The sequence below is a fragment of the Cnephaeus nilssonii genome, assembly GCF_951640355.1.
Source record: "Cnephaeus nilssonii genome assembly, chromosome: 2".
Classification (NCBI taxonomy): domain Eukaryota; kingdom Metazoa; phylum Chordata; class Mammalia; order Chiroptera; family Vespertilionidae; genus Cnephaeus; species Cnephaeus nilssonii.
Window position 1 is genome coordinate 115,274,650 of NC_137073.1, and position 142,341 is coordinate 115,416,990.

At 50.5% G+C, this 142,341-nt stretch overlaps 3 protein-coding genes across 7 annotated transcripts; 2 read left to right on the plus strand and 1 right to left on the minus strand.

Annotated features, from left to right (window-relative positions):
- Nucleotides 1-24,103: 24,103 nt before the first annotated feature.
- PLK2 (polo like kinase 2) lies at nt 24,104-30,231 on the minus strand. Of its 4 annotated transcripts, XM_079783306.1 has the most exons (14): nt 29,985-30,230; nt 29,675-29,782; nt 29,471-29,587; nt 29,206-29,335; nt 28,908-28,995; nt 28,358-28,453; nt 28,053-28,251; nt 27,821-27,968; nt 27,376-27,473; nt 26,881-27,010; nt 26,400-26,640; nt 26,172-26,301; nt 25,884-25,994; nt 24,105-25,758 (listed from the first exon to the last, which is right to left on the minus strand). In XM_079783306.1, exons 1-14 carry the CDS (start codon nt 30,201-30,203, stop codon nt 25,567-25,569), a joined length of 2,007 nt encoding a protein of 668 aa, XP_079639432.1. In that variant the 5' UTR covers nt 30,204-30,230; the 3' UTR covers nt 24,105-25,566. The 4 variants fall into 4 exon arrangements, with proteins under 4 accessions (XP_079639431.1, XP_079639433.1, XP_079639432.1 ...); XM_079783305.1 differs by having other exon boundaries at nt 24,104-25,758; nt 27,821-28,251; nt 29,985-30,208; XM_079783304.1 differs by having other exon boundaries at nt 29,471-29,782; nt 29,985-30,208.
- Nucleotides 30,232-47,982: 17,751 nt separating this feature from the next.
- On the plus strand, nt 47,983-48,532 carry GAPT (GRB2 binding adaptor protein, transmembrane; the record flags this gene model as incomplete). The annotated part of the gene is made up of 1 exon (XM_079800579.1): nt 47,983-48,532. The coding sequence occupies one exon, from the start codon at nt 47,983-47,985 to the stop codon at nt 48,442-48,444; it is 462 nt and encodes a 153-aa protein (XP_079656705.1). The 3' UTR covers nt 48,445-48,532.
- A 12,725-nt stretch (nt 48,533-61,257) lies between these two features.
- RAB3C (RAB3C, member RAS oncogene family) lies at nt 61,258-104,312 on the plus strand (the record flags this gene model as incomplete). 2 transcript variants are annotated; one of them, XM_079761770.1, is made up of 5 exons in its annotated part: nt 61,258-61,386; nt 71,955-72,182; nt 90,534-90,652; nt 99,951-100,075; nt 104,125-104,312. In XM_079761770.1, 5 exons carry the CDS (start codon nt 61,369-61,371, stop codon nt 104,310-104,312), a joined length of 678 nt encoding a protein of 225 aa, XP_079617896.1. The 2 variants fall into 2 exon arrangements, with proteins under 2 accessions (XP_079617896.1, XP_079617897.1); XM_079761771.1 differs by lacking the exon at nt 61,258-61,386 and adding an exon at nt 62,258-62,281.
- Between the last annotated feature and the right edge of the window lie 38,029 nt (nt 104,313-142,341).

Consider the following 142,341-nt stretch of genomic DNA (forward strand, 5'->3'; position numbering starts at 1 on the left):
GAGGAGCCCATGGCCCCTCCATGTACCTGAAGGGGGCAACCCGCCCTGCAGCCCTGCTGTGCAGAACTGTGGGAGAAACTGAGGCTGTTATCCACAAGGTCACCGGAATCACTGGGAAAAGGTCTCGTCCAGGAATGTCTAAGAATTAATTCTGAGGAGCAGCACTCCCTGTTGTCTGGCAGATCTCCTCTGAACTAGAAGGTTGGGAAAGAGTTAATTACCATGTTTCCTGTTGCCCTTTTGAGTCATCTTTCTTCAAACACTGTTTCAGGTTGATTACTAATGTGGTTGCTGTGGTTACCTTTCCATTCACAACTGGACCCGGGTTAGGCCACATGTAAATTCCTAAAAACTCATGCCAATAACATTCTTTAACATTTGAGTCATGCTTTAGATAATTTCATTATTTAAGGGAGTCTCTACTGAAAAGCTTTTTCCAAGAAAGTAATGGTTATTCACATTTATTCAATTTTGCCAATTTAGATTTCCATGTGCTTTCTTGGTTAAAGGGAATTACAAATATTTTGAGAAAAGGTCTCCATATACGCCAGATCTTACTGTGATGATGACGTCAAGATACACAGTTTTGATGTCAAACTAGAAGTATATCTTCAGTAAATAATGTATGTGAGAGCTTTTCTTGGTCTTGCCTTCCATTTTAGGAAAGGAGGAGGCAGACTGGGGACTGTAAGGAGAGACTTTGTGGTATCAGTGCAGGATGGGGACGAAGGACCTCAGGACGGGGATTCAGGGCTGTGGCTGGGAGATGAAGGGTCGGTAGATGGGGAGGTGGAAGATTTTTGTGGGGGGGAAGTAGGTGAAGGGTGAGGGTGGGCGTGTGGGCCAAAGGTTATGTGCAAGCTTGAAAACAATTTTTTTTTTAATCCAAAATCATAACCACTTCCTATTAGTGTCTTTCCATCAATGAAAGAACATTCCTTCAACAACACAGGCTGCAGCCTTGAGCCATCTTTGGGTCAGAAGTGCATGGAACGTTAGAGCTGGTAAAGTCATAGGTGCACCTACTCCATCCCCTTCCTCTTCAGACCCGGACTGCAGGGGAAGGACCCCGGTTTCTGTAAGGCCCCTCTGAGGTGCTCCCCCTTCTGCTCCCCTAGTTCTTGCCCTGCCTCACCTTTCTGCAGCCAGACACTACCTCCCAGGGACCCTTCCCTGGAACATTGCTCATGTCTGTCCTTTCCTTTGCCACCAACCTAGCCAGGCTCCACTTAAAATTACTTCCTAAAAACGCCTCATGCCTCCAGCCCTTTGTGCTCACCAAAGTTACTTTTTTACTTATTTTTTAAATTTAATTTATTGGGATAACATTGGTCAATAATCTACAATAATAAGAGCGTAATATGCAAATCAACCAAACGGCCAAACAGCAGAACTATCGTCCAGACAACCACGCTATGACACGCACTGGCGCCAGGCCAGCCAAGGCGGGTGCGATGCGATTGGTCTGGGGTGGGGGGGCTGCCATTGCCTCACGATCGCCCTGCAGAGGGTGGGCCCTGTAGAGGGAAGCCCAGGCCACCCTCTGCAGGACGATCAATTGGGAGGGGGAGGGGGGACGCTCCACTGTGGATCGCCCTGCAGAGAGAGGCCCTGCCCACCTGCCCACAGCGCAGCCTCCATTGCAGAGCCCCGGCCGGGTGGGCGGGCCTACCTCTTTGTGACGATCAATCTCGGGGCTCCCAGACTGCGAGAGGGCGCAGGCTGGGCTGAGGGGACCCCCCCCCCACCCAGTGCATAAATTCTGTGCACTGGGCCTCTAGTATTACATAAATTTCAGGCGCACCATTTTATAATACGACATCTGTAGACTCTATATTGCACTCATTTTAATCTTCCTCAGACATTAATTTCATCATGTTTTTCAAGAACCCTCTCACTGAATTTTGATAGTACAGGATAAAATAAAATAAAAAGTGATTTGGCTTTAGAATCAAATAAATTAGGGTTCAAATCCCTGATCTACCTCTAAATCAGACAAGTTACTTGACCTCCCTGAAATTCATCTTTCTCATCAATAAAATAAATAAAAACAGTTACTCTGGTGAGAATGCAATGACCGTATGTACATAAATTGCCCGGCAAGTAGAAGAGGCTCAGAAAGCGTCCATCCCCGGCTGGAATCGACTCCCTGACCCACGGACACACTGGGGGTGTCCCCTTTCTCTGTTTGTACAAATTCTCTGATTCCTAGTGTTGCCTCCGTTCTTCCCTTTGCTGTCCAGGAGGAAAAGGGGTCTTCACAGAACACGTGGAAATGGTCTTGTCTTTGGCTCTGAACCTCCAAGCACCCCTCCCTGACCGGGGACTGTGGGAGTCACCGTCTCCTGGCTGGGACCATGTCACCTCTGTGCTGGCCCCTGGCTTTGCCGCCTCGAAACACGTCACTCATCCTCCTCCTAACCACCCTTCGTGGACCCTGAGCTGCTATCACACATCCTCCAAGCATGGCCTCAGCGTCCCTGCCCACTCTGCCCCTTGCTCACGGTCGCATCTGACGGCACGAAGTATCTGTACGGGGAACTGTACGAACTGTACGGGGAACTGTGCAGTCCAGGGCGACCTAAGGACATGACTGCATCTTCTCTGGTCCAGGTGCATCGATTCATCTAAAGGAGAGACGAGTCCGAGTGACGCAACCTGTGCAGCCTGCGGCCGCCCTCGTTGTGGCTTCAGCAACGTTCCTACTCTTCCTTTCTCAGCCTGCTGGCCCAGTGTGTCACAACCTGCTCCTTCCCTCCCCGAGGCGCTTCCAGGCTACATGTAAGCCCCGAGGTTTCTGACCGAGGGAGACAGTTTCCTCTATTGCAGCCACGCTGTAGTCCCCGAGGGCCAGGAAGCCATGAAGTCCCTGGGTCTTCCCCCTTACCCAGGTCACTTAAGTTCACTGTGTTTTTAGTAATAGCTCTCCAACAGTATGGTCTTGTCCTCACCATCAAGTGAGTTAACCCACACAAAGCCCTTTGCACCGTGTGGGGTGCAGGCAGCACCACAAACAGGGTGTCACGCTGAGGAAGCAACGGGGACCAAAATCCAGTCCACACTCCACTCCCCAGCCTGGCCTGGGGCTGCGTCAGCCTAGGCCCTCGGGGAGGCAGCACCTTGTCTGCTCTCACAAAGGTGCTCTGGCTTGTCAGCCTCACGCCGCCAGACAGCGGGCTTCTCTCTAAGTCACACGAAGGCCCTGTGTGGGCCAGTGCAGGCTATGCTGGGACATGGCACCAGCTTGATGAATCCTAGTCATTATAACTCTTATTACTGAGCCTAAATAGTGGCTGCCTCAAAGAGATGGTCTCAGAACGGATGAGACACCAAGAACGTGGGCCTGTGAATGGATGGACACACGGCACTCAACCAGACAGCGTGCACTGCAAGCTGAGGGACTAGCCAAAGGACCCCTTGATGGGGTGGGCCTTCCTCATGCTTGGAATCTTCCTCTAAAACAGAATCTATCCCTTACTTTAATTATGAAACATAATAACTGACTTGGTGGTCTGGCAGGTTAGAGAACTGGCTCATAGTAGTTCTACAGTAACAATCAGGCATAGAATACATGTATTTTAGGCAAGAGTGAGAAATAATACAGTGTTTCATTCAGAGAGGAAGAAAAAAGTACTTTCCTTCCCACTGTAACTGCTACACAATGAAATTCTTAGACATGACATCATCAGTTTCTGGTTTCACAATGCGGAGTCTCACTCCAGAGTCAGGGGAGAATGAGGCAACTTCTTCAGCATTTAAAAATTCTAAACTCTGAAGAACAGTTACTTTTTTAAAAAAATATCAATTTGAAATAAGCTTTCCAGGAATTCTAGAATCTTTTTGTGAGACCAAAGGGGGTGATTAAAGTGGTTGAAGAGCAAGGTATTTGCGAGTTATCTAATTTACAATATGATATTAAAATAAAAATGTTGAAGACCATGTCCCATGTAAGACTCTGTTTCAGTTTAAGAAAAGTAAGATTGTGCCCTAGCTGTTTGGCTCAGTGGATAGATCTTCGGCCTGCAAACTGAAGGGTCCTGGGTTTGATATCTGGTCAAGGGCACATGCCCAGGTTGTGGGCTCAATCTCCAGTAAGGGGCGTGCAGGAGGCAGTCGATCCATGATTCTCTCTTATCATTGATGTTTCTCTCTCTCTCTCCCTCTCCCTTCCTCTCTGAAACAGAAAGAAAGAAAAGTAAGGTTGTCAAACAGGTTTAGAGAAATTCCTAATGCCTACTGTTTATGAACATTTCTAAATAAATGGTATAACTTTCAAAGTAGCTAAAGAAAAGAGATACAAATATTTGAATTTCAAAAAGTGGTGTCAAACATTCAATGTAACATGATTTCAGGGTCAAGAATCCGGGAAACATTGTTGAGGGGCCACAGAGCTGCAATTCAAAGACGAAAGATGCTACATTGAGGGACAAAGACAGTTCAAGGTCACTGTTCCCAGTGCACAGGACTTAAGAGAAAACAGCCCTGCCTTAGCAGATTTGGCTCAGTGGATAGAGTGTCGGCCTGCAGACTGAAGGGTCCGGGTTTGATTCTGGTCAAGGGCACATGCCGGGTTGTTGGCTCAATCCGCAATATGGGGCATCCATGAGGCAGCCAATCAATATTCTCTCTTATCATTGATGTTTCTATCTCTCTTTCCCTTTCCCTTCCTCTCTGAAATCAACAAAAAATATATATTTTTTAAAAAAGAAAGAAAACAGCTCCCCCACCACCCCTCCCTCCCCGAGTGCTGCCAGTCGTGAAAAAAGGAGCAAAGACGCATTTGCTGTTTAGAATATCCATGTCAGGAATAGAACATCCTCCAAGCCCAGCCCAGAACACGAAGTGCCAAGGCTTCCTGCTGCATTGCACAGGGTTTACTGCTCACAGTTTTCATAGAAGAATCACAGAAAGACCAGCTGTGTCACATTCAGGAAATGTCAGCAATCCATACCAGGAACACGTTTTTCATAAACACAGAGAAGGAAAACTTCTATCATCTATACTAATAAAAGGGTAATATGCAAATTGGTCAGGACGTCCTCACAGTAACGACCGAACAGCAGGCTGCATGGGGCGACCAGGCCGGCAGGAGGTTAGTGAGGGACGACCAAAGATTGAACAGTAGCCTGTGTGGGGTGACCAGGCCAGCAGGGGGGGCGGAGGGGGGGCAGTGAGGGGCAACCAGGCCAGTAGGGAGGGGCAGTTGGAGGCGACCAGGCTGGCAGGTCCCGGCTTATGAGAGGGATGTCCAACTGCTGGTTTAGGCCCAATCCCTGGGCCTAAACTGGCAGTCGGGCATCCCCTGAGGGGTCCCGGATTGGAGAGGGTGCAGGCTGGGCATGAATTTCATGCACTGGGCCTCTAGTTACATAAGTAATTAAAATAAGTAAAATGCTCATGTCCAAACAATTCACAAGAGAAATAAAGAATAACCAAATTAGCATACGAGGTGGATATTCAGTCTCACTCATTAGAGACGTGTGAGATTTAAAGACTTTTCCCCATGAGACTAACTTCAAACTTGGTTTAATTTGGCTAAAGTTATATGACAGCATGGAAGGAGCTCAAACAGAGAAAGCTACATACACACTGCTGATGGAATCAGAACTCAGTACCACTTATTCTGAAGGGCCATTTGGCAAAACATAAAAATAACTGTGACTCTTTGATCCATAAGTTTCATTTCTAGTAATCTATCCTAAGAAAATACAAAAGTACAAAATGTCCACATAAGATTGTTCATTACAGTATTGTTTATGATGGCCAAATATTAAAAAAACAACTAAAACATTCACCTATAGTGAGTTTTAAAAATAAAATATAGTTTGGCCCTGGCTAGTGGCTCAATGGTTAGAGCATCGGCCCAAAGACTAAAGGGTCTCAGGTTCGACTCCCAGTCAAGGGAACGTACCGGGGTTGCAGGTTCAATCCTCAGCCCAGGGTGCATGGGGGAGGCAACCAATCAATGTGTCCCTCTCACATCAGTGTTTCTATCTCTATCTTCTCTACCTCCCCCTGCCCCCTTTTCCACTCTGCCTATAATCAATGGAAAAATATCCTTGGATAAGGACTAACAAAATAATGATAATAAAATACAGTTTGTAATATAATGCAATATTATGCAGTAATTTTAAAAAATCACATTTTAAAAATGATATGATATAGGGAGACCAGAGAGTAGTCCACTATATAATGTGAGAAACCAGCAGACACACAGCTGAGTGTGCAGAAGACTTCAGGCAGATGAGTGTGTGCAATATATGGTCTGTCTCTGTCTCAGGAGGCACTGCTATTAAATGCTAACAATGGCAATCTCTGCATGGTGGAATTCAAATTATTTTTATGGAGAAAATATTTAACCAAACTGCATGTCAATCGAAGTATTATGAACGCTGTAGTGAATGTATTTGCTTGACACTCAAAATACATTCAGCAGTTGAGCTGAGGAGAGTAGTCCCAGTAACTAACCTGTGTGAACTGATGGAAGAAACACCTGTGACCTAATAAACAAATAAGGTGTGGTGGGAACCAAAGTGGAAAATCAGGATCCCAGACGCCACCTCACTTCACCGCGTGTCCTCTGTAAAGGGACCCACGGCGCCAATCTCAGCAAAAAGGCATTAAAACTGCTGGAGATGAACCCTGCCTATGAAGCTTCCAATGTTAGCACCGAGTCAGAAGCAGAAAGTAGGGAGCCCTGTGGTCCCCGACCCCGGGGCGGAGGAGAGCCGCTCCTTCCCCCCTTAGCACAGGCTCCTGGGCCTCTGCCCTGGACGCACTGACCACAGGAGCTCCCCAAGGTCATCATACCTGCTCCTCCCACCTGGGTCAGGCGATTGCACAGGTGCTTTCCCGGGCTTGTTGCACTGTGGCTGCAGGAGGGCAAAGGGGACAGAGGAGGGCAGGGCTCCTGCCAAGGGGAGCTGCCACCTAAGGAGAGTTCCGTCTCGACCTCCACACTGTCTCACGGCAGCAGGCGGTCCGATGGCCGCTTCTCGCTGCGTGGGCAGCGGAATTACAGTTCCTATCTGAGCACAGCACGCTCCTCGCAGAATAACAAGGAAGAAGGAAGAGAGTGGAAGGAGGCAGGTAGCAAAGCTGTCCACCACCTAGTGCCCACCTGAGTCGTAGCCATTGCCAAAAGCAGCCAACCACCTCCCCGCAGGCTCTCCCGAGGCGCTGAGTCCACGCGGCATCCCCGAGAACCCCACGCGCGAAGAAAGAACGAGCTAAGAGAATGTGTCTGTCCTCCACTGCAGATGTTGCTAGTCTCCACTAACGACCCCCTCCCCACTTCCTTACTCATAACAACACACCAATTTGTCTCGGAAACAACGCACCAAGTTCCAGGTGAGGGCCCAGCAAACCACAGCCTCCAGCCAAAGGGGTCCCACGCCCACGTGTAAATAAAGTTCTGCGGGGTCCCACGCCCACGTGTAAATAAAGTTCTGCGGGGTCCCATGCCCACGTGTAAATAGAGTTCTGCTGGGTCCCATGCCCACGTGTAAACAGAGTTCTGATGAGCCCATTTATGTGTGGTCTGTGGGCTGCTTTTCCACCAGAACAGCCCCCCAGCTGGGCTGCAAAGCCTACACTTAGCATGTGGCCCTTTACAGGCAACGTGGGCGGCCCTGACCTGGTGAAAGGCCACCATCAGACTGACCCTGGTCACGCTGTTCGTCACTTCCCCCTGGAGTGTCCATGGCTTCATAGGACTAGACAACGGCTGGGACATTTGGGAGAAACTGCCATTTTCTCTGATAAAAGACCCACCATAGCTGATTCATCTTTCCCCTCCTGCTTCCTGTCTTGAATGGGGACATACAAGCAGGAATGGCTGCAAACAACTTGGGAGTACGGGAGAAGAGCCAAAAACACCTTAAAGACTTTGAACCTAACGCCCTTCATCCGCTGACGCCGTGCTGAGCACAGCCTTCCTGGAGAAAGACGATGCCCGCTGTTTAAGCACCGTTGTTGGACCTAATGCCTCCCTAAGGACTCAGCTCATGGCCAGGAGAGCCTTTCCGATAACCCCCACTGAGCCCTCAGGCAGAGCGAAGCCCAGCACACGCTATGCAATGGCCTGTGGATATCCGAAGGGCCGCCCACTTTTCCTTTTCACCAGGAACTTCCCTGGGTTACAGAAGCGAGGGCAGTGCAGCAGAGCAAGCACCAAGGACGGGGCTCGGCCAGGACTGGACACTCTGGCTCTGCCCCTCATTATTTATGATGTTTGACGAGTTATCTGATTTATCTAGAGATTTTGTAAAATGGGAAAACAATACTCCTACCTCCTATGATTTTTGAGGATTAAAGTAAATTATGACTGTATAGCACTCAGTTGGTCTGCTAAGCTCAATACACTATTTAAATTGTGGATGTCTGCTTTATAAACTCAATTTATTGTTGTCTCAGTTCTTTAATCCGTAAGGAAAGCAGAGTGTTTAAGAAATTACAGACATCCTGAGCTAATAGTAAGCACAAGATGGAAAAAATCAATTTTAGTTTTCTGTGGAAAAAAGTATTGTTTAAAGGCTTTATATTTGGAAGCCTCAGCTCTTTAAAGTCTACCTCCTCCAACCTGACTCACCTGGAAAATTGGTTGTGTCTCTAACACCTTGAAGCTATACATCTCCACACATTTTCATTTATGCCTCCTTGTCTTTGCCTTCAGCTCTATTACATACCAACAAATTATTATAAGTCAACAATATTCACTGAGCATCTATTATGTTCGGCAGTTTTAATAAAGATAAGAACAAAACTAGAAGCATTTTCATTTTCCTACGAGAAAGAAGCCAAACTCTTCAATCTGGCACCTGACACGCTGGTAGTCTGACAATGCTGAAGCCAGATACCTTTGTAATATATAATTTTGTGGAATTCTTGAATACATAGCGTATGTTACATAAGGTAGAATTCATCAGAAGTCTGAGGTAGCCCCTTAGAATTACCACATTCCTGCAGTAAAATATACTAAGCCTCCAAAGAGGAGTGAATAAATACTCTAAACAGGCTCGTGTCAATTTATGTCAACTTTGCGGCAAATAATTCAGACCCAGTGAGGTTTTGTCACCAAATGATTTACATAATCTTTTCATTTTTTTCAGGTGTTTTGAATTGCAGAACTGGGAAGGGAAGGGCAGGCCTGGTCCAAGCGCCTAAGATGGGATGCAGTCTAGACCCGTGAGGCAAGGCGAAATGGCTTTTCTCTCAAAAACCCTTTGATGGTATGAGCCAAGTGCAGACATACATGTTCTCAGACCCCTTGTTGTAAACGATGTCGAGAAACTCAAAAGCAATGATCCCCAAAGAGCTATTCAATACTGTGCCTTTAACTTCAAATTTCAACTTTGGAAAATCCCAACCCCCACATATTAGAAGGGACACCTGTGCTCTGCCGGGAGGGGGGTGTAGATAAACGTGACCGAGACCCTACTCTTACATTCTGCAAGAAGTCAAAGAAGTATTTTTTTTCTCTCTCTCTCTCTCTTATTATGGTTTTAAGATTGTGGCCTGAGCGAACAGAACAGGGAGTCCCACCCATTCATCTCGTCCGCTCCCTTTTGGAACTGTGATAGGCAGGTCCCATGCTCCAAAAACCTGAAGAGAACTAATATCGAACATCCCTTCTCCCACACCCAGCTTAATTTTCAGTGCAGTTGGAAACCCGGGAAACTAATCTACCCATGCAAGGACAGGCACCCAGCAGAAGGGCTCTGAAGATCTCCTACACGGAGCCGCTGGGAAGCTGGCAAACAGACTGCGAATACCAGTTACTCGTTCAAAAACAAGGTACGCAAGTTTGAAGGCTTCCTACAGGCTAGACTGGAGTCAACGTCAAAAGAATAAACTTCTTGGGAAATGTCAAGTCCACATTCACGTCCCAAGCTATGAAAAGGAATTTTAACCTATCACTTAAGTTAGCATTCACCTTCTGGTAGCGCATTCTACATACACATTCTCCAGGTGGGCAAATGCACACCGATGCCTTTGGCCTGGACCTTGACCTCTGAACCTTGAGTCTCTGGCTTTATTCACCTTCTTTAGGGTCAAGGGCAAATTCCCATTTCGATGGGGTCAGGTCCAGGTTCGCTTGCTTCCGGGACATGTCTGTGCAAATGGCCGAAGGATCTTAGGGGACGGAAGCCAGGAGGCAGCCCTCACTGTGCTCACTGCAGGCCTCGGTGCGCGCCAACCTCAGCTTACGGGCCCAGCGAGCTGCAGTCCAGGGAACAGCCAAGCTGTGGCTGAGGCTGCTGCGTCATCACCGGGGCCAATCGTTCAACATCCGTATTTAAAATACTGTGTTCCCAAAGTGTCGGGGTCTTGGGACAAAACGCTTCTTCTCCCGCTTTAATTACGGGCCCTCACCCGCCCCATCCCCTCACTCCCCGGTGCTGCCTCCGGCCCTGTCAGTCCCCTGCCGCCCTCCGCCCTCCGCCCTCCGCCCAGGGCCTGGCCTCACAGCGGTGCTGCCGGGTCCTCCGCCCTCAGGTCGGGTCGGGTGTGAACAGCTTTGGTGGGAGAAGAGGCCCCCCACTCTACCTCCTCCGGCCGTGCGCTTCATTCAGCGGCCCTGGGACCCTACCTGGACTCGGCTGGCCCCACCGCCACGCAGGGCTCCAGCTCCGCAGGGCTCCAGCTCCGCAGGGCTCCAGCTCCGCAGGGCTCCAGCTCCGCAGGGCTCCAGCTCCGCAGGGCTCCAGCTCCGCAGGGCTCCAGCTCCGCAGGGCTCCAGCTCCGCAGGGCTCCAGCTCCGCAGGGCTCCAGCTCCGCAGGGCTCCAGCTCCGCAGGGCTCCAGCTCCGCAGGGCTCCAGCTCCGCAGGGCTCCTTCCCATGACAGTGCGCCGTCCACCTGCGCAGGTAGGAAGCTTCCGCAGGTGCAGCTTTGTTCCCTCAATGGACGCACCCACAACAGGAAGTCCATCAGCGAACCTCGAAGCCCCGGTGGCCGGCGGGGTCCCTTCTCCTTCCGGAGAGCCGCTTGTCAGATTCAGCCAATGAGAAGTCTCTGTGCTTCGTCCGCCTTACCCAGTAACAGCTCAGCCAATGGGAGCCTGCCTGAATTCAGCCAATGACAAGTCTCTCTCCGCCCTCCTTACTCAGTAACAGCTCTGCCAATAGGAGCTTGCTTGATCTCACAGGAACAGGTCAGCCAATGGGAGGCTGCCTGAGCTCAGCCAATGAGAAGTCTCTATATTTTGGCCTCAGTAACAGCTCTGCCAATAGGAGCTTGCTTGATCTCACAGGAACAGGTCAGCCAATGGGAGGCTACCAGAGCTCAGCCAATGAGACATCTCAGTCCTCCAATGGCATCTGCTTACAATCGCCTCCCAAATCCATAAAAGAGGTTCCTGTGCTTTTGTGCCTCTGGACTTGGGCTTGGCTCACCATCAGACCACATGTATCCAATTGCAACTCTTATCTCGAATAAACCCATTTTCCTGGAGAAACATATTGTTATTTGTTAAAAGTCACCAAGATCTTCCTTAGCCTTTCAACTTCTTTTACTGATTTTTTGCCCTCCCACCTATTGCCCCCATTCTAGCAGCCTGTGACTAATTCTATCACGTGTTAGATTTTTTTTTGTACTTATCTGTTCACTTGTCATTTTTCTATTAGTTCCTTGAAAGTGGGGGCACAAACCCAGCCACTGAAAGAAAAATGGAGGCATTTAACATGTTGACAGAAGAGAGAGAGCGAGAATGGGGAAGGTCAGGGAATGGCAGGGCAGGAAGGGCAAGGCAAAGGAATTATCCTGTTCAGAATTCGGAGTACCTTATAAAGATTTCATGTGATGTTCGGAGACGGGGGTTTGAGTCTAATTCTGTCATTTTCTGCTCTTGACTTCGAGTAAAGTTCATTTTGCTTTTTTGAGACTCAGTTTTCTTATCTGTGAAATGTTGTTATAACAACTAGTGGCCTGGTGCACGGATTTGTGCATATTGAAAGGAAAATAACTAGAAGAAATATTTTAATATTGTTATTTGCCTTTTATCTGTAATGGAGGTGTCAGAGCCACCGCTGGTCACCGTCTGCGGGGTGGTCAGTGGGGCGATTAGGCCCCCACTCACACCCGCCTTGGACTGGCGCCGCCTGCTCACCTGCTCCACCATCCCGCCAGGGTCTCGCTCTTATCAGGGCCCAACAGGCCGGCAGCGTCTCCACTGCCACCCGCTGCAAGTGCCACTTCGCCAACACCCGCCATGTTCCGCACCACCCCCTGGTGGTCAGCACATGTCAATATCGAGTGGTCGAACTCCTGGTCAAAATCCTTGTCAAGGGAACAATTTGCATTTTAGGCTTTTATTATATAGGATAGTATGTGTATTTATAATATCTTTGAAAACTGTGCTCATCTAGATATTTAACAAAGGTCAAAGTTTTCAAAGACCTTTAGTTACTACATGAATCTTTTTCATCATCAAAAGAAATAGGAAAAACATTAGACTGTACTTTTAAATACAAAAGAGGCCCTGTTCTGCCATTGGGTTTTGAAAATATTTAATACTAGAGGCCCGATGCACGAAAATTTGTGCAAGAGTAGGCCTTCCTTCCCCTGGCTGCTGGCACCGGCTTCCCTCCAGCACCCGGGACCCGGGCTGCCTCACCAGCTTCCCTCTGGCACGTGGGACCCAGGCTGGCTTCCCTTGGGCTGCCCACAGGCACCGGGACCCAGGCTGTTTTCCCTCCAGCCCCAGCTTAGTCAGGAAGGATGTCTGGAATGATGTCCAGAAGATGTCCGGTCTGATTAGCATATTACCCTTTTATTATTATAGATGTTCCGATCATAATTTTTTTGTCTTTATGTTTGAGCGTGGCTTCTTTGGCTTCCCTCATGTTTGTGTGTGAAAGAGGCTCAGGTCCCAGCTGTCGTGGATGGTTCTCACATAAGGATGTAATCTTGGCCAATTTCACAAACTAGTGAAGCTCGGTTTTTGTTCCCAATGCTGTGAACCCTAAGCTTACCCACAGTGAGGAAATTAATATTCAAATATAAAAACCACTCAGATCCAGGGAACATTGTTCTTTAAGCATTTTACTATTTGGCTATGTTATCAATATATTTATGGATATGTATGTGTGTTTTCACCAGGATGATGATGATGGAGATGATGATAATTCACTCACCCTATACCAGATCCTTTGAAAATGTACTAAGCTAATTCAGTGGTATGAGCAATGAAACCTGATTGGGGAAATTCAGAATGTACGTAGAAACCCAGAAGCTAAATAGAGGTTTATATGTCATCTCTGTATGAATGATGCCTTGTTAATTCAGGTTTCCACTTTGCAAATAGACAGTATTTCAGCAGATTACATTAACAAGGGGTGTAAAGGCAGTTTTTCTTTAATATATTTTTGTATATAACTCATAATTAGATCATAATTCTACCTCCAGATTAGCAATTCTGAACTAAAAGACCTCAAAAAGGAAGGTTTTGCATCCTTTGGGTCAGCATGGCAGGGCTGGGGTCTGGGACAGTGTTTTTTTGAAGATTGAGACTAAATTGCCTTACCTGTCTGTCCTGCAGTCTAAGGAACTTTGTCATAATGGCTTTCAATATCACACGTTTTGCAAATTCATATATTCATGCACCCTTAAATTGCATCCTTTTCATGTATAAGAGTACATTAAAGTAAATGTATTGATCTTATTTTACATTTTTTAACTTGTAGGAATGTATATATTTTAATTTACAAAAAGTATCTGAGTAAAATAAACATTCTATTACAATGCCAATTTGCATGACATCCTCACAGCCATCGCACCCTTTAAAGGTGAGGCCACGCCCCCGCACTGAACATGCCACCTTTGCAGGTTTCAGGCTGCATAGGTGAGTATTCCGTCCCCTCAGACACCATGTTCACGTGGCCGTGGAAGCCGGAAGTTCTCTCCTATGGGATACATGTCCATTCCAAAGTAGACTTAAAGAGGTCACGAATTTGGGTGAAAATGTATGCTGTCGGGTTGTTTTCTATGAGCAGATTATAAAAGATCGAGAGATAAACGTCATAGGTCCTCTGAGAGGGATAGAACATGGGACACCTGAGAGGGAGGGCCAGGGCACTGAGGACCTCGGCTTACCAAGACGGCTTCACAATTTTGCCTTCAACCAGCACTATTGAGGGCAGGCCACTGTGCTGTTAAGGAAACATCCTGTCCACCTGGCACACGCGGCTCGTTATTGGCGATCCCTTCCATGGCCCTACAACCATTTTCTTCATCTCCGGAGCTACAAGTGTAAGTCGGAAATAGTGAGGACCTTGTATAAGTGGCCTTTGAAAGAGTGGATGTTCCACACAGAAACGGATAAAATGGTCCAGCGCACAGTCCGTCAATTAACTCCCAACCACCGAGTTTTCCATGATAAAAACCAAAGAGCACAGTAAGTTCATGGCAGAGAATGTCAGTTCTAGCTAGTGTCGTTCTCAGAATTCCCAAACAGACCCTCCATGAATGACTCTCCGCCCGGCAGGATTTGGAGACTAACCGCTGCCTCAGTGGGGACTTTTAGCCTCAAAGGGGAGAAAATTTCCTTTGGCGAAACAGCCCGTCTCCCTCTCGCGTACATCGGTGAAGCAGGTACACCTGCTTCCTCACGGGAAAGCCCTGTTTGTAGGAAGGATCTGTGATTCTTACTTCCTTTTTCTTGAACATATAGAGTATTTTCCAAATGTCCCACGTGATCCTGCCTCGTGGCCTCAGATGTGACTGAGGGTCAGCAGCTCAGAACTCTGGATGTTTGTTACAGATGCAGATCCTGGGCCCACCTGACACGGGTCTGATTCCTCCCCGGCCAGACCACCCTTCTGAACAACACCCCTTCCCTGCAGCTGCCGATTGGAGCAAAGGGTTTAAAACGTCCTCCACTTTGTAAAATGAAAGGTGCCTGATTCAGAAGTAGTCCAGAGCAAAAGCACAGGCATCTTCCTCAGCACCCCAATACCCCAACACCCCAACACACCAGCACCCTAACACCTCAACACCCAACATGCCAGCACCTCAATACCCCAACACGCCAGTATCCGAACACTCAACATGCCAGCACCCCAACACCCTAACACGCTAGCACCTCAATACCCCAACACCCAACACACCAGCACCCCAACACCCAACATGCCAGCACCCCAACACCCAACACCCAAAAATGCCAGCACCCCAACACACCAGCACCCCAATACCCAACATGCCAATACCCCAACACCCCAATACCCCAACACCCAACACCGGTTTTACAGAGGAAGTCTCCATATAAAGTATCTTTCCTTTAAGAAATGTCTCATTTCCAAAAATGCTGTCTTGATGAGCAAGGAGAGCTAAATTCAGTCCGGTTTGGGGGGTTTTTTGGTTTGGTTTGTTCGGTCTTTTAAAAATAAATTTAGTTTGTGCTAATGAAGTCAAACATCCTGGTTGTTTGATCACGAAACTAAACAGAAAACCCATCATTGACTCCCAGGACGTAGCCTCACTTTCGTTGCTTCTAAAGAGAAGCAAGTGTACCAACATGAGATTGGGGATTTCAAAGAGATGATTCACAATGCTAATGTGAATGCTGTGAACGCAAATCCATGGCTGTGCTCTGTTTGGGAGTTTAAAGTTAATTGCCTTCTGAAAATAGTATCATTGCTTTTCAAATGAGCTGAGAACCGAGATCAGCAAGCCCCCACAATGAATGTCACCCTCAGTGCTCGGAGCTGTGACAGAGTGAGAACTCTGAGCACAATGACTGATTGTGATGAAGATATTTTTGGTCTTTAATTTTGGAAATGGTAAATACCCATTTTAGCAAAAAAAAGGCACACTCTGACTCAACTCATCTAAGTACATTTCCTATCACTGTTAAAACCACCCACAAACAAAAGCCATCTTTCCTTTGTTACTTCACAATAACTTCTTGAATCTCTTGAAATTTGTGGAACTGCCAGTTGACGCCAATAAAGGACAATGCCCATGTTTCCTACAGCCTGGTATTTGAGCCCTGGATCTGATTGTTTGATGCAAGCTGATTTTTGAACCTCAATTTTGAAATGTTAAGATTTGATAGTTTAGAAGCATAGATTGAACCTAAAACCCACAGTAAAAAATAAAATAATGTAAAACCTATACCATTTTATCAATGATGTGGTGTTATTTTGATAATGATGTAATTTTTGCAAGTAGCATACGTGTAAAGTTTATTTTAGTTGGTATTTATCCTAATAAATAAATGCTCCCTGTTATTAGATGCATTGTGAAATCCTTGCTTTGGCAGTAATGTGTTTATTATTCAAACCCTTCACTGTTTTCAGCAGCGTCTCTACATCTTATCTGGTTAAGTAGAGATATGGTTGGATTTCATCCCTTCTCATAGAACTGCACCTTCACCCAGTGATTTCCAGTAATTGTGTACAGCTAACGACTTTAGATCTTAAAATCCCAGGACCCCAACTCTAGGAAAGGACAGAAAAAAATATAAAATAGTCTGAATTTTAGCTATTGGCCAATACTAGTACCATCCGAGGGTGTCAGCTGACCCAGTGGAGGGAGAATTGACCTGGTACAAATGTGTTTGTAACAACTTGGTTCCGTGCGGTCTTGTTTGTGCAATGAGATCGAGAATGCCCCCAACAACCCAGTGGGCCCGTGTTCACACTGATAGTGAGTGGGTGCTGTCTGTAAGGGGTTCAGTTCCTCGTGGAGAGAACAGGGTTTCCAGCAGCTTATTCATCTTACACTTTGAAATAAGGTTTTGCACCGACTCCTCATGAGTCAAAGGATGCCCGTGCGATGAAACCTTCTGAGGACTTCACAGCACCAGGGTCTGTTTCTTCAACCCAAACCTCCCTCTGCGGGGCGCTTTTGGAAATGGAGCGTTGATGCTTCAAAGAACCTACGTGAAAAAAGATGAAGTGTAATTTTTGAAGCTTGGGTTTTGTTTTTATTTCATAGGTTTCCCTTTGCGAAGATGCAGCATGTAATCCAGAAAAACAAAATAACTGTTCGTTCTCTTCTACCTCCCCCACCGCTTCCGGCCTCCGCTCACAGGTCCCCTGTGCACAGGAGAAAGGGCCGGGCCTGGAGCAAACTGAACCCTGCATCTCCCAAAAGGTTTCAGTGATTCGCTCATTTTCTTAAATGCAGGGAGGCCTGGCTCACAGGGCTCCAACAGGGCAGCAGGCTTCCGAAGGACCCGCCTTATACTGTGGGTGTGCTTTCCGTTGGTTTTGCTTTATTATGTAAAGCGAGCGGCGTTCTGCAGTTCGCTGGTCAGGATACCGACTTTCATTCATCTCGCCACTTCTTAAAACAGAGTCTGAAAACCAGAATACAACCAAATGGAGGTTCTGCGCCTATGTTGACCCAAAATCCCTTCACCTGGGCAGGAAACGTGCCTGGCAGACACCCGCTGTGTGTGAATATCAGGCTGAAATAATATCACACGTTTAATACTTTTATAAAAAGGCCACGGCACTTCACTGAAAAGAAGTCGCCCAAACACCTGGGCAAATGACGACTTCTCTGTGCAGCCAAAATCAGTGACATTTAACACAAAATACGTGACTCAGCCCTGTGAGTGCTGAGCTAACAGTGGAAGAAAAAGAGCCCAATCCTCCTCTTCACAAGAATGTGGACTATTGTGATGTGCCCTGTGGTAGCTGCATTTTTTAAATCATGCACTTTCAGGTTTAAATAAAAATATTGATTTAGCCCAGAGATTTAAAAAAATTGTTCTCTTGGCTATTAATTATTGGAAATTATTAAATGCATGTGATAAAAGTCTCTTTTTAAAATTATGACTCCTAATCTTACTTCCTTTTTTATCCTTCTCCCCATTAAAATAAAAGGCCAGCTGCAGGCACCGTGACATGTCCCTCTGGTACCATCGATGCTACAAGGAAGGCCACTTGGGATCTGGCAAACCCTCCTGAGAAACTCAAATCACTACACGGTACGTTCAGTGTATCATCTCCCTCACTCAGCCAGCGAGCGGTAACATGCCCGACACGAAGAGCATTCTTGCATTTAGTTCTTAATGGAGCCCATGATGCTAATCCGATTGCAGTTCTAAATGCACCCTAAGTCACAATGCACCTGTAAGTCACAATGCACCAGGTGCAAGGAAGAATTCGTTGGTGCATCTAGGAACTCAGGAGAATATTATTTTCTAATTTCCTTTCCTGGAAAAATAATTATGACATCTGGGTAGACTTAATATTGGCATTTAAACTAATATTGACAAAAAAATAGTGTGGGTATATTTAAGCTCTTATCTCCATAAGAGCATTGCCACAGTCCACAGAATATTTTAATATTTTTTTTAAAAATCAGTGAGATGTATTCTTCTCAGAGGACGTTGCAAATTCACCTGAAGCGAAGGAAATCGCTTTCATCTGCGACCAGGACTCCATATTCCTATTTGAGGCCTTCCTCTTTGAAGCAGGTGAAATCATGTCCCTGTTTAACGCAACCATATGCCTCCACATTGAAATGATAAGTAATTGATTCTGCATCAGCGTCTGTAGAAGATGAGGGATTAGAGAAACCATTTTCTGCCCAAATACGTTTCTTTCATTCTCCTTTACCGGGCGGTACCTGAACCATTGGCTGTCATCAATATTGTTTACCACCATTGTCACCATCCTAACACACGGGTGAAGTGAGATGCACATCGTGTGTCGTGGATCTGAATGGGTTTGAACAGCCTGGACTCACTTTGCTGCTGCTCTGCTTAATGGAGATAAAAATAAGGCCACAGACAGCGGCAGCCTTGGAATTCCTGACCCGCTTTTCCTGGGAGAGGGCGTTGGAGTCAAATGCGGGTAACACGGGACTCACACTAGATGCACCTCAGCTGCATGGAACTCACGCGAATGACAATGAAAATTTCATAGGCAGCCATGTATGTATCCTCCAAACCCAGACATGTTTGGGACAGGACATGGCCAGTCCTTCCCCAGATAAACTGCAGCGTGTAATCGCCTGCTACACACATGCGCTGTGCTGTTGGCAGGTCACAGCCGTTCAGTAACAGCGAGGAAAAGCCGACTGAGACGAGGATTTCATCGGGAGCCTGCAGGACTCGTTCCAAACCACTGGTGGACCCGAACGACCCTCTCCCCTTCAGTGGGCTAGAGATCCTGCTTCGGGAGCCGTGCGATCGTCATCTCCGGTCTCTGGACTCTGCACTGACGGAGGGTCTGTCTGTTTTGAACGCATAACCCTTTCCTCGGTGCCTTTCACGTGGCCCAGTTAAAACTGGCTCCTCCAAGTCTCGAATTGAACGTTGGTTACCGTCATGCCTGATGTACCATACAATGCGGCGGCTCCTCTCTGTGGTCAGGTCTCACGGGGCAGGTGGAGAGGGCCCTCAGCAGCTTGTACCGTGCGTTCAGGTGAGTACCACCAACGTGCTCTCTTCCAAACCAACGGTGACCGCGGGCAACACGTTATTTTAAAGCTTTTCAACTCTCTCACCACAAGGAAACAGAAATGTGCAAACGTCCGTGGTAACCACCCTTCATCACCTGGGGGTGAGGGGTCTGCATGGAAAGTCAGCCTTGCTCCCTCGCCACTGAGTTTACTTTAGGGCCATAGGTTTCTCCTTCCAGAGGGAATTATCTTTACGGATGAGGTCACGGATGAGCTATCGAGGGGGCTGGAACCGTGATGTCAGAGATGGTGTTAAAGTTCCTATTCACCTGAATAACCTCCTGCTGTAAGGATCTGGGCGTTCATCCCAACCCATCTGGCAGGTCTGAGCTCTGTTAAAAGTCAATCTGGGCTACCAAGTATGATCACGACATCACGGACAAACTATATTCCAAGGAACGTTCCTTGTGATTTAAAAGTGAATCCAAGAGAAACGGCACAGCCAGCAAGTGTGGCAAAGCCCCTTCTCCCGTGGAGACCCACGGAGCAGACTCGCGTATGAAAGCTCCCGCAGTGCTGACTTCAGGAGATCTACGTTCACGTCACTGTTTCCCAAAACCACGTGCCACAGGTCTGTCTCACAGCGGGTGTTTTGACATGGAAGAAGTTTTGTTCCTTAGAAAACAGGGGGGAATATGTTTTGAAAGGAGGTGAGGGGACTGTAAAAGTCTCAAAGGCAAACGCAGCACGTGGGGAATGTTGGCGTGACCGCCCGCGCGGCTGTCAGTCATAGGAAGAAAATGGAGGTTCCCAGGAGCGTGACGAGATGGCAATCGCTGATGAAAGTGCTGAGGACGGTTGTTAAGTTGTGCTCTTCCCTGAAGGACGACGATGCAGCGTGACGTGGGATGTAGCTAACCACTGAGGCCCCTACGACACCGAGGAATGGGCACAGGGCAATATTAGTAAAGACAAGGTTAAAATGGGGGAGAAACGGACATTGTCATTTCTCCTCTTCTGAATGACCAAAACAGCTTTGTTCCAGGTCAAAAATGGCCAGATATTGGCAGCATGGCATTGTTCGACCTAATGGATTCTGACAGTTTTTATCATTATCATTGCTTCGCAGCGGAGCAACGTCGGAACAGAGTGGCGGCTCAGGTCGCCCAGCAGCACGGCCGGCTGCATCCGCCTGAGCCCTGATGGAGAGTCTAAGCTTCTGCTACATCATCTGTTTCCACAATTTGCTTACTTTTTGTCTCAGCCACAAATGTTTCTTATTTGGGGAACTGATTTTGTTTTTGCCGTAAGTTTTAACTTGCATATTTCCTTTGAGGTAAACTATAGTTTTTTCGCACTTTAGGGCTTTGGAAATGTATTAATTTACATTCTTATGTTCAGATGAACAACCATGTTTTCATTGCTATTTCTGAATGCATTTATGAAAGTCTACTTGCAATGATATTTTCTAATCAGTTTTTTAATTATTGTGTTAAAGTAAACACCAGTTCTGTACTGTCCAGTACATCGTTTTAACTTGAGCAACGCAAGGCGAACATTTGTTGGGGGAGGGGTGAACCCGAGAGCAATATGTCAGACTGCACAAATGTCAGAGGTTATTCTATTTGTTAATAGTCTAGGTACGAATGTTGTATTTGGAGGAAGATTTAACTGCTTCAACTCAGAGTGTATTATTGAGGTAAAACCAAAAGCCTGGTGCTGGTCTTGGGCCAGTTTAGTCACTCGCCCTGCCCTGTGACTGATCCCCATGGAGAACATTCCTCAGCGTTTAGTCCTAACCCTGTGGCAGAGCTGCAGGCCTGCAGGGCAGCAGATGGGAACAGGAGACCCAAGGTCAAGCCCAGGTGGGCAGGGGCCGCTGCTGCAGAGCCCACCTCAATGCCCTGCCTCCCCTCTACCCAGGTGGGAGGGAGCGACAATCAGCCGCCAGCCCACAGCTCAGGTGTCTCGGAGTCAGCAGCCGGGTCTAGCAGATCGACAGCAGGGAGCGGGATGGGTTATGGTACCTGCTAACAAGATTATATTCGAACCAGCCGTGCAAGTCAGATGAAGAATGATCTCCTGTTCCTCATCTACAAAACCTCCAAACTCACCTTCACCCTGGATTTCATCATGAATTATGTGAGATGAACGTAACCACCTTCTGCTGGTTAGGCAGAAATCCTGGTGAACAGAAATCAAGCACATTCTGGTGAAACCCACGGCGACTGAAGGCCCGGTAGGTCTTCACTTGTCTGTGTTGGGACTTACTGCTTCATTTCCCCTCAGCTCCACCTGACCTTCAACACCCAGTCCACACTTTCCCCCAGGTCATCCAAAATGTGAAACAAAGAGGTAATGGGCACAGGGAATCCTACATAATAAAAGGCTAATATGCAAATCAACTGAACACCAGAATGACCGGCTCACAGCCTCTCCCACCTCCATGGCAGCGCTAAGGATGTCTGATGCTCCATGTGGGAAGCGGGCCTAAGCTGTCAGTCAGACACCCCCCAAGGGCTCCTGGACTGTGAAAGGGCACAGGCCGGGTTGCAGGACCCCCCCAGGGCATGGATTTCATGCACCGGGCCTCTAGTTATTAATAAAGACAATATTACAGTAGAGGAGAAAACTTACATTGTCGTGTCTCCCTTGTTATTCTTTTGAATGACAAGAAATTTATAGACATGAAACCAGCTTTTGTCATCAGAATTTGAAGATAGGTTTCCTCAGTCTCACCTGGCTCTAAGAGAGGCTCCGTTCACAGGTCCAAAGGGGCCAGGTGAGGACCCTGGGGAGGGCTTGTCCCTCCCTCAGGGGCGGGTGCTTCTCGGCTCCAGCTGACCAGCCTTAAGCAAAAATGCAAACCCAATTTTGCCTGATCTTGACATTTTTCAAAAGGAGTTGGAAATGCTCATTTTTGTCTGAAAGCTCCCAATGGTTCAATGATGACAATTATTTGACAATGGACTCCAACGAAGAGTCTGCTGGCCAATTCCCCATCTGGCTCTGAAAGTGCCTGAGCCTTCATGTTGATTCACCTTCCCTTTCCTATCGTGAGGATGCGTGGAAGTCAGGACGCCTTCCGACATCGCCTTTTCCCTCAGCCCATCCGCTCCCAGGATCCGAGGCGGCTGAGAAACATTCTCAAGGCCCGAGGTGCTCATGAAGCACAGCTGCCGTGTTGGTGTTTTTATGGACTGCAGGCTCCCTTGGTTTGGAAGAGTGGAATGTACTGAGGAATGTTTTAGCCTCCTCCCCCCACTTCCACGGCTTTGCTGTGGCCTCGGTGGCTGCCCTCAGCACCGTAGGAATTCGGCTGGGTGCCAGGGACCCATCCTCTTTGCTCTCTTGCCCTCCTATGATGTTGCCCAAACCTGGCTACTCCCCAGTCTTGCTCTCAGGACATGGACATGTATATTCCACTGTTCTCTGGACCTCTTTGGGCATCCTCACACAGGTCTGATTCAGCATGTCCTGAACTCACCATCCTTTCCTGAATCGGGCTCTTCCTTCTGTATTCCTAATCTATTTCCGTCCCTGGCCCCACACAACACCCCCTGCCCCCCCCCCCCCCCCCCCCCGGACTGCTCCAGCCAATCATCCTGAGCCCCACCCTCTTCCTCAGGCTTCACAGTCAATCAGCTGAACGCTCTGAAAGTCCACTCTCCAAATCCCTCCCCAGCCTACTGTCGTTCGATGATTCGCTCAGTATTTGGCCGCCTTCCACCAGGCCTGGCACCCAGCTCTAGGAGACGGCCATGAGCCAGTGGGCAAGGAGATGCTGTGTCTAACTCCACCTGCTCCTTGTCCTCCGGTCTCTTCTCACCTGGATCAGAGCACGGAGGCTGTGCAGCTCGGTTTCTTTCTCCACCTTCCTCCCCAGTCTGTTTGCTCCCAGAATGAATTCTCTAAAACTGAAATACAAGGTCCCTTTCCTCCTCAAAACCTGTGACCAGCATAACCTTCGGTGCAGCCCACACGCCCGGGCGGCACGCGGAAGGCCTGCCGTCTGCTCCTTCCAGCCTCTGCCTGCCAGGCCGACACACCCACTGGCACGGTGAACGCTCGTCCTCGGGTGCCGTGCACATAATTCCCACTGCTGAGAACACCTTCCCTGCCGCATTCTTCTCCTGAACCCCATCATCTTTAAAGCCCAATGAACGAGAACTTCCTCCTCTGGAATTTAGCCTCTGTGCCCACCCCACGCCTGGGGCTCCTTCATGATTCCTAATCTCGGCGGGTTCCCAGAACACCCAGCGCATACCTGGGTCATAACATCATGCATGTATCAGGCTAGTAAGTAAATGCACTGTCTCCTCCACTCAGCCGGGACTTCCTTGTGGGCAGGGAGGGGTGTGGGTTTACTCCACATCTCCGACCCGGGGACCCTCAGCACACACAAAATGGACAAGCACAGGTTTTCAAGCTACAAAGTACTATGTAGCCTTACACTGTGCAACTCAAAATGAAAGAACATTTTCTACCATTTGCCAACTCCCGCTTTTTTCTTCTCTGCCTGAAAGTATAGATTCTACTTTTGCACACCCAGCGATGAGTATAATTTTTTTTCAGCTATTACTCTAAGCCCGTGGTCAGCAAACCATGGCTCGCGAGCCACATGCGGCTCTTTGGCCCCTTGAGTGTGGCTCTTCCACAAAATACCACGGCCTGGGCGAGTCTATTTTGAAGGAGTGGCGTTAGAAAAAGTTAAAGTTTAAAAAATTTGGCTCTCAAAAGAAATTTCAATCGTTGTGCTGTTGATATTTGGCTCTGTTGACTGATGAGTTTGCCGATCACAGCTCTAAGCCATTTAACAGACTCACACTGTACACATGGCCGGAGCATCCCAGCCGTCTGGGACCTGTGGAGCATCCAAGGCAAACTCTCCAGACCTGACATTTAGTAATAAAATATGTCAGGAGCAGTTGGTGGTAATTTTAGAGACGTGGACAATCACACCTCCACCTCAGCACCCAGTGCAGGATCCCAACGCGGCCCTCGCCCTGACGGGAGACGCCGACTTCTCAGGACAGCACCTTCCCACAGCAGGTCACCACCCAGCACAAGGCACTGCCTCTCGGACGGGTCACTGCAAGTTCAGGAACAGGCCGGGCAGCTTTCGTGCCTGTCCCAGGGCAGGTCCCATGGAAGAGAAGCTTGGTCTGCTCTGGGATGACTTGATCGTTTGAAAGCAGAGCTGGTTCCCATGCCGTCCTCGCCACCGCGCACCAGAAGGAAAACACAACGACTATGTAGGAAGCCCTTCCCCCATTGGAGAGGGCGCTGGTCCTGCCGGTGGCGCGGGAGGCGTTGGGGCAGGTTCGGGTGAGTAATACACTTGGAGGTGCGGGCACATACAGCATAGCATTTTGTCCATATTAAGATAAACTTCCTGCACCTCCTGACACTAATAACAGAGCCTGTTTACACAGATCGCAACAGCCTCAGCTCCAAGCTGAGCCCTCCGGAGAGAAACTGGTTTGGAGTTAGTAGGAGGCCTGTATTTGCAACGAGAGCAGTATTTTCGTTATACTCTTGTCAAGCGAGATCTACTCTGCCTGCCTGGGAACTAGTAGCAAAGCAAAGATCTAACTCTCCAGTACGCGTCTATGCCCCATACATGCCGTCCAGACTGAAGAAGGCTGCGCCCAGCGACGCACCATGACAGACAGACCGACCACTGGACAAGAAGTGCTGCTGCTTTTCCATTAGCTTTATTGCCAACAGTTTAAAATGGTCAACATAAAAAAAAGAACATCTGATAATAAATACTGCTCTTTGGCTGTAATAAATAAAAAGTTTATTAACAAGGAATGCACTTTTCCAGCCACAAGTGTCTTAAAAAGTAACCAAAAACATTGTAGATGGCCATAGTTCACAGTTAAGCAGCCAAACGCTGCCCCGCTGCACAGTCACAGCCTTTTCCATACGGCTCCTCCCCTTTGGGAGGGACGGTCACAGCCCCAGTCCTCTGCCTGAAACACTCAACAGGAGTCAGAGTCAATGCACCTTTCTCTAAAATTGTCCGAAAAAACTTTTACAACAGGGTTCCCACTCGGACTGTCCAGGTCAAGAGCGGCATCCTCAGACAGTCCCGCAGCTAGAAGGACGGCCTTCGTACCACCGCTGCCCGCCTCTCAACGTGCGGAACCTTCCCGTGCCCGTATGGCTCCGTGGGAGGAGCTGCGGCCTGCGTCCCAGTCCGCTAGTTGCACCTCTGCAAGAGCATGTTCAGTGCGTACTCCATCCGCTGCTTCAGCTCCGGCGCGCAGCCAGACACCAGCAGCGTGGTCAGCCGGAAGGTGGTGGAGAGCCGGTCCTCGTTGATGTAGGTGAGCAGGTACTCCTCGTCCTGGCTGCAGATGATCACCTTCGTGTGGTCGTGGTAGAAATTCACCTTCGAGAGTAAACCAAGACATTAGGTCTCTGAATATGCATGGGGAACGTCGGGTCACGAACTAGTAACTAGTTACGGCAAGTCACTCTTCAGGACCTCCCTCTGCCCTTCCCCAGGCTGCTCACCTGGAAGGTGCCGTCGTTGAAGAGCATCATTAAGGCCTTGTCGGACTTGAGCCACTGAAGGAGGTAGAGCCGCGGCCTCCGGGTGTCAGTGACGCTGGGCAGGTCTCCACCCTGGAAGAGATCGGCAGAGGTGCCTGTGAGACGGCAGTGTGCACTCCATTCCTCGAGGCAGGTGCCTCTCCAAAGGAAGCAGATGTCAGGTGGCCCGGGATCCCCGACCCCCCACAGCCCCCCAGTCGCTCCGGCCAGACCCCCCCTCCCAGCATCTGCTCTGAGCCCAGCACCTACGTCCATCAGGTTTTCCTCCATGTAGTGGGAGAAGTACTTGAGCACCGTCACTTGGCTGATGAACTGCTCAGGGGCGGCTGTCGCTGTGAAGACAGAGCACTGGCCGAGCTCCGCATAGTAGTGGACGGTCCTGCGGGCAGGGGTGGCGGAGAGGACAGACGCGGTCAGTGGCTGTTTCCACGTCTCAGCGCGAGACGGGTGCCGCAGGACTGCACGTGCCAGACTCACCTCTTGTCTGGAAGGAGGCTCATGTGGGCCCCATTGTTGAAGAGGACGCCCACCGTGTGGTCGGAGAGCTGGTACCCGAAGCCGTACTTGTTCGAGTAATCGACCCACTTGGTGACCCACTGGAAGGAGGTGCTCAGCTGCTCCCTGGGAATGCAGTCGGCCTCCGGCATGTTCTCCAGGCACCCGCGGAGGACTCTGGCCACCGTGTCGGCCACGCTTCCCATGGTGCTGTCCTCCAGGCCTGGAAAGTCAGGGAAAGTGACGGAATAATTAACAAACCCTCTGCTCTGGCAGATGCCATGTTTCCCTCCACTGATTCTTCTAAGGACATGGAACCCAAAACTCCTCCCAGACTTCTCCCAGGTCCTCTGCTTGCTCCTTCGATGGTACGTTAGTTATGTGTAGGCGGAAGGGCCTGTTACCCAGTGCTGAGCCCTGGCACCGACGTTTCACCATCGGAAGCGTTGTTGGCATCACTTACATTCGCTGCTGCTGCTGCAGCTGCCAAGGGTCCCTCGGACGATCATCCGAATCACGTCCCCAACCTGCTGCCTGTTTTCCACCCCAGCTGTTCCCGACCCGGCGACTGTGGCGGGAGGCGGCTGGAGCTCCTGGGAAGAGAACCGCACAATGAGTTCAGCACCTGAAAGTCACTTAGGCCTGAGAAGTCCAGGTTCAGAGGAGACCGTGGCCACTGCTGGGAAAGCTTCTCAAAGAAGTGGACACGGCCAGGTTAGAGCAGTGGACATGGCCAGGTTAGAGCAGTGCACATGGCCAGGCAAGAGCTACTGTAGCAGCTCAACTGCATGCATTGTTCAACTGAAAGACAGAAGTCTTTCCTTTCAAAGGGTAAAGGGATGGAAGAAAATAAACAAACACTGACATGCTCGAACTATGACAATCCCAGAGCAAACGACAGTTAACAGAGTGAAATGACATAAAGCATCAGTATCTACTTTGGTCTCTTCCAGCATACCTCGTCTGTCCTGTGTTTGTTGGGTTGCTGTGTTATTGAAGCCTTTTTCAAATCATGCCTGAGCTTGTAAATGTCTTCATCTTCTTTAGATGCTCTATCTGCAAACCGAGGACAAGGATTTTGAGCGTTACTCTATCCTCACCAGGTAGGAACAGAGCTAGCATAGTTCCTCACTTTGCATTAATAACTAGCTCTGAGCACCCAGGGCAAAAACAGCATTTTCATCGCTGCCATTAGCTTCAATTATGCAAGAAGCACACTTCACTGCCTATGCCACAGAGAGCCACCAATCCCATTCTGCAGTGCAGGTTTATTACGCCATAAAAAGTGCAAGAGTGTACAAACATACTGGCTACACCACGCCACTGCAAAAGCCTCTTTTAACTAACGGATCCAACTTAAACATAGCACTGGATACAGAACAGTGAGAGGTCTTCAAACTTACTGTGTGTGTCAATATATCTTGCTTTGTCCTTTTTGCCACCAAAAAGAGCAGCAGCAGCTTTCCTAAAGAAATTCTTCGCGGGGCTGGACAGGTGGAAGTCTGGGACCGTGTGGCAGCAGCTGGAGGAAAGCCTGTCGGGAGTGAAGCCCTGTGGAGCGAGAAAGGCGGTCAGTAACCTGCTGGTGAGTGGCATCAGCAGCATGTCACCGAGAGACCCCAGAAACACACCAACCTGCAGAAAGAACTCATGTCGCATGATGTCATCCAAACGGGGCCGGTCCTCTGGGTTTTTGGACAACATGCTCGCTATCAAGTGCTTAGCAGGGGCCAGCAGGGAGGACGGCATGGTGTACCGTGCTTCCCTTATGCACCTGTACGTTTCTTTCAGGTTCGTGGTTTCAAATGGGGGTCTTCCCAGTAGCATTGTGTACCTGGGTGGAAGGAAACATCTTCAGGAATGGTCATAAAGCAACGCTTTTCAAATACTGAGATCTAGGCCCACATCTGCTTGGTGATCGCTGTGGTGCAGTCACTTACATGACACAGCCTAACGCCCAGATGTCCGACTCGCAGCCGTGCCCTTGCTTGTTGAGGACTTCGGGGGAGAGATAGTTTGGGGTACCACATATGGTTCTGCAAAGACAAAATAGGAAGAGCTCATTAGGGACTGTTCCATTGTTTGAATTTGGCTCCCTTGATAAAACCTTGAAAGCACTGTGCTGGGTTTCTATTTGGAAACATTTGACTTTTGGTTTTGGCATTGGAACAGCTGGCATCTGACCAAGTGATTCTTGGTATTTTTTTTAAGGCAAGCCGTTTCCTCCGCCCACATGGACAGTGTTTGAACCAGCTGGGACCAGGCCTTTGTATACACAGCAGGCAAACTCAGGACAGGTCTGTTTCCTATTCAACGTGCAGACAGGAGGCACTCGGACCTGGCCCAGTCAGGCCCAGAGTGGACACTTAGTAGATGCTTCCTCACGTTCACACTGTTGTGGTTTTTAGGTTCAGCATCCACTGATGGGAAATTATGGAGCCCGTTTGGTCTGCACAGACCCCTGGAGGAGCGGGTCTTTCTGGCTCTCACCTCCTTCTGTGCTCCAAGGGCTCCAGCCTGGCTGCCAAACCGAAGTCCCCGACTTTCAGCTCCATGGCCTCGTTAATAAAAAAGTTCCCTGGGGGACAAACAACACGCGCCTGAGTCCTTTGAAAGCCCGCGAGCAAGTGCACACACACGGCTTTGGGGGCAAGCGGCCAGCTGCTGACTATTCTAGCCCCCCCACCCCCACCCCATTCACGGTTCCCAGGGAGGGGCATGCATGAGTCAGGGAGCGAGAGAGAAGAGGGGCCCTCTCCACAAGCCAGTGTCCGAGTGAAGGACTCACCGAGTTTGAGGTCCCTGTGCAGGATTTCCTGCTCGTGAAGGTACTTCAGTCCCGACACGATCTGCCGGAGGTAGTACCGGACTTCGGGCTCCGTCAGCACCTTCCTTGCTTTCAGGATGTGAGCCATGGACTGGGGGGAGGGGAGAGGAGGCGCTGTCAGGCAGGGACATCAGCTTCAGGATATGGGGTTCCCTCCCCCACACACGGACCCCGGCGCCCGCGGCCCCCCAGCCCCGGCCCCGCGGCGCCCAGGGCGCGCACGCACCCGCCGGCTGCAGTACTCCAGCAGGATGTAGATGTTCTCCTGGTCCTCGAAGTGGTGGTGGAACTGGACGACGTGCTTGTGGTGCAGGAGCCGGTGCAGCTCGATCTCTTTGTCGATCTGCGGGAGGCACAGGCTCAGCGCCGCCGGCCGCGCGGCAGGCGGTTCCCACCCGCGGCCCCGCCGAGAGCGCCCCACCGCACACACCTTCTCCCGCTGGTGGGGTTTGGCCACCCGGCTGTGAGGGATGATCTTGGCGGCGTAGACTTTGTTGTTCGTCAAATCCGTCATCTCGTAACATTTGGCGAAGCCGCCCTGCAAGGAAACAAAGCCGAGACGGAACTGAGCCTGGCGGAGCGGTGGGCGGCGGGGACGGTCAAAAACAAGCAAAAATAAGCAAGAAAGGCAGGGGCTGGGGGTGGGGCGGGGGCGCAGGCTGCTCCCCATGCTCCTTCCCGACGGAAAGCGCCCGGTCCCCGCCCGAGGGAGACCCCGGCGGCGGGGGCGGCGCCCTCACCTTGCCCAGCACCCGGCCGCGGCAGTAGCGCCTCCCCGTCGTGGGGTCCACGACGACCCGTGACACCTCGGCGCCCGCGTGGTGGCGGGGCTGCGGGGCGGCCGGCGGCTCCTCGGCGGGAGACGGCCGCCTGCGCTTCGGGTCCCCGCCCGCCCTGCCCGGCTGCTCGCCGGCCTTGGCGCCCGCCGGCTGCGCGGCGATGGTGCGGAGCAGCTCCATGTCGCCGCCGCCACTGGTGCGAAGGCGAGCGCCGCGCGGCCTCTTATACGGGGGCCGCGGCCACGCCGGGAACGTCACGACGTCGCCACGCCCACTAGTCGCGCGGGGCGGAGCGCAGCTGGGGCGAGGGGCGGCCGAGATGCCCGCCCCCCCGGGGCCGCGGCCCCGCCCTCCGGGCTGTCGCCGCCTCGGGGGTCGAGGCACGGCCCCAGGCCCTCCGTCTCGGCCCCGCGCCCGCGAACACCCCCGCAGCCCGACAGCTCGTGTCCGGGGTGACGCGCGTGGCCTCCGCCTCGCAGGCAGCCGAGCGCGGGGCAAGGGCGCCCCCGTGCGGGACGTTGCTGAAGCGCAATGGGCGCGCGACGGTGGCACGTGGACCGCCCGCAAGGTGAGTGGGCAGGTGCCGCGCCGAGTGCGGGTTTGCGGGGATGTCGCCATGCGCGCGGCGCCGGTGCAGGGGCGTCACCCCGCGGCCCCTCGGGCTTCCCACTCCCAGGTGTCACCCGGGCACCGCGGCTCCAGCTCCTGCGGCGGGTGCCACTCTGAGCCCCCGGGACGAGGCCCGCGGGCAGGCATTGAGGGGCCTGTCTTAACCCCGGGCGGGCCCTGCTGTTTCACAGACGAGGACACGGGGCCGACAGTTTAGGCCGCTCTCCGTGTCTCAGAGCATCCAGGCGAGGCGCCGAGCTGCACACAGGTGTTTGCGGGGCGCTGACCGCTGGGCCCGCGGGGCTCAGAGGTGAAGGCTGACGCCATTGCCTGTGACAGCCCGCTTCCTGGCCGGGAGGTGCCTAGACCGAGGACTGCCCGCAGCGCGTCCCTGTTCTCCCAGATGCAGGTTTGCGTGCGGTGGACACGTTTTCTAAGACCTGTCTGGATACCCCGACGTGGTGCAGGAGGGGGCTCCCTGACCGGAAGGGTGGTTGGAGCGGCAGGGCAAGCGCAGGCGTCTCCAGGGAAAGAAGACCCTCCCCCACCCCAGGGCGTGAGGGGCGCCGCCGGGCGGGAACCAGGTCACGTGACCCCGCCCTTCTGGCCTCAACTTGGGGGACCTTTGCTCCCCGTCTGTACTGGGCTCGCTGGTTTAGGAAATACAGCCTTCCTTTCCAGACCTATTTTACACCGTGTCTTTGTCCTATTGTTTGGTAATGAATTTTTAATCTATAATTGGTTATGGTTTTCTAAGGTAAAAAGACTGTGAAGAATAGATTGTCATATTTTTCCTTATTTCATTTATTTGATTATCACATACTACTTGATACATTTTTACAGAATGTACTAAGAATTTGATAGGCTATTGAACGTTTCATATGAAATGTAGGTCTCCCCTCCCAAACCCTTGGGCATTTAATACAATATTAACACTGTATATGTGTTATGGGGTCAGCTGTGAAATTTGATTTTTTTGGTTGGTGGTGCCATCATGTGGACAGAACCAAAACTGCAGTCCATAGAGCAAAAAAGAAAATGTACTTTCCAATGGAGACAAATCTTTAATTGCAAACCATTTCTCTTTAGTTCTATAGATGTAATGCACATGCAATTAAAATTTCAATAGGATTTTTCATTGAAACTTGACAAGCTGATTTTTGAACTTTACATGAAAGTGTAAGTGATCAAAACAAGCAAGGTCACTTTAAAGGAGAATTAAAGGGGCCTTTCTTTCCCAGCCATCATGACTGTCCTGAAGCTGAGGCTGTCAGCAGAGTCTGGTCCTCTCGCAGGAGCAGGCTGCCAGTGGACTAGAGTGGAGAGCCTGGAAATAGACCCGCACCTATGTGGGATGTTGAGAAATGAGGGCGGTGCCCAGGATGGAGGGACTAGTCAGTAAATGGCACAGGAAACAAATGGTTTTCCATATTTGAAAAATCTATGTATATAAAAGTCTAAGCGACCGTCGCAACCGAAACAATCGAACGGATGACCAAACAGGCTGTGTGGGGCGACCAGGTCGGCACGGGGGGCAATTGAGGGTGACCAGGCCGGCAGAGAAGGACAGTGAGGGGCGACCAAAGGACCGAACAGGAGGCTGCGTGGGGCAACCAGGCCAGCAGGGGCGCAGTTGGGGGCGACCAGGCCAGCAGAGGAGGACAGTGAGGGGCGACCAGGCCTGGGGGGGGGGGGCGCAGTTGGGGGCGACCAGGCCAGCAGAGGAGGACAGTGAGGGGCGACCAGGCCTGGGGGGGGGGCGCAGTTGGGGACAACCAGGCCAGCAGAGGGGGCAGTTAGGGGTGATCAGGCAGGCAGGCAGGTGAGTAGTTAGGAACCAGTGGTCCCAGATTGTGAGAGGGATGTCCGACTGCTGGTTTAGGCCCAATTCCTAAACCTGCAGTTGGACATCCCCCAAGGGATCCCGGATTGGAGAGGGTGCAGGCTGGGCTGAGGGGACCCCCCACCCGTGCATGAATTTCATGCACTGGGCCTCTAGTTGAAATATAATAGCTATATAACATTGTACTAGTTTTAGTTATATGACATAATGATTTGATGTTTGTATATATTGTGAAATGATTAACACAGTAAGTTTACACCACCATGTAAATTTTATAGTTATAAATTTTTTTTCTTGTGATGAGAACTATGATCTACTCTGTTAGCAACTTTCAAATACGCAATAGGCACTATTCATTACCGTCACCCTCCTGTACCTTACATTCTAGGATTAGTTAACCTTTAACAGGAAGCTCACCCCACCCTGTCTCTGGCAACCACCAGTCTGTTCTCTGGATTCCACATGTAAGTGGACGAAAGGGGCCACACGCTAACCTGACAAGCTCAGGGGAGGCCTGCATGGCGGTCTTGCAAACTCAGAGCCCTAAAGTAACCACAAGGATGGTCTGAAATTAAAACTAACTAAAAGCAGTGATGGTGGGTAGTCACCTCCTAAACTGGTATCTTCCCTGACAAGGTCAATCTTTACCTTAACTGAGCTGTTGTCTTTTTGCATCTATGGTAGCATACCCTTGAAATGTTAGGGTAACTTGTAACCTCCTTTTTTTTTCCGGACCCCTCAGCGTACAACCAAACACCCTGGTCGCCCGGACAGAGACCACAAATCCCTTCATTGTTATTGCTATCATGTTAATTGTTGACTGTTAACTCTCCTGTACCCACCCAAGTAAAAGAATTATGTGTCTATCATTTTACTTTTTATCCAGTCCCAGAGGTTCCCCCCACCTTTGTCCCCCACCCCCCGCCCCCTATCACCCATGGATTTCATGTCACCCACTTACATCTCCTCCTTTGATTGCAATGTATAAAAATAGGTGAAAAACCGCCATTCTCTGGAGCACTATCCTAATCTGTTGAGATTCTGCTTCCTGGCATTTGTCGACAGTTTGACTCAAATAAACTCACAAAAATTCTTTACAGGTTTGAATGTTTTATACGTTAACAGTGGGAACATACAGTATGTGTTTGTCTCTCTGACTTATTTCAGTTAGCATAATGCACAAGTGAGGCAGGGATATAGGAGAAACCAAGACGTGGGTTTGTGTAAATTATTGTCAGTGATTTTGTTCTTGGGGTGGATTACAGAAACTAAAAAGGAGCATGCATGCGGAGATCAATGATAACTATGCCATGAGCCAAGGAGTAGGGTTAGTCCCATTATGAGTACCTTAAATTCGGGTTTAAAAAGTTCTGATGAGCCCGGCCAGCATGCTTCAGTGGTTGAGCGTCAATCTATGAATCAGGAGGTCATGGTTCGATTCCTGGTCAGGGCACATGCCTGGTTTGTGGGCTCCATCCCCAATAGGGGGCGTGCAGGAGGCAGCCGATCCATGATTCTCTCTCATCATTGATGTTTCTATCCCTCTCTCCCTCTTCATTCCTCTCTGAAAGCAATAAAAATATATTTTAAAAAAATTCTGATGAGTATAATGATGTGAGGGAAGTAAAGCAAAGAGAACAGTGTGGCATGTGAATGTACTCTCAGGAGGCTGCAGGACTCAGCGGGGCATCACAAGGCTTTAATTTAGGTGAAAAGAGCCCAAACCTCATTTTTTGTCCATCACAATCTATTTGATTGGATATTTGGGTTTAATATCTAACTTAATGAATATAAAATAAAAGGTTACATTTAGTATTTAAATATTAAGTATACTAGAGGCCTGGTGCACAAAATCGTGCACCAGTGGGGTCCCTTGGCCTGGCCCGCAGGATCGGGCAGAAACTGGCTCTCCGACATCCTCCAAAGGGTCCCCGAGGTTGGCCAGCTGGGGAGGGATTGCGGGAGGGCTCCAGGGCGTGTCTGGCCCTTCTCACTCAGTCCCAATCAACCAAACCCCAGCAGCAAGAAAACCTACCTGTTGGAGCATCTGCCCCCTGGTGGTCAGTGCATGTCATAGCGAGTGGTTGAGCGGCCTTAGCATATCATTAGCATATTATGTTTTGATTGGTTGAACAGACAACTGAACAGTTAGCATATTAGGCTTTTATTATGTAGGATTATATAGGGTTGCATATTACATATCCTTTATGTTGTGGTTATTTTGACATATTGGCATTTTGCAAATGAATAAAACTCACCAGTAAATCCTGCCAGTAATCTTTGGTGAAGTTTATATTATACATACATTTGTTAAAGTATTTGACCAAAAACTTTTATTTATTCATCTGTCTGTTTATCTACCTGCCTACCTACCATTCATCTGTTAGTTTTCGGGACATGGTAATAACAGTATTTGAGAGTGTGAGGGCTAAAGAAAGAACTTTTCCTCCCACCTTCTACGTTCTTCTAGCTGGGCTAACAATCAAATTAAAGAGACAGGTTAACAGGAGAAAATGCCCTCAGTTTATTTTATGAACACGCCTTTGGGGCTGCCATGAGCATAGAGACCCAATGAAGCACGGCCAGTCGAGGGTTGCATCCATGTGTGGTTGGGCCTTCAAAGGGCAGGAAGACACTCCCGTGGGATGGAAAAGCCAGTGTTTGGGGAAAGACTGTTTGCTGCCTCTTGGACCACGGGACACGGGGAGCACTGAACAAAGGGCCTCGCGCTCCTCCTGCGCGTCACAGGAGCTCACGTTAAACTGCAGGACACGGAGGGTGTCTCCTTCCGGGAACAGGCCCCTGTCTAACGTCCTAGGCAGTTAGGGGAGTTCACAGGCTTTTCCTGAGTCTTTGGTTCCTTAATAACCAGCTTAAAATCAATATTCCAAAAGGCATATGTGGGGGCCATTCGCTTCCCTTCAGGAGCACCCCCACCCCATTCACTGTTGCACAAAGCACAGCTGTCATTGCAGTGGCCTTAGCGCTCCCTCTGCTGGTACAAAGTGGTAATGCCACTCAGTGCTGTCAAGTCATGCCCACCTGGAAGTCACCTCACTTTTGCATCTGTCTTAAGGGGCACACTTTTTTTCTAAAGTTCATTTATTTAAAGTCTTACAAGTAAAAAAATTATTAAGAGAATATAACAAAAAAAGCTCAAGATGTTTTAGCTTTTCCTCATTCTTGGAAATGAAAACCTTCTGTAAGTATTATGAAAAACCTGTCTTGTTGGCGTCTTATAAAACTTTTAGAGAACATCTCTCTTTCCTCCCCTTTTGAACGTTTGCGTCTTGCAGTTTGCATCTTCTCACGCATGCAGGTCTGAACTTCTGTTCATTTAAGACCGTTGCTTAGAAAGCAACGACAAGAGGGCACCTTTCCCTCAGACCTTCCAGTCCCTGGAGTTCAGACGGGGAGAGCTCGCCACACACTTCACCAGAAACCCACTCACGTGGACCAACATCACCCTACAGCCCCTTAAAAACTTTCCTTGAGAGTGAAGACCCTCTTTTGTCATCCTATTTTAATTCCAGTGCCTTACGAGATCTAGTTTTACTCTTTTTAAAACTATTTGAAGAGACTGGTCTCTTCCTGCTCATTCACCTTGACATTTATTATATTGGGAAATCTCTGGGCACTGCGGGTGGGAAATAAAAACCAGGAAGGAGATCTGACTTGGTGAGTTTCAGCTCCCCCGAGTGTTCAGCACAGCAGACACAAGGCAGCTCGTTAGAGCGTTCCAAACACTGCTCCTGCTGCAGGAGAGAGTGGAGGCATACGCCTTGTGCAGGTAGAGTTTGAGCAACTCAGTGCGAACAAGGGAATTTAGCAGCAATGACAAAGGGACTTCCCCTCCGCCCCGGGAGGGTCTCCGTGTCCTCAGAAGGCAGGCAGGCAGATGGACAGGCCCGGCGCTGTTCTCTGCCCCGGCCTCCTGCTCTCCCACAGCCCCTCCCACCGCTGGAGCTCTGGAGCAGCCAGTTAGCAGAGGGTCACACCTGGGCTTGCTCTGTCCGAGACGGGCCTGCCATTTTCCCCATCCCTCTCAGGACTATGGGGGAAGATTCCAAAGCATTTGTAAGGTATGTCAGTCAATCTTAAAAAACAACTGCATCACATAAACAATGCAAACCTAAATCTTAGCATGTGTAGGAAAATGAGAAAACACCAGCTATCAGGCCTCATGGAATACGGTGGAAGCGTTGTTTCTGGACTGGGACAGTTTGCCTTCCACGAGGAGACCTTCGGCAGTGTCCAAAGGCATCAGGTGTCCCGACGGGAGGCCAGGGATGTGCAAGGCAGGCCTGCACAGGAGGAACTCTGAGCTACATACGCCTGGAGGCACAGTCACAGCTTCAGTGTTTATGTCAGTAGATGAAGAAGAATGAAAACAAATCTACTTAAAAAGTAATAGTTGGCCCTGCCAGTGCTGCTCAGCTGGTTGCATGTCGCCCATGCACTGGAAGGTCATGCACTGGAAGGTCGTCCGTGCACTGGAAGGTCGTCCAAGCACTGGAAGGTCATCCGTGCACTGGAAGGTCGTCCAAGCACTGGAAGTTCAGTGCGTGTATGGGAGGCAGCTGACGGGTGTTTCTCATGTCAGTGCTGCTCTCTCTCCCTTCCTCTCTCTCTAAAGTCAATAAAAACATTTTTTATAAAAAAGTAATAAAACGCAAATTGTTAGCTAGCCCAGAATCTATCTTCCCTTTCCTTCAGAAAAGAGGGCAACAGAGAGACAGAAAAGGTACTTAAAATAACCGGAGAGGAAATTTAAGGAATAATTGGAGATAATTAGTCCACGTAAATAGCGTAAGTCTATGATGAGATAGACACTTTCCTAAGAAAATACTTATCAAATCTGATGCCAGAAAAATTAAAACATTTAGCAAGACCAATTTGCACAGAAGTAGAGAAACTTGTCAAAAACTGCCCCCTAAAAAGCCCTCAGGCCTAGATGGTTTCATGGGGCAACTCTGTGTCACTATTAAAGTTCAATAATTCCAATACTTTTTAAGCTGTTCCAGGTCACAGAATAAAATAGAAACTTAGAATTTATTCAGAGAGGAAGGAAGAGGGAGAGAGAGAGAGATGGAAACATCACGCCTCACACTGGGGATCGAGCCTGCCACCTGGGCATGTGCCCCGACTGGGAATCGAACCGTGATTTCCTGGTTCATAGGCCGATGCTCAAAAACTGAGCCACGCAGGCAGGGCTTAGAATTGATATTTATGAAGCAACCATAACATTAACATCAAGACCTGAGGAAAGTTATGCGAACAAAGATGACTGTAGGTATGTCACTTACGGATATTCATGGCATTTTACAGGAAGACATTAGCACACAAACCCCAGTGTCTGCTTGTTAAGTGAAGTTTTCTTGTTGGGGCCAGGCCCGGTTGCTCACAGGGGGCCAGGTGCTGCCTGTACCTGCAGCTCCGAGCAGGCACACGGAGACGTCCCCGGAGCAGTTGGCCGCCTGGGGGGTGAGGCTGTCTCTGGGGCAGTGTCTGCAGCAGCTGAAGACGAGGAGATACCTAGAGGGCGGTTTCGAATGCTGTGCGTTCACGGTGAACGTCTAGGCGTCGTACAGACGGGGCAGAGCGTGAGGCGTTCATGTGGAGAGACCTCCAGAGCACCTCTGGAGAAGCAGGGGCTGTGTGGTCAGGAAGGCACGTTTCCTGGGAACCAAGAAGGAAGGGAGGTAATACCTGTTTCAGTCTTAAATCTGTGTAAAGCACAGCATTCTGGGAGGATTTATAGGAAACCAATAGGAATTGTTTTCTTGTTTATACACTAATTTTTGAGGTGGATTATTAACTTTTTTGATCGTTTTTTATAGGTTTTAATGTTTGAATCAAAATACACACAAAGTATTTTCGATGACAGGGTTCAGCTCCGTGTGGCCTGGGCCACCCTCCCCTTGTTGTCTGCCACCTACCAGGTTGCGCAGGGCCTTGCTTTGTGCTTTGTATTGTTTTTCGGCTGTTCTTTGTCTTCCCCGCAGGGATGCAGGCTCGTGAGGACAGCACATGGCTTCTTGGGTGCTGGACCCCGTATGTAGCGTGGCACACAGTACAGTAGGAACTGCATTGTTTCCCGGACAAACAGGTTTGTAAGTGAAACTGTAGAGAAGACTAGTGCATCCTGGGTTTGGTCCTCGCAGTCACTGCCGCGCTCTGGGCCTCACGCCCACTGCTATCGCGTGGGGTGACAGTGTCGGTGGGGTGCGACGGCGTCGGCGGGTGGTGGGGACGATGGCGTCGGCGGGGGGGGGGGTGCGACAGCGTCGGCAGGGGGAGGTGACGGCGTGGGGGGGTTAATGGCATGGGGGGGCCGACAGTGTCACGTGAGGCCCAGCATGTGCTTGTGCAGAGCCTGGCATGTAGGAGGCCAGGTCAGTGACTGCTCAGAGTCAGGACGGGCAGGACGGGGCCAGGAGGACGGAGAGGCCGTGTGTCCAGCCTCTGATGCCTGACGGGCTTGACCAGCCCTGAGCAGGGCGGACAGGAAGGAGCACACGAGCTCCGTGTCTGGTTGGCTTTCTTGTCGCTTTTGACTTGGGAAGTGGGAAGGGAGAGAAGGAAGAGCAGCATGTGGGCGGCCCTTGCCTCCAGGGGGGACAGTGACAGCGTGTGTAGGGGGGACAGTGACTGACAGCGTGTCGGGGGCATAGAAAGCCTCCCTGAGGGGACACTGAGGAGGAAGGCTGAATGACGTGAGGCAGGCGTGGGAACATCCGGAGGCATAACCTGGGTCAGAGGGAGTGAGGGATTCTCTCTGAAGGTGGGACAGCGAGGAGGGATTAGCCGGAAGGCCACTGAGCAGGGAGGAGGCCTGAGGCAGGCCACAGAGGGCAGGGCCCCATCGAAAACCGTCCCACCCGGAGTTTGGGTTGGAGGGAGTCTGGGTCTTACGCAGAGCAGAGGGCAGTGGGGTCCGATGTGTACTTGAACCATCCCTGCCAGCTCTGAGCACAGTGTGCGGACGAGGACCCGAGGTCTGGAAAGAGCTGAACTTGGAGCACTCTGCAGACTATCTTCTTCTTGCAACACTCTCCAGTTCCCGTTTTACATGGAAGAAAGCTGGTTTGCTCAAGATCAGACAGCAGAGAGGGGGTGTCAGCTCAGAAAGACCCCAGAGGTCAGTATTGGCTCGCTGGCGACCTTTGAAACTACAAATGTTCAATTAGACCCTCGGAACCCTTTTGAAAATGTTTGTGGCTGGAACGCAAGCATGAGTACGTCTGAAAGCTCCGCAGGAGAGAGGTCCATGCCACCTTCCAGACCAGAAAAGATGGCGGCCAGCTCCTTCCTGAGGCGTCATCACCTCCCCAGGATGCGGAGCTTCCCCGCAAGGCAGCCCCGCCCGCCGGGAGACCCCAGTTTGAAATGGTCATGGTACCGGCCATCTCTGGTCCTGGGAGAAGGTGAGCCCACCGAGGTCTCGTCTCCAGCGCACCTCTCAGCAGTCCTGAGGAAGCTGGCAGAGTCCAACGCTGTCCAGTTGGATGTCTATTATTAATCCTATTTAAAGGATGCTCCTCCTCCAGTGAACAACAACAAGACCTGTTGACATATTTCATCAGTTCTCTGACGTGTGAAATGGTGTTCATAGTCTAGGATGCTCTGCTATGGAACGCTAATTATGCAGCTCTCAGTTGTATTCACGAAGAAGTAAGATGTTCTCATGTTGAGTAACCACTTTCCCAGTGTCCCTTATTTTTCTATTCGGAAGGGACACCAGGGAAAGAGTGGGGCGCGCGAGGGTAATGGGAGGTGAAGCAAGCGACCCGGCTTGTTATCTGGTCTGGTTTGCAATGAGGAAAGACTGGTGATGAAAAGAGGTAGTTGCACTAAAAGGAAGTGGATGCTAATCACGAAAACCGCTTTGCACACCCTCCCTGACGGACAGCCGCTCGGCCTCGGTAGCTTCTGAAGGACGCCGTAGTGCACGCTGTCTGTCGGTGAAGAAAGCAAGACTGGGAACCCATGTCACTTGCCCAAGAGGCCAGAACTGTTTCCTTTGGGTGCGATGGCTTTGCACCTGGGTTTCAGGGCAAACGGGACTTTGGGCCACACATCTTACGTAAGTCAGGGTTCTCGTCTTAGAAAGCAGAAGCCCCTGCTGTGACGGGCGGCCCTCAAGGTTCAGTCCCGAGTCCTCTCCCACCAGCCTCACCGGCCCCCGGGCTTGGAGGCTCCAGAGAAGTTCCACTCGCCCAGCTCAGTCTCCCTCCCGTGTCACGGAGGATTCCTCGACTCGAACCGGAAGATCATTTACGAAGAAGATGGTAATCTGAATGAATCAAAAGCCTATCCTATCTGACGGCCTCAACCTTTCGTGATGCTTAAAGTAACTGTCCCACTCTCCACCCGTTCCTTTTTTGATGAAGATGCCAGTTAGTTAAGCACAGGAGTCTCCGTGGGCAGCCTGAGGAATGGCTGTATGTAGATCCACCTCGTCACCGCCCCGGAGCAAGGCAGCATCCCTAGTGTTTGGGGAGGCGGCTGGGTCTTAGAAAGCAGGGGCGGGAGCAGAGGGAATCGGACAGTAAGGCGCCTGACGGACTGGGGATCCGAACCGGACGCAGCCCGCTCCTCTCTGCTTCCTCCGCCCCAAAGCGCACCTCACATAACTCCCTGGCCGTGCGTTCACTTGTTTGAAACCCGGCCATAAACCAGCATCATCTGGGAAGTGTCAGTGTTTATTTTGTTTTGTTTTAAAAGTGGTGCATATGAATGGGAAAAGTCAAATAGGATGAAAGAGTGTAAAATGAAAAGTAACCCCCTACCCCAGTCCTTACACTCCAAGAAGTCCTTGGGGGTGTTTAATTCTAAATTAAAAGGTCCCTGGGCCCCACTCCAGACTTCATGAAGCAGAATCCCCAGGGTCCTAGGAATTCGTATTTTTAAAAAAAAAAAAAAAAAAAGCTTCCTAAGTGATTTTGATAGACTTCCAGGTTTGGGAATGAATTTCTTGGCTACATAATACCTGAGATCCCTTTCAGTAAAATCTGCGCCCCCCCCCCCCCCCACCCTCCCAACATCATAGGATTTAGTTTGTGAGCTGCCAACAGGATGGGCCTCTGTGAACTGAAATGACTTCTTGTTCACACGCCTTCTCTCCTGTCTCCAGCTGCTCCCTTCCCTCGCTTTACAGTTTTCCTTAACTCCTTGCCCCACAGAGTTTGGAGGCAGTGACTCATTCCATTAAAGCTTCGGTTAATCCCATAAACCAATCAGTGTTGACGAACCTGCTGACTAACAGGCATCCCACCTTTCCCAGGGAACACCATGCCTTATTCCGATGGGTCCCAGTCCCGTGAGGCTCCCGACACCTGGCGTGCAGTGCAGGCTCCTCACAGAGCATCAGGAAGGCGCTTCAATCAGCAGCGTCCAGGTAACGTCTACGGAACAAACACGTCCACGCTGACCACAGGTACTCGTCCAAGTATCTGAAAAAAATAAAAACCTGGTTAAAATAAATACATTAATTGACACAAAAGAAATTGCTGGGAATCTAAGTTTCAATTAAATGAAGTAGTTGTTAATCAGTGACGGAGAAGGAGGTTTATTTGATACAGACTATCCAGACCCAATTACTGCAGGACAGAAACCACCTCCCAGACCCCGTGCCACCGAAACCACCGAAACCAGAAAAGGAACAGGCTGGATCCCTGGGACAGGAAGTGACACAAGAAGACAATAAAAACGTGTTTCCAGGCCACAGACAGGAGACACGGACCTCAGGCCGGAATACTGACCCCGACGAGACAATCACACAGCCCTTCTGTTTTGAATATACACAGCATTCCTTCTGTCATCTCAGAGAATGGGTCTATTACTTTAAAAAGTTCCTATCTGGAGCGAGGGGCCAGGCAGGACCCCTGCACCCTATTTATCTGTAGGAAATCTGGAGTGTAAGGGCTCGGTGACGTTCCCAGTTTTAAAGGGAAACCTGGGTGCGCGTGCCGCCATCCTGACTTGCAGAGGAGCGTGTGTGATTCTGCATAAACCTGTGTGTGACGTTGCATGCAGACTGTGTTTGCCCGTGTGGAGGGAGGGCTGAGGTGCAGTCACCCTGGGACCTGCCAGGACCCCCTGCTGCACCTGACCAGCCGGTGCTCTGCGGGACACCCTCAGGGTGCCTCTCTGCTCCCACAGCCCCTGTGCATGGTGTGCTCTAGCCCTCAGCTCCTGGGTCTGAAGTGGTCAGTGGGAAGGCTGCAGGGCGTGCCTTCCTCTTGCTGAGCCCGCTCTGCACTTCAGGAAGTCGGTCTTCTGATCCCCTTGTTCACCCTGCAGCTGGGGAGTCACCAATGCATGACAGGCAGAACCCCATCTCTATCCTCGCCTCTGCCCCCCTCACCACTTCCCATTTAGTGCTCAGGGAGCCGGTCTTAGAGATGCTACAGACACAGTGTGACGCACCTGGGCACCGGGACACAGTGTGGAGGCACCTGGGCACCGGGACACACTGTGGAGGCACCTGGGCACCGGGACACAGTGTGGAGGCACCTGGGCACCGGGACACACTGTGGAGGCACCTGGGCACCGGGACACAGTGTGGAGGCACCTGGGCACCGGGACACAGTGTGGAGGCACCTGGGCATCGGGACACAGTGTGGAGGCACCTGGGCACCGGGACACAGTGTGACGCACCTGGGCATCGGGACACACTGTGGAGGCACCTGAGCACCAGGACACAGTGTGGAGGCACCTGGGCACCGGGACACACTGTAGAGGCACCTGGGCACCGGGACACAGTGTGGAGGCACCTGGGCACCGGGACACAGTGTGGAGGCACCTGGGCACCGGGACACAGTGTGGAGGCACCTGAGCACCAGGACACAGTGTGGAGGCACCTGGGCACCGGGACACACTGTAGAGGCACCTGGGCACCAGGACACAGTGTGGAGGCACCTGGGCATCGGGACACAGTGTGGAGGCACCTGGGCACCGGGACACAGTGTGGAGGCACCTGGGCACCGGGACACACTGTAGAGGCACCTGGGCACCAGGACACAGTGTGGAGGTACCTGGGCAACGGGACACACAGTGTGGAGGCACCTGGGCACCGGGACACACAGTGTGGAGGCACCTGGGCACCGGGACACACAGTGTGGAGGCACCTGGGCACCGGGACACACAGTGTGGAGGCACCTGGGCACCGGGACACACAGTGTGGAGGCACCTGGGCACCGGGACACAGTGTGGAGGCACCTGGGCACCGGGACACACTGTAGAGGCACCTGGGCACCAGGACACAGTGTGGAGGCACCTGGGCACCGGGACACACAGTGTGGAGGCACCTGGGCACCGGACACACTGTGGAGGCACCTGGGCACCGGGACACAGTGTGGAGGCACCTGGGCACCGGGACACAGTGTGGAGGCACCTGGGCACCAGGACACAGTGTGGAGGCACCTGGGCACCGGGACACACTGTGGAGGCACCTGGGCACCGGGACACACTGTGGAGGCACCTGGGCACCGGGACACACTGTGGAGGCACCTGGGCACCGGGACACACTGTAGAGGCACCTGGGCACCAGGACACAGTGTGGAGGCACCTGGGCACCGGGACACACAGTGTGACGCACCTGGGCACCGGGACACAGTGTGGAGGCACCTGGGCACCGGGACACTGTGGAGGCACCTGGGCACCGGGACACAGTGTGGAGGCACCTGGGCACCGGGACACACTGTGGAGGCACCTGGGCACCGGGACACAGTGTGGAGGCACCTGGGCACCGGGACACAGTGTGGAGGCACCTGGGCACCGGGACACACTGTGGAGGCACCTGGGCACCGGGACACACTGTGGAGGCACCTGGGCACCGGGACACACTGTGGAGGCACCTGGGCACCGGGACACAGTGTGGAGGCACCTGGGCACCGGGACACAGTGTGGAGGCACCTGGGCACCGGGACACACTGTGGAGGCACCTGGGCACCGGGACACAGTGTGGAGGCACCTGGGCACCGGGACACACTGTGGAGGCACCTGGGCACTGGGACACACTGTGGAGGCACCTGGGCACCGGGACACAGTGTGGAGGCACCTGGGCACCGGGACACACTGTGGAGGCACCTGGGCACCGGGACACAGTGTGGAGGCACCTGGGCACCGGGACACACTGTGGAGGCACCTGGGCACCGGGACACAGTGTGCATGATGAGATCTGTCCCAGCCATCGGGGAGGAAACAAGTAAATAGCCAAGACCTCTTCATTTAAAAAATTCTTTTTAAAAACTGAAGTGTCACTGAAATGCATTGGATGGAGTCTAACATGAGAACTGCCAATACTGCTCAAATAAGAGACCATCGTGCTTTGTGCGTCGTTTTCGATAAAGCGGGAGAATTATGTCGTGATAAAGATGAAGACTGGCTTCCCTGATCAGACACCTGTGCATCTGACAGGAACTTGCCCCGAGCCAGGAAGCTCTGCAAGCACGAAATCATCGGAAGGAGGGGAAGGAGGAAGTGCTGGCCAAGTGAAAAGAGGAACAGGCGCCACCGAAGCCGGTTTAAAACGGACCCGGAGAACAGTGGAGTGCCGGCGTGCCGTCGAGGTAAGCAGGAACCCCTGTGCTGCTGCGGAGACCAGCTCAGCTTAATCATTGATGGCTTTTGCCGCATCCAGCTTGCCTGGTGTCCTGGGGTGGTGTGGGTGTGCTGCTGGTTCTTTGCAGGTGTGTCTGCTCACAGGTGTGAGGTTTGCTTGGCTGTTGTGTTGTTTCCAAACAGAAGGGCAGGGTCTGACTTTGAAAATCCAGAAGTTTATCAACAAGTTGTGATTTTAAGACAAATGAAGAATTGTTGGGTAACCTGTTGGAACTATTTTCCAAAAAACCCCAAAAAGTCTTCTTCCAGATTGAGCAAAGAGAAGCTTATTTAGGGTGAGACTATTTGAAAGGCTTTTGTTTACCATGTTTTCATTCTTCCAGGTCCTTGTGTATGTATTGTGGGATTTTCCTGTTAACTTACTTGAAGAAAAGAAAGGGTGCATTTATTTTCTTGTAGAAAGTCCTCTCTTTGTCTAAGTGACATGTCTCTGACAGGCAGTTGTAACACTGGGCTGTCCTGCAGCATCTGTTCTGCTCAGAGCAGCAAAGATGGCCAAACACAGCCTCCTCCTGGGAGCTGAGGGGTAACTCGTGGCCCTCGGCAGCGCCAAGAGTCCTCCCCGGTGGGTGCCTGCCTGGCGCCTTCTAAAGAGCTGATGAATTTCAATCAGGGCTTAAAATTCAGCTCACATGTGAGCAAATAATTGCTGAAGTAAGTATGTATGCTGTAAAATATAACAAGTGTGACCAGCTTCCATCGGTGTCAGGAGGGAAATGCCAAACCTTTGTCCTCGGAGTCTGGCTTGTGGAGGAGGGACTCACAAAAGTGCTGGAGAGTCAGACATGCCTCGGCCGGGTTATCGTCCCTGTGGTTGTATCAGACACACTTTCAAATGAACTGCATCTCATATCCAGTGTGTGTCCACCTGATGTATTGTGACCAGGAGTAGCTTGGACAAGGTCACTATTGGACTTGACTAGTCACAGAAAGCCAGGCCCACGTCGTGGGCTTCCTTTTTCCTGTTTATGGTTATGTGTTACCTAAGGCAGGCTGCTCATTCATTAACCGATACTTAATCAACTAGCCGTGCTGGTCAGAGTGACTTAGATAAGCTCCCAGCCCTCGATTCACAGCGAGAGCCGTGCTTGACAACTGTGTACAGGAGTCTGGGTGAGAATAATGTTTGGGGGAAGTTTTACTTGAATCTTGATTCAGTAGCTTCTTGGTTGTTAAAGAAGTGACTTACCTGCTTTCATCCTGTCTTTTCTCATTTGTACTGTGGAAATTACAGCAGCGTCTGCTTTGTGTGGCAGCCACAGGGTTGAAGGAGATAGCAATCCAGGGAAAGGTGTTAGAAGGAGACCCAAAGTAAACTCTGAACTGAAGATTAATTAATTAAAGACGATAGTCCTTTCACAAGCACAATGAACGATATTTGATGACTGTATTGTTAACAATACTGCATATTTGAAAGTGGCTAAGAGAACAGATCTTAAAATTTCTCACCACAAGAAAAAAATTGTAACTATGGGAGGTGATGCCTGTTAACTGAACTTAATGTAGCAATCACTTCGCAATATACATACTGTCAAACCATGTGGCACATCTTCAACATATATCCAATATTATGTCAATTATACCAATAAAACAAAAACAACTACTGGATGTAACTATTTCTCTGTAATTGGAAAACACTAATATTTTGTTGATAAGATCAAACTAGAACATTCAGTACAGTCCTTTCTGTTTCTCTATGCAATTTTAAAACATTTAAGAAAACACTCTAACATCATCTTAATTGAGTGGAAGTTGTTGGCTGGAAGTTTTGAGAATGGTGCTAGGAAGGCTTTCAAAAATATTTTGTTTTATGTCATTTATCTTCTCTTAAGCATAAACTATACCCTCCTGTAGAAGACATATCTTGAGGTATATTTTTAAAGGTTTTTTTAAATTTGATTTTTAGATAGAAGAAGGGAGAGAAAGAGAGAGAAACATTGAGGAGAGACCCGAACAACCATTGGCTGCCCCCTGCACTCCCCCTGCTGGGGATGGAGCCGCAACCTGGGTGTGTGCCATTGACTGGCACCCTTCTGGTGCCCTGACCACGCCGGCCAGCTGCGCCACGCCAGCTGCGCCCTATCTTGAGTTTTAAATGTCAATTTAAGCAGGTTGATGCTGGGATTTGGACCCAGTTGGGTGTTCTACATTCCTTCAGTCATCACTGATGCCGCCTCTGCGCCAGGTTTCTGTTCTCTGGAATATAAAGATGCGTAGGCCTGATCTCCGCCCACCGTGTACCAGGTGGAGGGACAGTGTCCACTCCCCGCGGTGGGTCATCACGCTGCGTGGGGAGTGCGGTGCGCTCGTGGATGTGGGCGGGCCAGGAGGGGCGGCGCGCACGGTAGGGGCACCTCTTCCTCCGCCTGGTGGGACCTGAAGGCCCTGATGGGGCGGCGGTCTGCTCACTGTCCTCACGCAGCTGCCCCCGTGTCGGCGGGAAACGGTGATCATCGAAGGTGACCAACGTGCGTCCTGTGTTCTTACTTCACAGCAGGTCCCTGGATGGCAGCTCACCCCACCTTCCTTTCCCTGGGTTTTCTGTTCAGCTGCTGCCCTCCCTGCACGTCTGCCTCGCCTCGCCACGCAGCCCAAGAAGGACCGTGGGGCCAGGTGCCCCCCGACACGGTGCAGCTGCTCCTCAACGGGCGCGAGGTGGGAAACCTCAGCCACGAGGCCCGCCTCGCCTCCGCCTGCATCTGGACGCTGCCCGACGCCGTCAGCTCGGGTCTGAGAGGGCGATGCCTGGAGGAGCTCCCCGTGTCGGTCTCCAACCAGAACCAGAACCAGAACCACACCCTCCGCGTCCTCACCGCGGGCTGCGCCTGTGAGTTCCTCGGGGGCCTCCGCGTCCCCCCGAACAGCACCGCCTGCGCCGCGATGCTGCAGGGCTGCGGCGGCGGCGGCGGCGGCGGCGGCGGCGTGGCCGTGGCCGTGGGGCTCTCCCTGCTGCTGCTGGCGGTCGCCGGCGGGGTTGGGTGCGTCTGGCACTGGAAACACCGGGGCCGGGCCCCCCTTGCGCTCCCGGGGTTCCTGCGGAGGAGGCGCCGGCGGAGGGACTATTCCAAGACGCTCTCCGCGGGCCCCCAAGGCGTCAGCGCCAAGGCCCCCGCCCCAGCCCCCCACCCCGGAGCCGGGGAGGCGGACCCCCAGGACCACTACGAGAACCTGCCCGCGGGGGGCCCCGGCGCCCCGGGGCTGTACGAGAACGCGCGGCGGGGCCCCTGCGAGGAGCACGTCTACGGGAACGAGGCTGCGGGCGACTATTACAACTTCCACGCGCCCGGGGCCCCCGCCAGCCCGCAGGACGAGGACATCTACATCCTCCCAGACGCGTACTGACCTGCATGCCCGTCAGTCACCGGCCCCCGGGCCCACGTCACTGCCACTGGGCTTCCGATGGAACGCAGCTCAGTCCTGCCTGAGCCTCCATGGGCGCCCCCCCCCCCCCCCCCCGTGGATGAGTCTCAGCTCCCGCCCCCTCCCCACGTGCGCCCGCCCCCCTCTCCACCTGCGCCCCCCTCCCCTGCGTGCGCCCTCCTCCCCTGCGCCCTCCTCCCCTGCGCCCTCCTCCCCTGCCTGCTACGCACCCACAGTTCCCAGGACGCTGCCGATTTCTCCCCAAAAACACCTTCAAGGGCCACATCACTCCGTTGCCTGTAACCTTTTGCAAAAGACCGGATACACTTCTACCTGCGGAATTCATGGCTTCCCACAGCTGGTTTCCATTTCCTCTCCCGGTGACTTCTCTGCTTTCATCCAACCACCTGGAACAGGCCACACCTGGCCGTCCCTGCCCCGCTTTCCTGGTCGCCCTCACCTGCCTCTGGTCAGAGCCTCTTCAGGGCCTGTCAGCCCAGGACATTGTCCTCCTTCTGTCCTGACCTCCGGATTCTACTGCCTGTTGCACTCTGAGCATTTAAACACACGAACATGTGCTGTGGCATGTTAGTGTGCACGTGTGTCCCAGGAGAACGTCTTGAACTCCTTGCTAACGAATGCAAAGTGCCTCACGCTGAGTCCGCCCAGGGTCTGCATCACCGTCCAAGGCACTCTTTCCTGTTCAGGGGACAAGAACGAATTGTACATTTTGCTAAGCAGTTGTTTGTTTTGTTTTTAAACGAATGCGTGCATCCAAGGAGTATGTACTGAGTACCTCTGTCTACTTCTCACTGAGCTGGGCCATGCGGGGGGGGGGGGGGGGGGGGGGGGGGCGAGGTCTGGGTCCCGGAAAGAAAATGGAATAAAAACCAACAGTAGCTGTGCTGGGGAGTGAGCTGACACCTCATCTCCACACCCGCGGGGCTGGGCTGTGCCTGCCAGGCACTGTTCCCCCGGCCGGTGGACCCGTATCGGGTTCTGACTAGGTGGGCTCGAGGGAGACCTGTGGGGACCTGTGCTTGTGTCCTGCCATCCTGTGACTGACCCAGCATCCCTGCTGCTTGCAGATTCTAGTTCCTTGCCCCGCCTGCCTCCGTCTCTAATTCCTGACTTTTCCATCCCTCAGTTCATTTTGGCCAATTTTCTATATTCGAGTCTCCCTGTTAAAACGACCTGATATGTTGTTTTTCCCCCCAAGTGGACCCCAAATGGTACAAGGAAAATGTATAGCAGGTGCTTTAAAGAAAAAAAACATGTGTTCTGCTTTTGAGAGCCATGGAGTTGGGACGGGAAGAAGGTTTGGGTTTCAGAAGGTCAAAGGAGGCCTCTCCGAGGACAGACTTGAGCTGAGACAAGGAAGAAACGAGTTATTCGTGTAAATGTGATGGGCAGGAGGGGGCCAGCTTGGGGAGAGGATCTGAGGCATGAAAGATTGGGGTGCTCTGGGGACCTCAGACAGCAGTGTAGCTGGAGTGTGGTGGGGCCGGGTGGGGGCGACACCGGGTGGGGGTGCAGGAGGACCCGGAGACGCAGCTGCTTGCAGGGCTGGTGTGGCTCAGAGGCCAGCAGAGCAGGGATGTGATGACATTTACATTTTGAACGGAGACTCGGCTGAGGAGTGACTGGCAAGGGGCCAGGTGGAAATTGGTGATGAAAACGCATAAAGGTTAGAAATGGCTCCTTTCGCCTTCTCGGGAGGAACGGTTACAGCGCTCTCTGGACAGAGCACGTGGCCATGTTCAAGGCTCAGGAGGACGCCTTTTGCGAGAGGAACCACTCCCCAGCGCCTGTGACGGGGATAGCCTGACCAACACCACCAGTGCCTGTGTTGGGAGGGGCCCGGAGGGGCTGGAAGGACAGGGATCCGGGCGGGCAGCAGGCTGAGTCCTGGTGTGTGTGTATGGGGGGAGGGGGGGCGGTTACCAGAGAGGCAGGCCCTGGAGAAGCCCTGGGAGTGTCTGGTCTGAGCAGTAAGGGAGGCTGTCGTGCAAGGTTTCTGTGGTTGAGGCAGAGCCCAGGATAGGCGGTGCGTTGCCGTCACCTCGGCACGGAGTGTAAGGCAGAGAGGAGGGGTGTTTCAGGTCACAGGCTGAGAGCAGGTGCCGTTGTCGTTGTTGGCCGTGGTCTCAGAGCCCAGATCTGTGTCAAAGGCCAGATGAGCCCGCGCTTTACACGGCAAGCCACATACGCTGTCTCCTCTCCCGCCCCCGACATCCTTCCTCATAATCGTGGTAATGTGGTCACTTTTGCTAGTAACACAACGCAAATCCCAACGGCTATTCTCAGTAGATGTGAACAGACTTTCTTATCTTTATCTCAAAGGGACAGCTTGACTCTTGCGACTTTAAGAAGGCAGAGAAATGTAATAAAGCATGCAGATAGGAGACAGAAATTGAAGGGGTGCCGGGAGGAAGAGGGAGGAGGAGACGTGACAAGGGGGTGAAAATGAGAGAAGGACAAAAGGGAGAATAGGAAATGGGAGAGGACAAGCATGGAGTATGTGCCCAAAAAGAGAGACTGAATACAATTTCCATTGTTCTCTTCCGCCCCCATAACTGCTAGTGAGGTTAGCTGATGCTCAACCACTGAGCCATGCAGGCCCGGCTGCGGAGCCTTATTAAGGCTTCTGCAGCTTTTACTTTAAATTCAGCTCCTGTAGTTTCGCAGTTTGAGATTCTCCCAGCAGAGATGGGAATTGACTGAAGGAGAGAGGCTCACACAAAAGAAAGCGCAGGAGATGGTAGTTGCAGATGCAATCAAGGCTGCGGAAGGTGTGACTGCGATTGACCCATGCTGTTGCCATGGAAACCAATGCTCCCTGGTCCGGCGGTATTTCCCTTTTTTAAGGACAGATTGGCTTTCCTGAATAGTTAAGGCTGCAAATCATGGCAGCTGGGCGGTCCTTCACCTCTTGGATCCTAAGTCCCTGCTGGTGATGGAGGCAAGGGCTGTCGGGGCTGCCATGAGTCCCCAGGGGCCCGGAAGCTGCCTAGAGCTCAGCTGGTACCTGAGACCACCTGCCCAGCATCCCTGTGTACCAGACGGACAACAATGTGCTGCTCAGAGCTCAGGAGGAGGAATGAGGTTTGACCTGTTAGCAAAGGATTTTTAAAATCTCAAATCAGGAGATGGGAAACTCGTCAAGGTAGTACACACAGACATCTGCTCTGGGCTGCAGGGGCGGCCTTGGAGCCAGGTCAGTCTGTCCTGGGGAGGATCAAGGAGACTATTGGGACGTCCGAGCAAGGAGAAACCTGGCATGCCATTAAGGGAGAGTCTCCTTCTGAAACCAAAAGATGTAAAAGCAAATGCAAAGGGATAATTACTTTTTCATTTGCTAGATCAACAAATTAAATCTCAGAGCAGACATTTGGAAGAGGGGAGGAAAAGTGCATCGGGGAGAGAACTTAGAAAAAGGAGGATGAAGACATGCACAAAGAGGAAGCCTTGTTGGAGTCGTATAATCCCCTTCGTCGTCGTCAAAAGAGAGAGAGTCTTGTAAGAAGTTGAAAACTTGGCCATCTGCAAGGCGAGGCAGGGAACATATCGTCGTGAATTAGGGCGCCAAAGGCCTGGCTTCTTGGGTTGAGCAGGAGAAAACTGCCTGAGTCGCATCGCATTTCCATACATTCTGCAGAGCAGCAAACAGTTTATTTCTCAGGCCTAAGTCACCCGTTCCCACTGTTTCTCATGCATCCTGCAGGTCTGTGGGAAAGGTGAATATGGCTTAATTTTCCCTTTTAGTAAAAAGTCCTTTCTAGTGAAACATTTTTTTGTACAAGGATACATCATATTAAAGGAAGTTGGAGAGGAAATGGGACTCTATTCATTTAAGAATGGTTTTCATTTCCTCTTTTCATTAGCTCTGTTGCTTAACATAGCAATGCCTTCTTTACCCACAGGTGTTGAAGGAGAAAGCTGGGAGGCTCAATTTAGAATGCATCTCTTTGAATGCACTTAACAGAAAATTAAAGCTGTAATAAAGGTTGTGTATTTCAACATGTGGGCTGAGATCCTACTCTTGCCTCCTTTCCAAAGCCCAGATTAAATCCCAGGTCACGTATGAAGCCTTCTTCAATCCTAGCAGTCCAAAATGACTGACCCATTTCCTGACTTCCTCCTTTGTCTGTCTATCCATCTACTCATTTATACATACACTAGTGGCCCAGTGCACGAATTTGTGCACATTGAAAGGAAATTAATTAGAAGAAATATTTTAATATCGCTATTCGCTCTTTCTCTATAATAGTGTCAAGCACATTCATGATCGACAGTGACAGATCGAAGCACACGCATGCAACTGGCACCAGCGAGAGCTTTATATGTATCGCACATGCGCGAGTCAACTTAGCCTTTTATATACATAGAATAAATTTGCTTAATTAGACCTGCTTTCTGATGTAGCTAAACTTTTCCAGCCCAGTGAAGCACCCCAACTTCTCTTTCAGGTAATTGTCAGCAACACAGCAGTAAATATCAACATGAAGCAGATTTTTATTGTAGATCATGCAGGGAGAACAAAGGGTAAAATATTTAACTGCAGCAGTGTTTGACTATATTCTACACAGTGAAAAAAACCTGAAGTAATTTTCAAGATCCACCATTTCTTACTTCTTTGCAGTCGGGTCAAGTTTCTAAACTTTCTAAATCTCCATTTTCCAGCCAATGAAAAGAAAATAGGATTCCACCGAGTCTCCTATCTGCCTACTCCAGGACTTCTGTGAGGATCAAATTAAATGAGGCACAGGAAAACCTTCAGACATTTGGTTAAAGTGTAAAATGTTTGCACCTGGCTATAAAGTCATGTTCCTGGGCTGAAGAAACTGCAAGGAGGCTAGTCGTTGCTAGGAAGAGGAAGCCAGGCATTGCTACGTGATGTCATTACCTGCCACTCACAGTGACCGTTTCCAGGCTGGGCTGGGCTCGGGGCCGCATTTTGCGCCATGGGGTCTTGGCAGCGTTGGCTGTGACTTGGTGGGGTGTCGCTCTGGGGTGGTGGTGGGGCCTGTGTCCCACTTGGGGGAAGCAGAGTGTTGCTTTGTGGGTGCCAGGTCCATGGTGCTGTTTCTTTGTAAATGGCAAGTGCGCATCACGGCTGCTCCTGCATTGAGCTTCTGCCCCCTGGTGGTCAGTGCATGTCATAGAGACCAGTTGGAGGGAAGCTTTTCTATATATAGATATAGACATACTGCCACCCACTTTTATTCAACAGATACTTATTGAGGGCCTATTACTTAAAGACCCAGGACTCAATGGTGAATAAAAACATATGATGCCTACAGTCTAGATGAAATACAAAAAAACCCCACACCAATAAATGCATAATTAGAAATATAAATAAATGCTATGAAGGAAAGAAACACAGTGATATTAAAGCTTCCATAGAAGATCTTGAACCTGACTTACTGAGTTGGGCACGCTGCTCCCCTGGGTCACTAATGGACAAAGTGCATAGCAGAGTTTACCTGGGAAGAAAACAGGAATTAATGACCGCGTTTCTGCAGAGCAGGCCTTACTGAACATTGCCGTTTGTGCTACAGCTCATTTGCTGAAAGGTGAAATCTCAAATTGCTTAAGGGTTTGTAAGCTGCTATTAAAAACAATTAGAAAGAAACATAAAAATATTGGTTGAGAGAAATTCATAGAGCTTTCCTTCTACACAGGACTGGGGCACAAACAAGTATTTTCAGGCGTGTAATTCTTCAGAGAAAATAAAGGCTGAAACCTATAGCAGACCTACACTCTTGTCAGCTGTAATGAGTATTAGCATGTGGCCTTGCTAATACGTCTCTGAGCCAGAAAACCCTCAGCTGAAAGACTTAAAAAACCCCACAAGGCTGTTGTGGAAATGGGATGAGATAATATGTGAAATCTTAAACGTTAGGTTGTGCCAGCCTGCGGTGCCCCTGCCTCAGTGACGTTGCCTGCGTTGTGTTGGGCTTTTCTGCAGGGAGGACGGCTCATGGTTTCCTTCTTCAAAGACTGTGCTTTGAACTATTTTTCTCAAAATAAACTTCGTTTATTATATAATCATTTCTTTTGAAATTGCCAACAATCTCATAACTACCAATCAGAACTTATGATCAGCATCGTCATAACTGACTTGATATATTTTCAAATTACAAACAAAAAATAAAACAAAAACAGAATTGTCCGCCATCCATTCCACTGTTTTATCTATTTTGTGTGTGTGTGTGTGGGGGGGGGGTCTATTTTTCTTTTTTTTTAATATATATTTTTTATTTTTCAATTATAGTTGATGTACAAGATTATATTAGTTTCAGGTGTACAGCCTAGTGATTAGACATTTACATAACTTATGAAGTGATCACCCCGATAAATCTAGTACCCACCTGACCCCATACGTAGCTATTACAATATTATTGACTGTATTCCCTCTGCTGTACTTTACATTCCTGTGACTGTTTTGCAACCACCAATCTGTACTTCTCAACCCCTCCACCTTTTCACCCAGTTCCCCAACCCCTCCCTTCTGGCAACCATTAGTCTGTGTGGTGTTTTTTTTTTTGGGGGGGGGTCTGTTTCTGTTCTGCTTGATCATTTATCTTGTTTTTTAGATTCCACATTTAAGTGAAACCACATGGCATTTGTCTGCTCTGTCTGACTATTTCAGTCAGCGCGATACCCTCTAGGTTCATCCATGTTGTTGCAGATGCAAGATTTCCTTCGTTTTATGGCCATCATTTTCCGTTGTGTACATGCACCACTTCTGTATCCATTCATCTGTTGATGGACACTCAGGTTGCTTCCATATCTTGACTTTTGTAAATAATACTGCAATGAACATATGGATGATAGGTATGTATTTATTGACATTTTATTATTCATAGTTTGAATCTTTTTCTTCTTGTTAAAGAAGACCCTTTAACATTTCCTGTGATACTGGTTTGAATGTGATGAACTCTTTTAGCGTTTCCTCCTTGTCTGTGAAGCTCTTTATCTGACCTTCAGTTCTAAATGGGAGCTTTGCTGGGTAGAGTAATCTTGGCTATAGGTCCTTGCTGTTCATCACGTTGAATATTTCTTGCCATTCTCTTCTGGCCTGCAAAGTTTCTGTTGAGAAATCAGCTGACAGTCATATGGGTGCTCCCTTGTAGGTAACTAAATGCTTTTCTCTTGCTGCTTTTAAGATTCTCTTTGTCTGTAACCTTTCACATTTTAATTATGATGTGTCGTGGTGTGGGCCTCTTTGGGTTCCTCTTGTTTGAGACTCTCCGTGCTTCTTGGACTTGTATGTCTATTTCCTTCACCAGGTAAGAGAAGTTTTCTGTCATTTTTTCAAATAGATTTTCAATATCTTGCTCCCTCTCATCTCCTTCTGGCACCCCCCTGATGCGAATGTTGGTGCTTGAAGTTGCCCCAAAGGCTCCTTACACTATCCTCATTTTCTAAAATGCTTTTTTTTTCTGTTCTGATTGGGTGCTTTCTGCTTTCTTATCTTCCAAATTGTTGGTTTGATCCTCTGCTTCTCTACTTTACTGTTGATTCTCTATAATGCGTTCTTCACTTCCGTTATTGTACTCTACAACTCAAACCTTTTGGAATGGAGCAGAGGATCTGCATTTTTATGCGTCTTGAGGCTGCTTTTTCTATGATGTAAGTGGTATGGAAGCAAGAGGCTTCATCACATGAGGCTGTTGCTAGTTATGATGTAAGAGTATGACTCTCACACGATTTCCACCTGTTTCCAATCCGCCAGCAGCATAGCCACCGGGAGGGGAGTAGCAGCTGCCACTCACTTCACCACGGGCCTGAGACCCCTGCCCTCGAAGGCTCAGCTGACACTTCCAGGGAAATGCTGGCAGAGTAAATCCTTTCTGATCTTTAATTCCATCCCCTCCCCCCCATTTGTCTGTTTCCTGTGGTAACAGGATGGCTCATTTCATTGTCACTTATTCCCCTTTCTCTTCCCTGAACCTGATCTCAGTGACAGCTGCCACTTTCTCACTTGGCCCAGCCACCGCCTCCTGCTCGGCCCGGCCGCTGCTGTGGGGAGGAGACCAGAAGCCGGAGCAAAGCAGAAGCAGAAGAACCTGTGACCTCAGGCACCTGGGAGGTGACTTCGTTCTGTGTAATCACAGCACAAGGTATGAATTCCTCCTGCGCTTGTCCTGAGCTGTCCCACAGCCTGGCACAAACCTAAATATTTAACTGTGATCGGTAAGTACAGCCTGCAGAGTCAGTGTTCAATAACAGGGTTCTGAAGGCACGAGCAACCACATAGCAACGCAGGGCAATGCCCTGTCTTTTGTGTTCCAGATTGCTCGCTGCGTCTTTCTCTTGCTGCCCTTCTTTCTACACAAATCTTCCTGCCACCAGAGGTCCTCCGCCTGGGCATATGTTTTCTGATATTTTCTGAAATAACCTCTACTAACCACATGCAGTCCTGCTCCATCTATTTCTGTATCTCTTAAACTCCAGATTGTCCTGGCTTAAAATATAGCTAGGACATTGGGCAGAGAAAATAAACTGAATTACAATATTTTTTATTTCTTTGAAACACCTGCTTTATCCAAATAATGCATACACAGTCATTTTTTTAGAAATCAAAGAATATAGAAGACCTTATAGTACAGAGACAGAACTAATTGGGCCTAAATGTTTCCAGCCCTAATTCACCTCTCCACTGGCAACCACTTCTGCAGATTTCGGACATTTTTGTAAATACTATTGCATTTCTTAATACTATGCTTGGACCACAATTTACTGACTTTTCATATGGTCGATGCGATGTCATCTCACTTGGACATAATCTCTCCTGTCTGCATTCACAGGAGTGCTTTCTATCGATTACAATTGCCACATAAAATAACATGCTGTACCATTTTATTCCATCTCCTATAAATAGTAAGGCCTAACATTTTTAAGTTAGGTGCCTGCTATGAACTGATTGATTGTGTCCCCAGTTCATACTGTGACAGGGGGGAGCTGTCGCCCATTCCTTTGACATGATCTCTGTAAATGCTGACTCCGACTCATGTGCAGCTTGAGGATAGCAGCATGTCTCTTTGGTGGAGACAGGCCGGTGAGTTCTGTCCAGGAATCCTCCCTCGCCTGCCGCTGGGTGGTGTGTGTCCTGGGGGTAAACAGCTGGGTGGCTGAGCTGGAGGAGTTGCCTGGCACATTCTGGTTATGAAAGGATTCGGTCCCTGTGAATAATGAAGCTGGATTTCTCAAGTGGAAGGTTAATCTGCAGCAGTGCGGTGGCTGAGGGTTGAAGCGGGGCCCAGGGCATTGACAGACCCTGCAGCAGGATGAGGATGAGGTCCTGTGTCGGGAGCAGGGGCCGGGCTCGGGCTTCACGCAGTGCGGGCCTGTGCGGTGGGTCCTAACAGTGCCACATTCTCCACCTTCCAGCATGTGAGTGGTTTCGAAACGTGACTTTGTAGCTCCCCTCATCAAGAAGTCGAGTTTATTTCTTCACATCTTGCCTCTGAGCTGAATATGACTTCTGGCTGAAGGAATCTATGCCTGTTCTGAATCAAGGCCCCTAGAGGCCTAGTGTTTCTGCTCCTTCTCTTGGAACCCTGAAGAGCTGCTCTGAGTACAGACTCGAGGTTGCCTACGAGGTGGCAGACACACAGCCTGGTCCCTCTCCCATCGCCCATCAGGCCAGCAACCCGAGAAGCACAGCCCCTCTGCTGACCTGCTGCACAGGTGTGTGTGCCCAGCTGAGACAAGACCCGCTCCGCAGCCCTGGCTCAGCAAACCCAGCCGTCACCCACAGAATCATGAACCAGCCGTGATTGTTGTCACATCACTAACCTTTGAAGTTGTTTGTTACACAGCAGAGCTCACCAGTGCACTGTGTGCTGGCGACCTGGGGTTTGGATCAGTATTTCTGAGGGTGGGCTTGGCTTGCCTGCAATGGGCCATGCTGACCTGGAAAAGAGATGACCGTTGGAGATGCCCAGCACCTGCCACTTGACTGTCCTGCCTGTTCTTGTGTAATCGGAAGAGGAAGGCAGGAAAAACCCTTGCCCCCATTCCGTCAAGCCATTGGGTACTGAACTATGTAACCTTCTGAATATGTGGGGACTTGGGTCAAGTTTAATTAGCAAAATAGTGACACTGGTTCTGCAGCTAAATTACTGTCACATTTAAAAAATAATGAAATTGAAAATATTTTCCAAGCCCTCATTTGAAGCAAGTATTATACTCGGCTCTCCTTAGAACTTGCACCCTGCAGCGCAGCCAGCACAGGCGAGGTCACCCTCTGACCCTTCTCTTTCGGGAAGAGGCTTTTGCCTTCTGATTTTATGTGGTAATTGCAGGATGTGGGGGCAAAGGTTTGGTCGAGTTATAAGAAAGCAAGTGGTGATAGTTGAACTGTATATTTACAAAGAACTTCGGTCTTGATGCGTGTGAATGGCATAATAGTCCTGGCTGTGTTACTCGTGTGATGTTGGCTGAGTCCTTATTGGTCTTTGAGCCTTGGTTTTTTTAATCTGCAAACTCAGAAAGAATTAAATTACCTTTCAGTTCCTTTGAAGGCCTCTGAGTCTGCCTCTCACTCCACATTTGCAGTTGGGGCCCGTCTCACCTGGAGGCACCAGCTACTCTCCGCAGACCTGCCTGACCAGTGGCTCTCGGATGAACCCCGGGAACATCGCTGAGAGTGGGCGCTGCTGGGCCTGCTCTGTGCCGCCTCGCCCCTGGTGTGGGGTTGCTGTTACCTGTTTCTGGGTCTGGCCTCGGGAACCAGTTTGGAACCCCCTTGAGGATGAAGACAGAGTCCCTTTTAATTCTCCATTCTAACTACAATGTGTAACCCTAAAAATAACTCCATGGAATTATGTATACACACAGAGTTGATTACATTAACGATTATGCGTTCAGAACAGTCTTTCACAGTGTGTCAGAGCCCCACAGCATCAGGCGAAATGTGGGGCTTAGGCAGCTCTTTTCACTTTTCTGGGACCTAACTCCTTTTTTAAAATATCTTTTTATTGACTTCAGAGAGGATACTCACCCTGTCAGTTTTCTTCTTTAATAAGGTTGATGACATGACCCTGAAATATTATCCTGGATTAGATGGAATAGCAAATACAAAATGCCTCCCACAAAAAGAGATGGAGGAAAGGTAGCTATCATTAATAGACTCTTATCTGTGTTATAAAAAGAAAATTGGGGTGCATGTATTTATTTTTAAAAACACCTTTTATATTGATTATGTGTGGGTTGGAAACATCACGAGCAGGAATGAGTTAACATGGTTTTTCCTTTTAATTAAGAATAAATCAATGACATGGTGGGATGTTTGATTTCTTCCAAAGGGAACACGACACAGTCAATAGCATTTTTAATTCGAGGGAGGCACCGAGTTGGAATCAAAGCCAGGCGGAGTCAGAGAGGGCACTTGACTGGAAATGGCTGCGGCGGCATCTAGGGTAAACACCTGCTGTCGCGCTCTGTGTGTGTGTGTGTGCGCGCGCGCGCGCGCACGCAGGGCCTGCCCGAGGGCGTCAGTGAGGTCCCTTCCACCAAGTCCCAGGTATTTACATTTCAGTGTAAATCCCAACAGAGAGGTGGTAACAGTGACGGAAACAAAGCATCTATTTCTATTTTTGACTTAACCAGCCACATTACCACTAATTAATACTAAATTAACGGTCTTTGTTCTTGGCTCTGTGTTAGCCAGATTATCCCCACTTGACCCTACTTGATAGAATTTCACTGTTTAATAGAGCTGACACAGACACAGGCTGGTAACAGATACAGAGAAACTAGATAAATACGATAATAAGTGAGTATTAGTAAATGTTCAATAAACACAGGGTAGCAAAAAGCCAGTTTGTAATGAATATAGTAATGTGGGACAAAGAGGAGAAAACTGAAAGTGAAGACAGAGACTCTTCTGAAGAGGCTCACCCAGCCGCCTCTGAGGTGTGACCTCAGGACCTGAGTCTGCTCTGGGTCAATACCAAGGCCCACGTTGCAGACGGACATTCACGGTGGCCCCTTTGCGTTCTATTAACTACATTTTCCCTTTAAAACCTTTTCCCCATCAACTAACGCCAGATTCCTCTGAAAGTGGAGAAGGCTCCCAAAGCTCTCTCCCCGTTTTCTCAAGAGGAGCTGGAATGTTCTAACTTTGGGGCAATTCCTTGATTCTGAGGCTGTGATTGCTGTTCAGTCGCAGAGATCCGTGGGAATGGTGAATGTTTACGCAGGCTTTTCCATTTCAGTCACATTGCAAAGGGGAAAAGCTTTCCCAGAGTCCCCCTGTGCCTTGGGTGGAGACTACGCTGCCTTCCAACATTCTTCCCTTCTTCTTTGACAGAATTCCTGATGTTCCCTGGGCACCTGTTCACCCAGAATAAGGACTACCTCAAGTTCATTCCTTCCCCACCCCTCCTCCAATAGCAATCCCTTTGGACCTCAGCGTCACGACCCTATGGGACAGACCTGCCTGTAGGCGGTGCAGGGAACAGGGCGGTCACACATGTTAGCCAACCAAGAGGAAAGGTGGCTGCAATAGTGAAACCATGTGAGCTGTGGGAGGAGTGCCTGCACGTGATGAAGGACCAGTCTGCCCTCCCGTGCCGGCTCTGGCTCCAGCGATGCGCGTGCTCCCTTTGTAGGACCGGCTTTGGTGAACAGCCCCGCTCCCGGGCTGGGCGGAGCTGCCCGCTCGGTGCGCCCCGGGCGCGGGTCTGGGAGCCAGTTCTCTGCGTGGAGACTGGACGGCACGGGCCTCCCAGGGAACCAGCCTTCTGTCCGCGTCAGCCGGGCGCCCACGTCCCTTTCTCCCTCCGTCATCCTCCCCCACCTCGTCTTTGTGCTGCGCGTGTGTCTGCGCCTCCTGCGGAGACCGCGCCTCCGGTGGCCAGAGCCTGACTAGGAGAAGGGGCCGCGCCCGCCATGGAGCTGTGCGGGAAGGTGAGCGAGGGCGCCCCGGGGTTCCGCGGGACAGCGCCTCCGGACCTGTGTGTGTGTGTGTGTGTGTGTGTGTGTGTGTGTGTGCGCGTGAGCGTTGTGTGCGCGCGCGCGCGTGTGCGTGAGTAGTTGTGTGCGAGCGCGCGTGTGTGTGCCTGTGTGTGCACGCGCGCGTCAGTGTAAGGCGTGTGAGGGTGTGTCCGTGTCAGCGTGTGCGTTTGCCAGTGTGAGTGCGTGTGAGCGGGTGTGTGTGTGTGTGTGTGTGTGTGCGCGCGCGCGCCTAACGCGATGGTGCGGGCACCCACTTTGCTCGTGTGTGTGCTGCCCGTTGTTTTCTCCCCGTGTTTTGGGGTGACAATATGACACCAGCCCCCTTGCCTGTGGAATAAACTTTCTGGGTTCGGGGCGGCAGGTGCAGGGCGGAGAGTGGGACCCACGCAGGCGTCCAGCGGTCCTGGGTGTTTCTGTTGGTCTCTAGCCCCGGGCAGCGCTTCCTACCCGGGGATACAGTGGGAACCACAAACCTGCAGTGAGCCGAGCTGGGGTCACGTTCGCCCGCACCGGGGGAGGGGCGGGCGGCGGGGCTGAGCGCGGTCCCTGCAGAAGTAACGGGCCGGCGGGGGGCGGTGGGGGGCGGTGGCGGCCCGGCCGCTGAATCGCCGGGAGTCGTAGTTCCCGGCTCGCAGGCTCGCAGGACGCGTCCGGGGCTCGGACTACAACTCCCAGGAGCGCGCGCGTGCCGGGAGGGAATGCGCATGCGCCCCAGGAGGGGACAGCGCCGGTGCTGATCTCGGGCGGGTCGGCGGACCCGGAGCGGAGCGGGGAGCGCGTGCCCGGCCAGCGCCGTCGTCCCCGCGAGCGAGGACCGAGAACAATGAGGCACGAAGCTCCCGTGCAGGTGGGTCTGTGCGGAGCGGGCGACCTCCGGAGGGACTGACGGGGCTGCTCGGGCCAGGTGGCCACTGTGCGGAGCCGGCTCCGACCCGGTCCGCGGACAGACGGTCCCCGCGCCGCGGGCTGTGCCGGGATGAGGGGCTCCGCAGGGACCCGAGCGCGCCCGTGAGCCGGTGAACCGAGTACGGGGCGCGGGGTCGTGTGTCATCGTCTCCTCGGGTCTGTGGCCGCGGGGTGCGCACGGGCGTCGGACCAGCGGGCGTCCAGCGGTCCCGGGGTCAGGACGACCGAGCGCCTCCGGGAGCGGGAAGGGGGGGGGGGGGAGCGGTGTGATGGTCCCTACGGCCCGTCCTCGGTCAGGGCCCGCACCGCGTCCGAGCTCGGGGGGTGGGAGTTGGGGAAGGGCGCTCAGGGCTTGGCGCACCCGAGAGGCTTTTGCCCTCTGACCCCGGCTGGCTCACCCCTGCCCTTCACCTCTGACCCGGCAGGTTCACCTTTGACTGGGCAGGTTCAACCCTGCCCTTCACCTCTGACCCCAGAGGTTCCCTCCTGCCCGCCCCCCCAAACCCTGCTTCCCCCCAGCGCTGAGCCGTAGCTGTGCGCTCGGCCCCGTCACTCCCCCTGGGGTGGCTTCCTGGACTCGGGCGCCTGAGCATCGCGATTACGTGTTGTTTTCCAGCGAAGACAGTGAACCGGGCACCAGCCTGTTTCCCAGCCCCGCGCAGCTGAAAGGCCTGGGGGACGGGTTCGCAGGAGAGTGCCGCTCTCCATTTGCGACGGGTGGCTCTCCCGAGAACCCACCTCTGCTGCCAAACCCAACAGTATAAATATTTGACCCTAATTCCTGCTTAAACGTTTTCCAGTGATATTCTTCATGAACCAAGGGCGTTGAGCATATGCCTCTGTTTGCCTTTCATCTGCTTTATAGGCCATGTGCATTAAGGTAGACACTGATTGGGTTGTTAATGAAAAACCCAATCTGCAGGATCTCTTTGTTGAAGGGCTATACGATGGAAGCCCTCCAATTGCCTTGTGAGTTACTGAAAACCTGATTTGTTCCTGAGGACGCGAGCCCCATTGTGTGTTTCCTGCCCCTCTGCTTGTGACTTGGCTTTTCATTAGGAACTGATGTGAAAACAGTCTGGACAGACAATAAAGGGACAGGCGGTGGCAATCAGCATGTATTGGCTTATGATAATCTGCCATTGCTGGCGATCCTGCCAAGAGCTAACCGGCTCAATTAGTTGTATTTGATTAGAAGTAAACATTGACAGTAGAGTTTGCAAGTAGATGGGTAGTAGTTAAGTCAACCCCCTATATGCACTGAAGTCAAAATAAACTATGAAAACACACTGCATCTTGATTTTTATTTTTGTACAAGAGTTTCTTAGGATCTTTAGAGGGTCACTAAAATGTTACAAAATTAAATGAAATTAATGCCTTAGGAAATATTTTAAATTATTTCATATAACTATATAGTAGGCACTTAAATGAAGAATTAATATAAAAATAGGCGATGAATAAATTTGTTCAAGAATGCAGTTATTTTCATATTTATGGTATACTTTATTCATTGGACTAGATTTTTGAGATTTTAAAAATTTAAATGCCCCAAAACTATCATGAATAATATGTACATTTTAAGAAATCAGAAACTAATTTTCTGTAGTATATTTATTTAAAGCACATTCATTGATTCAATTGAACAAGTAAATTGTTGTTTTGGGTAACCCACTCTTCATTATAATCAGGTTTTCAAACATAATGATAGGAAGAATAAAACCTATAAACATGCTTTATATTTCTTAAGTGCTAATAACATCTCAGCACCCATACTTCTGAAGCACGATCCCATTCTGGGAGACTTTGATATATGAAAATGCAACGAGATAAATAGTTGACATTTCTTTTTCTTTCTGTTTAAAACTGAATGAACTACATCATTATTTTAAATATATGTCCCAAATTTTACTTAGGTTTCTGGAATATGAGTAACAAGCAAAATCTCATCCGATAGTTACATTATCTTGAGATTTTTTTCACCACTTAAAAATATTTAGTTCATTTATTGATGTGAAACAAAATGAGCTCTTTAATTGTTGATTTTCTATTTTACTTGTTTATTTTCTTAAATAAAAGAAGCCTTGGGAAATTATATAAGGTCTTTTAAAGGTATTCTGTTCAAGGTAGTTGTTTTTGATATAGGCATATTTAAAAAAACAAAAACTATTGCTCTTTGAGTTGATGCAAAGTGATGGATAATAATTGCTTTTTATAGTGACTATTAAAATAACGTACAGTGATAACACTTGGTACCTGTATTTCCTTCATAACTAAATAACCAGGAGTTGCACTGGGTAAGTGTTCCAAGTGATGGGCTCGCATGTCAGTGCAGGAGATGGTCAGTGTGTGCCTGCTGCTTCAGTGCCTGCACCAATCCGGAGGCCGAGTGACCTGGGCAGGAGCAGCGCTCACGACACGAGGCAAAGACTGATGGACAAACTGTCATTTGACTCAGGAGCCAACTGAACAAATTCCAGTTCATTTAGAGCTCTGTCTGCACCAAGCACCACTGTGCCTTGCATTCAGATCGCGGTGTGTGTGTGTGTAAATATAAAGCAGTCCTAGAGGTCACCGTTTCTCATTACAGCCACAATACTGCGGCTTATTAAGAATAAAGAACTTTCCCAACATGGCAGGTTCGACTCTGCCAGAGCTCTGTCTGGACAGCCCAGGTTCTTCCTTTTGTGATTTTGGGCTCCCCAAGAAGACACGGAAGAGGATTGTGCAGAGTGAGGGCTCTATTGATGTAAATTAATCCCTTCGTTCAGTTCAGAAGAAAGAAAAATTGCCTCTATGTTCTGTTTATAAAACAAACGTGTGAAGTACACCAACATTTCAGAAGGGCCAGTGTTGTGAAAACGCTGGCTTTTGCTTCCTGGATTTTAATTTCCTCAGGTTTGCTTACGCTCTCACAGGACCAAGTGCGATGAATCCATTGTCTCATTAAATGCTTAGTCTTCAGTTTTGTTATCCACAAGCTTTTTGATAAAGAAGAATGCAGAGCCTTCTGACTATTTGGCAAATTTCAAAGGAAAACATCTACCCAATGTATGAAGCAGGGTGTCAAAACAAAATAAAAATAAAAGAGGTTGTTTGGCTAAAATGAGGAGGATTGAAGAAAGAATATAGATGCAGGCTGAAGATGAGGTTGAGGTGAAAAGCCATACTCGCTATTAAATACAGTCATGCTGTATAGAAAAACTGATGAACTAACGGTCATTGTTTCATTTGACCATGAAAAGTACATAGCACTCTTGCAGTTCATTACTGTTGAACTTCTGACCCTGTCTAGCCTCAATGATGATCCCTTTATCTTTATAAGAAATGGGAATTTAGTTCCCATCCCTTACAGAAACGGAGAAAAACCTGGTTGACATTGAGAAACGCTCCTCCTCCATTTGAGCAAATTTCCGAAGTGCCCACTCTCTGTGAGGATAGAAAGAGTTAACCTATAGCAAAAATAAACCTCTGGTGTGAAATGACTTTCCAGTTCCACATTTCAGTCCAAGAAGGTGCGGTTCATTACATGCGTAACCACAACCTCCCTGCCATTTTAAGCTTATGCTGGAACTAGAAATTCCTTTCCTCACCATCATATTCCAGGAACGATCGATATTTTCATGCTCAGGGATGGGTTTTCCTGTGATTGTTCTGACACCAAGGACACTCAGCTTACTGTGTATGAACAGTTGTGCCACCTGAAATACATGCCGTGCGGGTTAAACATTTCCCCCTTTTCATTCGTTAACTGGGTTCCGAGGTTCTAGAGCAGGGGTGGGGAATGTCCGGCCCGCAGGCCACAGGAGGCCCGTGAACTCATTGGGTCTGGCCCTGCCAAGGCATTAGGGGTGAGTTAATTAAATGTTTGACCAGCTATAGCAGCTAATTTTAAGTTGATAATTCTGTATGGCCCGTGAATGATGTTATAAATATCCGATTGGCCTTTGGCAGAAGGAAGGCTCCCCACTCCTGGGCTAGAGGCACCATTGTAGTGGGTCACCGTTTACTGCCAAGGATGCTGTGACTGTGATGATCACACCTTTTAGATTTATTTGGAATGACGTAGATCTTCAGCATTTCTCATTCATTTATGTTTTTTTGAGATATTCATATACATTGAAATGCAAAAATCTTTCGTGAGCACTTTGATGAACTTTGGTAAATGGACACAGCTTTGTAATACTCACCATTCTAAAGATACAGAACATCTCCAACCGACCCCCAAACTTCCTTCATTCATGTTCTTTTTCCAGTTAATCCGCTAACACAATAGTCTTAACTTTTTTCACTTAAATCAGTTCTATTCTAGAACTTTATGTAGTTCCATAAAACATGCAATATCAAAATACTGCACAACATACAGCAGGCACTCTCAAGTCCAGTTTATTTTGCTCAGAATAGTCTCGAGGATCCAATGTTGTTGCATTTATCAATAATTCACTCCGTTCCATTGATGTGTATTATACGGTTGTATCAATCTGCCATTCTGTCGATGGACTTGAGGTAATTTCCTGTTTGAGGCTATTATGATGAAGACTGTAAACATTATTGCATCGGTCTTTCTATAACACAAGGTTTGCATATATCTTGGGTAAATGCCTAGAAGTGGAATTGCTGGTGTGAAGGGTAAGTGCATATTCAACTGTATAAGGAAGAGTGAAACCTGGAGCCCCGTTTATCTTGACCTTCCCGCTTGACCTTCCCGCTTGACCCTCCCACCAGCAACGTGAACATTCCGGTGGCCCCACATCCACGACAGTGTCGACAGTGTCAGTGGCCTTTCTAATGTTGGCCCCCTCGTGGTGTTCTGTGGTGTCCCCCTGTGACATGAATTTGCATTTTCTTGATGACTAGTGACACTTTGCATATTTCCATCTGTTTCCTGGCCATCAGTATGTCTCCCTTTCTGACGTATCTGTTCAGCCTTTTGACCCTGTTAGGGGCTGTCCTTTTATTGTTTAGTTGCAGGAGAGCTTTAAAATTTTGAAATTAGTTCTTTAAGTATATTTAAAATATTTTCTGCCAGTGTGTAGCTTGAATATTCATACTCTTAATATATTTGGATGAGTTTACCACCCAAAGTCAAATCTTGGAAGGAATCTTTATAGAAAATCTCTGGAGGCATTTTTTTGAGAGCTTAAATATTTAAAAATAACATTTAATATATTTTAAGTATTGAATGATGACTATTTCTTGGGAAACACATCTACTAATATTAAAATTTGGTTCCCCTCAGTGGGAATTTTTAGAGTATTTCACTAGGTGTTTTTGAGAGAGGTTTTCCTTCCATGAATAGTGCTGGGTGTGTCCATTATGCCTCATTCTTACTTTGTTGTCGGGAAGGGACTCTTGCGAGAGGCATTCTTCATCCCGCGGTTCCAGTGTGGATGCAGCGCCTGCAGCTCCAGTGCTTTCTCCTGGCGCGAGGGAAGCAGAGTACAGCTGTGTTATTTTCAAAATGGCTGATGGAGAAGGTCAAGGCCACCTTCCACAGCTGGCTGAGAAGGACCCCGCTGTGCTCTGAGGACATGCTGCCTGCCCTAGCTGGTGTGGCTCAGCGGATAGAGTATCAGCCTGTGGACTAAAGGGTCCCAGGTTTGATTCTAGTCAAGGGCACATGCCCGGGTTACAGACTCAATCTCCAGTAGGAGGTGTGCAGGAGGCAGCGAATCAATGATTCTCTCTCATCATTGATGTTCCTCTCTCTCTCCCTCTCCCTTCCTCTCTGAAATTAATTTAAAAAAAAGGAAGGACACAGTGCCTTCTTCTTACTGGGTGGACCTGCTCATGTCTGACAGGGAGTTACAAGGGGTCCCACCACACCCCAGCCCGCAGAGGGCCCCGCCTCTCCCCCGGTGGGGTGGGGAGAGTTTCCAGAACTCAGCTTGTCTGGGCAGCTGGCATCCAGTGTGCAGACCCTTTGCAAAGCTCAGCGCCCAGGGTGAAGGATTTGTGCCAAGATGGCCAATTCCTCATAGAAGACCTCCACTGTAGAGGTTGCATGCATGGATGTACAGATTCAACACCGTAACAAATTCTTTTTTTTTTTTTTGTCTTCTATCTGATTTGCATTTTGATCAGGGTCTTCAATGAATATATTAAATTCGTATTGATCAAAGTTATAAATGACACAAATATGGAATGGATAACTACTATTTTTTATGAAAGGATATAAAATGATCAGATCTGAATTAAATCACAGATCAAAGCAAACAAAAGAAAACATAATAGGGTCAATATAAAGATTGACATTTCCATTAAAAATAAATTGCACAAGGATGGGCCGGGATGGGGGAGACCTGTGTGTGTGACAATTTATGTGAAAAAGTGCTGAGCCTTTCAGGAATCTTTACAATCAGTCACGCATGTTAGGACATAACAGCACACTTCCCCTGTGCCGACCACACGCGGGGCTTCGACCCCGGAGAGATGTCCGTGTGAGCCTCGCCGCTGGGACCCCCCAGCGGGAGCAGATGACGCTTCGGGGCCGTACTTGGTCCCTGAGACACCAGGGGTCCCTCCGATGGGAGAGGAACCGCCGGCAGAAGCTACAGGAGGGAATTTTCACCGAAATCCTAGAAAGAAAGGTTTAGCATTGCAGTTGTTTAGCCATGACATAGGCTGCTTCAGAGCTGGCTCCCTCCTGCCTCTCGTGGGAAGGGCAGGGCAGAGTCTCCTGAGCCCGGGTGCTGGGAAGGGGGCCGGGGTGAGGGAGGTGGCACTGCCCTCAAGACTCGTTTTACTCTGTGGTGCTTTTGTTGGAAATTAATTCAAGATTAATGGAATTTAAAGAGTTACCTTCTCTATATATTTTATGAAATCTGGTTTGCTCTGTGGGAGGTTACTTCATGCCTATTCATGTTTCCAGATTTTAGCTCTATTTTTCCGCGAAAATGTGGAAAATGTCCGCATGAGTTGGTGTGTAGGGCGTCAGTAAACTCGCTCCGCGAATGCCTGTGATTCCCTCTACGTTCCCGTCAAACTGCCTCGTCTCTGTTCTCAGCAAGGCGCCAGCCTCTGTCTACCCTCTGAGCCAGGATTTACTTTATTCTAAAGCTTAATAACACACATGCATTCCCATGCACAGCTTCTTGGCTCTCTGTGAGTCTTATTGGGGATATAAATCAGGAAATAGTAACAAAAATCTTCCAGAATAGTTGTTAGCAAACTCCTCTCTTTAGCCCTTCAGAGGCTCGGGGTCCCCATCCCCGCAGCTCTGCCTCCCTCGCCCGAGCCCTCTGTGCCCACGAACCCTCTGTGCCACCCTCCTCTCTGCTCCCAGCACAGAGCATTAGCAGCCGCAAGGATGAACAACACAGTCCTGTCCGGGGGAAAGTGCACTGTGATTCTCTCCACCTAAACCTGCACACTCAGAGTCTGTGCATCGAGGAGGCCTCGCTTTCTGCAGGTTTGCAAGCATCCAGTTGTGGAATAAGATTTGGGAGTAACAGCAGCAGAGAATTTATCACGTTCTTTTTGAGGAGCGGGGCTCAGGTGCATCCCCCGTCACTGGTCGCTGTCAGGCTGAGCAGTGAGCAGCCTGGGCCTGTGGTGTGTGTTCTCACTGTGCCTGACTGCACGTGGCAACCCAGAACCAGGCTCTGGGCTGGTTTCCATAAGAGATGGTGACAGGATCCCAACAAAGGCACTCGCAGGCTGGCTGAGCTCAGCAGCTGCATGAGGTGAGAATTCCCTGCTGAGAGGACATCGGCAGGAATGTGCCGGCAACACAGCCACCAGGTGGTCTGGGTGCCAGCGGCCTCAGAGCCAGACCCCATTGCTCACCTGACGTCAGGGTTACGTCCAGGAGTCTGTCCTGGCTGGAGCTCGTGGGGGGTTTGCCCTGAGCCAGAAAGGGAAGTGGGGGCACCTGCCCTTTAGTGGCCAGGCCTTCCCTCTGGCCAACGCTGTGCACGTCGTCGTGACTGGAGACCTCGGTGTGGCTACTTGGATTAGAAAGAGAGATGCCTACGCCTGTACTTAGTGAAGAAGTGTGAGTGCAATCAGCATTTTATACATCGACTGGCTTTCTTTGGTCCTTATTCTCACACACACAATTGTGTTCTCTTCCTGGCAGTAAGTATTTGTCGAAAGGGAATATGTTATTTTACCGTCTCCCTTTCTCCGTGGCCCTCAGCTGTCTGTAAGCACACACATACACACACACACGCACACACATGCACACACATGCATGCACACACATGCGCGCACACACGTACACCTGACCCCAACAACCTTGGCGTGGGAGAGGCTGAGCACTCTTCTGTTCTAGCGTCTGCCCCCTGTCCGCTGGCCTCTCTCTCTCTCTCCCCCCCCCCAGGAAGCTGTAATGTCGATCCGATTCTGTGGGAAATGGAAAGGACGGTGTGGCCTCACCCTGCCCTGAGGACTCTCTGCCCTGAGGACCGTGCTGGTGCCCGCCTGTCCAGAGCAGTGACCATGGGCGCCTGTGACGTGTGGCAGAGGCACCGGATGCTTATTTCATTCCATTTCAATGACGTAAAATAGGCGCCGGTGACCAGTGGCGATCGCTGGAGAATTCTTCGCGTCAGAAAAGGGGCAGGAAAATGTATGTGACTCAGCGTTCCACATGCCTCTTCTGTGTGAGCCAGATGGCACTGGGAAGGAAGGCTGCTTGGTTTCCGTGGATGTTAAGACGATCATTAAAAAGAGAGAGAAGTAACAGCCTCTGAGAGGCACGTGTGATTAACAACAGAGCATTCTCTGTGCTGGGCCAGTGCTCTGCACGTCTGCTCCATACGAGCGTGACTTTCCCACGTGTCCCAAGTGAGGTCACAATTTCTTCCATTTCACGTGAGAGAGGGAAGTGAGGTGCAGACTCACAATAACAAACCGGGGCACGCGGGGGACGAGGGGGGGCACCGAGGCCTGATCCAGGTGGGGTTCCTCGTTGATGCCCCTCCCAGAGCATAGCCTCCCCCTCCGTCTTTCCCAGGTGACAGTCCTGTCCTCGCTGGAGACAGGACGGAGGGCCTGCCGCACGCCTCCAGGACGTGTCAGGGAAACAGCGCACTGCTCCCTGCTGCTGAGCCTCCTGCTCTCCTTTTAAAGCGGAGATAACGAGGCCCCGCCCCTGGGCAGTTGTGAGGGCAAAGGAATGACGGCTCCCCGCACATTGTGTGAACTGTATGTGCTTGCCATCGTCATTGTTCTCGATTTGGGAGATCTGCCGTGTGTTCGGCCGCTGTTGTTACGCGACAGGAATCGATGAAACAGACGCCTGGGGTGTGCTTGCCCAGGAGCCGGGAGCCTCTGGCCATTGGTCCTCGGGAAGCAGCTCCTGCCGCTTGGACCGCGGTGCTGCCTTCGGGGGGTGGGGAGAGTGGGGAGGGGTGTCGGAGCCCACCTGCCCAGCCTCCCTCACATCTTTGCTTTTCCTGTCGCCCATGGGCGTCCCCTCGGTGCTCGGGTCGGCTGAGTGCCGCGCGGGACCAGGGCCAGCGCAGCTGGGCAGCTGTGGGCCTGCCCCACCTTGCAGGGGACCCGTGGCCATGGACACGCCTCAGGGACAGAGCCACTGCTCGTCCCCAGGGCCTGACATCTGCACCTCCCATGTGAGCGGGCGCTGCTGACCCCTCCTTGTTCCCCCACAGATGGCCACCGCTCAGGACGCCCGGTCTGGCCAGAAAGACTCCTCCGACCAGAACTTTGATTACATGTTCAAGCTGCTCATCATCGGCAACAGCAGCGTGGGCAAGACCTCCTTCCTGTTCCGCTACGCCGACGACTCCTTCACATCCGCCTTCGTCAGCACCGTGGGCATCGACTTCAAAGTGAAGACTGTGTTCAAGAACGAGAAGAGAATCAAGCTTCAGATCTGGGTAAGTGGCTGTGCTGAGTGTGCTCGGTCCTGGGCGTGTGGCACACGTGTGCTCTGGTCCTGGGCGTGCAGCACACGTGTTCGGGGATGGCTCCTGCCCATCTCCGCGCCATGGCCCCGTCGCAGGCCACTGTGTTGGGGGAGGAGCGGTCGGTCTGCTCGGCCTCATGACCCCTGTGACCTTGAGCAGCTGAATCCTTCCTCACCACCTTTCTAACCCACAGACCAGTGAAGTGGGTCTCACCTTTGATGCCACAGGACGCAAGCGCCAACCAAATGCAGGGAAAAGAAGCCTGTCCCTTCAAAAAGCCCAGCTGCAACCTCGGATGAGGTTGATTTACACTTCACAGACTCGGTGTGCTCAGCTCTCATAGCTGTGTTTATCCACACAAAGAAAACAAAGCAGGTGGAATAAACGTTTATTTAAACGGTTCCCCTGAGCACAGGGTGCTCCTTCGGCTTAGAGACCAGCGGCCTCCCTGCTCTCCATCACAGACCAGGGATTCGTCACCAAACTGCTGGGGTGAATCAGAGTGGCCAGTGAGAGACAGAAGAAATGCAGGTGGGCAGCGGGGTCAGGGTCAGGTGGGAGATGAGGGACCAGTAGTTAGGCCTCGAGAATGGCCGTGTGGAGTGGATTTCTCCCCGTGAGCCGATCACAAATAACGCAGCCTCCGACACTGAGCATCTCTCCTGTGTTTGTCATCAGCGTCTGGGTTACCGCTACGGGAGCCCTGGGCTTAGAGGAGTTGGCAGTACAGTCTGGCCATTCCTGCCAGGGCTTGTGCAGGCAGCCATGTGTGCGGGCGGCCACACTGTGTGCAGGCGGCCACGCTTTGTGCATGTGGCCACACTGTGTGCAGGTGACTATGCTGCGTAGCTCCCTTCGCCCAGGAAAGCACGGGTCTGCATTGTTCACATCCAGAAGTTGGTGCTGGCTCTGAGTAATTGGAGGCTGGCTTAGAGCTCACAGGGTGAAGTGCATGCAGCAGGTAGGCAGCAGGATTATGTGTCCTTAAGAGTCATCACAAGCATTTTCTCATTGTTGCGTCTCTTTCCTCACCGGCACCCTTCCTGCCTTCACTCCTGAGCTTTGGCTGAGCTCATAGGAGCGTGTCCTTGGGTGGTCAGGGCCAGGGCGGCCACCCACAGGGCCCGGGCTGAGCCGTGCTGGTCTGTTGTCCCAGAGGTGCCGTCTGCTTGTCCACTGTGTGCTCCTGGCCACCAGCTCCCCCACCACACGATCCGCAGAAGCCGTGTCACCATCGGGTGCAGGAGGGGAACGTGAACCGAGGGGAAGAGGGTGTTTTAAAATAGAGGCTCTGGCGTTACTTAAGGGTGGTCAGGCCGACAGCTCAGCAGACAACGCCACCCACACGTTGTACTCACGGATCCCAAGCCAATCCCCAGGAGGGTCAGGAGCAGAGGGCGACAGCCTGTGGCAGGAGCCCCTGTGGCAGTGTCAGGAGGGACTGGGACTGGCTGGTTGCATGTCTCAGCAGGCCCCGGGCACGGGGTCCTGGCTGACGGTGCTGCCCAGGGTAATGTGGGCCGGTGGGTGGGGCAGAGGGGATCGCCCGGTGAGGGAGGGGCTGGGGCATGGGTGCTGGATTGGGGGTTTGCATTTGAGAAGTGAACCCCAGTGTGGGAAGCTTCCTGTCTGGTACCTACTGGACAGGTGGCAGAGACGCAGGTGTGAGCGGGGAGCAGAGGCAGGGTGCACGGCCCAGCAGGGGTCGGCCACCGTCACTGCGTTTGTCAAAGACGGAGAGGAGGCGGGAGAGGGATGCCTTTGGGGGAGACATAAACTATGTCGTTGCATTTTAGCCAATAGGCCCGTCTTCCTCTTTTAAGAAAAAATGCAGTAGTTTTGCTAACTTATGAATTATGTTGGCTGTGTAGCTCCACTGACCATTCTTCATAACATGTTTTAGTAGGAAAGTGTGTTCTGAATTCTGAATGATAACGCAGAAACTAATACGTGAAGTCTGCCCATTCTTAAGAAGAGACTGCATGGAAGAGAAACGTGGGGGAGTTCTTTGGTAATGTCGGCGAGAAGGAGATGAGGCAATGGGTGCTCTCAGTCCCTGGGCTGTAGGGACCCTGCATGTGGATACGAGGTGACCAGTTAGGGTGCTTCCCCCGCCTCTTCTTGTGTTGTCCAGACAGATCCCTGTTTCTCATAACATTTCCTGGGCTCCTCGCACTGGAATTAGCAGGGCTTTTCCTATTTTTCTCGCATAAGCGAGCGAGGAGGTAAAGTCTGACAGGCGGGAAAGAGTTCGAGTAGCTCCGACTGCATCTGATGACTTGTGAGCTCAGCTCCCACCTCTCCATGCGCTGAAGGTCCACTATCCCCTCCTCATCACGACCCTGGGTTCGACTGCAGGTCACACATCATCAGCTCATACCCCAAGGCTACTATCTGACTCAGCTTTTCACAACATGTTCTGTTATCTACACCTACTACTTCCCAGGAGAGCACTGATTTGTGGGAAATAAGAGTCTTGCTTTGTCAGGGGAAACACTTTGATGTAGATGACAATTGATGGTTGTTGTCTTAATTAACTTCATAATCTGCATCCAGCCTTCACAATTTGGTAACATTGTAGCCAATGCAACTTGCATTCTAATTTTCATGAAATAATTAAATAGAAGAACAATTCCTGAAGACAACGTGGAAAGAGAAAAAAATTAGACTTTACTTGGGCCCTAAAAACAGCCACAGGCGTCACCAGCAGCAGAGGGCCGAGCTGGCCCGGCAGCACCGAATGGGGGTGTCCTGCACCCTGAGGCCACGGGAAGGCCTCCGTGTGGGAATCACACGGATTTCACAGCACGGTGGTCTTCGAGGCCAGGACTTCCATCACCTGCTAGTGGACCCTCCCCTCACCCGTGCCTGAGAATCTAAGGTTTCAACGGACAGGCGGCAGGTCCCGCTCGTATGTAATTGGTAATTAGCTGGTCAGACGGACCTTTGGCCAACCTGTCACATTTCCGTTTGCAAATTTAGGCAAATTGCTCCCAGGAGAAAACATGCACTCAAGTGCCTGATGGGGCTCCAGGTGGACGCAGGGCTGAACGTCGTGATTCCCCAGCTTCCAGGCATTGCAGGGGCCTCCTAAGGGCTCTGCTTAACCGCCCATTTGTGACCTGGCTCCTGAAAGGCTTCCTGCTCCCGTTCATTACCTTCTCGGGTTCACGTCAATGCTGCCGCTCGTGTGTACTCCGGGCATCGCAGACACCAGAGCCAGTTTCCTGGGGGACGAGAGCAATGAAGTCAACACTGGCGTTAACCGTGTCCTTGGTTGTCAAGAGCACAGCACCACGAGGGTGGAGGACGCTGGTACCTCCACGCACTGCTTTCCTGGGCTCCTCCGTAAGTGTCCCCCTGAGCAGAGCTCGGCTTCCTCCACAGGAGGGTGTGTGACACAGGAGCAGTGCCAGCTGTCCTCCTCCTGGTCACCATGCCTTGAATTTGACGGGCTGCGTGTCGTACCCTCGTGGGCACAGTGTGGCTGATGACTAGACTTAACTCAGTTAAAGCAACCACCAGAGTGAGTGTGGGAAGTGCAGTTAAAACTCAGTTAAAAAGAGGCAGCTGCGTCGGGAAGTCTAAGGGCCAGGAGCCCTGCAGGTGGAACGCCCAGCCTGGAGCCCTGGGTGCCGCCTGGAGCCGCCCGGTGCCGCCTGTGAGTGCTGTCTTGTCCTCCATTGAGCTAGAGCCTGAGGCTGAATGCCCGGCCCCGTGGAGGTCTGGTATCTGTGACTTAGTCACGTGCAGGCTCAGCAGGTCGGCATGTAGAACCAGTGCTAGGCGGCAGCCAGAGCTTCCCATCAAGCAAATGGCTGACATCGCCGTGGAAACGCACGTTGGGCTGGACCAGGTGCCCGGCTCAACAGCAGCCCTGTTATTCAGCATTATGTGCTGTTCCCATTTCGTAGAGGGAAGCTGAGGGACACGGATCCCAGCTGTGACCCTCGGGTCGCAGGCAGAGCCAGAATGGGACGCTGGCGGCCTGTGCTCAGTCACCACCCGCCACGAGCTCCCCAGCACTGGTCAGGGAGGCCCCAGAAGCCTTAGCGTCAATAATGTCAACAGTGATTCTCTTCCCCATCGCCCGTTTGGAAATATTGAAACAATGACCCTAAGAATATGAGTTAGCCCTTCCCATGAGTTTCAAGGAAAACTGTTATTCATGAGGTTTCCTGGGGAAAACCTATCAGCAGGGCCAGCTTCACTCTAGTAACCCATCCGCACCAAGAACTGAAGTGAGTGGGCCAACCTCACCTGGGGAGCACCTGAGCCCACACCTGCTACAGGGCCCACACAGACCGCAGGACCCACACCGACCGCAGGGCCTTCACTGACCGCAGGACCCACACAGACCGCAGGACCCACACCGGCCACAGGACCCACACCGACCGCACGGCCCACACAGACCGCAGGACCCACACCGACCGCAGGACCCACACAGACCGCAGGACCCACACCGGCCGCAGGACCCACACCGGCCGCAGGACCCACACAGACTGCAGGGCCCACACAGACCGCAGGGCCCACACAGACCGCAGGGCCCACACCGACCGCAGGGCCCACATGGTTGCAGGAGTCTTGGACCCCAGTTGTGGCAGGCAGAGGCCCGAGGGTGTGGGCAGAGTTGGTGGCTGGCCGGGGCTACAGAGATGTTACCAGCAGTGCTGACACTACAAATTAGATTTTCCAGTTTTCAGTTCTCATGCTGCCTTATCACAGTGCCTCTCGGGGCTGCAAGAATCACGCCGTCGAGATAAGGGGAAGGAGGGAAGTGGCTGGGACGTGGCAGGTTGTGGGAGGAAATGCCAAAGGGAAGGAGGGAAAGGGACCCAAGGAGCTACATCAATGAAGAAAGAAGGGGGTGAATGGGGCCTGGACGGTGTGGCTGGGTTGGATGGGCATCCTCTCGTGCACTGAGAGGTCACGGTTTGATTCCAGGTCAGGGCACATGCCCAGGTTGCAGGCTCGATCCCCAGTAGGGGATGTGCAAGAGGCAGCCGATCAGTGATTCTCATCATTGATGTTTCAATCTCTCTCTCCCTCTCTGAAGTATATTTTTAAAAAAAGTTAAAGAAGTTCTCAGGACAAGGCTAGGGAAAAGGAGGAAGCAGGACCTGCCAGCTTCTGTCAGGTCACGCAGGGACTGGTTCCCCTCGGCAGCCCGTCTGCGAACCCCGTAAGGCCAGGTGGGTTTGGGCCTCTCTCCTCTGGACTAGGAGGTGCTGGGCGGTTGCAGGTGATCAGTGACTGTCGCTGGAACTGAGCACATCGCGCAGGTGTCTCGTCGCCGTGTCTGTTTCCATCCTAGAGGTGGCAGGCCTGGGTGGTTCTGCTGAAGGACTTGGCCCTCAGCACTCACTCACTGGGGTTTCTATCTCTACATGAAAGGGCTAGGGAACCAGGCGGTCACCATGTGAGGCAAGGAGAACTGTGGTGCTGCCCAGCCCTCTGGTCTGGCCATCTCTGCATGTACACCGCGTGTGTATGTGCACACAGTGCCCGACAGACACAGACTGCAGTGAGTAACCATCGGCAGGTGTCCTGAATGGTCTCCTTTTTAGGGCCAATTAACAGAAGTTTTAGCAGTTACTCCTCTGACGACCTGTGAGTTCTATGGGTGTTTGTGTCTTTGTTTTGTTTCTCATTCTCATCCTCCCTCCTCACCCCAACCCACCCCCCAACACACAAATGCAGTTTAATTCTTAGGGCTGCTCTCCTTTTCAAATGGGCAAGAGAAGGGGACTGTTATCAATACTTCTCTGGAAACAGACTTAAAGTAACAGGGTGGACTCTTGGCCCACCCAGGGCACAGCCCAGTGATGCTAACACGTTGAGGTGCGATCCCAGAATGGGCATTTATATTTTTTTCCTAATGTTGTTTTGAACTAGATTTTCTCTACTCTCTGCTCACCTATGAAATCCCTGGAGAAACACGTCAGATAAACCCATTTGCCCCTGATTGGATTAGTGTGAGGAACTGGCCGTCTTGTTCTTTAGCCATAAATGAGTCACTCTCTCCTCTCTTCATACCACGAGGTTGTGTTCTGATGGATGCAGGCGCTCTTGGACTGGGGGGGATCAGTCTAGACTCACCCGAACCAAACAGTGACCTTTTCAAGGTCCATGGGCAAGCAGGCCTGCCCTGTTCCCACTAAATAGTCACGTGTTAGAGCATGAAGACAATTCCTGGTGGGTGGACACTTAAAAAGCGTGTGCGGCACAGTAATGAGAGTCAGGTTGTTTATAATGTCAATACATCCCCAGATATAGACGTTTCCCTTTTTACTGCAGTGTTTTCTATACTCCAAGCTTAGGTAGTAGAATGTTTATGTGCGCTTAAATATTTAGCTAATGTATTTGTCAAAAAAGTAAATGAATTGATGTGCCATTTATCAGGAATGGGTGTGTATTTAGAAAATATATACTAGTTAGAAAGTCACGTTCAGGGAAAAGGAAGCTGCTGAGGTGATGTTTGGGAACAGAGTGTAAGCTCAGGGGACACTGTCTCTCGCCAGCAGTGGGGACTTCATTTTGGGTTGAGCATGAAGTTAGCGGCATCACCGGACACACGGCCGTGAAGGAGCAGCGGGGCAGCGGGCGCGTCCATTTTCATTGTGGAGGTGACAGTGACGTTCCATTCGATGGAGGGAGCAAACCCAGGCGGCCTCCTGCTGTCACCAGTGTCATGAGACTCCCCTCGGCCTTTATGTACGTCACAGTGTGTATAGAATTACATGCACTGTGTCGGACACACGTGTAAGTCAATATTCAAACCTGTACCGGAGGATAGCGAGGGTGCTTTGCCGAGCGTGAGGCTCTGTCATTGTCCTCATGGGGCTCAAAGGCTCTGTGACCACAGCCCTCAGTACAGAATGCATTTCCCTCGTGACCCAGTTCCCACGCCCGCAGACACCCTGGAGTCTGCACTCGGCACTGTGGGTGCGCCTGGTTTTTTCCTCTGACCCCTGTGAACCTTCAGCTGCTGGTCACGGCCCACTTCATGCGCTTTCTGGCCCCTAGTGACGCTCGACGGTCACTGCCACGTAGGCTGTGTACTCGTCCTGCAAACGACCTGCAGACCCGGACACAACAGGCCGGCCCCCACCCTCTGTACTGAGGCTGCCCTCCTCCTGCGCGGCTCACGCTCTCCCCTCTGCCAGCTCAGCCCACAGCATGGCCTCCTCTCTCGATGCCCTCCACGCAGTTCGCACCACACCCGTGGCAGCTGGAACCTCTGCATTCCAGCCTGACGTCTGCGGTAGCACTTGCCAGGGGCTCTCTGTCCCTCTCCTGCACACACACCGTCTCCACTTCCTCCTCCTTCCGTTCCTCCTTTTCTTTCTAAAGGAAACATTATAGGCTTTATTTATTTATCTTTATTAATTTTAGAGAGGAAAGGAGAGGGGAGAGACACACACATTGATGTGAGAGAGAAACAGCTGTTAGCTGCCTCCTGCACGCCCCCTACTGGGGATGGAGCCCGCAACCCCAGGCATGTGCCCTGACTGGGAATCGATCGGCCTGGTGGCTTTTTGGTGCACAGGACGATGCCCAACCAAGTAAGCCACACCAGCCAGGGCAAAAGGAAACATTACAAAAGATAAAAGTCCTTTGTAAAAAATGAAATACAGGAGAATAAGCAGAAAATAAAACCCACTGAGAGGGCCCCGGGCAGCTTGGCCCTGGGTAAGGGTGCCCCCGGGTGAGGCCTGGCTCCGGTGCCGTATCCCTGAGGGTGCTGTGGGCAGCCTGCTCCGAGGGGCCCGCTCACCCCTGGCCTCGCTGAAGGCAGAGTTCACCTGCTCAGGTGAGTCCAGTGGATTTTATAATAAAGGCTGAACTGGTCAACTTCAAAAAAATAAAAATAAAACCCACTCTAAACCAGCCCTCCAGAGATAACTGTGAATGTTTACACGTTTTTAGTTAATCATCTTTTGATCTCTAGAGCTACACACTTAGTTCGTAAAGCCAGGTCAAACGGAAGGATTCTGTCACCTGCTGGAACAGTCTGGACGTGGACGTGGTTAGTGAGTGTCGGCCGGAGCCAGGAGCCTTCACGGGAGCTCCAGGGCAGCCGTGCGGGAACCACGTGCCACCCGTGGGGAAGTGCAGTGGCTTCCCTCCCGGGAGGGAGAGGTGAGGGCCTTAGTGAAGGAGACGGGTGCGCAGAGCCGGCTGCGGCAGCTAGAGCCGCCCTCCCGGGCGAGCAGCACCATGTATTCTTCACAGTTTCCCGGGGGCAGGTCTGGACGCGGCGTGGTTGTGTCGTAATGCCCGGCTGAGCGCTTGTTCAGGGTTAGAGCCAGGATCTGAAGGAACCGCTTTGTTTCTTCTGAGCCGGGAGCGCGTCTGGGCGCAGTGCTGGCGGGCCGCCGGAACCCCTGGCGGGCTCTGCACCCCGTGCCCGGATCCGTCCCTGATGGGGCAGGAGCTTCCACTTTAACTAGTTTGGCTGCATAAAAAGGTTTGAGTCACTGCACTGAAATTCATAAACTCTTAAAAAATCCACGTACCAGACAGCCTTTGGGGCCTGCAGTGTGTGTTCATGTCTTTGCCCCGGAAATAAACTTCTGTAGAAAGCTTTGCCTCAGGAGGCTTGGAGTTTAAAGAGACCTTAACGCTGTGCGATTCCGTCTCGGCACTGAACGCCTAAGGAAACTGGGGAGATGAGGGAGCTCCCCGAGGATCGGGTGAGTCCGAGGAAGACGGGGCACCCCCTCTTCCCAGCAGAACGCTGACTGCAGGTGCACCCCCTTTTCAGGCCGGGGTGCGCTTGTGGGAGGGGCTCACTCGAGCCCCGGGCTCACCAAGCAGATGGCATGTTAGTCCTTGGCATTTACTCTCTAATGGCACACCCTGAAGCCAGTCTCTTTATAAAAACACATTTTGTTGTTTAAAGAGAAACACGCGGCGGTAATGTAATTAGGAAGCTGCCCAGCGGCGCCGTCTCTGCTAACGGCGTGTGCCGCGTCCCCGCCTGCCTGCTGGGCTCTCAGATAAGACGAGTGGCGCCCCCACGGAAGGGCTCCCCCAGGAGAACCTGCAGGAGCTCTGTCTCCAGGGAGGACATTCTTCTTCGTCATCCAAGCAGCTGAGTGTAATCCACCACAGAGTCCTGCAGAGCCCCCGGCTCCGCGGTGAAGACACGGGAGCCGTGTGGACACGCTGTGCGATGTCACTTACTCGTGGGCCTAAACCAGGGGTCCTCAAACTTTTTAAACGGGGCCAGTTCACTGTCTCTCAGACCGTTGGAGAGCCGGACTATAGTTTAAAAAAAATATATGAACAAATTCCTATGCACACTGCACATATCTTATTTTTAAGTAAAAAAAACAAAACGGCAAAAACACCCGCATGTGGCCCGTGGGCTGTAGTTTGAGGACGCCTGGCCTAAACGAACCAACTGGTAGAAACGGCAAGACGGTGGCTTCCGAGAGCAGGAGGGGGTGAGAGAGCTGGGTGAGGGACGGACCTGCCCTGGTAGATGCGTGGGTTCTGGGATCTCACGCACAGCACAGCGGTCATACACAGCAGCACACATTACAAACACCAAGCACCTGAGAAACTAGATAAATAAAAACAAGCAAAAGGGTGTCCAGGGAACTGTGCGAGGGATCTCGGCTGGAATCCCCCGTCCCCGAGCTGCAGCCACAGAGGAGCTATGCTGAGCGCACTGTGTCTGGGTCAGTGGGCGCGTGGCTCAGGCGCCTAAGGGGGCTCTCCCGCCCTCGTGCAGGAACCTCTCCAGGTGACACTGTCCGTCCGAGTAGGAGTGTGGCCCCCGGCAGCCCAGGCAGGTGCGTCTGTCGGGCAGCGTGTGCTCGCCGATTGCCCAGGCTCCCGTGGTGCCAGGTCAGACGCAGCCAGGGGTTGGCCATCGTCTCCTTGTGCCCGTTCGTGGGTGGTCGAGCCCAGCAAGCAGCAGCGTCGTATCAGGACCAGCGTCTTCTGTAGTCGTGTCCTTTTACAGTCACCCCTCTGTGTTCCCGTGGTCTTCAGCGTTTCTCTAACTATCTGGTTACTGGGCCTCTTGTTGGGTGAAAATTATTTCTTCAGGGAATCTCTGCCCTCAAAGTACTTTTAGATTAAAACAAACAAACAACAACTAATGAAAGAACTACACATCACGTAGGGAATGCTTATGTTCTCACTTTGTAACTAAGCAGAGCAAACAGCTGGCCTGGGCCCCAGGAAGAGAGAATCGCTGCAGGAGCAGCGGAACCAGAAAATGGAGGCTGCAGCCCGTCTGGCATCTGCTGGGCTGGGAGCTGGGAGCCCATGTGCAGTGAGCTGCCCTGAGGAGGCCCTGGTCGACTTCATGTGAAACACTGTATAGTCCGTGCAGAAATGTGGGGTCACCGTGGAGGCTCCCCAGGCTGTGACAGCCGTGTGTCCCTGGCTCCCGAGAGCCAGGCTGTGGCTTCATATTTTCCCACTGACAGTACTCAGCAGCCCAGAATTGCCTCCAGGGTTTAAATAGTCTATTTGCCTGTGCTCTCTCATGATATCTTTAAAATTATTAAGATGAGGGCTATTTATTTAAAAACTAATTCGCCTTAGACCACCTGGAAGGAGAAATGCTTGCATTTCCAGGCTTTGCAGCCTCCCCAGGGTCAGACAAGCACTTACTCTCTTGCCCGGGCAGGTGCAAAGCCCGCCGCCCCGGAGCACCTGGGAGATGCTGCCGACCTCTGCCTCTAGCACCTGTTTCCACGTTTTCACTTCCCGTCCCCTGTGAGCGTGGACATAGCACTCAGTGTCACATGATTCTCGTCCACTCCCAGGAGGAATCACGGCTTAGCCTGGAAACAGTGGGATCCTGTAGGCCCTTTGCCTCCGAGGTTCCAAAAAAACTTAAAAACAAGAATGTGAAATCAGGAGGCAGGGTCAGGCGTAACCACAATAGGACTCGTTGTGTAAGGTGAGGGCTGTGGAGAGGGTGTGTACTGGGTGGTTCTGAAGGACAGGCATCGTCACCCCTCTGCTCCCATGGATGGTAAGGACTGATGTTCCACTGAGCTGTCCAGTTGCATAGTAACAGCCACTTTCTCTTGGGACCTTTTCTCACTGGCCGCTTACACTTCAGCTGGGCATTAGCTATTGATTCCATTTTGGAAATCTGTAAACTGAGGCTCAGAGAGGTTAGGTGATATTTCTAAAGCCACACAGCATGTGAGTCGCAGAGCTGCTGTTGCCCAAACATTGCTGCTTTGGAAAAGGAAAACAAACAAACAAACAGAAAGAAAAAAACAGGAAGTCCCATTTATTGTGTTTGCAAGAAGCCTAATCCTTACCACAGCCTTCAGAAGGTAGACATTATTGTCTTTATTTTAGCTAGAAGGTGATGATTGGGAGAGTGTAATCACTCGGCCAGCTGGTCCTGGGCCCTGGATTGCATTTGCCGTCTACTGTGTCAGCTATGGATCCTGCTCTGAAGAAACGGGAACCCCCCCCCCCCCCCACCACCACCACCTCTCCGGTCCCAGACACCTCTGCACAGGCGCAGGGGGGTCATCACTGGCTGTCGGCCCTGCAGCCACCCAGCCTTGGGGGGGCGGGTCTGGTTGGAGCCTTTGCTGCCTGTTCTGGGGCAGCAGGAAAAGTCCTGTGCTCTAAGCAGAGCACCTGATGGGGAGCATTTTGAGTTGCATCCGTGAGAAAACAGTCACCAGCGTTGAGGGAAGCTCTGAGCTGCCTGCGCTGAGGTGTCTGCACCCCGGGTTCTGACAATGTTGAGCCCCATGGAAACCCCATGGGGGAGCGTGTCCCAAAGATCAGCCAGAAAGATGGCACAATGGTGACTCTCTCTGCCTTTGTGTTCATCGTTCTCACCAAGCACCTCACGGGTAAAGACGCCTTTACTCGGTTTGTGTATTTTACTCGGATCCGGAAGCGTCCTCTGAGACTTAGGTAATTTTACTGAAAAGGTCCCAGCTTGCCTGAGCAGAAACCAGCTGTGGGGGTCTCACCGCTGTGGTCAGAGCTCCGCCCCCCCTGCCCCCAGGGAGGGCAGTTACCATGGAAACACTTCCAGAAATAATAGGTCAAGTTCTATCCTTCTGCCTCGGGCTCAGTCTGGTAGGTTTTAGTCAGAAGTGGATGCCGTTGTAAGTGAAGACCTAGAACCCCTGGTGGGAAGAGCCGGTCGGGGGCCCGGTCGGGGGCCGTGGGCAGGGAGGCCCGTTTTTTCCTCTTTTCTAAAGCGTGGGCTTGCTTTCCGGTGCCTGAGCATCTGAGAGCGTGTGAGTGAATTCAGCCTGACTTTGCACGAGGTCAGCAGGGAAGCAGGGTTTGTCAGTTTTCACAGAAGATTAACTGCCTGAGGTAAGGGAAAGCGTTTTTATTTTATTCCAAAAATAAATGTTCACCAGGAAAGCATAAAGTATTTAAGCATCCTGTTTCCTCCCTATTTTTAAAGCCCAGTCCGCGCTGCTCTGTGCCTGCCTCTTTATGGAAATGAAAACAGTAAACGCAGCTTTGGGGAAGGGACCGTCGTACCCGAGAAGTGCCGAGTGCAGGCAGCGTGCGAGGTTTCCCGTGGCAGCGGCTCAGCCTCTGGGGACCCGAGGGAGCAGCGTGTCCCTCTGCCACGGGCCGCAGTGTTGCTCTAACATCTGCACATACGTGCTGAGATGGGAAGATCTGCTTCTTTATTTTTTATTGATTTTTAGAGAGAGAGGAAGGAAGAGGGAGAGAGTAACAGCAATGTTAGAGCAGAATACGGATCAGCTGCCTCCTGTACGCCCCGCCCCCCCGGGAATCAAGCCCACACCTGGGCATGTGCCCTGACCAGGATTGAACTGGCAGTCTTTGGCTGTATGGGACTGTGCACAGGCAACTGAGCCACACCGGCCAGGGTCTTAAGACAATAAGATACATCACCTCACCTTTTCTGACCAGAATTTATTTTACATAAACGGAATATATTAATACATTTTAGCATAACTACATGAATTCATGCCGGGAAACTATGTTAAACTACTTCACAAATTACTGCTAATTTTCTGTATTTTCTCTTCTGTTAAGCAGTGAGTGGGTGTGTGGGAAGATGTGACATTTATATTGCTTTTGCCCTGATCATAAAGATTGCAAACCGGGGTCCTCGGGTCCTCGGGCTGCCGTAATGAAGTCCCAGCTGGGTGCCTTAAAGCTGCAGACACTGGTTGACTCGTGGTTCTGAAGCTACCAACCTTTATGAAGGTGTCGGCAGGGCCGGTTCTGTCAGGCGCGGGCGGAACGGGCCCCAGGCTCGGTGTCCTTGGCTTGTGGCTGCACCATTGGACTCTGCCTCTGCCGTCACATGGCTCCCGTGGGGCTGTGTCTCTTTTCTCTTCTTAAAGGGCTATGTCAGAGGATCCGGGCCACCTCCTCCATGTGAACTCAGCTTGCTCCACCTGCAAAGACCCTGTTCCCAAATGAGGTCACAGTCACAGTTTCCTAACAGACCCCTGGCAGTGGCTGTGATGGACAGCTCCCCACTGAGCCGGTGGTGGGGTCTCGGTCGCCATTTTATTTTATATATATTTTTAAATATATTTTATTAATTTTTACGGAGAGAAAGGGAGAAGGATAGAGAGTTAGAAACATCGATTAGAGAGAAACATCGATCAGCTGTCTCCTGCACACTCCCTACTGGGTATGTGCCCACAACCAAGGTACATGCCCTTGACCAGAATCAAACCTGGGACCCTTGAGTCCGCAGGCCAACGCTCTATCCACTGAGCCAAACCAGTTAGGGCTCGGTTGCCATTTTAAATTGCTATCCTCTCTGGTTCTTTAGAAATAATGTTTTCACAAGTTACCTCATCTTTCGTAGACATGTAGGGAATGTGACATTCTGATTAATGAAACGCTTTTATGTGTAGAAGTTTAAAATATACAAAAATATATCTAGAATAGATAAAATGAAATTAACATGTACCTGGCACAGTCCCTAACTGGTAATAGGCATTCACTAAATGTTTATTGAATGAATGAATGAATGAATGAATCAGTCATTATATAATTAAGATACCGAGTGTAATTTCATCTTTCGTTGATAATTCAGGAGAATTGCTACAGGTGAAATGTAGCCAAGTCCAGGTGAAGGGGTCCCTGCTGCTTGAATGCTGATGCCCACGGGCTGTGCATTTGGAGCCACTGGCTGGAGACGCAATATGTCTGTGCTGCCTCTCCTCAGCCTCCAGTCCGTGGCCTTCCTTGTTGGATTGGTACATGCTGCTTCCTTTAACGCATTTCCATTACTTTTGTTTACCATTCAACAGCAATGTGTTTTGGTTTGGTTTCTCCAACTATAAAATTACCCACTTTATCGTGTACAGGATTGCCTGCCCTTCAATCTACTCTTCTCTGTCTGGACATTCAATAAATGTGTTTTGATTGTGGTGATAGTATTTGAGTTATGTTTCTTTACTAATGGCTACTTCCATTTTCCGTGTAATCCAATACAGAGGAAAGGAACCGCCAAGACAGAAAACAATTACAGGAGAGCCCAGACCTCACAATGAAAGCCGTCTCCTCGGTGTTAGAACTGCCTCTTGTCTCCGCAGGACCTCCGCGGGGATGGAAAATGCAGCACAGAGTTTAAAAGAAAAAGCACGTTGTAGCAGAGAAATAAATTCAAGACAAAGACAAAAATGCCAAAATTCAGACGGAAATGTTCCCAGCTTCTACGTTTCAAGCTGCGAATGTTTCCCATTTCACAGTCCTTTTCTTGACAGATAGTCAAGTGTTTGCTAATCAAACCTGTCATTAAAGCCGAACATTTCTTCTGAAAACCTGATTGAGAATCAAAACATTTAAACCAACTGAAGAGATTTATTTTCTTAGAGAGGGAGACAAAAACAGCTCCTGGGAGAAAGCTGTCGTTTCGTCCTACTCTGTCCCTTGTTTTCTCCGCAGGAGAGTTCCAGGTGGTTTCCATCGCAGGAGCCCGTGTTCATGGGAAACAGGCAGGTGGCCCGTTATTAGGATCCGCTGGGCAGGGGAGCAGCCGCGCCCGGGCTTGGAGCCATTTCCCAGCAAAGGAAGGGGAGGGCCGCTCCCCCACCTCCCACGGCCACGTGTGGCTACGGAGGGGCAGGTGCCAACTGTTCCTTTTCTAATGTCACCTCCGTCCTCGTCAGTAAATGGCCGGGGCAGTGAAGCGCTGTCTGACCTCGTTTTCTCCCGATGTCACCGGAGAGGAAAGCTAATGAGCTCGTCATCCTGACAGTGTTTCAATACCAAAACCAGCCCAGGCCAGCGAGTCTTTCACCAGCTTCGTCCTCTCCCCTGCCCTTGGAGGGAACGCTGCATTTCGCACTCACTCCCCGGCTCGGTGCGTGTCCCGTGCTCCCGAGAGCTTTCCGTGACAGTGACTCCAGTTAGTTCCACGGTGTTTCTGGGTTTAAGACAAATGGGTCCTGCCCCTGCTGGGCCTTCAGAGCTTCTAGAAGCTTTGATGTTCGTTCCCGAACGCCTGTTTGTCCTCTCTCGTGTTTAATTGCGACACGTGATGGCTCTCTGCCTGTGGTTTCCTGTAACGTTTCCGTCGTGGTTTGGCCCCGCAAAGCCTCCGCGTGCTCCTTGCGGAATTGGTGTGTGGATGACACCGGGCTGGTTCTTTGCTGTCAAAATCACATGAACGTCTTTGAGGGGAGTCGTGGGGAAGAGGTCAGGGGAAGAGGGCATCATCATCATCCCCGCACGACGCTAGGCCCCGACGAGGACATGCCTGACGGGAGAGAGGGCACCGCGCCCCAGCTCCACTCCCGGCTGCTTCTCAGATGGGAGGGGGCTCGGGTGCTGTGCAGAGGGCGGGAGGGGGTGGGGGTTCTTGCCTGTAAGGGAGCTGCTCAGTTCTGCCAGAGGATCTTTTACCTGGAGAAGAAGAAAGTCATTTAAAGTTAATTAACAGTAGAAAAAAGGGAAATTTATAGATAATTTTCTGGAAAATCTGAACTCAAGTCACTGTGGGAGTGTTAAGACAGAATGAGTTGTTATGAGGGGTTCTGTTCCCTAATGAGCTAAAATATATCACCCAGTCTCCACCTACACCTTATTTCCCAAACATAGTCTTTGGAATTTGTTCAAGATTGGCTTCTTTCTGCCGAATAAATGTGTGTATTTGTCCCAATTACATGCAGTTTATGATATCCATGTTTTCTCTAATATATATAAAACTAGAGGCCCGATGCATGAAGATTTGTACAAGAATGGGCCTTCCTTCCCCTGGCTGCCGGCACCGCCTTCTCTCCGGCCGGAGCCACCTTTCCACCTTCCCACACTGCCCAGAGGCCTGGAGCTGCTGGGGTGGTGCAGAATGCCATCCCGCCCAGCCCTCCGTCGCTCAGCGCCTGCGTGTGCAAATTAACCCACCATCTTTGTTGGGTTAATTTGCAAACTCACTCCTGATTGGCTGGTGGGTCAATTTGCATCTTACTCTTTTATTAGTGTAGATACCAAGAAAAGTACAAAAGATGTTTAAATAATGGCTAGGTAGCTTCTGTATAGATGTGAAACTATGCAATATTATCTTTTTTTAAAATATATTTTATTGATTTTTTTTTTTTTACAGAGAGGAAGGGAGAGGGATAGAGAGTTTGAAACATCAATTAGAGAGAAACATCAATCAGCTGCCTCCTGCACACCCCCTACTGGGGATGTGCTCGAAACCAAGGTACATGCATGCCCTTGACCGGAATCGAACCTGGGACCCTTCAGTCTGCAGGCCGACACTCTGTCCACTGAGCCAAACCGTTTAGGGCTGTCTTTCTATTATTATACTTGGGATTCAACTCTTTTATAAAATAATTAGCTATTTATGTGCCTGTTTACAAAACATTTTAAAATTAGAATATTTAACCTTATCCGTATGATTTCTAACACCACTTATGATATTGAAGATATCACCCTTGGTCTCGGGTACAGTGCGAACGTGTTTCCAGCTTGTCATTTGATTGTCTCACTCCATTTTGCTCATAGGATCTTTCTGTATCTGAGGAATTGCCTGAGTGCCCTGTGATGGAATCTGTGCTTGTCTTCCCGCCTCGGTGGGTTCTGAAAGCTCTCCACACAGGGTTGCTTTATTTTTGCTCTTTTGGGTTCCATGCTGCGTTCATCTGACCTTTGGAGCCTTATTTCCCTGATGTTATCGAATGAGCACCTCTAACCAGGGGAGCCTGATCCCCGTCCACCGCGGCCTCTCGGGCGCCGTGAAAGTCACTCCCTCAGCTGGTCGTCAGCTCCCCCAAATCATGTTCAGATTTCTTCAGTCTGGTCCCACCACCTTCTCTGAACTCAGACTGAACCACTCCAATCAGGGGACATCGTGAGCAGCCCTGAGACCCCGCTGCTCGCCCAGGGTGGGGTAGTGTCCCAGCGGGAGGAGGAGAGACGAGCCATCCCCACAGGGAGACCAGGAGGTGCTGGCTTCACTCTATGATAAGGAACCTGTTTGTGGGGCACCCGACACACCAGCTTTCCCTTCAGGCCTGTTGAGTGTTGGGGTAACTGGGGAGCACACTGAGTATGACGGAGAAGGGGAGAAGGCTGCAGGCAGGGGAAGATCACACTTCTGCACAAACTGGGTTCCAAGCACCAGTCTGTGGAGGGAGTCCGGGCCGTCTGGGGTGAGGGGACCACGGCGTCCCAGGCCCTGTGTGCTGCTGAGTGGGCAGTAGTGCCTCGAGCTACAGGACAGGCCCTGTGACCCACACAGGCTATTCCGGCGACGCCCAGACTGGCTCTCCCAGGCCATCTCCCCTGTGGCTGGGCTGTCTCCTCCCACTGGGTGTGTGCCAGGCCCACGCGCTCCGTGTCCTTAACCCTGCGGAGCAGCTGGGCTTGCAGCGCGGGTCCCGGGACCGAGGGACAGGCAGGAGCTCCAGGTCTGTCTGAGGCCGACACCCGCACAGAGAAGGGGTCTGACCTCACTTTACGGCGGAATAAACCGAGAGCCAGCGCTCGCTCGTACACGCGGAGACCTTCCCATAGCGCAGCCCCCACAGTGACGCACTGGCAGTCACCCAGGACGAAGCCAACGCAACCTTCTGTCTTAACCTGCACGGGGCACCGCGGAATTGGATGTGTATAATCTTTCTTTTCACTTCATTTCCTACAGTGAGCTGCTGCCAGTGGGAGTGAACTAGGAGAAGGTGCTTTGAGCTGGATCTTCAGACCTAACCCATGAAAATGACTCAGAAGGACATGACTGAGGCAGATAGCAGCTATGCGTGGCTGCTACAGCTAGACTCCACTGGGCCTGTTGGGGGTCATTCATCATGTTCCAAACATGCATGGCCTGGTTTTCAGAGCTTGTCCCGTTCTTTCCAGGACACGGCGGGCCAGGAGCGGTACCGGACCATCACCACGGCCTACTACCGCGGGGCCATGGGCTTCATCCTGATGTACGACATCACCAACGGGGAGTCCTTCAACGCCGTGCAGGACTGGTGAGTGGCTGGCACCCCCCAGCGAGGCCTCCTCAGCGGCTCCCCCTCAGTGGCTGCCCACGGGTAGCGTGTTCTCACACGTGTCCTCTAGGGCAGCCACGCCCCAACAGTGCCCCGAGTGGCATGTAGTGCCCGATGGGACCGATCATGGTGGTGTCCTACACGCGGTCCCTCAGTGCCTGGCGTCCTGTCCCTCTGGCTCTGTGGGGCCGGGCCCATCACTGCGATTCCAAAACAGTGCGTGACGGGCGGTCATTGGCTGCCTTGGGGGCTGGGGCCTGAACCTCGGCCTCGTGGGCCTGGGGGCCCAGACCGGCCCCACTGGCTTTGCGAGCAAAGCTGTATTAGAACGGCCGGGCTCGTGGCCTTCTGTGGGAGGGACCCCACACGGCAGCTCGCTGCAGCCAGGGCGCCGTGTGCCCACGTCGATACAGGTTTTCTTTAAATTGAAACGTTTCAAAGGTCTGGGACGCAGGGAAAGGTAACCCAGAGCCTGTTCTGACCCAGGCGCATCGCACGTCTGAACCCTGTGTGGCTGCGTGGTGTGCATGGGGCTCCCGCCTAGGATGGCCCTGCCTGGTCGCCAGCTGGGGGCCCCGCCCCTGAGTCCAGTCCACAGGGCTGACGGGCAGGTTCTCTGCGGAAGAGCCAGTTTAGCTCCAACTTTGGGGGATCAGGAGGTCCCTGAGTTCATTAACACGAGTGGGCCAGGCTGGGGTCAGCGCCTTGAGTCCCGAATCAGAGGTGCCTCTCGCCCAGCGGGACTCAGAGTCTCCCCACTGGGGCTCAGCGTCGCCCCTGCTAGGACTCAGGGTCTCCGACACCAAGGGCATTTCCACCTGCCTCAGCCCCGCTGGCCCGCGCTCCCGAGCTCCCGTCCTAAGAGCGAGGCCCCCGCGGCTGCATTTGCCGGGACTGTCGCTGGCTGACGCCCACCTCAGCCATCTACAGGCCGCGCTTTGTGGCAGGATGCAGAGCTATCGATAGGATGGCTGTTTTAAGGCAGGAAACCTGGTGGGCAGGTGGATGTTTTTAGAAACCACCAGACCAAGGGTAGAAGTCTGACCCATCTTCCCGCCGTTTTAGTAACTCGCTCTGTGCCGTTCAGGGCACCTTAACTAGGAAGAACTTCACCTTCAAACATGCACACCTTCAGTTTTTCTCCCCTTTTTCTCCAAGAGCAAATAACACACTGAAATGCAGGTGACCTCCGTCAGACATGAAAGGGCTTTAGCCTGAGGGCCGCTGAGAGGGGTGGGCATTTGCTCAGTGTTTCCTGACCTCGGTCAAGGTCAAAGGTCCTCTCAGCTCCCCGTCTGGGTCTGCTGCAGCTCCGAGGGGCAGTGACGGGGTGACCCCAAGTTTCCACTCCCACCTGGGCATCAGGGAGTCTCTCCTGTCCCGGGATCTGAGCAGTGACGTTTCTTTTTTTCTTTTTTCTTTTTTTTAACGGAGAGAGAGGGAGAGAGACAGAAACATTGTTGAGAGAGAAACAATGATTGGCTGCCTCCTGCACAGCCTCCAGCGGGATAGAGCCCGAAACCCAGGCTTTGCCCCACCCAGGAATCGCCCCGGTGACGTCTTGGTGTCTGGGTGCTGTTTTCTAGTTTCTAACCACTGAGCCATGCCGGCTGCTCTGATGGGTGTGGGACATGCTCCCTGTACAGACAGCCCAACCTGCACTCGCCTTTGTACTTAGAAGACACGTGGCTCCTTTCAGAAACTGAAATGAGAGCCCAAGCACATCGCGTGCCCTGCACGGGCTCTTCCACGTGTGAGCCCAGGCGCGGACACTTTTCTGGGGGGCGGGGGGATGACCCAGAAGCTAGCTCTTGGTGTGGAGACAGCGTGAAGTGGGCGTTAGGGTTAGCGTGCAGACTGTCCGAGGGGGAGCCGAGGGCGGGAGCTCCTGCCTGGCTGAGCTCTGAAGGCGGGAAGCAAGGGCTGGAAGTGCGTCCTGGGGCTCTGCCCGCCCTCACGAGGCTGTGGGGGACGTGAAGGTCAGAGACAGACCTGGACTCTCGGGGGGAAGCATTTCCTACACATGTTGCTGCTCCTTCTGCGTCACCCGCTCTCTGAAACAGACTTTGTCTGTGTGGTTTGTGTCACAGTATTTATTGCAGATACTGGCGTCTTCTCCTGGGACTCCCTGGGGTGTCTCCGTTTTAATAGACCTTCTTCCCTGTTAAGTTAGCTGCCTGTCTTTGGGGGGGGGGGGGTCAGTCTTGAGGGACACTGTGAAGAGAGTGCGTGCTCAAGCCCTGGGCGCCCCGCTGGCTCCTGGGTGGCTTGGTGGTGCCGTTGCCTCAGGCGACCCTGTGGGAGGAGGATCCAGTTAGAGAACAGCCTGGGCTTTGAATGGGCCGCTCGCTGTGGCTGCCTGGACCTCACAGGCGCGTTCAGGTCCTCGTCCACGGGATCTCCGTCCAGCCTGCTGCCCCACAGTGAGCGCGCTCAGTCCCAGCACAGACGCTGGGCCCACCTTCTAACACGCGGGCAGGGCAGTGAGGGGGTGCCCTCTGCAGCCGTCCTGGGAAGTGAGCAGAGAGGCTGCGTCACAGGTCTACACGGTGCAGTCCCAGCCTGCTCTCGTGTTTCTCACCTGACGCCTTCCGCCCAGCGTGGGGTCCTGGCCCTGGTGGGGCTCCGACCCGCGGGTGGAACAGCAGTTCCGTTCGTTAAGGTAATTATCCAGTGACCGGTCGTAAACCACACCCTGCACACCCTCCCACATAAATAAATAGACATTAAAGGGAACTATTCAAAAGAGGAAATTAGAAAATAGCACATTTGTCCCAGGAGGGTCCTCTCTAGTCCTGGCGCACGGCGTGGGACTCGTTAGATTCAGACAAAACTGGGCTGTGGCCACTTGGCTGTCCCTCCTGCACCACCGTTCCCAAACCCGGAGCATGAGTCACGCACTCCACGCATCCCCACAAGTGCCCCGGTCCCCGCTGCTCCCTCCTAGTGTAGTGTGCCCTATGACCTAATTTTGATCTATAAATATCACCGATTTTTAGGATACTTTTCATTCCCAAAGCAACCACCAGGGGGTGCCAGTGAGGGAAGAGAGGTTGCAGGGCCTGAGTGGTTGCTCGGTGGTTCCCACACGTTTTCAGTCCTCACAGCAACTACAAGATGTGAGTCGTCACAAAGTACGCGTCTGCCCAGAGCCAGCGGAGGCGAAAGGCGCGGTCCTCCAGGGGCTGCCTGACCCCTCACTTCAGACACTAGTTATACATGGGGGTCCCAGGGCCCCCTCACTCCTGACCCCCTGGCTGTACCTTCAGGCTTTCCCATGAACACTTTAGATTTGATCATCACTAGGATGACCTACAGAATTCAGGAAAGTGCTGCCCTTACCACTGTGGTTTGTTTTATTATAACAAAAGGATACGTCTCAGAACTAGCCAAAGGGAGCGATGGCTACGGCGAGATTGGGAGGGTCCAGGTGGGGGCCCTGTGGTCCTCAGGGAGACGTTGCCAACCAGGGGTTCCCCAGGTCTGATGCCCAACCTTCATGGGGCTTCACTACGGAGGGTGACTGGTTGCACCATTGCCCCAGGCTGACCTCCTCCTGAGAAGGCAGCCTGGGGTCATGGGACTCAGAGTGCCAACCGTCTGGTCACATGGTTGGTCTTCCTGGCATGACCACCCCTCACCAGTTCCGATTTCATTAGCATAAACTATCAGGTGAGTCATCTCATTAGCATTAACTATCAGGTGAGTCATCTCATTAGCATAAACCATCAGGTGAGTCATCTCATTAGCATTAACTGTCAGGTGAGTCATCTCATTAGCATAAACCATCAGGTGAGTCATCTCATTAGCATTAACTATCAGGTGGGTCATCTCATTAGCATTAACTATCAGGTGGGTCATCTCATTAGCATAAACCATCAGGTGGGTCATCATTAGCATAAACCATCAGGTGTGCTTTAGAGAGCCATCATGAATAACAGACACTCCATTCACTTTGGCTTTAGAGGTTACGTGGGGACGAAGACTGACCAGACTCTTTATTATAAAGCATTCCTTTATTTATTTATAAATAATGAGCACATACTATTGTGCCAATCTATAATGCACATTACAAAACACAGAAAACTAGATGCTAAAAGTGATGCATTGAATATGAATAGAGTTTTGAAGAACATAGTATAGTATTGTATTGCATTTCTGTGGAAGAGCACTTTGTAGAAAACGTTCCTAAAGGCTGACCGGAGTGGTGCTCACCCGCCACGGCCACGCCCGCCATGACGACACCTGTTGGCTTCCCACATATTCAAATCAGTTTCCTTGGCCCTGAGTGAACCGTAGAGATGAGGCAGGTGTGACAGGGTCCTGGGGATACAGCCCTTCAGATGCAGATGTCAAAATGTCAGAACACTCCTTTTTATGAGCAAGTCGTAGAACAACCAATATTTCTATCTCTGGTTCCATCCCTAACCCCACCTCTCATCCAACGCCTACCCTCAGCCTGCATCCTCTGGGTCGCTCTGGGCTTGGTCCTGAACGTGGCATCTTTGATAGATTTGTTACCTGGCGTTCAGGAGTGAAGGACAGCCCAGCACTCCTGATTGCATATCAAATAATTAAGCAATGTGAAAAATGGACGCTCTGCTGGAATTAAAATTATTTTCTTATCTTTCCCTACTTCATAAACTGATAACTTTAAAAATGTATATTAATATGGTAATTTATGTAAATCTTTGTCTTCACAGTTTATATCCAGAGCTGAGTCCTTTCTAAATTGCTAGAGCACAGAATTTTACAGCCCATCAGCTTATGATATGAAAATTTCCAACACTGACTTAATGTATGTAGCTGGATAAAACAACTTATTTTAGGGAAAATTTCTTTAAGCCAGAAGGAAAGGTTGTCTTTAAAAAAGTTCCCTCAATTGGAAACCAAAGGAGTCAGGGCCCCGGAGGGAGGAGAAAGGCAGGAAGGGCTGGATGGTGGGCGGAGTCGTCTGAGGGGCCAGAGGTGGCCGGGCCTAGGTGGTGGGGCTGCTAGGCTTCACAACCCAACAGGGTCCTCGCCTCAGCGTGCGGCAAGCCCCACACAGACTGGCACCTGGGGGACTCCACCCGTCTGCTCGCCTCACCTGAGTGTCTTTAAGGAGGGAGAGATTCCTGCGGACCAGGAGGCTGTGCGCAGCGGAGAGGTCTGTGTGCCTGGCATCTGCCGACACTGAGGCCTGTCCTGGACGGGGCCGGGGGGCAGGTCTCCATTGTGGGACCCCAGCAGCGCCTGACGTCCGAATCGCTGCCCTGGGCCTGGCACCAGGACTGGCACCATCGCCCGGGGGTCCTAACGAGACCGGCGGGGCGACGAGAGCTCTAACCCGGCCGTTCTAGTCTCGTCGGACCGAACTGGACTCTGACGTGTTCATCTAACCCTTGGGGAGGCGAACCTTATGGAGCTGCTGGCTGTGGCATGTTCAGGTTGGCAGACTGGTCTTTATGACCCAACTGTACAAACAGCCGTGAAGATGGACAACTCGGTCCCGGGTGTTTTTACTTTGGACGGATCTCGGTGCTACGTCGTCCCCCCGTTGACTGAGAAATCCAGTGGCTCAGGTGGAGACGCAGCGTGTGTAACAGGGCCAGCGGGACTCGGGGCCCACGGCCTGGGCCCAGCAGCAAGGACAGGACCTGCCGCCCAGCCAGCTGCCTCCTGAGGCCGGGTGAGGAACGGGCAGAGGTGCCGGGTCCCAGCCAGGGCACAGACAGACCACACGGGGCTGTTTCCACTCCTGGGATCAGGTCCCGGAGGCTCTGAGGGGATGTTCTTAGTGGGAGGCACTGTTCAGAGCTCTCTAAGGGCTAAGAAACGTGGAATAAGTAACTGATTGGATGATTGAAAACGTAACTCGAGGGGCCAGTCCTGTGTGGGGAGCAGCAGGAGGCTGGGACACTCCCTCAGGAATCTGGAGTCCGTGGAGTAGAGAGCAGCGAGGTGCTGGGACCGGGAGGGCAGCTCCCGGTGCCCGGTGTCCCGCACGTGGCCCATCCGAGGCGCAGAGGCCAGCAGTTCTTGGCCACGAGGCCCGCGTGGGCACTGGGCTGGGCCTTGTGAGCAGCTGGACGCGCTCGGGCACAGGCTGGGCTCCCGGAGTGATGCCGCCAGCACGGGAGGAACGGACTTAGTCATCGCGTCCTGTGCCGAGGGCGGTCATCTCCGTGTCAAACATGAAAACTCCTCCCCTGCTGCCTCGTGATGTGAAACAAACCCAGCCCAGCAAAAACCCTGTGTGTGTGTGTGTGTGTGTGTGTGTGTGTGTGTAACTGTATATGTTTAGAGAGAAAGAAAAAATACACAAACGTAGAAAATATGTAAACTTGGAGGGGGTTGTTTTGGTTTTGTGTTTCGCTAAATGACAACAGATTTTTAATGACTGTGAGCGGACTTGGTAGGGTCGGCCTTAATTGCCATTTGCTGAGTAACCATGGTGACCGGCATCTTGCTTCTGATCCCATTAATCTCGCTGAGTTTAAAGTAAATCCCAAAGGAGCTGCTGCAGTGACTGGGAAATAAATCATCGTTTCACACGCACATTAAGTGGTGGCAGCCACCTTCTGTACACGTGTGTCCGTGTCCAACAAAGAAGTGAGGTGGTCCCTAAGGAGGGGATTGAAAGCCTCCGCCAAGCAGGTTCGTTTTACGAAATCAGGGAATGATCCAAATGGGGAACACGTGGAAACATGCAGGCGAGGACTCGCTCCCATCCCCACAGGCACCCCGTGCACTCCAGGCAGAGATTTACCGGGGGAGGATTTCAGTCTCAGATAAGAATGGGAGACATTTGAGCTTCTCGAGTGGAAAGCGCATCATCGTTTAGATGATGGGGGTCAGGATGCGTTGAGCTGGGTTTGGGAGGAAGAACGGCCTCACCTGGGACTGAGACTGTTTGTGAAGAGATGCGGGGAGTCAGGGAGTCCGGGTGACCTCCTGAGCCCACCCCGCCCACCGCAGCCCTGGCTGGTGGGAGCCTCGCTGGTGAGGCCGAGGCTGAGGAACAGGCTGACGTCCCATCGCTGTGTGTTGGTTTTCTTCCTCACGGGCCGAGCACATCTTCACCCCCTTCCCGGGGGTGAGGGAGGGGAACGTGTGCACGCTGGGCAGTCCTCCCAGGAGCCCGGACCCCGAGGCGCTGAGAAGGTCTCATGGCAGAAGTGAGCACCCCACGAACCTGGTGAGAGGTGTCGACATCACAGGCATAGGGCGGGTTTGCCGAGGTCAGAGGAGGCCGATGGCACAAGCACTGGTCCTCCAGCCCGGAAAGCCTGTCCCTGACTCGGCCACCCCTCCTCATGCAGGGTGACTGCCCCCCTCAGGCGGTGGCCCCTGCTGTGGCCCGAGGAGAACCTTCTCTGGGAACTCGGGGATACCCAGGCCTCCCCGCACCAGGCCCGGCCGTGGCTCCAAAGACCCGATGGAGCAGGGGGGCGACTTCAGCATCCCCGAGGCACCTGTTTCCGTTTGAGCTGGAAGGAACCGTGGAGTTTCTGTGTAACGCGATGTGAGCACTTGCGAGTCCAGGTCTCCCGTGTGCAGGATCTATTTCACACCTTAGTTCCCCGGAATCCACCGTTTCCCTGGATCCGCACAGCAGAGGGAGAGGAACGCACCGTTTAGAAGGCTGCCTCTGCTCCTGGTGGATGGGCATGCCCGCATCTCGCTGTCGCTAAAGGGGCACGTTCACGCAGGCACCAGAAGTAGGAAGCTCACGTCCCCGGATTTTTCTGAGAGAACCTGGTGCCCCTCTGAGGTGGAGCCAAGATCACATTCACCGGACGGTTCCATCTCATCTGAAAGCTGCGCTGGGTCCGGGTGCCCTGAGTTAACCCTGCCTGCCCCTTGCACATCCTTCTGGGGCGCCTCCCTCCTTGGCCAGAGCGGTTTGCTTTTCTTCTCTTTGCAAGTTGAGGGAGCTCATCGCTATTTTCCATTTAATAATCCAGAAGGATCTGGAACTTGCTGGTAAGGACACACCCAAGCTTGCCTTCTTCACACTTTGCAGATCTTTTCCTGTGAACTTTCATCAGGCATTTTGCTTTTCGACATGTCCCCTCTCTCCTGACCACTCAGTGCGAGGTACGTCTCCCACCTGAGCCTTGTCCTCTACAAGGTCGCCGCCCTCACAAAGGGAGATGAAGACCTGCTCCTGTCGGCTTCCCGGTGACACCTGAGGCTCTGAAGGACCCCCTGCCCCCCTGTAACAAGTGGTGCGGCAGGGAGGGGGCGTGTCTGAGGCTGCGACTGCCCATCCGTTTCCAGATCTGCCTCCCACCTGAGTGACCTCCGACGGATGGTTCACCCGCCCAGGCCTCACTTCCTCAGTGTGAAGTGGGGGTGGAACAGTCTCCCCCGCGTTGCTCTAAGGATTAATTAACGTAACAAATACAAACTAGTTAGAATAGCACCTGCAAATATTGCCTGTTGTAATTATTATCTAAGTTAAAATCAAGAGTTGGTCACATGGAAATTTATTCTGAATTCTAGGTTTTCCCGTTTATAGTAAATTAAAGCACCAGCCCATTGTACTATAATTTTGATATTCACCAACCTGGCATTTTTCTCTTAAAAATGACTACTAGTTCTTACAATTCATTTTAAAAATTACCATTACCTCCCCATTCCTAGCCCAGTTGACAGGTTGTTCAGTCATCACAGTAACAAGGGAAATTAGGATTCTGTGTGATGGATTTCCTGTAACTGAGTGGTTTCTCAGAAAACGGGACTTTTTCTCCTAAAACAGGCTGTCTGGGCACATTGGGCCAGTGGGCACTCAGCTGTGAAGGGGAGTGCGGGAAAAGGAAGGAATAGTTGTAATATCAGCTCATCAAATGCAGAAGAATCCTTCACACAGCACCTTTGGTACTTTCATTTTTAAAAACATATTTTTATTGATTTCAGAGAGGAAGGGAGTGAGAGAGAGAAATAGAAACATCAGTAATGAGAGAGAATCATGGATTGGCTGCCTCCTGCACGCCCTGCACTGGGGATCGAACCCGCAGCCTGGGCATGTGCCCTGACCGGGAATCGAACCCTGACCTCCTGGTTCATAGGTCAACGCTCAACCACAGAGCCACGCCGGCCAGGCTGGTCCTTTCATTTTTGACTTGTTATCCCTGATGAGTGCTGATGGGCGACATTTTACTGGACTGAGTAATTCCAAATTTGGGCCTTTTTTACTGTTATCAGCACATGTGGGATATATTTCCCCTCCTTCATTTTGTGCTGTTCCACTTTCTTCTGATCACTTTTTTGCCTGTTCTTTTTCTTTTAGGTCAACTCAGATCAAAACATACTCTTGGGATAACGCGCAGGTGATCCTGGTGGGGAACAAGTGTGACATGGAGGACGAGCGTGTCGTCTCGGTGGAGAGGGGCCGGCGATTGGGAGAACAGCTTGGTAAGCGGCACCGGATGAGGAGGGGAGCTGGCAGGCCCCGAGGCCAGCTGCGTGGGGTGATGGGCTGGGGGAGACGGTCAGCCCGGCCATGGGAACCCGCACACTCTTCAGGGCAAGTGGGTCCCCCACACTCGGGCATCATGAGGATGCAAGCTCCTCACAGAAGCAAACTGGGCCGCCCGACTGTGACCCAGTCCAGGGCCTGTTCTTACTCCGTGAGAAACAGGCTCTGCACAGGGCTCCCTTCCCCCACATCCTCGAGACTCTCCCTCCTTGTCCGTGACGTGGTGCGCACTGCCCGTCCCGACCTGAGGCAGCATCTCCTGGGGTTTGACTGCATTTCCCTGTGACCAGTGGTGTTGAGCATCTTTCCTGGACCTACTGTGCGCCCTCTTTGGAAGCATGTCTGTTCAGACCCCCTGTCCATTTTTAATTGGATTTTTTGCTATTGAGTCGTATGAGCTCTTGACATATTTTGAATATTAAACCCTTTTCAGATATATTTGGAAATATTTGCCTCCATTCAGTAGATTGCTTTTTCATTTTATTATTTCTCTTGCTGTGCAGAAGCTTTTTAGTTTGATGTAGTCCCACTTGTTTTGTTGTTATTACTGTTTAGATTTTATTGGTTTTGTTCTTGCTTTTGTTGCGTTTCTTTCTAGTGTCAAATCTAATCATCTTCAAGGCCAATGTCAAGGAGCTCGCCCCCGTGTCCTCCAGGTGTGTCATGGTCTGGGTCTCACAGTCGTGTCATCTATGTTGAGCTCATGTCCTTCATGGGCTGAGGTAGCATCCTGTCCCATTCTTTGGAGTGGCTGTCCAGTTGACCCAACATCACTCATGGAGGAAGTGTTCTTGGATTCCTGACTCCTTTGGCATAAATTAATGGCCCATGTATGAAGAGGTTAATTTTGGGTTCTCTATTTTGTTCCATTGATTTATGTGCTAGTACCTGTTCTTAAGCCAACATCATGCTATTTTGATGACTGTAGCTTTGTAAAATGGTGTGAATTCGTGGAGTGTGATGCTTCCAGTTTCGTTCTTCTTGCTCAGGGTTGCTTTGGCGATTCAGGGTCTTTTTGTGGTTCTATACAAACTTTAGGATCGTTTGTTCTATTTTTGTGAACAATGCCATTGGATTTTTAAAATAGGAATTGCATTAAATCTGTCGATTGCTTTGGGTAGTAGTATGGACATTTTAATTCTTCTAATCCATGAGCACAACATCTCTTTCCATTTATTTGTATCTTCTTTAACTGCTTTGTCTTACAGTTTTCAGTGTACAGGTCTTTCACCTCCTGGTGAAATTTATTCCTAGGTAGTTTATTCTTCTTCATGCCACAGTAAGTAGGATTGTTTTCTTAATTTATCTTTCTGATAGTTCATTATTGGTGTATAGAAATGCAATGGATTTTACAAATGTTTTTATTAATTTTTAGAGACAGAGGAAGGGAGAGGGAGAGAGAGATAGAAATGTTGATGAGAGAAACATTGATTGGCTGCCTTCTGCACGGCCCCTACTGGGGATTGAGCCCGAAACCCGAGCATGTAGCCCTGATCCGGAACAGAGCCAGTGACCTCCTAGTGCCCAGGTCCATGCTCAACCAGCTGAGCCACACCGGCTGGGCTCTTCAAAGTTTTATGAAAAAGTCTCTGTTTCCTGAACATCATCGACTGAAGTGCTGGTTTCCCAGTGATGCTGGTGTATATGGATGGGAAGTTAAAGGTTTCCCAGAGCAAGGCCATTTGACTGGGAGGTAACATCCATAACATGACTTAGAGGAGAGGCGGGCATGTCTGATCTGTGGCTCTGGTTTAGTGCAGGAGCTGGAACACCCGGGCACACAGGTGTGGGTGTGAGGGGCCTGACATACGGGGATTGACAGAAGGCAGATCTCACCTGGAGGAGGAGGAGTTATTCACAGTCACACACACATTCGCCCTGAATCCAACTACATGCTGACACAACAGTGCTGCTGGTTGTTATCCCGAATACCTAATTTTACGACAAGGAGCATCTCTGGTTAGTGAAAGGGAGCCTGCTTTTCAGAACTTTTTACAGTTGACCTCGAGCAGCATGGGCCTGATAATCCAGCCTTCTGACCGTGTCATGGGGTGACCCCCCAGCCAGGCTGGATACATGCAGGGCTGTTACCGTACGGCGTTCTCTACCTGGGTGTCCTCTACCTGGGACACCTCCTCTCACCACCTGGGTTCCAGTTAGATTAGGTCAGGGCACGAGAGCACTCTGCCTGGTGGGCCAAGGACCCTTCTATTGACCTCAAAGTGTGCACATGCAGCAGAGAAAAGCAGTCACATCGGACTCAGACTGTGGTGCCGGGCTGTCCTGATGGCCAAATCCTTCGGATGCCACCGGGGTCAGTGCCTCCGGAGTCATGCTGATAAGAAAGGACGTGCGGGCAGAGAGACGAGAGGCTGGAACCAGCAGCTGAAACCGTGAGCTGAACTGAGAGATCGTTGTCTCCAAAGTCTCAGGCGGGGGCTCTGGTTTCCTGAGTGGGTCCTGGCGTCTGTGACAGGAAGCAGCCCTGTGAGCACTGGGAACCCCCCGAAGGCCAGTCCACCTGCCATCTCCACACCAGGGGTGGTTCTCGGGCTCACACTTGCCCTTCGAAATCCAAACCTGACATGCGAACCATCTGGGCCTGTGGGCTGCACAGACAGAAGAGAACTCTTTCCACTCTTTCTGTAAAGAAGTGCAGAATGTAAGAGAAACACCAGCCTAAGAGGGTTTGAAGTGTCCGCCCCGTCTCACTGACCTGACTCTACTCGAGGTCCTTCAGCTCAAGTCCTGCCACCAGTCACATGGACTTAGTCGTGGACACAGAGTAGCCAGTGTGGTTCAAGCTCAGATGAGCCATCTGACTATACGTATCATCACCAAGTTAGATATCCCAACACATGAGAATGGCTGTTTGCTCTCTACCCTGCAGGGCTATTGAAGAAGTGAGTGGTTTTGAGGTGCCAGAGGGATTTTGACATGGATGCAAAATGTTATTCCTTTCTTTGCCCTTGGCCCCAGGAGCTGGGGTGAAATCACGGGATTTAATCATTCTGAACCCATGGCTCCTCTGAGATGGGGCCAGATGTAACCAGAGGATTTATAGGGTGTAAAATGCAGACTAGATTAGGAAAGTATTTCTGTGTTTAACCCAGTGCACCCTAAATCAATGTCCCCAAATGACCAGAGCCATCCATGGCCACTGATTGGCATGCCCCGGGGGGTGGGGGGGTGGAGGATGTGAGTGGAGAGATTAGATTGTGTCTGGAGCAGCATGCCGAGCCTCCTGGGCCCAGGTGCCACCACACGTCCTAAGTGTGAAACCTTCCCTGCGTTTTTATACTTGACATTCTAGCCGCTCATTTGAAATTTCTCAGGGTCCTTCCCTAGATGTTGTGAGAACATTGCTGCCGATAGATGGCAGAGCTGTGGGAACATTGCCACCAAGGCTGGTAGGCTAATCCCATTCAAGCATTTCCTGCAGGAGGCACAGCAGCTCCAGGGAACTCAGTGACACGGTAGTGCCCCCTGGTGGCCGTTCAGATCCTGGACACTCACCAAGCCCCCCCCCCCCCCTCCCTCCAACCATCCATTGGGGACACAGACTGAGAGCTGGACCAAGTTGGTGCAGCAGACTCTGCACAGGAAATCTAAGCTTCGAATTAATGGAAAAACTATGAAAATTAATTATTTTGGTAGAATCCAAAATGGGGAAAGAAGAAAATGCCAAATAACATTAGTCCTAGAAAAGATTTCACGAGGTTCCACGGTGGCCAGGGTTGGGAAAGGAAGGAGAGACAAATTCTGTGTCCTGACCTGGCCGAGGGCTCCTTCCGGCTGTGCAGGGAGCACAGGAGAATCCTAGAGAAAAAGCACCTGAGCATCACCGATCCCAGGGTTTGTGGAAATGGCAGCGCACGTTCCCCCCCAGAGCCCGCCCCCTGTCCTGCCATCACCGTTCTGACCACACCCCAGCCCGGTCCATTCTGGCAGAATGACCGGGCTCTGCTTCCTGTGTTTCTTGCAGGGTTTGAGTTTTTTGAAACAAGCGCCAAGGACAACATCAACGTCAAGCAGACATTCGAGCGCCTGGTGGACGTCATCTGCGACAAAATGTCAGAGAGTCTAGACACTGATCAGGCCGCCACCACCGCGAAGCAGAGCGCGAGGCTCAAGGAGACGCCTCCCCCGCCGCAGCCCGGCTGTGGCTGCTAACCCCTCACGGGCAGCGGGGCCTGGCCACCAGCCAGCAGCATCCACGGAAGGCCGGCAGCCTGCACTCACTGCCTCAGAGACGGGGAGAGCTGTGTGTCGATGGCTGTTCCATGCACTGAATGCTTGGGCAACTCCCTGAGTGGAAATGGGGCAAATACGTGATCTTAAATCCACGAGACTCCACTCACACACACCTGGTATTTGCATGTGATTTGTTCTTTGTCTTCTAGGGTCTTTATGTTTCAGATTTCTTCTCAGACTAGGCTACTGCTGGGACCTCAGGCTGTAAATTCACTTCTGCTGACTTTGGTGCCACGGGTTCAAATCCGCTGATCACTGGAGGGGATGGTAACAAGGCGTTGCTGTGTCGGGAGGGGAGACGGGAGATCTCAGCATACCTTGTTTGCTTTACTCTTAATTGAAAATCAAGTGGGCACAGGACTCATACTTTCCGAGTAAATCACCGTTTTCAGGGCAGGTGACTGTACAAGGAATGTATCTCGTTATGAATAACTGGGAGGCCACCAACTATAAAGAAATTGAAATATTGTTTAAGGCCCTTGCAGGATTCCTAAGAGACTGATATTCACCTGTTGAAACTGATGTAGACTGATCGTGGCTCAGATGTTTAAATGCAGGGCACCCCCCAGGACTGCTCTTTCCACTGATGCTTCCCGACACACTGGGCATTGGCGGGCGCTGGCTGGCCGGGAGGATTCCACTGAAGCTTGTGCAACAGGCGTGCTGACAGCAAGGGTGTGAGTAGCTGTAGAAAGAGCTCCCCCATCACGTCACTAGCTAGCCCCCCATAACACGCACTACCCCCCATAACACACACTATCCCTATAACACGCACTACCCCTTGACACCCAACAGGCCCCATAACACACGTTAGTCCCCAATAACACACAATAGATCCCATAACATGCAGTTATCCCCCATAACACATGCTAGTCTCCATAACACACACTACCCCCCATAACTTGCAATCACCCCATAACACACACTACCCCCATAACACACAACTGTCCCATCGCACACAGTAGCCCCATAACAGCACCAGCACCACACCCTCTGGGTGCAGACCCGGGCGCACACTGAAGGTCCTTCGAGCCCTCCCCCGCAGGGCACAGCTTCCCAGCCACGGCCTCGCGCTCCCGGTGCCCACGTTTCACCCGGTCAGAATTATCTAAACAGCATCCCCGTGGCCCCAGGTTGGGAAAGAGACCACTGTCCTCTCCACCTTTTCCATCAGCTGTTCGCCCTTCTCAAGCGTCTCCCCACCTGTGAGCCTCACACCTGCCCCGTCACTCAGATGCTGAGAGTCCTGGAGACACTCAGGACCCACCAGCAACGAGAGGAAGGAGGGCAAACTGTGGGCACCACCTCTCCCCCAGGCACCCTGAAGCTGTGTGGGTAATGAGTGAACCCCAGCCAGCGGCCGCTCTGACTCACTGGGTGGCCCATCCCCGCCCAGCGCACGCGCGGACAGCGGGGAGGCAGGAAGGCGCCGGATTAGGAGGACAGCCGCCTGAGGTGGGCTCACCCCTGTTTTGGGGCCCGTGTTAAAGATGTTTTCCACTTTTCTAAGTAGAGAATCTTCCTGTGAAAGTACTGGTGCGAGTGCACTGGGCAGCTGTGGGCTGGGACAGGTACACAGCTCAGACGCCGGATACCACAGGGGTGACCAGGCCACGGCCCAGCGTCCTGCCAGGAGCATCTGTAAACCCCACTTTCCCACCGCAGGGGAACCGGAGCTTCCTGCTGAGAGTCCCTTTCGAAACTGCCGCTTGGTGTGGGTTGCATGGAGGGAGACGTTTGCAGGAAGGACCCCACAGAGCTGGCGTGAAGGGCACGGTGTGTCTTCTGTGATGCGCGTGGGGAGTCTTCTCCCTCCTGACCTCCTGATCCTCCTCCTACAGTCAAATTTGGCAAAAAGGATCCAGCCCAGGGTTAACTAAGGGAGTGTCTGTGTGTGGCATCAAGTTACATGACTTATAAATGACCACATTGCCATCCCAAGGGTTTTCAGCCTTTGGCCACGTGTGCCCCCCCACACACATGTGCACACATGTATGCGCACACACGTGCACACACGCATGTACACACACGACACCTCCTACCTTCTCCCCATCTGCCAGCAGCTTAAACAACCAGAGGTCATTTTCACTAATGGCCTCACTAAATGCGTATTCAAAAGATGAAGACACCATAAAATAGATGCCATTTAGCTTGTGAATGCCAGACATGCATCTTGGTCCTTGATGCTGTTCAATTAGTGTTTCAACTGGATTTTTCTTCCTCTTGACACCTATCCCCACCCCACCCCCGCCATTACTTTTAGAGACAAACCTTGACTGATCTGAGTAAATACTGCCGAGCGCTCTGGTTTGGGGATGTTTCCTTCGTTCCTAAGATAATGAAACATTGGGCTGAGGTGGTTTTATCAAATAGGCGTCCATGGAGCAGATCCGCATTTCAGCCTCTGGACGGTGGGGGTGTGGAAGGTGCTGAAGTTTAAGTTCTAAATGGGAAGTCCCAGGCGTCACCCCATGGCCCCTGAGGTGACTGAGAAGGATCACTCGGGACAGGAGGAGCTCATGCTGCTGCTCCACCAGCAGCTCCTCTGCCTCGGTGACCTTTCAGAGTCTCCAGGTTCCTCCTTAGGGTCCCCACGCGTCCCTCTGCTGCCTGGTGCTGTCTTGCAGGCCCCGGGGCTGTCCTCAGTGCTGTGCCGTCCTGCAGGCCCTGGGACTCCATTAGAAATGTGTCCAGACTCCACCAGGCTGTCTCAGGGCGGAGGGAGCAGCTGCATGTGGAAAAGAGATAACTCTGAAGTCATGACTGAAAACCCTTCTAGACAAAGTGTTTATTCAGTTTTCATTGTATTGAGAGGCTCCACCGGGTGTTGGGAGCGGCCTGTGTCTGGAAAATCCTCCCACGTGAGTTTGCATGTGTGGTTCCAGGACTTCCCTGTGCTCTGTCCGCGTGCTCGGGGCCTTTCCCGTGGCCCCAGAAGGTGCAGCCCCACCTCTGTGGCAGCCTCGCCCCCCTGAGCACAGCAGCTGCACCCCACAGCTCACCAGGACATCACCTGCATCCCACAGCTCACCAGGACAGCACCTGCACCCCACACTCACCAGGACAGCACCTGCACCCCACACTCACCAGGACATCACCTACACCTCACACTCACCAGGATATCACCTACACCCCACACTCACCAGGATATCACCTGCATCCCACAGCTCACCAGGACAGCATCTGCACCCCACACTCACCAGGACATCACCTGCACCCCACACTCACCAGGACAATAACTGCACCCCACAGCTCACCAGGACAGCACCTGCACCCCACAGCTCACCAGGACAATAACTGCACCCCACAGCTCACCAGGACAGCACCTGCACCCCACACTCACCAGGACATCACCTACACCCCACACTCACCAGGATATCACCTGCATCCCACAGCTCACCAGGACAGCACCTGCACCCCACACTCACCAGGACATCACCTACACCCCACACTCACCAGGATATCACCTGCATCCCACAGCTCACCAGGACAGCACCTGCACCCCACAGCTCACCAGGACAATAACTGCACCCCACAGCTCACCAGGACAGCACCTGCACCCCACAGCTCACCAGTACAGCGGGGAGTCTTGCTGCTGAGCTGACCATTAGGGTCAGCTTGTTAGAGTTCTTTCTATTTTAGGTGAATTTTGACCAAAGCCAGTCAAAGACATGCACCTGCTTTATGTTCTGGAATGAAGTGAAACAAGTTGAGTAAAAGATGAAGTTTATGACCAGAGAAAAGCATCAGTATCCCTGCAGTCACCAAAGGCTCCAGAGGCCACCAGTATAGCCTCCCCTGAGGGCAGAGCCAGGTCTGGGGAGCATAACTAGGACAGATCTACCCATTCTTGTTGCTGTCTCATCAATAAACGTTGTTTTCTCTCAAAAGTCTTTACAGAAATGCTTAACACTCCAGTCAAATACTATTTCCCTTTTTGGTAGGTGAAAATGTTTGCACTTGGGCCACAAACACAGTGTTGCCTCTCCCACATGCACACACATGGGCATATGCACACACAGAAACACAAATGCAGAGGCACGTGCACACACATGGGCATATGCACATGCAGAGGCACATGCACACACATGGGCATGTGCACACAGACACACATGCACACACATGGCCATATGCACACACACATGCAGAGGCACGTGTGCACACACGGGCATATGCACACAGACACACATGCAGAGGCACATGCACACACATCGGCATATGCACACACATGCAGAGGCACGTGCACACACATGGGCATGTGCACACAGACACACATGCACACACATGGCCATATGCACACACACATGCAGAGGCACGTGCACACACGGGCATATGCACACAGACACACATGCAGAGGCACGTGCACACACCTTTCACGAAGGGAGATGCCAGTATTCGGCGCTTGCTCAGTGCCAGAAAAAAGGGAGCTTTTGCTACACTCCAGCTGTCAATCACAACTGTTTAAATCGGTCTATAAAACAGATTCTCACACTGATTTGCGTGTCTGTGCACGTAATTGATTCCCATTAAAAAGAGTATAGAGCGAAAATGCATTTTGCAAACATTATAGACAAAATACATTATTTCTGAAACTATGTTAGAGCTCAAGTATTGAGACCAGACCATCTGTCTGATGGGCAAATCAAGCTTTCTGTGTACAGCTCTCTCCTCTCCTGCTGGGTGTGCATCGCTGCGTGTGTTAAAGCGCTGCCTCGCAGGACCGCGTGGCCAAGTTGGAGGTGACATTCGCGTCCCCCCTCCCTCCCATCCACATTGTCCTGTGGTGTCCCCGGGCGTCCTTGCTGAAGTGAGGCGGGGCTTTACCTTGTATTTCATTTGCCGAAGTTCATACTTCCCTTCACTGTGGACAATTGAGAGTTGGCTGTGACTTTACTTCTTAATGAAAATTTTCCGTATCCATGTTTTTGGTGGCCAGGGGTCGCTGTGGCTCATGACCGCGCTCCTAATGGCACGTGGTGTGTGAGCTGCAAGCCCCTGGCTTTTCAGGGAGGTGAGCGTGACCTGTGTCCGTCCAGGGGTTCCCTGCGCCTCATCAAAGTGAAGGGGTTTTCTGCACCGTTCGGATGGTTTTCCGCGCGTTGTCCCATCGCCCCTTGGATGTGTGTGAATGGAAGGTCTCCATGTTCTGTGAATATGTCCTTAATGTGATGTGACGCTGTTGGACTGTCCACATGTACAACTATTAATGGTGTTTGTGGAACTGAAATGTCTTAAATGTTGCATGAAATATGTTACAAAAATAGATTTTTTTTCTATTTTCAAAACCTCAGAATTGAGGGTTCATGGGCCAATAAGTGCAATATTTAATGACTTATTCAGTGTATATAAATGAGTGAAAGTGAATTATAATGAATGTGCGAAGTGCTGTGGGTGGCGTGTGACCTACTCAAATGATCTCCTGTAGCCGTGTGTGTCTAGCGTGTGCTGTATACAGCCAGTACCTTATTGTGTCGTGTGACGCTCCTCTGTGCTACCTCAAAGTTCTTTATTTCCTGAGACTAAACGTTTAGTACCTGCAAAAGTATGTCCGTTTTGCCTTTTAGAATTGTGGGTTTTGTTTTTAAGACAGAATGGTTGTTAGTTTACTTTATATAGCAATTTTCTTGTTAATTCAGAATTCTCCTTTAGCCTTTTTTAAGAGGCCAATTTAGCTACCTAAGAAAATATATGCACATAAGAAAAAGTCATTTTTATTCTCAGAAATGTTGATCACATGTTCTGTCTACTAAGAATTTTCACTCTTGTATTTGTATGTATAGTTATTGTAACTCAATCTTGTATTTTGTTTGCGAATTTAACACTGTCAACCCTGGGAATCCTAAAATAGTCGTGTCCTTTTAGGTTGTAGCTAATGTTACGTTCCATTCAGTTCTCAATTGTCCGCACCAGGGATGTGGAGACAGAAAAGCCAGGTTCCCACATCACTTTTTTTGACGCAAAGCCTCACGTGCACCCTCAGACCTGTCAGCCCCGCAGCCGTGGCCTGGAGCTCCCTGCGATGCAAAGTCCAGCGATGAGGCCTGGTGACTGGTTCCGAGCACTCCGACTGTTTATGTTTGTGACGTTTAACGTAGGGCAACGACCTTGAACTCCTCTCTGCCATCCCAGTTTTTAGGCACTGATTCATCTTAAGATCGTGCTTTCCCTCCTCAGTTACTTAGCAAAGGACATCACGCCACCTCCAACAGCAAGGGCTCATTCACTCAGAAGGACGAAGAGAGGTGTCTAGACGGCGTGGCCATCAGCACCTCCTGCAAGGCCTCCGCTCCTTCCTCGGCCAGGCCATCGCACGTGAGGACCTGCCCGTCATGTCTTATGGCTCTGGGCGCCCCCTGGGATGGAGCCTGCCTTACCTGGGGTAGCCAGAAGCTCGTACTCAGCTCTCAAACCCACTGAGGAAGTCAGTGGTTAGTGATGGCTCTGTACCAAATTAAGGGAAGAAAAATGCAAGCAGACAGCCAACATCAGAATCATAGTAAGAGTGTGTTTTAATGTTTAGTCCGTCATTGCACAGCTGCTGAGTCCCACGTGCCCAGCACTCAGCTTGGTGACTGAAGCGGGTTGGGGGTCAGGACGCTATCTAAATGGGAAGTTAGGGCAGGAGTGGGAGCACAGGGAGTGGGGCCTGCCTGGTGGAGGGAACCACTCCATTGAAGACGTCAGACGTGACCCCGGAGAGAATCTGACCTGAGGAGATTGTGCCCAACACATAGCAGGACGGAGGCGGCTGTTCTTCATGAACAGAAAGATGACAGCCGGCAGCTGTAAGTCATTGTTCTCGCAGCCAAATGGGCCTCTGAAGCCCATCCAATGCCCCCCCCCCCCCATTTGCCTCTTTCTGTCCCACGAGGAAGACAGGCTGCAGCACCGTCGCCCTCTGTGCTGCGCAGCCCCAGACGTGGCCACGGAACACGCATCGTTCTGAAGCCACATTAGAAACGTTGATATTGTTCCCAGGCACCAAACCACAAGGGTTGTTCCCTCCATCGCCACCCACGGACGGCGCCAAGGCGCCCGGAGGTGTGCCTGTGCTCTCTGTGCCAGAGTGTTGGGGTGACAGACGAGCTCCCTCTGTGATGCGCCGGCTCCTTGGGGCACCGTGGAGCGTGTCCTGAGCAAATATTAGCAACAGCTCCATGCTCCCCTCCAGTGGGTGTGGCGTTTGGTTGAAAACTGCTACTCAGCACACAGCCTCCCCCACCTGTCCACAGGGCTCCTGTCTGGTTCAAAGCTATAAAGTGTATTCACATTGTGAAGTTTCAGTTCTCTTTACCGAAATTAATTGTGTAAAAATGGTATGTGCTCTGTTAGGTATTAAATTTGTATGTGAATTCTGTATAGAAAGTGGTTTTGGTTCTTTGGATTTATCTTGTTTTAATTTTTGGAGATTACAATAAATATCTTAAGAGATTATATTCCTGAATTTTCCAGCCTTAGTCTGATAATTGGTATTATTTTTCATCTTAGGATGCCTATTTCCCATGACGTTCCTCGTCTAGGCACAACGCTGAGAAACCTGAGACAGAGTGTGAATACATTTTTATTTAGGGCTATGGCTTCTCAACATCTGAATTTGGACGTAGGCATCAGCATTAACTGTGTTGCTTTGACCTTTTAAGTCAGGTAACTTTCTGCCTGTTCTGACTTGAAGGAGGTCAAGCATCCCTGAAGTTATCACCTCGTTAGATACCATTGTCTCCCTGAAGATTTTTCATTTGCACTTATAAGTCATAATGAAAAAGCCAGAAAAAGGCACAAATTCATTTCCAAAAATCTCTGACCTCTCCCTTCTCTCCTCATTCTCACAGGCACACATGCACACAAAAATGATCAGAAGAAAGTGGAACAGCACAAAATGAAGGAGGAGAAATATATCCCAGATCCTATATAATCCTACATAAAAAAAGCCTAATATGCTAGGTGTACGGTCGTCTGTTTGTCCATTTAACCAATCAGCGTAATATGCTAATGATATGCTAAGGTCACTCAACCACTTGAGTAGCCCTCTCCTGAGAGGCCGGCGTGGCCACAACTCTGAGCTTAGGGAAGCTGACTTCTGGCTGTCAAGCTGGTGAACAGGGAGGGGGAGAGGGGTGCTTGGGATGGAGAGGCCTATAGTATAGGCCCTATACCATGCCCTATGGGGGGCTGCATCCCAGGACCCAGCCAGCACTGGTGTCTTAGTAGGTTTAGGTCTTAACTTATTCTTGGATTTTAAATAGGAAAAAAGGTGAGAATGTGAGTTAGAACAGATATGCTTAAAAAGACATATAAGTGCTTTCCCCCTTTGATTCCCAATTTTCTTAACTGAGCCCCACCTGTAGACACCCAGGAGTCAGGCATTATTTCACGCCAGGTACCTCCTGTGGTTTCCAGTGGGGAGGGGCCTCCTGGACAGGTAGGAAAATAATTACGTCTAGTGATCTTCTAATTTTTGTGGCAGATGTTCTAATGACTTTTTTCTTACTCTACTACATAGTAATTTATTCCAGAAATTTCGGGCAGTTTTAAACTTTAGAAAGTTATATGTTTGCACTCCCGTGGGAACACACGCTCTGGGAGGTGTGTGTGAGCGCCACGCTCCCCAGTGAGGACCCGGCAGCTGCAGTCCTGTGGGACCTGCAATGGGCCTTCACAGTGAAGAACCTGGGCTACTCGGTGTCGGTAAAGTTCCTCTGTGATCGGGCAGTGCCCGCTGGGCACCGTCATCCAAGAGGGGCCCATGTTCTCTGGTTTAGGAGAAAACGCTCTACTTTCCCATCATCCAGCTGGCGGGTGCCCATCAGTCTGGGAAGGTGGTTGCATGGCTTTTAACCCTGTTAGGACGGCCCTGGAGACAAGAACGAACCTCTCAGGTCAGGAGGACACGCTGATACACTAAGTGACAGGAAGCCTTCGTGGGCTGCTGGGGAGATGTGTCTGTAGTTAAAACACTTGAAAAAATTGAGAACGTTCAAGGAAATCCACAAGCAGATACTGGTCGGAAAACAGTCACAACTGGACCTCAATACTTGAAAGGGTGCGTGGCTGGCGCTCTCTTCCCAGGAGCTAACGGCGTAGAGCCCGTGGCCAGAGCCTCGGTCTGGGACCCCAGCTCCTCTGGGAAACGCTCACAGCAGCGAACGTGTCCAGGTACCGTTTTCACTTTGATTTCTTTAAAATGCAGTTTTAATTCATGACCAACATTGATTTGGTTTTGAGGCGTGGGTGCTTCCCTGTTCTTTCTTGTGAAGTCCGGACGGATGTGGAAACATAATCTAATTAGCCTTTTGAAGTCCCCCAAACCCCAAGCAGCCTGCCCTGGTGTGCCCCCCCTTTTCCAGTCTAACGTGAAGTGTGTGGTCTCTTATGGTTGTGACCGTTCTACCGTTATTTAAATATTCAAAACAGCAGTTTGCATGTGATGCATATGGAAATATTTAGGGGGGAAGTATACTCATGTGGGCAATTTACATAGAAATATATAAAAAATAAATGGAGTGATGGGGTAGAGCAGTGGATACACATATGGTAAAGCAAGACTAGAAAATGCTAATCGTGGATGCTGCAGAGTGGGCATCCCGAGACTCACTTTGATGTGTGTATGAAAATGTTTACATAAAATATTGGGAGGGAAAAAAGCTCGTAGGTTTCTTACTCTGATGAAACCCAGGCTCTTAATGCTATAAAAGTCCTGGTTTACAGGTAAACTCAGGGGTGCTAATTATCTCTGAAGACTGAGGAAGTCCTAGTAAACATGGATGTGCTTTTCTTTGTGTTTTTTTTTCTTTGTTTTTAAATGTATATATTTACAAATCTAAAAGACCTGCTTTTTCTTAAAATATAAAAATTACATGTTCAACTTTTTTTAAAAAGGAAACTACCCTTAGTACATAACTCTTAACCTGACCCTGACCGTGACCCTAACCCAGAGTTATGGGTCAACGTCAGGGTAAGGGTTAGGGTGAGGGTGAGTGTTTAGGGTGAAGTTGAGGGTTGGGGTTAGGGGTTGGGTTGGGGTTCAGATTGAGGTTGGGGTTGGGATTGGGGTTAAGATTGAGGTTGGGGTTGGGATTGGGGTTAGGGGTTAGGGTTCAGGTTTAGGGGTTCGGGTTAGGCGTTAGGATTAGGGTTAGGGTTAGTCTTAAGGTTAGGCTTAGGGTTAGGGTTAGGTCTAGGGTAGGGTTTAGGGTTAGGGTTAGGGCTTGGGTTAGGTCAGGGTTAGGTTTAGAGGGTCATGGTCGGGTAGTGTCAGGTTCAGGGTCAGGGTTGGGTCAGAGTCAGGGTCGGGTGAGGACTGCGGGACAAAGAGAGCAGCCGCCCAGAGGCACTTGTGCAATGACTGGACCCTTGTTCACTGGGGGAGGAGGAGGCGTTATGGGGTGAAGGGTGAAGCCCATCAGAGCACATGGCCACAGTGTGAGGGGCTGCTTACCCAGAGGTCACAGGTCAAAGAGACACAGGCTGGGCAGCCCTGGGGTCCCTTTTCCGCTCTGCCCCTTTACTGCTGTGTGCCCTCGAGGAAGTCGCTTGCCCTGTCTGTGCTGCAGTAGCCTCACCTGTACAAGGGGCCACAGCTGCTCCTCACAGGAGTGTGGGGTAATTGTGTGTGTGCCCCACTTGTCCTGAGGGCTTTCTGCTCCAGACTCAGCACCCCACCTCCCCACCCTCCCCTCCCCCAGCCTTCCTGGGACTGCACAGGCCCCTCTGGACCTCTTGCATGGACTTTGGCTGGGCGACTGCTCTCCTGTCTCCTTTTCAATCCCAGCTGTCACAGTCCAGCAGGAAAGAGATGGCACATCCAGAGAATTTTCTGGAAGGACTTTGGCAGAGAGACTGTTGACAGGTGTGAGAGCAGAGGCAATAGGCAACCAGGGAGGTGGCACCATTGAAACAGAGACATCCAGGTCTCAAGGGGGCGGGGCCATGTGTGAACACACGGGAGTGGTCACATGAACAAGAAGGCAGGGCCACGGGAACACCTGAGAGTGGGCACATGGACAAGGGGCGGGGCCACGTGGAGAGGGAAGGGGTGCGGCCAGGAGCCCCCAGAAGCTGAGAGGCAGGAGGGACCCTCCCCTGGAGCCTCGGAGGGAGCACAGCCCTGACGCCCTGGTTTCAGGGTCTAGCCCAGAAGGGGGAGCCCCTGTTCCTGTTGGAGGCCAGTCTGTCGTCACGGGAGCAGCAGCCCCAGGACACGGACCCTCCCTGCCCCTCCTTCTGGGGCTTTGACCGGGTTCTGGGAGCAGCTGAGCCCTGTGCCCCATGGGGACCCCTAGACCTCTCCCTGCAGGGCTCAGGGAGCCCCATCCCTGTGTCTGTGCCTCGGCCCTGCCTCCCGCTCCCTGGGGCTCCTGGGCAGGGACAGTGCAGTGGGCGCCCAGGTGGGCTGCTGGGTGGGAAATGCAGGCCACGTGGCTCAGGGACTCCCCACCCCCTGGCCGAGCTCCCAGCTGCAGGATGGTGCAGGGCCCCCCAGCCCCGCCCTCCCCTCCCGGCCTTCCCCCTCATGAATCCAGCCTGGGCCTCCACTTCCTGGAGCACCTGGGGTGACAGGAACCAGCAACTGGGTTGTGGTGCCCATTTTCTAGACGCCAAAACTGAGGCTCAGAGAGGGGAGCAGAGGGCCCTCCCCCAGCCCCCCTCCCCCTCCACTCAGCCCAGCTCACAGGGCTCCCCCAGCTGCCACCTGGTTGCCTTGGTGTCAGAGGGGGAGGAGGAGGAGATTTCTGAGAAGCCATCCAAAATACACACCAGCTCGCCTTCCTTCCTCATCCCTCTCTCCGCTTCACAGCTTCCTTTTGTGCAGGTAAGTGGTGTGTGTGTGTGTGTGGGGGGCTCGTCCTGGCCAGGCAGCCGGGAGCGAAGGAGATCAGGGAGGCAGAGGGCCCAGGTAGTGGGTTCTGGGACCCCAACCTCATCTAGATCTCCTGAGCCTGGGCCCATCGCCCTCCCTCAGTTCCCAGACCAGGCGGGCTCTTTCCTGCCTCCCTGCCTTCGCACATGCAGTTCCTCCACCGTGAATGCCCTTCCTCGTCCTTCAGGGCCCAGCTCGGCTGTAAGTTCCCTGGGAACCTTCCCGGAGTCCCTTGGGGCACCCCTTGCACCCTGCACCCACCCCAGTCACAGCCGTTTTCTGGATGACGCTCTCAGGGGGCGATGAGGTCTTGGGGTGCGAGCTTGGCCTTTGTGCCCCAGCGCCTGGCACAGACAGGTGCTCAGTAAATCCGGAAGGAAGGGAAGGAGGGGGAGGGAAGGGAGCAAAGAAACACCTCTCATAGGATTGGAGCGGATCTGGACTGTGAGCACTCTGGCCAGGGCTCCCCCTCTCTCCTGGCTACCCTCTCCCACTGCCAGGACCAACCCCAGCCCCCATCTCCCCAGGACCCAGAGCTACAGGGGACTCTGGTCCCGTTTCCCAGGCGCCTTCAACACCCACCCCTTCGCCCAAGCAGCTTGGTTTCCATCTGTTTTATCTAATGGCCTCAGGTGAGGCTTTGTTTGCAGAAAGTATTCAGGGTGAAAACCATTTGCAAGCCCTGGTCAAGGTCAGCCCTCAGGCCCTTGCAGGTTTGCACAGTCCGGGATTTCAGGATTTCCGAGAATGGAGGCCTTTCTCCCTAACACACCAGCTCCTTATGAAGCCAGTTGCCTCCAAATGGGCAGCAGACACAGGCCTGCGGGTGTGGAGACGACCCCTGAACCCTGAGCCGGGTCCAAATGGGAGGAGGCAGAAGGTGCTGGAGCCCAGGCTCCAGGGGAGGCGGCTGGAAGGGAGTGGTCTGCTCCAGACTCTGACAGGAGGAAGATTTTCATATACATTTTATTAATTTTCTTTCATCTCTAACACCTGTCAGGGTAACTTGTAACTTCCCCTTTTCCGGACCCCTTAGGGCACAACCAATGCTTCAGGGTGGAGACCACAATTTCCCTCATTGTTATTGTTGTCATGTTAATTGTTGGCTGTTAACTCCCCTGCACCACCTAAGAAAAGAAGCCTGTGTCTATCATTTTACTTTTACCCAATCCCAGAGGTTTCCCCTCTTTGCTTTTTCCCACCTCACTAATCTGTCACCAGTGGATTTCATGTAACCCACTTATATCTACTCCTTCATTGGTAATTTATAGAACTTGGTGAAAAACCGCCATTCTCCATCAATTCGTTGATATTCTGCTTCCTGCCAATTGTCCTCAAGAGCAACCGGACTTGAGATGAGAAGCTGGGCCAGGACGCACAGTCCTCAGTGCACACATCAGGAGAGCAATGAAGCGAACATAAGGTGAAATGCGTCCATGCAAGCGGAGGGCCTGATTGTAAGATCAAACATGAGGTGAGCTGGGGCGGGGAGCAGGTACAGCCAGCCTGTGAGGACCAGAGTGTGTGCCAGGACTGCTTCTAGGGTACAAGTCTCAGGTGCCAATTTAAGTGAGGAATTCCTGTGGGACCACCTTCCGTGAGCACATCCTTAGACTGGACACGGATTTAGGAGTGTTCAGTTCTGGTCCCAGTTTTTGTGAGCACTTTAAGGGCCAACCTCCCAGGCTCTCGGGAGCAGAGCCGGGTCTTAAGCTTAGGTCTTTCAACAATGAATGTGGGAAGTATAAAAATGATGAATTTATTAGTAATTAAAAGCCCCTAAGAGGTTTGTTCCCTGTCCAAAAGAACATTGCCTGTAAATGCAGACCCAGGCTCAGATCAATTGTAGAGAATTCCCTCTATCAGAACTGCTGCCGTGACACACGAAGAAGTGCAAATGAGAAAAGGAGCGAATTTGGTCTAAAACGTTTGGAATCATTTCCCTCCTTTGACTGTCAAGAGGCCAAAGTGGGTGCCCAAAGAAAAGGCCTCTGGTGTTCTCTCCACAGCAATCCAGGTTCGTACACTTTTTAACTTTCCCATGTTTCCCTCTAGTCCTTGTTTTCTAAAATGAAATGGCTCTGTTTGTTGCAGCTTACTGACACTATTCAGAATAATACAGTTAATTAAAAATCCTCCCACAAGAGGTAAGAACTGCTTTCGTTTTAAGTGCATGCCTTTCCAGACAGCTCCACATGCACAGTTCCTTTCTTCTTCTTTCTGTGGATTTAATTTACTATTCTAGATTCCAAGAAGGGTGTAAAACTTGTAAATATTCAGCTTGTCTCTTTTCCTAATATGTGCACTAAGACTGCACATTTTTCTGTAAGTCTTGTAATGTAGTATTTTTATTATAATTCAGTTCTAATTATTTTCTGGCCCTTGGTCCCCTGTTCTGGAGCCCTGCTGACAGAGTGAGGCCTGGGGCCTGTGGTTCAGCTCCTGTGTCTGGTGTCTGGAGACTGGTGTCTGGTGTCCAGTGCCTGCTTAGGGGCCTGGGTTCCTAAACACAGATCTGAGTTCCGACTGCAGTGTCTGTCGTCTTGGGGAGAATTGTGTTTAGCTCTTTGCCTGGGTTCTGGGTTCTGTTTGGGTGTGGCTGGTTTCCCGCGTTCCTGTGTGGGGCCCACGTGCAGCTATGACATCGGGGCCTGATGGAAGGTGTCCTGTGCCATTCTCTGGCTCCTGGTGTCTGGCATTCATGCCCCAAGGTCTGGCTTGATGTCTGAGGTTTAGCTTCTGGTTTGTGGTCTGCTGTGGGGACCGGGGTCTGTTTCTGGGGCCCCGAGCCTGGCTCTGCTGTCTGGTGTCTGTTAATGATGGTCCTTGCCTTTAGATCAATGCCAACTGGAGTCCTTGTCATGGCTTAAGGAGCCCTGGGGTCAGGCTGCCCCAAATGAATTCCCTTTCAGGCGACACATTTCAGCTCCGCTCTGCTCCAGTCTGTGTGTTCTGATCTGGTCCTGGCATCTCCTCTTTGCTCAGTCCAGACGACTTATCAGTCAGTATAATGTGGTAGGACATTTGCAGGTCACTCCCTGAATTGAGGTTTGTATGAGAAGCCCCTGTGTAGAAATGAACACAAGGCTCTGTTTTTTTTGTTTGTTTGTTTGTTTTTGTTTTTGCTAAATTTGAGCTCAGTTATTCATCAGGAGCCCTTTATAGTAGGGATCTTTATTCTTATTATGTTATATTGTAAATCAGAAGATGCCTTAATCAATAAGCCGCATTCATTTGGAGTCCTTTTCATTTCACTAGTGCTAGCGGTCCCAGAGGAAATATTGCTTCTCAAATTCTGGGTCCCCAAATAGAGGAAGTCTTTCCTATATATACCTTTTTCAGTTCTTTGTCTTCCAAATTTGGAGTGAGACTTCCGGACCTTCTGAGAAAGTCCTGTGTGCTGGGACAGGGTGTGAGACCATATCTCAAGGCCTGGCCTGGTGCCAGCACTGACAACTCTGTCTGGGGCATAGTTTATGGCCTCTCTGGAATGGGAGTAGTCTTATTTTCCCTATTACTTAAGCAAGCAAACGTTAACAGAAGCCAGAATAGCAGGGTTAAAATTTTAAACAGCAGTTTTTACCCAAGATGGAGGTTACTATGCTTCAATTATCCATATCTGTCGTCTGCTGTGTGAGTTGCCCAGGGAGTCCTGGGGTAAGGGACAAGGAGAGGGCTGGAGGCAGATTTTCTATCCTGGCTTGAACAGCTATGAAGGAGATGAGGGGGTCTGGGGAAGAATGCAGTAGACTTGGGGCAACATTTCCATTCTGCCTTGAGACCAGTATGTGAGGGGCAGAGCGTGGGTTTGGGTAAGCAGTGAGGAAAGTACAGGAGACAAATTATCCCCTTTCCACACACCTTTTGAGGGGGCCATGAGTCAATGGGCAAGGAGAGACCTGCAGGCACATTCTCCCTCCCTGCTTCAACCTGCTGTGTAGAGCACAGTGGTTGTTGGGTACGTGGCCAGGAAAGAGTTGGGTACGTGGCCAGGAAAGCAGAACTCTGTGTCACGGCTCCAGCCATCCTGTGTGGTTACAGTGGTTGCCTGGCAAAAGGAGAAAGACCTAGAGCTGAATTTTCATCCCTGCTTTCACCAGGATGTGATGGGAAAGAGGACAGGAGGAAAGGGGCCTGGGACATGAGGGCCAGTGGAGACCTTGAGATGAATTATGTGTCCCGACTCCAGCCCAGCATCTAATGGGCAGCTGTCGCCTGCGGAAATGGGGAAGGAGAGACCTGGATGCCATGTGTCCGTCCTGGTGCAGGCAGTGGGGGGATGGGGGGTGCCTGAGATAAGGGTCGAGTTCCAGTGAGTGTTTGAGAGCCAGAGGGGATGCCTGGGGTGGGGTGCACTGCAGCCAGCTGGAGTCTGTGAGCACTTTCTCCCGCTGTTTTCAAGCCAGCGCTTCCTCAGAACCAGTGTCCTAGGGAGAGGCCTTCCTGGTCCACCCCCTCCAGACAGGATTCAGGAGTGCACTGCTTCCCAGTGGACACATTTACAAAAAATGTTTTTATAGATTTTTAGGGAGAGGAAGGGAGAGGGGTAGAGAGATAGAAACATCAATGAGAGAGAATAATCAGCTGCCTCCTGCACACTGGGGATCGAGCCCACAACCCCGACATGTGCCCTGACTGGGAATTGAACGGTGAACTCCTGGTTCATAGGTCAATGCTCAACCACTGAGCAACACTGACTGGGCTAAATAGACAAATTAACGAACAGAATAGAAGATGTAGTAAAAGACTCAAATACAAAGGTAAGTTTTATATGATAAACATGTCTCCTCAGGTCAATAGAAAAAATGTGCATTCTATAATAAATGGTGTTGGGACATGAGGCAAGCAGCAGGTCACAGATAAAAGTCTAGCTGCAGCCCTAGCATGTTGCTCAATGGTTAGAGCGTTAGCCCTGGGACTGAAGGGTCACTGGTTCAGTTCTGGTCAAGGGCACCATTTCCCGCCTGGTGGGCTGCAGGTGGGAGGCAACCCATGGATGTGTTTGTCTCCTCCTCTCCCTCCCACTCTCTCTTAAAAAATCAATGCAAATAGCCTCTGTGAGGATTAACAACAAATAAAAAGGCTAAACCATAAAGCTTTTTCTTGATGGAGGGGCGGGGCCAGTTTGGAATGAGGGGCGGGGCCAAACTTGAGGCTGGAGCTGGTCTGGGACTTAGGGGCGTGGCCTTGCTGTGCATCCCACGTGCCCGGATGTGCCTGCTGTGCAGGAACTGAGGTGAGAGGGGAGTGGAGGTGTGGACCTGAGGAGAGGAAGGTGGCCCAACTGGAGCCACATGGGGTTCAAGGTATGAGTCAGCCGGCTGGTAGACCTGAGGCGAGTGGAGCCGCGTGGCTGGGTCCTGAGGTGTGAGGCGAGCAGCTCAGTGGGCGCGAGCGAGGCTGAGGCGAGCCCCGTGCAGGCCGTGAGGAGAGGCCGAGGGGTGTGGGGTGTGAGGTGTGAGGTGGCGCAGTGGCGGGACCACAGGTGAGGCAGCTCTGGGCGGCTCCCCGTTGTCGCTACGACATTTTTCAGGAGCCACAGCCACCGCTCAGGCTCTCCTGTGGCTTCTGTGTGTCACTGCCCGCAGCTGTAATGGACGTTCTCTGAGGAATGAAGACGGGTTTCAGCTGCAACAACATGGCCCCGTGACTCGGTTGGTCCTGGACACAAACAATATTGCGGCTTGACCCCAGGTCCGGGCGTGTCCAGGGTTTCTCCATCTCCTCCGCATCCTCTAAAATCAGTGAAGATTAAAGGGGGAAATACATAGATAGTTTAAGCTTGGAAGTTCAAAAAGACTACTGATTTAGCTTCTGGATGTGAAGCTTTTATTTATCGTCCAAAGGTGGGAATAAAGAGGACACAGCTGTGCATTGTGCATGTTGATGTTAAACTGGTAGGTAAGTTATGAAAGAATCTGTAGTTCCCCCATTTCTCCTAAGAGGTTTCCATGGCGATGCCTGGTGTCAGGAGGGAATGTTAGCCTAATGGCCTCAGCTTCAGACCTTAAGGTGCAAACAGGAGCCTGCTAGCCACCCCACCCGCACATGTCCCATTGGTTTGGGGTTTTCTTATAAACATAACCTTCCAAGTGTGCTGCGCTTTTTCCTAAATATCACCCCGCTTCACCATTTCCCAAAAATTTATATTCCAAAAATTACCTCATTGTTTTTCGCATAAATTTGTATGTTAATTAATAGAACAGCCATAGAAGTGTTAGTAAATGACCCAAAACCATCAGTAAACTTTGTATGATGATAAAGATGTCTCCATAGATCAGTTGCGTCAACATGCCTCGTAAGATAACTGGTTTTGGGACACGGGACAAACAGTAGGTCGCAGATAAAAGATGACCAGCAGGATTTTTCCTGACTCGAGAGGCGGGTGGACATCAGTGAGCCTTTCCTGTGGGACAATTTTTCATGGGCATGTCCTGCGGCTGAACACCAGTATCTGGAACGCTGCCTCCCTGTCAGTCTACTGAGCTGCGTGGTCCCATCCTGCAGTCTCTCCGGTGGCAGAGCCCAGGCCCTGAGGCTTGGTCTGTCAGCAATGAATGTTAAAGCTATAAAACGGGGGGATTCAGCCTGGCCGGTGTAGGTCAGTGGTTAGAGCGTCGGCCCGCACCCCGAAGGGTCACAGGTTTGATTCCCAGTCAAGGGCATGTGTCTGGGTTGCAGGTTTGATCCCCTGCAAGTACGGGAGGCAACCCATCGATGTATCTCCTTCACATGGATGTTTCTCTCTCTTTTTCTCTCCCTCCCTCCCTTCCACTCTCTCTGCAAGATCAATGAAGAAAATATCCTTGGGTGAGGATTAACACAAAAAAGGGTGTGTGTGTGAATTTTACAATTTACAGAATGAAGACGCCGAGAGGTCTGTTCTGTGCTCAAAGGAACATCACTTGTAAATGTTAGAACCAGGCTCAGGTAAATTCCAGGGACCCAAAGCTTAGGAGTTCCTCTCAGAACTGCTGGAATTGCACATGAAAAAGAGCAAATTATGAAAGGAGCCACTTTGGGCTAAACAATTAGAAAGAGCTTCTATTCTCTTTAGACTAAGAGACCAGGCTTGGCGAGGAAAGGAAAGACTTGTGTTGTCACCACAGCAGTCTAGCTTATTATTTATAAACTAGAGGCCTAGTGCACGAAATTCTTGCATGGGGGTGGGGGTGAGGGGGGGTGGGGGGTGTCCCTCAGCCCGGCTCACACCCTCTTGCAATCTGGGGCCCTTTGGGTAGGGTCCCTAGGCCTGGCCAGTGATTAGGGCCTATCGGGGCTTTCCTTCCCCCAGTTGCCATCAGCTGGCCCTGCCCCCGCCGCTGCCACCGTTTACCATCTGTGCAGCACTGCCCCCTCCCCCCGCCCCCCACTGGTCGCCTCTCTCTGCGGGTGACAGGCATGGGGTGCGATGGCTTGGCTGGCCTGGGCCTCCCTCTGAGGGGCCATCACTGGCTGGCCCCGCACACCTGCCACAGCGTCGCTGGCCGGTGGCCTGGGCTTCCCTCTGTGGGGCAATGGATTGATCACTGTGCAGAGGGAGTCCCCGCCCACTTGCCACAGTGCCGCCTCCGACCGGGTAGCCTAGGCCTCCCTCTTTGGGGCGATTATGGAGCCCTGTTGCCTGGGCCTCCCTCTGCGTGGCAATCATGGGGCTATGATGGGGCCCCCTGACCAATCAAATTGCACCCGCCTTGGCTGGCCTGGCGCCAGTGCGTGTCATAGTGTGGTTATCCAGAAGGTCTCCAGGACGGTTGTTCTGTTGTTCTGTTGTTCGGTAGATTTGCATATTATGCTTTTATTATTATAGATTATCCCATGTTTTCCTCTAGAACATATTTTCCGAAAATGAAAATGGCTTTGTTTGTTGCAGCTCATTTAAATAATGCAGAAAAAAATTAATTCAAAATTCTACCCCAAGAGTAAAAAAAAACTGCTATGGTTTTAAGTATATCCCCCTTCAGACATCTATACACACACACATTTCCTTTGCTCTGTTTGCTCTCCATGTATTTTACTGTTTTAGGTATATACATATACTGATTTCAGAGAAGAAGGGAGAAAGAGAGAGAGATAGAAACATCAATGATGAGAGAGAATGATGGATTGGCTGCCTCCTGCATGCCCCCCACTGGGGATGGAGCCCACAACCCGGGCATGTGCCCTGGGATCAAACTGTGACCTCCTGGTTCACAGGTCAATGCTCAACCACTGAGCTACACCGGACAGGCTAGGTTCCTGATACGTATACAAAGCATGCAAATTTTCAGCTATTATTCCTAATATGTGCATATACGAGTGCACATTTTTTCATTGTATGTTTTAGTATGTACTATTATCATTCAGTTCAAATTATTTTCTAACTCGAATTGTGATGTATTTGGTGGTTATTTAGAAGTTGTATTTCATAACTTAAATATCAGGAGTTTCTAGGTGCCTTCTGTTCTTGATTTCTAGATTAACTGTAATGACAAGAAACATGCTGTATATAGTTTTGATTCTTGGACGTTTGTTGAAACTTGCTTCATGGTACTGTGTGGCCTCATAAACTATAATTGAAGTGTCCTCCTCTGCTGCCACCTCGTGTGCAAATTGGGAATAACACATTTGTGTCTTTCAGCAGGAAAGGTTGTTGGGTACAGTGGGTTCTCTGAACGTTGAATAGTTTGCTGCTCAGGTTGTTGAAGTTTTTTACATCTTCACTGAGGTCTTTGTGGGAGGCTATTGGTTCTGAAAGAGGTGTGCTCTGTCTCTGAATGATAGAGGTGTGATAAATGTATTATGGTTATAAATTTGTCTAGTTTCCCTTGTAGCTCTGTTCTGTGTACTTTGATTTCATGTGATGAGGTGCTTGTGAATGTAGATCTTCCTGATAAAATGAAGTTATTGATCTGAAGTGGTCTTCTTTATTTATAGTCATGCTTTTGGCCTTCAAGATTTGTGTGTTATAATATAACTAAAGGCCCGTTGCAGGAAGATTCGTGCAATAATAGGGCTTCCTGTGGCAGTCTCCGCCGCCCCGCCTGCATCCCTCTCATCTCCGCTGCCCCGCCTGCTTCCCTCCCTTCTCCGCCACCCTGCTTGCTTGCTTCTCCGCAGCTTTACTCCCTTCTGCAGCACTTGGCTTCCTTCTATGCTGTCTTCAGTCTTCGCTCTGCACCTGGATATGCAAATTAACCGCCATCTTGGTTTGGTTAATTTGCATGCTGGCTCCTGATTGGCTTGTGGGCGTGGCTTGTGGGCATAGCGGAGGTACGGTCAATTTGCATGTTTCTCTTTTATTAGCTAGGATTTTTATTTGGTTTATGTTTGCTTAATATATCTTTTTCCATTCTTTCACTTTTGATCTCTTTGTACGCTTGTGTTTTAGGTAGCTTTCAGTTTTTTATACTAGTTATGAGTGAAATGAGTTGATTTTGTTTCAATATTTTTTTCTCATTCAGTTGTCCAACACCATTTCCCACTGGTCTAAGGAGATATTTTTATTATACCAAACTTCCATATGTATTTTAGTCTATTGCTGGACTTTGTATTCTGTTCCATCAACTTTTCTATTCATAGGACATTACCCAAGCTTTTAAATTACTGTAGCTTTATAACACAATACATTTTTTCTATCCGGTCAAGGTAGCTTTTATTCATTCATTTGCTTTTCAAATGTTTCCTTCATTATTTTCAAATATATTTTTATTGATTTCAGATAGGAAGGGAGAGAGAGATAGAAATATCAATGATGAGAGACAATCATGGGTCAGCTGCCTCCTGCATGCCCCCTGCTGGGGATCGAGCCCACAACCCGGGCATGTGCCCTGACCAGGAATCGAACATGACTTCCTGGTTCATGGGTCAATGCTCAACCACTGACTCACACTGGCCAGGCTACCAGAGTTTCTTGATACTTATCTCTTCCCCCTTCTCCTATCCTATAGTTTTTGAGATTACCTAACAAAATTAACATGACACATATCCTGCACTTTTCCTGAATATCACCCATTTCACCTCCACAATCTAAGACCCTGGTTCCCCGTTTTCTAACATTTCCTGTTCCTAATATTACCTTCTTGTCTTTGGCATTCATTTGCATGTGAGTTTTCCTTGTGTATGTATTAAATGTACTACATCTCTTGTTAATTTGATCATGTTAATTTGGTTATTACTCCAGTTGCTAGAATTTACAAGATATGAGGTAAATAATTGCTTTTTAAATCTCCCACAGTTTTGAAGAGCGGCCTTGTGAAATTATCGGCTGGGACACCTAACTTCTCACACTGCTGCAGCCGAGAGATCATGGACACCTGCCAGCAAAGGTAAGCATTATCATTACTTTTTCATTTTGTTGGCCTTATGTGTGTGACACTGCAGGATTTGGTAGGATTTTGAAGTTCTGGAATTATTTTTTTCTCTTATACATTGACATTGTCATGAAAAAAAGTATTTGTGAAACTAGCTGCTTGGACTTAGAGTGACATGGGTTCTCTTTATTGAATCACGGGTGTGTGCACAACGTGAGGATCTGGTTCAGTTCATGCATCTGGCATCTGGCACCTGAGGTCTGGTGTCTGTCTCCAACTCCACATTGTGGCGGTGGCATCTTAGTTATAGATCCCTGCTATATGTCCAGGGTCTGTGGTTTCACGTCAAATATGTATTCGGTGTGTGTCTGGGGTTTTGGGTCTCTTTGGGCGTGACTTTGTGTCCTGGGTTCTGTGTGGGGTCTGAGTGCAGCTATAGATTCAGATTCTGGTGTGTGGAATCTGGTCTTAAGAATTAGCTGTCAGTCTCTGGCATCTGGTTTCTGGCTTTTGTGCTGTATAGTATGCTGAAGTCAGGGGAATCGCTTTGAGTGTGAGTCCCAGAGCCGGGGGTCCAGGTTAGGGTTTGTGATCTGCCGTATGGTCCAGGTTCTGGAGTCCAGGGTGTGTGTCTGGGGTCCTGATTGTCTCTGGCTTCTAGTGTCTGTCCACTGATGGTCATTGCGTTGAATTCAACACTAATACGAGTCCCCAAGTTTATAGAGTTGAGGCAGGATATTAAAAAACTAGGAAAAGTCCTTGGCAAGTGAAATGGGAAATCTGAGACTCTAACAGGGCCTAGTAATTTATAGGCACAACTAATAAGTCACAAGAACGTATCTTCCCTAATCTAGGATGCTTAGGAGCCAATGGGTTACACATTCCAGACCGTGTCTGGGCAGATCCCCCTTGGTTCAAGTCCCTTTCCAGTGACATTTTTTAAGGTGAAACTGGTCAGAGAATGACCCTGATCACTGTATATGCTCTTTGTAATGCATCAGGATATCAAAGCACACACCTGGAGAGTCGATGAATCCTCTATTGAGATATTCCAATGAGACCTCCCCTAAAATTGTCTCCTTTAAAAACCAAGTAAGCCCTAGCTGGTTTGGCTTAGTGGATAGAGCATTGCCCTGCGAACTGAAGGGTCCCGGGTTTGATTCTGGTCAAGGGCACATGCCCGGGTTGTGGGCTCGATCCCCAGCAGGGGGCATGCAGGAGGCAGCTGATCCATGATTGTCTCTCATTGATATTTCTTTCTCTCTGTCCCTCTCCCTTCCTCTCTGAAATCAATAAAAATATGACTTAACACCAGGACATTTTTGTTCATTTAAAGAAGTATTAATTCAAGACTCTCCAACATTGTTGCAATGAACCTTATCAGGTTCCTAACCACTCATGGACATCTGCCCCTGTATGTGACACCTCCATCTACAGTGGAAATCAAAAGCTTTTCAAGGAGAAAAAGGACAGATATACAAAATAGCCAGCTATCCTGAGGCACTGACAAGGCCTGTATACCTACAGGTATTATTAAGAATTAGAGGCCTGGTGCACGGATTCATGCGGCATTGGGGTCCCCTCAGCCTGGTCTGCACCCTCTGGCAGTCTGGGGCCCCTTGGAGGATGTCGGAGTGCTGGCCTGTGGGGATCAGGGAAACCGGCAGTCCGTCCGAGATCCCCTGAGGGATGTAGCAGTGTGTGAAGTGGCAGGCGGCTGGGGAGGAGCCCCAGCTGGGGCCAGGAGCTGCTTGCGCTCACCCCGGCCCCACTGCTCCTGCCGCTGCCTCCTCTCGGTAGTGCGCTGCTGCAGAGGCGGGAGAGGCTTGTGCCGCCGCAGCTGCGCCTGCCAACCGTGAGCCCAGCGTGTGGCGCCCATCGGTCAGCTGAGCGGCACTCCTACTGTGGGAGCACACTGATCACCAGGGGGCAGCATCTGCATTGAGCATCTTCCCCCTGGTGGTCAGTGCGCATCATAGCGACTGGTCGTTTGGTTGTTCGGTCACTTAGGCTTTTATATATAGAGATAAGAATATTCATACACCTGGCTGGTGTGGCTCAGTGGTTGAGTGTCAGCCTATGAACCTGGAGGTCACAGTTGGATTCCCGGTCAGGGCACATGCCCGAGTTGCAGGGAAGGCTTGATCTCTGGTGGAGGATGTGCAGGAGGCAGCTGATCAGTGATTCTCTTCCAAGGTCAATATTTACCTTAAATAATGCTGTCTATTTTCTTTTACATCTACGATAACATACTTATTATATCTAAAGAGAGAGAGAGAGAGAGAGAGAGAGAGAGAGAGAGAGAGAGAGAGAAACATTGATCAGTTGCTTCCCATATGTGCCCCTATCAGTGATCAAATTCACAACCTGGGTACGTGCAACCTGTCATCGTACCTGCCACCTTTTTGGTATGTCTTTAGTATGTCCTTTCTGGAGAAGGGATTTCAGATCATGTAAAAATTAAGTTGTTTGTTGTTTTGTTCATGATTTTTACAAATTCCTGTTTTTGGCTAACAAGTGATATTGGAGGTATTTGTAACTGTTTTCTTGCATTTCCCAGGCCCTCTTTTTGCTCTTTAGGTAGCTTCTTTTGGTGCCTAGAAGATGCAAATGTTAAAGAAAAAATGACTTGTGTGTTTATTTGTCATTGTTTTGGCTTGGTAAGAGATTGCTCCAATTTGTCAAAACGAGCCTCATCTTGTGTGTAAAGTGTGTCATCATAGTGTACTTTTATTTTGTGTAATTTTTTCTAATGATATTTATCCCCCTTTAGATTAGATTAGAATTTCAGAGGGAGAGGGTGCATTGGTCAGGGTCCAGGTCAAAAGTCATGGGTCAGAGTTTAAGGTTCAAAGGCAAAATATTAAGGTTCAGAGATCAGTGCTCATGGTTGAAAGGTAAAGGCGCAAGGCTTGAGCATCATGGTTCAAGTGTCATATCAACTGATAAGCATGGTCATACTGACCCACCAGGAGTCAAAACATCACCTCATCCACATCATCTCAGGGAAGGCCAATAACTGACCACTGTGACCCCCGGGCCTGCCCGTAGCTGCATTCCATCCCCATTCTCACCCCAGCCCCTTCCCCTTTCTAGTCCTGTCCCCGCACCTGCTGGAAGACGGGATTTGAATGCCTGTAAGCGCCCTGTCTCCTTGGTTGGCTGACCTTCTCAGTAAATGCCTTATATGATTCAAGCCCGCCTTATTGAACACACTGACAGGCAGCCTGAGTCCAACCAGGGATTTACAAGTAACTCTAGGGCTAGGGCTAGGGTTTGGGTTTAGGGTAAGGAATAGAGGTAGGGGTAGGGCTAAGGTTTAGGGTTCTGGGCTAGAGTTTATTGTTTTTTGTTTGTTTGTTTGTTTGTTTTAGAAATTCTGTAAGCTTCCAAGTGTGTTTCCCTTTTTGTAAACATCAGCCTGCTTCACCATTTCCCAAAACGTATGTATTCCAAGTACCTAAGTGGTTTTTGCATTCATTGTCATGTAAATGAACGTATCAGTATAGAAGTTTTAGTAAATGATGCAAAACCATTGCTAAATTTTGTACGATGAGGAGGATGTCTCCTTAGATCATTTGCGTCCACATTTTTTGTAAAATAACTGGTTTGGGGACCCGCACCCACAGTAGGTCACAGCTAAAGGCCAACCATTATGCATTTTTCCCAATTGGAGAGGTGGGTGGAGATTAGGGAGCCTTTCCTGTGGTCCCGACCCCATTTCAGGAGCACGTCCTGCAGCTGGACGGCAGCATGTGGAGCAGCACCTCCCTGTCCGTGTACTGAGCTGCGTGGTCCCATCTTACAGTGTCTCTGGAGGCAGAGCCCAGGCGTTGCTGCTGGTTCTGGCAGTTATGAATGTTGTAAGGTAGGAACCAGGAATGTGGCCTGGCCGGTGTGGTTATTGGTTAGAGTGTGTGCCTGTATCTGGAAGGTTCCTTTGTGTGATTCCCAGTGAAGGACATGTTTGTGGGTTTTCGGTTTGATCCCCTGTGAGTAGAGGAGGTAAGGAATCATGGATGTCTCTCCCTCACATGGATGTTTTCATCTCTGTCTTGCACGCTCATCCCTCCCTTCCACTCTGTCAGAAAGCTCCAAGAAGAAAATTTTTTTGTGTGAGTATTAACCACATACACAAAAAAGAGTGGTAGGTGTGTGAATTTTACACTTTCTGGAAGTAAGACTCCGAGAGGTTTTGTTGAAAAGCAAATAGTCTGTTAATGTTCTAGGCAGGCTCAGGTATATTGCAGCGAGGGACCTAAAGCTTAGCAGTCCCCTCTGTCCTAAGTCTTGTGATTGTGCATGAGGAGGAGCAGATGATGCCATTTTTGGGTAACTGATTTCCAAGAGTTTTTCTTGTCTTTGGACTGACAAGAGAACATGGTTGGATGAACAAATGTGCAAGGACGCAGCCTGTCAGTCAAGTTCTGTGCCAAAGCGATCCTCTGCTGCCCTCTTGTGACCATTATATGAATAACACACTTTGCGCTGTCCTTGGTGCTGAAACTTCAGGTCTCAAAACTCTCCAGAAAAAAAGCCCCCAAAGAAACCCAGCAATGGAGGCTGTCCGTGGCGGCAACGCTTCCTTCGCCGAATGGACTGGTATGGTGAGCCGGTGCGTTCAGGATGTGAGCTCTTCACCTGGAGGCGCTTATTCTTGTCTCATTCAGTTTCCAGGAGGCTATAATTGTGGAGTAGCCAGTCCGTCCATCGAGTCTCAGGGGTATCTAGGGGTATCGGGAGAACATGTTGTTCCCGAGATCCTCAGTGAGGGGTGGCCATTCTTGAGGTATCCAGTCCCCTGGAGTCCGCTCTGATTGAGGCAGCCAGTCCCTTGTAGATGGTCATCACTGAAGCAGGCAGCCATTGAGCTGGAAGCCACCATTCTGGAGGCAGTTAGTTGGTTAGTTAGTTATTTCGTCCTGGGGATGCAAGGCTGTTCCTGATAAGTCCGTCTGTACCGTGTAGATCGGCAATGTAGGGGCAGTCAGTAGTGGGGAGGCTGTCATTCGTAGTGTTTTGGTTGTTAGACGGAGACAGTTTTTATTATGCGAACGTGTTTTTTCCTCTAGCCAAAGATTCTGTTGAATAGGCTGGTGTTGAAACGTAGTGCTTATTTTATTGGAGTAAAAGGTGATTACTTCCTAAAGGAAGAGAGAGGGAGAAAGACATATGTATGTTGCGATGGAATCCATGATGAGGGAGGGAGAATTCCCAGAAGTCACTGTTACGCCTCTGGGTTGTGCACCCCTTCCCTCCCATCCCTGCCAAGGGTCGGTGGTGGTGGTGGTGGTGGTGGTGTTGGTGGTGGTGGGGGGGGGGGCGTCCTGGAGACTGTTGTATGGAAGTTCTCTGTCAGGTGACTGCCATCCTGAACAAGATTCTTCCCCCCCGCCCCCCCGCCCTTAGCAAGTAAAGTAGAGAGTGTTGAGTTGTGTATGCTGTAAGTTGATGCTGTACTAGTGAGCATTAGCGGGATACTGCTCCTATTGAGTGTTAAAGATGTGACATTGAAACCATTCCCTCCCAGCCTCCCTGAGTGGCAATCCACCTGTTATCCTTTTCCTGTTTGCAGCACATGGCATCTATAGGCATTCCAGTTGAATTTGTCATTTGATAAAGTATGATTCATGTGTCATTTTCCTTATCTTAAGTATGAAAACCTCATAGTTGATGAATTTTCTGAATCCTGTGAAACTTAAACTCCAAATTCTCTAACTGTGTGAAGTGCAATGAGGAAAGAGAAGTGATATGTTTTGAAACGTAAAGGTTGTATGGTAGTTAATTTTGTTCAACTCAGTGTACGAATATCATGGTATCAAAATAAGAATTTTTTAAAGAAAACATCCATTCGTATTGAAAATATGTTGCTTTTAATTGAATCTTCAATGAGAGCAGAACACCCTAGTTTTGCAAAGTTCTTCCCAGGAACCTCCGTGCTAGCCATTGTGTGTCTGTCCATGGTGGTGATAGGACTCTAGTTGTAAAGCCATTGTCCAGCTTCCCCAGCAGGTGGCGCCAAGGCCTCGCTGAGGAGACAAGTTTGTGTATGAGTTCTTTTCTTTTTTTTAATATTTTATTGATTTTTTAAAGAGAGGAAGGGAAAGGGATAGAGAGTTAGAAATATCGATGAGAGAGAAACATGGATCAGCTGCCTCCTGCACACTCCCTACTGGGTATGTGCCCTCAACCAACGTACATGCCCTTGACTGGAACCGAACCTGGGACCCTTGAGTCCGCAGGCCGACACTGTATCCACTGAGCCAAACCGTTTAGGGCTGTGTATGAGTTTTTGAGTGGGATTTCCCTGTGATCTATGATGTCAGGACACTAACGGGGCAGTGAGTCCAGATGTGCCCCATTTGTAGCTGGTGTGTGAAAGGTGGGATCCTGTGAGCGCCACCCCCACCCACCCCCCCCCCCCCCGCCAGGTCAGGTGCTGCTAAGGCAAAAAGTGTGTTGTTATTTGTCATGTCCCCTGAGGCACATGGTGACCCTGTGCCTTTTTTTTTTTTTTTGAAGGTTATGGTTGCCCCCACCGAAGTGTGTTGGAACCGAGCTGAGTCTCCCCAAATGTTGTCAGGAGCCGCTCGTATGGAGGGCTCGTTTTTTCATTGGAAATGAAATTGGATGATGTGTGAGTTGGAAGAGTCCTAGTCCTAATGTGGGATTCTTTGACAACATGATTGCATTCCCATGTGAAGAATGCGAAGCTGTTTCCAAGGAGTTGCTACTGGGTAGCCATGTCCTCGGGCAATGTCTTTCCTGAGGACGAGCCATTTGCATCTTTAGCGGGCTATTGTCCTTTTGTATATGAGAGGACCAAGTTGTGAAATATTCTAGTTTTTTTGAAGTTCCGTTTGTCCGGCCCCCGAGGGCGCAGCCCCGCCCCCTGGTGCGCATCAGAACTGTCTGTATTGTTATTGCGATCCTGTGAATGGTGACTGTTAAGTCCTCTGCACCCACCTAAGTTTTGTTTTTCTTTGTAGCCCACCCCAGAGGTTTCTGTGCTTTGCTTTGTCCCACGTCCCCAATGTCCATCTCCTTCTTTGAGTTAAAATGCATAAAATAAGAAGTTAAACTGCCATTCTGGAGAGCACTTTTGTTGTGTCATTGTAATCGTCATATTAAAGGTACGTGGTAGCGTGGAGGTATCAGGAGAGACTTATTTTGAAGCAGCAGTGCTGCCGTGTCAGGTAATTGCAAGGTTTTTCTCCTGAAGAAATGATGCCATGAGATTGTCCTCTGTATATGTTCCTGTTTTTGTATGTTTTGTATCTGTTTTGTAGCTCGCATGTGTTATTGGTGGGCCTCACAGTCCCAGTCCCTTCGTAGTCCCAGTCTGTCCATAGCCTTTCCTAATGTGGAAGTTAGATATTGTGTCAAGTCGTGTTCTGGGTATTGTTTTTTGAGAACCTGTTCCCTTGTTTGTGTGTGGCCCTGTTGACATTGGGAGTCGTCAGGAAAAGAGGTCTTGCAACGGCAAACTGTTGTGAAAAGGCAGAGACTTACTGAAACGCTACCAAGAATGTTGATGAGGATGTTGAATCCCAAAGTGTGTGAGCTATCCTTTGTGTATGATTTCTCAGTTTGACTTCTCGAAAGTCTCCTAAATTGTTTCCAGCTTTCGGTTTCATTTTGTTTTCCGTGAACATAATCGTTGGCCATTCTGGAGGAAGCATGAGTCATTTTTCATGATAATGGGAGAGAGCATGGCCTCTGGGCACTCGAAAGTATTGGTGAGTTCTTGTCTGGATTTGGAAGGAGGAAGTGCCTGGGGTTATCTGAAAGGGCTTGAAGGGGCTTTGATGACTTCCCTTGCGGTCAAGTGAGGGAGAGCATCCAAAAGAATGGCAGGTAGCCTGTGGAGCATAGGTGCGGAAAGCATGGTTTTTAATGTTGAATGTTTTGTATTTCTGAGGTGGGTATTGATCTGCTTCGAGATTTTGGGCATCCGTCCATGTGTTTTGAGTTCAGTTGCATTGTATTTAAAGTAGGGACATGGTAGCATTCTCTTTCTAGAGTTTATGAGCACGGAGTGAGTATTTGTGGACATTTTTTCCATAATGTCGTAGATAGGGTAGAAGGGAGTGTGTGTTTGGGAGGGAGGGAGGGAGGGAGGGGAGGGAGGGGAGGGAGGGAGGGAGGGAGAGAGAGAGAGAGAGAGAGAGAGAGAGAGAGAGAGAGAGGGAGAGAGAGGGAGAGGGAGAAAGATGGGGGAGAGGAGAGAGAACGCTGATGTGAGAGATACATCAGTTGTGCTTCGTATCTGCATAGACATGTTTGGAGGCTCGTATCCTTGCGTTTTTAAGGCTTTCATTTGGGAGCCTGCCAGCCCCCAGCCCCCAGCTCCTCTCTGTGTTCTTATGTTGGTTTTTGTGGCGTCCTAATGAAATGGTTGTGTTGAAGATAAGCAGCTGTGTAGCTGAAGTCCTGGTGTCTCCTTGGAGAAGGGGTGTCTCTTGTTAGGTTTGCTTGAGCAATTGAGTAGATAGCCTTCTCCCTTGAAGTGGCTTTTCAAGTCATTTCACTATGGATAGTCCCTTTGGTGAAGACCACTTATCATTTGCAGTGACCACATTCCATTCTTTCCCCTCCAGGTATGCATAAAGAAGTCTCCGCCCCTAAAAAATCCCGCCCAAAGTCCTTTTTAAGCGACTGATTCTTCTCCCTGGGTGCCGGAGCCATCCAGGCTCAGCTATGTGATGTGTGGATGAAGGAATCAATGCGTTATCCCTCACCACTCTGGCCTTGTGCGTTCCTCTTTTAGCAACCTAAATCCCCCTCTTATTCCTTCGACAGGACCGTGTCCTTCTGTTCTAGGGAGCCGTGGTGGATCTGTTTGTTTCAGCGGCTGCATGGAGATGGCTTTGTGCAGGGTCGGACAGCCCTGCGGTGGTTCCTGTGCAGGTATGTGAGGCTCCCCTCGTGTAGTGTGAGTGCTATGTTTTGGCTCTCTCCCATCTGTGGTGAAGTCTCGTCTCCTAATTTTTGTCGTTGTTTCTTTTTTGCAGGCCAAGTCCTTCAGGTGAAACATCAATGTCAGTCTGCCCTTCTTTGGGCGATGCCCAGTGTGGGGCTGTGCATATGCGTTCATCTTGTCCACAGGTAAGCAAGTGTCACGGTCAGTAGCATGAATGACCAACTTAAAGTGATATTATGATTCGAGATGATGAGTACTTGCTAAAATGCCAGTGGACTGTTAAGTGTTGAGTGTCATGATGTTTGTGCAAGAATTGAACAGAACAAGGAAGAGAAATATTGAAAAGTGATCCCATGATGATGTGCTGTGTGTGTTGAGAAAAAGGCTGTTGCAGCTAGCGTGTCCGTTGAGTCCAATCCCCTGTAGTTTTCTGTTGACATCCGTGTTTGTGAGTTAGAATTGCTAAAGCTGTGCCCTTCCTTTGCTATGTGAAAGAAGAATGAAGAAGGTCCGTGTCCATTTTGGATGCCCCAGAGCAGGAGGTTTGCATAGCAGTTTGTTTAGAGTTTGTCTAGCTTGTTGCCCTTGTGTGCTGCAGTTTTTGGGATCCGGTTGAATGCTTGTATCAGGGGACAGAGAGGCTGCGGCATCCCTGAAACATTGTCATCCCCCAATTTTTCCAAGATGTACTGAAACCTAGCATTGTGAATAGTTCCCGTGTCTTTACTGGTTTTGAATTGTTAAAGATAGTATTTCTGTAAGTGTTTCATGGTTCTTATCCGTTTCCCCTCCTGTTGTACGAGATGGCCAAGGTATTTTGAATTTGCAAAGAACATGGAATCTTATCCTTTGATAGCTTATGTCCCCCTTTGGTTAGCCGATGCACTGGGGATTTATATCCTTTTTCCTATTTAATGAATTTTGTGTCCTCCAGCTTCCAAGTCTATCCTTCACCTACTGGGTCCAGCAGGAAATGTCACACTCTGATGCCGGTCTCTTAATATCGTGGAGCCATCGGTGGTATTTTGTGTCCCTGATTCCCTGTGTTACGATAGGTGTAGAAAATGTTTGATCTTTGTAAGTGAAAGAAAAAATAATTGTTTTTTTGTCCTGAATTGTGCAAGAAGTCCCTGCCTAAACGTATTGTACCTGGAGAAACAGTGTGTCTGTTCTGCCTTTTGCCCCTCGATGCACTGCAGTGGATGAAGGTTGGAATTGTGTAGGAGCGTTTGTTGTAGTCCCCTGGGCAGTATTTTCGAGCTACAGATCAGCGTGAGAAATGTGGTGTGTAGGTGACTTGAAGTCAGTCGTTGATGTATCCAAATGAGAAAAGAACATGAGCAGAACCGCTTTTTCCATATTTTGTACATTATCCTGAGTTCCGAAAGGCTTTTTATATGCCCTGGTTCTGTTCACAGTGGGATAGAGGGAAAGGGGTATTCTGATGTGCACATCCACAGTAGGCACGGTGAAGGATCTTAAAGTTCTTTTGATGAAGCAGTGATGGCCATGGGTTTTCAAAGTAAGGTGTTGTGATTCTCTTTTTCTGCAATATCGTCTATTTTTGTGTACCGGGTGGTCTTCTATCGAAGCATGAAGATGTTGCAGTTAGAACAGATGTGTGTCACAAAGTGAGGGCCATGTCTCGATGGTTTCTAGTGTCTGTATATAGGATGGATCTGAGCCAGTGTGACTTGTCTGTGTCTGAAATGTAATTTTGTGTGTTTTAGTAACAGTTGCATCTCTTTTGAAGTTCTCAGTGTGCATTACACCATGGCTGTTCCTGATGGGTTAGGGTTACCCAGATGTTTGTATTTTGTGTGATTTGTTGAGGTTATCATGGGTTTATTACTTTTTAGACAAATTTTTTTTTGTCATTTAAAAAAAGTAATTCTGTATTTATTTCCTGCAGAGAGCTTATTATTTTTTTCTGACATTTTTCCCGAGTGTTGCATGCATGTAGTCATTCTGTGCCGTCTTAATTGTTATCTGTGTAGTATTTTTGCCCTGCGATTGCTCCAGCGGTCGTTGAGGTCACAGCTTCCCGTGAGGAGTTTGAAAACCCCAGTGACTGCCTTTTCCAGGTCTGTGGGATTTTTGCAGCGTGTCCCTGACCGAAGCCAAGCATCCTGAAGAATGTTGATGCCATTTTTGATTGTGCTTCATGTTACCACCGTCTTTTGTGCCCCTCAGAACTGCCACTCGCTCCTAACAATGCACATCCTCCACGACAAGCGAGTGTCTGACACGGTTCCTTTTCTGCAAGACCTGCGCAGTGACTATGTGGAGCTGTAAAAGGATGAAGCTCAAGATTGTCCATGGAAAAGCAGGGACCGTTGTAGTCCGAGCGGCACTGTAAGTGTTGTCCTATCCCGGTATCAGGTGTTGTGTGATGGGCTTCTGCATTCATTTATGGAGGCATTTTGAGATTCCTGAAGTGTTTGATGGGTATGGCCTTTGTAAGGGAACATCTGTCAATTTTTTAATTGTGACCGTCGCAGCCATGTAATTCTGCCCCTGAGAGAAACACAGAAGCCATTTAGAGGAATGATGTTGCAACAGGTCATTTTCTTAGTTTGCAATGGTTCCTAGAAAAATGATGTTTTTCCCTGGCCATTTTTCCTCCCTCACCGGTCTCCGTGTTTTCCCATGTACCGCGTACCCATGTTGTTGGTTTGATCCATTGCCAAGGTGTGGTCCAATGTATTAGGTAACTGAAAGTAAGTATTTTTCTCACATTTGTGTGTTTGTCTTTACTGTCTTCCTTTCATCTTTGTATCTCTAAAATTCAGTAGAAGAAATCTTGAATTTTCTTTTAAAAGATACATGTTTGTATTCTATTATTGTATTTGTATATTTTTTAAGTTTGTTTCTCAGTACAGAAAGTTGTTTTAAGGAAACACTGTCGATTTTATGAGTCTTGGCGGAAGTCTATTTTTCAGGTTTGTTTTGATGAAATGTGTTCCAGATGGAGAGATTTCCGTGGACAGAGGAGCAGTGGGAGTGTCAGGATGAGGCAGCCACAGGCCCTGCATCTGTGGTTGCTGATGCTTGGGAGCTCTCTCGGAGTAGCCACTTCACCCCTGGCTTCTATATGGTCATTGCTACATTCACTGCTGCTGTTTGTTTCCAGAGCACGATCCAGAGCACGAGCATCAGGTAACGTCGGAGTGCCTGTGTAGATGTGCCCCGCGATTCTGCGTAAAACACGGATACATAAGACATCACGGTTTACACACCCTTGCTGTGTCGTGCAGGTTGGGGAGCTCTCTCCACCGTGACAGGTGAAGTCATATGAGGTGTTTATCCAAAGAAATTGTAATGTGATAAAACTTTTAGGCAACATAAGTTATTGTGATATAATTTAAAGGCATCTGCCCATCACAATGGGGTCATCCCATGCATGGTTTTTGGAATATTCCCCACAGGCGTTGAAGTGCCATGCATGATGCTTTTATGTTTCTGTCACTATGTTCCCTGTGGAAAATCTGCATTGTGTGGTGCATTGTTTTTGGCAGGCTGTCTGTTAGGGCGTTATTCTCTTCCTATAGCTGGTCTTGGGATGGTGGCCCTACCGTCTCTTGGATGAATCCCACCCCCTGCTTTTGACTTTGAATGCATGACTCGTTTTTAAATTCTTTGTTCAACCTTGGGAGCTGCCAAGCAATTTCCCAAAATGGGCACGTTTCTTGAGTGTCTATGCTTCTTAGCAGTGCCTGTTCATGGTCATGTTGGAACCTCCTTTTCCAATCTGTCCTGACGAGGTCCTGTCATTTGTACTCCATTGGTGATGGTCTTTCATTGTATTTCTTGGATGCTGTCCTTGTTCCCGGGGGCACCTCAGGCCATGCCCCTTCCCCTGCCCCTTGCAAGCTGAAGGAGCATCCCCTGTCTGGCTTGTTCATTCATTCCAAATGCATGAATGTACTCGTGATTTAGGAAAGAATTGTCAGTGGCTCCTAGGAAATGCATACCTTTGTGGGTGGCAGGGGCCCGCTGAGCTTCTTAGTAGGCACAGTGCCCTTAAGGTTTGATAGTGCAGGAGACAGACAGCTGTGAGCGGCTTTTGAATAGTCCACGTGAGATTGGAATAGGCCTGCTCTCCAGCGTTCATTAAGCCAGATCTTCCACAGTCTGGGGATTGTATGTGAGTGTTTTTTTTTTTCCATGCCCCCCTCTCCTGGTGCCATCCCCCCAGTGCCAGCTCCTCTTTAATGGTAGCCCTTGGGACAGAATAAGCACATGTCTTTGGTGTGTATAGGAGTCCACAGAGCACACTTTTAGCAAGAAAAGTCATTTAGGAGGTACCTGTTTGAGTGTGAAGGAGACAGAGTCCCTTTGAACCCCAGTCAGAAGTGCCAGTGGGATGTTGGGCATGGTTATAGGGGTAGCCGTCAGCAGGTCATGCCTGCTATTGATTGTGCTGCCTATGGAGGAGCCACTCCATCTGATTTTTCACAGTTTCTTATTTGGCTCCTTAATAAGCAGCCTAGATGGATACTTGGTTCCATCCGTAGCTGAGAGCAGCCCCATATACCCTTGTGCAGGCCATGAAAGTTAAGCTCATTGTATGGAGGCCAGCCTAGCTGTGAGGTGTGCAAGGTAATCCTGGTTAGCTGCAGCCATTACCAAATGGATGACCGTATTTTCTAAGAGCTCCAAGGAGCCTGAAGTAGTCCTAAGTGGTGCTGTTAAATGTCAAGCAAATTTTAGTGTATTTTATGTACTTATAGGCCTATAGAGTCGGCTTGAGCCTTCTGTGCAGGTGTTATTTCTCTATATAGCATCCTGAACTCCATGTGTCTGGTGGTTGGTTGGTGGGTGTGTGGCTGGTTCATGTATGGCCTGATAGTGACTCAACTCCTGTTATCCTGTTGCTCATGGATGCCACTAACCCATTTTCTTCCTTTTTAGGTGTCTGCTCTTCCTGTTGTCTACGTCCTCACCACTGATGGTGCTGTTGGCCTAGAGGGACCTGTGTCTTCCAGTTTTCTCTCCGTAGTGACTTCCCCAGTATTGAACTAAGTTTGGAATGTGTGTGTCATGCCATAGCCACATGTCACGGTGTTGCTTCCTTGAAAAGCCTGTCTTTGTGGAAGCTGTGAATCTGTGTGCCATCCCCGTGAAGCCCTGGTGCTTGTCTCTGTGTGGTTGGGGTCTTGATCTGCCTCTCAGTATCTGATCATAGTCCTTTTTTTGAGCGAATAGTGTCCTTTCAGATGTCATTAAAGTACACATGATCTCACTGTTTAGGGTGGCCCATAAGCATGCTGGCTGGTGTTTTTCGAGAAGAGGAGACAGAAATGCATCGTGTGATACTGCCATCCTGCATCCTTGGACTTGTCTGCGTATAGCATTTCCCTCCCATATTCCAGTTTTGTCTCCTTGGATGAGATAGGGCTGGCTGTTCCTTGTGTAGTCTGCAGACCGTATGCTTGTTCTTATCCTATTGCCACTATTGTCATCTGCACTGTGTCCATTTCATTTCCTCACAGTCCAGAAATGTCACACTATCCTGAACTATCTGGACCAAAGGTCATAGTCAGGGTCTTACCTGTGAAGTCTCAGTCTTGTTTCACAGAGAGTCAGGTGACACTCAATGGGCTGTAGTTGCTTTCAATGTTTGTGATTTCCATTGACATTTCCTAGAATAGATGGGACGTTCGTGCCTGTCTGCCTGTTCATACAAGTTGTGGTTTCAGCTGCTGTGGTAGTACTCTACCTTTTCAGGCCATTGTTCTCCTTCTACCACATGTGGTTGCTCCAAAGTGTCTCTCAGGTAGCCTATTGCTGTAATGGCCACCCTTACCTACATTTCCCTCCAGTTAGCCCAATGTTTACTCAAACCCATTGTGTAGCAAGCAGCCGTGTATCCCGTTATGTATTGTGGCCTAAGAAATGCATTGCACAATCTGTCATGGTTGCTGTGACAGCATTGGAGCACATTTGAGAGCATGTAACTTCACTGAGTATGTGAAGTTGGTGTGTGTTGCAGCGAAGTCCTCCCCCCCCCCCCCATAAAAATGGTGTATAAACTTTCCCCTGGATCCAGTCTCCCCTGGCTCAGTCTATCCCTGGTAGCAGTTATCTATTTCTCAGTTATTCCTCTGTCATGCAGATTGTTTCACCTTCATTCTACCAGTGTCTACTCCAGCCTCTGTTCTTCAGTTTCACTACAGCGCTCATGTCACTATGATTCCTAAAGATGACGTGAGTGAATGCTGTTAAGGTGTTTAATATTCTTGCAAGTGGTGGTTTTTGCTGGTGATGCATGCCCAACATGTTTATTTGAGTTATAGAAAATGTAGGGAAGTGCAATGAAATCACCTGATTATCCCAAGGTCTTATGTCTAGTTGGGAGCATATCATTGTGCAGATGTACAGTGATAGCCTTGCTTTATGCTATCAGGCTCTAGTTTAGTAAATGCCACTCAAATCTCAGTCCTCCCCCCCCCCCCCCCCCCACGCACACACACACACTCTGCAGGGAAACCAAGTTTTACTCAAAGATATAGTATCACAGGTGACTGGTTAGCATTTAATATTATTTTCCTTTAATGAATGCATTATAGAAACAGTGATGGGTGCTATATCAAGGTGATTGGGATAGTGAAAACACTTTGTGCTTATTTTATTCTTGGTGGTTGCTCATGCTAGGTTTATTGGCCTCTTCTGACTTCCTGTTGCTGATGCCTTGAAAAATTGGCATTGGCATACTTTTCCTGAAGCAATGTGCACTACCTATTCCCCATCAGCTGTTCGCCAGTCAGCCTGCATACACATTAAGTCAGTCAAGCCACTGCTCCCTCCCCACAGTCATTGTGCATCTGTTGCTGATTTTGTAGAGCGTGCACGAGCAACCACAATCTCAATGGT

Excerpts from the sequence above, each read along its gene's own strand:
- PLK2 (XM_079783307.1), bottom strand. The coding sequence starts at position 30,203 with ATGGAGCTGCTCCGCACCATCGCCGCGCAGCCGGCGGGCGCCAAGGCC. Across the intron at positions 26,641-26,880 it reads CTGCAGCAGCAGCAGCGAAT|GCCTGGAGGACAGCACCATG; the intron begins GTAAGTGATGCC and ends CTGACTTTCCAG. Across the intron at positions 25,759-25,883 it reads TCAACGACGGCACCTTCCAG|GTGAATTTCTACCACGACCA; the intron begins GTGAGCAGCCTG and ends TTACTCTCGAAG.